Source organism: Nanorana parkeri, unplaced genomic scaffold (genome assembly GCF_000935625.1).
Source record: "Nanorana parkeri isolate BGI_ZX_2015 unplaced genomic scaffold, ASM93562v1 scaffold69, whole genome shotgun sequence".
Lineage (NCBI taxonomy): Eukaryota > Metazoa > Chordata > Amphibia > Anura > Dicroglossidae > Nanorana > Nanorana parkeri.
The window spans coordinates 2,096,588-2,204,038 of NW_017306337.1; the positions used below are offsets into that span (position 1 = coordinate 2,096,588).

The 107,451-nt window shown below is 42.6% G+C and overlaps 3 protein-coding genes across 7 annotated transcripts in view; all 3 read right to left on the minus strand.

Moving 5' to 3' along the window:
• The window catches only part of AP2M1 (adaptor related protein complex 2 mu 1 subunit), a 22,441-nt gene extending 18,865 nt beyond the window's left edge, over positions 1-3,576 (minus strand). For all 4 annotated transcript variants that reach the window (XM_018576539.1, XM_018576537.1, XM_018576540.1 and 1 more), the window contains exon 1: positions 3,482-3,576. The gene's annotated coding sequence lies outside the window, so the exon portion shown is untranslated. The remainder of the gene's footprint in view (positions 1-3,481) is intronic.
• Positions 3,577-20,560: 16,984 nt separating this feature from the next.
• On the minus strand, positions 20,561-100,620 carry DVL3 (dishevelled segment polarity protein 3). Of its 2 annotated transcripts, none has more exons than XM_018576541.1 (16): positions 100,303-100,620; positions 63,738-63,807; positions 56,910-57,031; positions 52,519-52,625; positions 36,467-36,602; positions 35,750-35,843; positions 34,251-34,320; positions 33,831-33,970; positions 33,328-33,404; positions 32,216-32,283; positions 28,175-28,324; positions 27,492-27,623; positions 24,081-24,248; positions 23,749-23,961; positions 21,326-21,727; positions 20,561-20,904 (listed from the first exon to the last, which is right to left on the minus strand). In XM_018576541.1, the coding sequence occupies exons 1-16, from the start codon at positions 100,461-100,463 to the stop codon at positions 20,873-20,875; spliced, it is 2,142 nt and encodes a 713-aa protein (XP_018432043.1). In that variant the 5' UTR covers positions 100,464-100,620; the 3' UTR covers positions 20,561-20,872. The 2 variants fall into 2 exon arrangements, with proteins under 2 accessions (XP_018432043.1, XP_018432044.1); XM_018576542.1 differs by having other exon boundaries at positions 20,561-20,907.
• Positions 100,621-106,412: 5,792 nt separating this feature from the next.
• Positions 106,413-107,451, minus strand: part of EIF2B5 (eukaryotic translation initiation factor 2B subunit epsilon) — a 24,809-nt gene continuing 23,770 nt past the window's right edge. Inside the window, exons 15-16 of the mRNA XM_018576507.1 lie at positions 106,570-106,680; positions 106,413-106,486 (exon numbers count right to left, since the gene is read on the minus strand). Of these exons, the coding sequence (XP_018432009.1) occupies positions 106,430-106,486; positions 106,570-106,680 (168 nt within the window). The 3' untranslated portion in view covers positions 106,413-106,429. The remainder of the gene's footprint in view (positions 106,487-106,569; positions 106,681-107,451) is intronic.

Here is a 107,451-nt window from a genome sequence, read left to right on the forward strand (position 1 = left end):
GTTAGGGGGGGGAAATCATACCGCCAGGGAGGTTAAAAAACGAGCGTCGAACGCAACAAGATGACTCCCTCCGACCGGCATGCACCCTCTCCCCGCGACTCAGCCAAGGGAGTGACGCCATCCAGGTCTCAGCCCTCGCCGGGCACTGAAGTAGGAAGGAGAGCCAGCATACCCACTGCAAAGCTAGTGGGACTAGCTGGAGGCCCAAGGTAAGCCTGTTACCAAACTTGTGGAAGAAAAACCCCCCTGGCCATTTGCCATAGGGAGGCTCTCCCCAATTGTTCCTGTGACGTGCCTCCTCAGCTTGCCTGAGGAAACACAAAAAGACTGAGAAGCTGGCCAGAAGGTGGGCCTTTCAAAGAGGTCATTGGTGACGTGTTTCCTGTAGGATTGGGAGGAGCCTCCATATCTCAAGATGCTGTCCTGGAAGACGTTAGGGGGGAAAACGTGTTTTGAAACGTGCTCAAAACACGAGCATAAAATGCTCCTATTTGGAACGCCCAGGTGTGAACCCAGCCTAAAAGAAACCTGTACAGAATAAAAAATGGGCATTATTTTTTGCCAGTTAAGCATTGTAACTGCCTTTAGTGGGTCATGGGTGCAATGCTCCTATCTTCAGCAGACTGTTCCTCCCAGCTCCAGGTTCTGTACAGGACTGGAGGAAGTTGTCAAATGGACTACAAGTGTGGTGACTAGGGCTGCAACAACTAATCGACATAAATCGATTAAAAAAGTTGTCAACTTTTCCAATCATCGATTAATCGGCCTCTGATTAGTTGGCCCTGTTCACTGCTCCACACAAGCTGCGCGCCGCAACTCCTCCCCACCTCACGCTCACCGCTGCCAGACCCGCCCACCTGCATCCACACGCCGCACCTCCTCCCCGCCTCTCACATCCACGATCGGCACAGGAAGGCGGGGAGAACAAGGAGGAGCAGGTGTGGGGGAAATGACAGCCGCCGATAGACAGGCCTGATCTCAGAAGCAAGTTGCTGGAAGACTGCTCAGGTAAGCCTGCACTTTCCCACACATGGTGCTCTATAATGTATTGCTGGGATTTGTATTTCTCTATAGCTGATGGTATAATATACAACACAATGTACCATCAGCTATAGAGGACTACAAATCCCAGCAATACATTATACACTGTATGTATAGCTGTATTCCTACATAGCTGGTGGTATTCTGCATTGCGCTGTATAGGGGACTACAAATCCCAGCAATAGTACATTATACAGCGCAATGTGGAATATCACCAGCTATAGAGTACAACAAATCCCAGTAATAATACATTATACAGTGGTGCAATGCCAAATACCACTAGCTATAGAGGACTACAAAACCTAGCAATAGTACATTATACAGCTCAATGTGGAATATCACCAGCTATAGAGTACAACAAATCCCAGTAATAATACATTATACAGTGGTGCAATGCCAAATACCACTAGCTATAGAGGACTACAAAACCTAGCAATAGTACATTATACAGCTCAATGTGGAATATCACCAGCTATAGAGTACAACAAATCCCAGTAATAATACATTATACAGTGGTGCAATGCCAAATACCACTAGCTATAGAGGACTACAAAACCTAGCAATAGTACATTATACAATGCAATGCAGAATACCACCAGCTATAGAGAACTACAAAACCCAGCAATAGTACATTATATAGCACAATGCAGAATACCACCAGCTGTATTATTGGGATTTGTTGTATTCCTCTATAGCTGGTGGTATTCTGCATTGTGCTGTATAATTATTATTATACAGGATTTATATAGCGCCAATAGTTTGCGCAGCGCTTTACAATATAAGGAAGACATTACAGTCACAATACAATTTAAGACAAGATGGTAAGGAGGGCCCTGCCCGTGAGGGCTTACTGTACAATTGTTGGGTTTTGTATTCCTCTATAGCCGGTGCCATTCTGCATTCATTGCTGTATAATTTTACACTTTTCATTTCACTATATTGCACACCACACTTTTTTACTTCCACCGCTCCAAGCTTGCTCCTGTGATGGACTACAATCTCAATACAAACTAATAGTCCCATCACTGGAACCATTTTTTAAAATGTATTTTACATTTTTATCCGATTAATCGAACTTAATAAATCCGCTAACTAATCGATTTTGAAAATAATCGTTAGCTGCAGCTCTAGTGGTGACGTCACTGAACAGGCACTCCATTGAGGACTACGTTCTTCAGCCATGGTAGTCTCTTCATTCACAGAGCCTGTGAATGGATCTCTGAATGAATGACAAGGCTATGCAGGCAGAGCCACCCACAGTTGCTCCAAATTTACATGAACACAGAACCCCCCAATTCAGGTAGGCAGGGGGCTGGCGAATGGCACCATGCTTTATGTTCCTAGATATGGCTGTAACATGGTTCAAAATGTGGAATATGCTTTTAATACGTTTAGATTAATAAACAAAGAAATCCACTAAGTTCTTCTTCCACGTGTATGCATGTACATGTGTTTACACTGATTTACACACCTAGTTACTGACCGCACAGATTCTTCTGGTTTGAACCCAGGGATCCTTACACAGCACAATTGTACTGATGTAAAGGTAGCGGTGTGCACAGGCCCATAGTGTACAATACTGCTGCATTCAAAGCCTTAAGAAAATAGACATTTACAGATTGCAGCACAATGTTTTTTGTTACATTTGTGTGCATAAACTCCAACAGGTCTGCTGAAAGAAATGTAATTTTGTCAGCCTAGAATATAAATACCTGGAATAAAAAAAAGTTGCCATAATCACATCAAAACATAGCTGGGTAGACTGATGTAGAAAATAAACACTGAATTTTTCTGAATACACCTTGGGGACCCCTTCTAATGGGGCTCTGAACACCAAAGGAAATCCAGCAAATGTAGGTGATCAGCTGCTATGTATTTAATTGTAAAGATTAAGGTTTTTATTCCCGAGCAACAGGCTGATCACAGGGGGGGTGCACAGACAGGCTGATCACAGGTGTCTTGACCGCAGGACACAAGCTAAGATAAGAATGGAGTAATTGACCGTAGGGCACACACACACCTCCAGGGACAGGAAAGAGCCTGTACAGAGTATGACATCCTATTCAATACCACTCATCCTGTGCCCGATCCCTCTGGAAGCCCGTCCACAGCGGGCACCGCAATAGCAGAGGGCGGGAGACAGGGCGGACCACACCCGGAGAAGATGGGGATGTCGGCTCTTTGACAGCCTCGTCCAATAACCCCCCCCCTCTCCGCAGCGCACGATTCGGCCTCGGAAAACAACCAACCTCGGCCGGATCCCTGTCACACCCTGTGACAGGCTGACAGACCGGCTATTTCAGGCACATGCTGAGGAGGACAGGTCCCGTCACTGCACCTGACAGCGGCTCCTCAGATCTATATACACCGTGTAAGTACACAGAGAATTACACGGCCAATTATGCTCGCCCGCCCCACACTGTGACAGCATAGAGGTTACCTGCCCTGCTCCCCGTTCCAGAGCTCTGCCAAGACTCCAAGATGGCCGAACCTCCTCCCACCCTCCTTTCCGCAGAGATGACGTCAACGCGCAGCTGCGTTCATTTCCTAGTAATCTCCTGCATGGGCTGTGCCGGTGGGAGGTCTGTAATAACGCGCATGCGCCCCTTAGGCCGCGTTCAGTCAGTCACCTGCCAGCTGTTTTGCATCTCGAGTACGTCGAGTCACATGACCAGGGCCCAGCGTAACATAGGATCCTGCATTCAATGGAGGGCTGAATTCAGTACCAATATATGTAGAAAGAATAACAAAGGTCCGCTTGAAGGGTGATGTGTAGATATTGGGTTTGCTTGATTACATATATATACATTTAAAAAAAATATGTTCCAGTCATTGCCTGGACAAGGTCATCCAGTCATTACAGAACTTTAGTTGTTTTCAGAGATGGATGTCAAGTCAACCATTGATGTGCAGTATAGAGGCAGTGAAAGTGTTACGCTCATGGCACACATTACAATGTAGTTGTACAATCTCCTTTAGATCTGCCAGGTATGTTGTTCAGGAGCCTGCCTGATTGGATATAAGTGGATATTAGGTAGGTCGTTGTTGTCGTCCTACATAGCTTTTTGGTAGGTCAAAGGTTTACCATACATGTTACAATCTCACCATATGATGTTTGTACTAACCAAACTATGTAGTATGAGCCTGAAGAAGGACCTATCACTTTGTCTGGAGTTGGGGTTAAGGTTTACGTAAACCGGATCACTTAAAATCTCATATGACCTTTTTAACATGTCATTTCAAAAGTTCTAAATATTTTAAAGAACTCGAGGCGATCAAAAAATGAACCCTTGTAGTGGGGCTATACCTTCCCCCCGCACTGCAAGGGTTAACTGCTCAGTTTGGTATGGGGGCTAAAATAAAGAGAATATACTCACTTGATCCTGCAGCACAGAGCGCTCACCTCTCTCCCCCTCCACTCTGGCGGTGGCATGTCCCTCGGCATCCTTATGTCAAATGCAGCAGCATTAGATGTGATGACATCACGGGGCCTTAGACCACCGGAGCCCAGGGAAGAAGAGGCTGTGGGGACCGTTCTAGTAGCCAAGCAGGATCCTGGTTCAGGTGAGTATATGTTCTTCATTTTAGCCCCTATACCTAAATGAGCAGTTAACCCTGGCAGTGTGGGCAAGGGTTAATTTTTAAGATTGCCTGGAATACTTCTTTAAATCTGCATCTTTCATTAAAACAATACCTGGCGATCCTGCTATAAAGGTCCTTGTTCAGGTACTTCCTGTTATAGGGTCACAATGCATCTGACTCTGACCCATCTTTGAATAGGCTGACTCAGAGGCATGGCTGGAGGAAGGTGATAAATGTTTGGGGACAACTTCCAGAACTCTCTGACTCCCCTGGGGCTCTCCCTGGGAGGAGGTCTGTGGACTACAGGATGTCTGGTCTAGGCCTCAGCGTGTGGCAGATGCTGGGGGCCCAGAGACCTAAAATGCTACTGAAAGGAAACCTGATGGAAGCTGGACTGGAGGTGGAATCTGCTTACTAAAGAGTGTCGCAGAGGAGCTGGTGAGAGCTGCCACCTATACCCCTGTAAGAGATCCCTCACCCTACTCTCAGGTACTATACAGAAGAGAAGCCAGTTGGTGCACTACCAGTCCTGTGACAGTTCTCTCAAAGTCCTGGACTATTCCTGGCTGTTCTCTGTGCTACTACTTACAGGACCATGTCACTCTCACAGGACCATGTCACTCTCACAGGACCGTTGTGCTACTGTTACAAGCTGTTGCTAAGGGTGAAGACACTGTACTCTTTTTTTTTTGTATCTCAGGTATCCTGCAACCCTACCCCTCTCTCCTAGTTACTACTGAGCAATAAATGTTAAAAAGACCCTACGACTCAAGCCTGTTCTGGAGTGTCGGTGTTGCCGGAGCTGAGAAAAAGGGCCGGTGGCTGGCAAAACAGGTAGGAGAGCCCTAGTTCATATTCAGCAGCTTTTTCGGGTGGTGAGCGCTACAAAACCATCACTTGAGTGTATGCAAAGAGACAGGAACAGGGGTTCCAGAAGACCAGGGGCACACAGATTAAAATGAAGAGGGGCTGGTAGAATACCATGCTGGCAGGCTTGCATAAAATCTGGGTGTTAACTAAACAAAAATAAATTGGTCTTAAAACTAATAATGTCAAATTATAATGAGATGACTGAAGTAAACATCTAATGGATTATCGCTGCTTTTGCAAAAAAATAAATATTGATGGATTCATTGAAAAGTAGATAAAAACGACAATATGCCAAAACTGTATTATGCATAAAATGTGTTATCTCCATATACATGGAGACCCATGCAACACAGTAGAACACAAGTATAGGGCCAATGTCTAGCAACACCCCTGCACAGGAAGTGGTTGAAAAGAAACTGCAGGAGATCAGTAGTACTTCAATGAAACCAAGGATGGAAAAAAAAACAGGTGAAAGTTTGTGAGTCATTGGCTGGAGTCAGTCAGTCAGTCAGTCAGTCCTTCCTTCCTTTCAGAGACTCGCTGATTGTATAACCTCTATTCATATGGTATTTCCTCTTGTCCCTGCTTGGAGGGAATTCTCAATGTTGTGCAGTAGGATATGGTATTATTTAGGCAACACTCTTCACTTGCACCTTCGCTCTCTCCTCCATCCCCTTTGGTGTTTTTCCACCAATGCTCTTCCTCCTATGTACCTCCAATTTTCCTTATTATTTTCTTCTATTCCTTTTATGTACCTATTTGTTTTGCTACTCTATGTGTGGATCCTGAGCTGCAATTCCTCGTTTTCCACACTCTGACCTCATTCACACAGGGCAATGGGGCAGTAAGACCAGAGGGTCGATTTGTAGTTTTACCTTACCTTACTCCTTGTCGCTTGCTGCCATGTCAGCATTATGGCTAGACAGTGCTGTATACATTGCCACAGCCACAATGTTTTTCATCACACCCAAAAATTATACAGCACGTCGCGTTTGGCAAGTGCTGCTGCTTGTCAAAAGTGATCATTGCAATGAATGGGACTGTGATGCAACCTCATTGGTTTACGGTTTCTGCACACATTAAGGAGATGGCAGCATTACCCACTAAACGCCGCAAAGCCATTGCTGCACCACTCTCTGAAAAGTGATCCACTGTGGATCGGTTTTCTGAGGGCGATCGAGGCTGCTGCCTAAGTGTGCCTCACATTGGAACTCAAGCAAAACAAATGACAAGCGCACTCATCAACTTATCAGCTTTACAGCAAGGTGCACATGGAAAGGCTTTAAACAGTAATAGCAAAAAGTTTTCCCAGCACACTCACCAGCCAGCATGCAAAAAAACTTGTCTCACCGCTAAAGTTAAAAACAGAGGTTTAGATACACTTCTTCTGCAGAAAATGTGAAAGCCGCACAGCCGCGCCAGGGCACCTCTATATCGTGCGGTCCTAACTCTAAACTATGAGAGTCTCCATCTTGGAGCACATGTGGCAAAAGATCAAATTGGGTGCAGGTTTGTCAGGAGGAAGCTTTCACACTTTTTGCAGAAGTGTATCTAAAGGTGCCCATACACCTTACGATTATCGGACGATTTTCGTATGCGATCGACTTTTCGTCCGATAATCGTACATGTGCATTGCAGTGTCCGACCGACATTACTGTACAATCGTACGACTTTTGACGGTCAAGCATGTTTGAAAACTTTGCTAGATCGTACGATTGTCGTAAGGTTGCTGGCGTTTCCGTCCGTCAAAAGTCGTACGATCTACACTGCGCTTGCGCTAACGAAAATACGGCAAATCAATTACCGCATTTCGTCCAGGTGCTTTGCGTTAATTACGGCTAAATTAATCTTGCGATCATCGGGGCAGGATGGGGCTGCCGTACGAAAATCGTACGACTATTCGATCATCGGACGAAAAGTTTCGTCCGATAATCGTAAGGTGTATGGGCACCTTTATGCTGGGCACACACCTTACAACCATCGCAAGACTTTAAAGTCTTGCGATGGTTGTAAGGTAATTTTAAAAAACGTACGATCTGCCTATCTGCTTCCGATGACCGCAATGCCGAGCGGGCAGTGTCACTACGGCCCGTCCGGCTTTTATCTTATGAACATGCTACACTGTTTTTGAACCTTACAGTAGTAGAGGTCGCACGGCTTCCACACACCTTACGATAATCGTACGATCGCGGGATTTCCCGCGATTATCACAAGGTGTGTGGGCACCTTAAACCTCTGTATTTAACCTTAGCGGTGAGACAAGTTTTTTGCATGCTGGCTGGTGAGTGTGCTGGGAAACTTTTTGCTATCACATTGGAACTCGACACCTCTGGTGTCATGCATAGTTTTATATGGCACATTCTTGCCAACTCTTGGTACATGCTCTTGTTACTAATTGTCATTTCTCCAAGTGGTCTACTCAGCAATAGAAGTGTCTGAAAGGTGAAAACAAGCATTTTATTTTTATTTATTTTTTAAAGGCAATTTTTTATGATACACATAAGCTGAATGTCAATCCGTTAAGGTTTAGATTTATTTAAATGAAATAGATAAAATACCTTTTCTGGAGAAAGGTATCGCATGATCATGTGCGTTGTGTTCCCACAAACTGCATTTTCCTGTGCTAATAATGAAGGAAATTGCAGTGTGTTCAGGAGGCCAACATCTCTACATGCAGCACATACTCATACTAAGCTGTTTTACGTGCAGCCACTAGGGGGAGCTTGAAGCCAGCCGCTTCCTTTATCAGTATACTTCAATGTGGCTTCTGTATATGTGCATTTTCCATAGAACAGAAGCAGACCGTGAACAGAACACTATACTTCAATGCAGGCGAAACATCATTCTGCTGTGCACACTAGCTGCCAACAGAAAAAAAAAAGGTGATGTGCTTTATATGGCTTGGCAACTTCGGTGCTGCCCTTCTGCTCCATAGGAAGTGGGTGGCATGTTCTGCAGAAGGAAACTTGGCAACTATGCTCCTAAGCCGCTATTCACTCACAATTTATTTTAGCATACTGCATTACATAGCTGATGTCTCTGCTCTCCTGAATAGTCATGTCATCAAAACTAACAGTGAAAAGCTTTATGGAGCCATAACCCATGACCATCTTTCTGTACTGACAATGAAATAGCATGTGTTATAAAGAGGGATGCACCAAAATTTCTGCTGCAGAAACATGTCGGCTGAAAATGGCACTTTTGGCAAAATGCTGAAAGTGCCATCTTTCGGCCGAAATAGCGGTGCATGCCTGGTTTCTCTTCTCCCCAGTGAGTGATGCACTGTGTCCCCTCTGCCACAGCGCAGTGTCCAGCAGGGAGGAGAGAAACTGTCCCAGGAGACCGAGCGGTGTGGGGGAGGACCGCCTGCCCCGCTAAAATCAGGATGGAGAGTTGTGTGGAGACAGCTGCCAGCGTTCTCAGGAGGCCGAGCTCTCCTCCTGCACGGCCCAGGTCGGCCTCCTGTGACAGCAAGTCAGGATGGAAAGCGGGTATAATATTGAGTATGTTTACTGTGTCCCCAATTATGAATAAATGGGAAGTGCTCTACATCACTTCCTGTTCATTCATGATTGCGGACACAGTAAACACACTAACTCCACAAGTTATGAATGAACAGGAACACTCATTAGAGAGTCTTCCTGTTCATTATAAGACGTGCTGCAGAAAAAGAGATTGAGGACTCTGTGCCCTTTTTCTTTTTTAAAAGGGAAATAATATTTCCCCAAAGACCCCAACAGTAAAGTTAATAAAAATATTTTAAAAATAAAATACTTAAAAATTGAAAAGGTTAGAAAAATAATATTCAAATCCCAGACTATTGTCCCTGTATGAAAACAAAAAAACAACCCCAAAACATTCTGACTAGTTCATGGAGTCTAGTATTGTCCTCCCAGCAGGCTAAGCACTTCTTGTGCTCCTGTGCCACCCTCTTGAAATGAGATCTGTGGCATGTCTCCACTTGCACTGGATCCCCCCACGCATGCACAGAACACTGCTGTTCTCTGCTAAATCTATAGGACCCAGGAAAGACCTGTAGCAAGTCTGTGCATACACAACATATCAAAACTGCATCCTGACGACATAGTCATCCCAGGAGGGTGCAACTGCAGCAATTTTCTAATTACGTCACCCTGGCCTTAGTGAAAGGAAATATATATATATATAGTTCTTGTTTACAAAAAGGTGTTTTTTTTTTAGTTTTGGAAGAGGGAGCAGGAGAAGGCAGTTGGTGATAGGATGTTATTTTTATGACTGAAGGTCTGTTTCAGCCCACAGTGCTGGAATGCTAATGCAGTATTACCAACTTGGTGTTATTGGAATCTCTGGTAGACCGCATATACCACTAACTGACGTCTTGCAGTATTTTAGTGGTACGTACCACTAGTGACTACAGGGACTACAACTGCAAATATATTTTGGAGCCATTATTAAAAACTCTGACAACGTTCAGGTATTCTAAGAATTATTTAAGGGACATTGAACAAGTGCAACATTAATGTGCGCTGACTGCACGAGTCGTATTAAGTTTCAGTCAATATTTTATCAACACAGCTCTCCGAAGTGCAAGTGACTCCAGTCACCACTGGCAGTGGTCATAAGACCCTAATCATGTAGACACACTCTAGAGATAAGAGATGTGGTGAATGCTGACATTTGGTGATTTTATTACCAAACACACCCTTCAAACTCAGTATCTGCACTGTAAAGGCTTGGCACTCACGTACATATCTGCAACAATATTACACTGAACTGTGAACTGGCATTGAGTGAACACAAAGTAGGCTTGGCCAGCTAATTGACAAAGTTCTTATTAGCGTAACCCAAGAAGGGTAATCTTGTGCCAGTGTTGACTGATATCACCCACTGCAATACAGATGGGGTCCTCCTCCTCAGAGAGCTTTTTTTAATTGTAAAAAGTACTATTCACCATGTCAATGTAAAATTAAAGTGACACTAAACTCAGGAGTTAGGGCTTGTTCACACCGAAAGCGGTGCGTTCCAGATCGGTAGCTGCTGGAACGCACCGTGATCTTCCCCCTGCGTGAGGAGGCGGGAGGTAAATTGAATTAAATGGCACCGCATCCATGCCCCCCCGCCCCGCAGTGCGATCGGACACGTGGCAAAACTTTGCCTGCGTTCTGTCCCACCGCAAAAAATAAAGCAAGTCCTATCTTTTGCGTTTGCAGTGGAACAGGACGCAGGCAAAGTTTTGCCACGCGTCCGATCGCACTGCGGGCGGGGAAGATGTGCCATTGAATTCAATGCACCACCACGCCCCCTCCCGCCCCAGAACGCAGGGGGAAGTTTCGTGAGCGATCGCGGTGCTTTCCAACAGTTACCGTTCTGGAACGCACCGCTTTCGGTGTAAACAAGGCCTTATGGTACTTGAATGTATTTTTAACCACTTGAAGACCAGGGTGTTTCACCCCCTTCCTGGCCAGGCCATTTTTCAGTATTCAGCGCTGTTGTACTTAATAATCCTCAAATAATCTCTGAAATGGTGCTGACACTGTCCTTCCTTTGCGAGGGTGGCTATGTTTGTTCCCTGTGTGGGTTGTAAAGTAACCACCACTCCAAGCTCGCTCCCATGATGGATTACAATCTCATGTTTAGTTTACTAATTTGCATTGAAGTTGTAGTCTATCACAGGAGTGAGCTTGGAGCGGTGGCTACTTTACAACACACACAGGGACCATGGGGAACAAAAAAGCCACCCTCCAGAAGGAAGGACAGTGTCAGCACCAATTCAGAGATGATTTGAGAATCTACAGCCGAGTGATACAGAAATAAAAGATTCAGAAATCAAGAGTTCTTGTTGCACTCATTACCGAGTCAAAAAAAAAGGACCAAATATTCCTGAGAAAAGGACTTTGGTACTCCATGAGTTGCACAGACTCCGTGCCCAGGTCTGTTTTATCCAAGAGACTCACTTCCGTGCGTCTCAAATACCGAGGTTCCAGAATCACCTATACCCTCATGCCTATCATTGTGGTTCACCAGACACTAAGACCAAGGGGGTTAGCCTTCTGTTCCACAGATCCTCAGGATGCAGCTATCGGAAACTTGGAGCTGCCCCAGCAGCCGTGCTCTTTTCGTGAAGGGGAAATTGGGGTCTCAAACGTGCACCTGTGCCAACCTCTACCTGCCCAATACCCATCCAGTATGGTTTCTTGAGGCCATCCAGGACCGACTTTACTCCTTTACAGAAGTAGTCGTGGGAGGGGATCTTAATCTTACCCTGGACCCCCTGCTTGATTCCTCCAGGGCCTCCTCCCACATCTCGTATGCTTGCCTCAAGCGGCTCCGCAAATGCCTACGCCATTATCAGCTCCTTCGGATAAGAACTACACCTTCTATTCCAACCCTCACCAATCGTATACACGCATTTAGAGCTGCAGCTAACGATTATTTTCAAAATCGATTAGTTAGCCGATTATTACGATCGATTAATCGGTTAATTGGATAAACAATAAAATAACGTTTAAAAAATGGCTCCAGTGATGGGACTACTAGTTTGTATTGAACATTGATATGTTTTTGATCCGCCACGGCGATCTTCCTAGGGTTGGGAGGGCCTCTATCGGCTCCATTTCCCTATCCGACCATGCCCCGATCACCTTGGATATGGATCTGTCCCTTCCCCCCCCTGGGGCGTGGAACTGGAAGCTCAACGAAAACCTCCTCCAGGACCCTGTAGTAATCGGCGATGTTCGTAGGGAACTAGAGACCTACTTTTCCATCAACTCTTTACCAGAATGTGACCAGATTATCTTATGGGAAGCACATAAGACATACATTAGGGGAATCTTTATTAAGCACGTTCCAGACTTAAGAAAGTTAGAACGGCACAGCGGGACACGTTACTGGCAGACATCCATTCCCTGGAGGCCCAACATAAACACTTTTTAGCTGTCTCGGTATTAGGTGAACTTACAGCTCTGCACATCCGTCTTAAATCTCTTTGTCTCCACCAAGCTAAACAGATGCTGTCTAAATGCAAGCGTATTTTTTACGAATATGGAGACAAATGCGGTAAACACCTGGCGCGGGCTCTCAGATCCCAACGGGCGACCAATTACATCCCAGAAATCGCCTCGACCCGTGGCTCGAAGGTCTCTTTGCCAGCAGACATTGCCAAAACCTTTTGCAGTTACTACTCTTCCCTGTACAACCTAGATCCGATATCCCCAATAGACCGCCACTCTAATGTCGGCGAATCTATTGGCTCATACCTAACTAGGTCTGGTCTACCCAGTCTCTCCTCAGACGCCATCTCTGCGCTTGAGGAACCGATCTCACTGGAGGAGCTGAAACTCTCCATAGCAGGCTCACAATCGGGTAAGGCCCCGGGACCTGATGGTTTTACCTTGCCATACTATAAGCTCCTACAGGACACTCTATCCCCATACTTTACCCGAGCTTTTAATGCAGTGGGCAATGGATCACTCTTCCCCACCGACTCACTGAGAGCTCACATCCCAGTCATCCCTAAGGAGAGCAAAGATCCGCTGGTATGCCCCAGCTACAGACCGATCTCCCTTCTGAACGTGGATTTGAAACTTTTCACTAAAATTTTAGCCACCAGACTGGCAGGCTACATTCAATCGATAGTCCACCCGGACCAGACCGGATTCATCCCTTCCCGGGAAGCCCGCGACAACACCACACGGGTACTGGATGTTTTACATGCGACCCATTCTAAATCCATCCCATTGATGCTGTTGTCAACGGATGCGGAGAAAGCTTTTGACCAGGTGAGCTGGCTGTTTATGTCACACGTGCTTCGCCATCTGGGTTTGGGGGAGCATATGTTACATTGGCTGGAGCGATTTACTCCTGCCCGACCGCCCAGGTCAAGATAAACGGTCAGCTCTCCCGTCTTTCGCAATCTCTAATGGCACCCGGCCGGGATGCCCTCTATCTCCTCTACTCTTTATTCTTACTTTGGAGCCTTTTTTATGCACTGTCAGACTCCACCCCAATATTACTGGACCATCAGTGGGCACCGAGACACCCCAAAAAGTGGCTGCTTAAGCAGACGACTTATTATTCTTCCTGACGAATCCACAGATCTCCCTACCAAATCTGATGGAGGAATTCCAAATTTTCGGCGCCCTCTCGAACCTTCAGATTAACTACACTAAATCGGAAGCCCTCAACTTTTCTCTTTCTGCTCGTACGGTTTCAGCCCTACAGACGTCTTTTCCCTTCCGCTGGTCGGACTCCGCGATTTCATACCTGGGCACCTTTATTCCGAGACGCCTGACAGATGTGTTCGCTGTCAACTTCCCCCCTCTTTTGCGTAAGATAAGACAGGACCTATTGGGTTGGAATGCCAAAAAACGTTTTCTGGTTCGGGAGATGTAACATTCTCAAGATGTCTATTATGCCTCGGCTTTTATACCTCTTCCAAACATTGCCGATTTGTGTCCCTACCTGGTTTCTGAGCAGCGTAAACAGGGTTTTTTCTCAATTTCTGTGGGCCTATAAGCCCCCGCGTATTAAGTTTTCCTTACTGCGCCTACCGAAGGCCCATGGCGGCATGGCACTCCCGTACGCGTCACTTTACTATACGGCTTGCCATCTAGCCAAAGTGCTAGATTGGTGTCGCCATGCAGATCTAAAGATTTGGATCACTGTGGAACAGGCGTTCTCCACCGTCCCCCTGAGCTGTGTCCCATGGTGTTCGCAATCGGTCCCTCAAGAACTTAAACTACACCCCACCATACGGGCCACCTGGTCCATCTGTTGTCGAGTGTTTACGAACCACACCATCTCCCGGGAACCATCCCCCCTCCTCCGTCATAGGAAATCCTTCCTTCCCACCAGGTCTTGAGGACCCAGGCTTCAGACCTCTTCTTCTCAATAACTGCCACAGAGCACAGAGCTTGCTGACAAATACGCAGTGGCTCAGTAGATCACAACTAGCGACGGATGACCGGTTCACGGCTCTTGGTTTTTGGTGTGCCGTCCAAATGTCAAATTTTTTGAGATCCTTACCGCCCACTGCCGCTTTTGCGCGACCACTCACGATGTTTGAAATAGAGTGCACTCAAATAGGTAGCCTCAAAGGTGCAATATCCCTGATGTATGGCCTTCTACTTACCCCTCATCCCAACTTCGTCCCTCCCTATCTGCAGAAATGGGAGCGAGACTTAGGAGTCCACTTTTCTAAGGTCCAGATAGACAACATTCTCCACCATACTCTACGCTCCTCGGTTAACACAAAATCGCAAGAATCAGGATTCAAGCTCCTAACCAGATGGTACAGGACCCCACAACTCCTTCATTCCATGTTCCTGTCGACCCCCAACTGCTGCTTGCGCTGTGGAGACTCCCTGGGGGACCTACTCCACATTTTCTGGTCATGCCCGCTGCTTTCTACCTTCTGGTCCTCGGTTCGTAGCATTATGCTACAATTTATTGACCTAGACATCCCCACAGACCCGGCTTTCTTTTTGTCACACTGTCACGGAAAAGATACAGGAAATCTCTCCTACCCCACTTACTCAACGCTGCCAGGAGCTGCATTCCGGCATTGTGGAAACAGGCGAATCCCCCTTTGATCTCTCTATGGCTGAGGAAGATAGGTGAGACGGAATGAATGGAAGACCTAATTTCCTCGAATAGGGGCACGCATGCTCAGCATTGTGCTAAGTGGTCCTCTGGCAGACTTTCACTCTCTCCTCCGAATACCGCACCCTGCTGACAGATGTGGTGAGTGACTAGGCCGAAGTGCCGGAGGACGTAGGAGATCAAAATACTCCCCAACAACTGTTCATTAACCCTTGGAGTGCTGGTGGCGTTATTTTCTATGATACAGAAATAAGATACATTTTTGTTAAAGCGGACCTTTACACTCAAAAATCGAATTCTACCAATACATCCCTCTATGTATAATTAATAATAACATAGACATGTCAGGTGTAAAATGCTGCGATTATGAAATACTTACACTTGCCGAGCATTCACTTCCTGCTTTGAAAGTGCAAATGACTTCAGTTTGGCAAAGCAATGCACACTGAGATCGCCTTGTCATCAGAAGAGCATTGCTGGGAAATCTCATGAGATCTCAGGAAAAGGCATTTTCCTCCTCTGAGATTATGTGCATGGTCACCTCTTAAATCACATGTGCCAGAGATTCAGGAAGTAAAAGGTGAGCTAGTACTCTGCCCTTAGTAAACATGGCCACTGTCAGAAGACTGGGGAAGAAAAGAGAAATAAGGTGTGCAAAGAATACAAAGCCGGCAATTATCTATAAGTATGTGCTTGTAGATTGTCATTACTACACATTTCTAAAGGTGAGTTTGTTATTTTAATAGTTAAGGTATAGTTCTGCTTTAATAGTTAAGGTATAGTTCTGCTTTAATAGTTAAGGTATAGTTCTGCTTTAATAGTTAAATTTTCAAAATGGATTTGAGTACCTTAACTCCTGAGTTTCGGGTCACTTTAACCCTAATAGTTCTGCTTTAATAGTTAAGGTATAGTTCTGCTTTAATAGTTAAATTTTCAAAATGGATTTGAGTACCTTAACTCCTGAGTTTCGGGTCACTTTAACCCTACCTTGAGATTTTCAGGACAGAAATATCCACGCTGTCTATGCCATCTTGTTTTGAAGCTGCTTTAGGGCTTTCATTCTTGCCGTGCCAACACTTGATATGCACATTCTTGTTCCAGGTCAGTGAATCACATAATGATAAAGGCAAGATAAGATTAACGAGCCTGGAGCATGCAACTTTCAAAGGCTCCAACCCCAACGGCAGCTACCAAGTGTCTTTAGCTTACAGGTTCCAATACAGAAATGACAAATGTATTTAATACAATATGTTGTTGCAGGAAACATGCAATTACTTCTGTAGAATTTAAAGTGACACTGAACTCAGGCGTTAAATTTTCCAAATACATTCAAGTGCCCTAACTATTAACATAAATGTAATTTATTTGTATTCCACTCAGCTGTAGATCCTCAAATCCTCTCTGAATTCATGCCGACAGTGTCCTTCCTTCTGGAGGGTGGCTACTTTTGTTCCTCAAGGTTCCTGTGTGTGTTGTAAAGTAGTCACCGATCCAAGCTCACTGTTATGGAATTAAAAGAGAACTATGGTTCCCTTTAAGGTCACAAGAGACCCAAAGCCGCAGTTGGGACAGATCCGGACAAGACTATCTGGATCCACCCAGCTGCGTGAGTGACAGCAGGCTCTGCCTATCTAGAGGCTGAACCAGCTATGCCTGCCCCCTCCCCCGTCTGTTCCTCCAGTAAGCGCTGGAGGACCAGAGGGGAGGGGGGAATCTTTGCGGGGAGCTGTGACTGACAGTCACCACTCTCTGCAGGGAGATGATCAGGAAGTGAAGTGAGTGACGGTATGTGTTCGCTCCCTTACCGATCAATAGAGCCGAACTGTGACCGCTTCTTTGTCACAGGTAGGCTCTAACTATGAGGATGAGTGGAAACCACTCACCTCATAGATCTCCTTTAAATAGCTTACCAATTTGTATTGAGATTGTAAACTATAAATCAATGATATGTAAACTATTCAGCATCAGAAGGAAAAATATAAAATAATATGTAAAACCCCCATAAAAGATAAAATATTCAATCCAATTCCATAGAACCCATTTCTAACAGAAAATTAAGAATTATTCAGATGGTAATTTCAATAATCATAAAAATTAAAAAAACTAATGTTTCAATTGTGTGTTAGGAAGAAAAAAAAAAACCCATAAGAAACTTACGGCATGTACGCAGTGAATAAAGCATATTTGAAAATACTGCTTAAATAAATGCTAGAATTATAGGTGTATTATATTCTCTCAATTCTCACAGAAGACATCTTAAAGTGGATAACCAAGAGTGACCCAGTCACCTCAATGTGTTTTCAGGCAGTGGAAAAAAAAAGGTGTTTGAGGCAGATTACAGGAGTAGGAGAGCATAGACAAGACCTGACCAGTGTAATGACACCTTTTCATAGTGCACGGAGAAGGCAGATGATAGTCAATGGTGATTTCACCCTCATGACGTTGTAGAGTAACAGTAGTAAATTACAAGACTGAACGGAATTAGAGCTATTTGGGTAGGTAGGACATGCACACGATATGCATTTTATTTATGTATTTATTTGCTGAGCACCACAAGGAAGAACTGGAAGAATTTAATGAGGAGGGCATTTCTAAACTCTCCTTCCCTTTTCATACCATTGAGGTGGAATATGTAAAAAAAAGGGAGGTTTGTTTTGTTTAAAGTTGATCTACATCAACTTTGAGGGAAGAGACACATTCACTTTCCTCATTTCCTGTCTCAGTCAAGCCCATACAAGAAATGGAAGGTTCAACAGACACCAACGGTTACAAACTTATGACAATGTTGTATTGGTGTCCTTGCCTCAACATGGGGGCTTGTTCACACCGTTAGTGGCTGAAACCCACTGGATCGCATAGAGCAAGCCTCCCTACGTTCTGTGGTGTAAGGGGGCGTGGTGGTGCCTTTTAAGTCAATGACAACGCAGTCATGCCTCCTGCCCCAATGCAATCGCCCGCACAGAACACATGGCACAGTAATGCCCGCGATGCAATTGCAAAAAAATAGCGCACACACTGTGGGGCGTGGCTGCAGTGCCATTGACTTGAATGGCACCACCACGCCCCCTCCCACCACAGAACACAGGGACGCTTGCTCTATGCGATCCAGTGCGTTCCAGCCACTAACTGTGCTGGAACGCACTGGATTTGGTGAGAACAAACCCCCATACTGAGGCAAGTACAGCAATACAACATTGTCATAAGTTGTAACCCTTTCTGACTCAACTAAAAGTGTTTGTCTGCTTCCTTGTTGTAGAGATATCCCATGAGTTCCTGTCCTGAATAGAAGTGAAATGTCCCAATAAAATCCTGACAGCAGCTCTAATTATTCCATGCACTATTTAAGATGTAATACGTTTTGGTTGGAGATAAACTACAAAGTAAATCTGTACTTCTGTAAATACAAAAGTCAAAACTCCTGATCTGCTTTCTTATTCTGGATTAGTGACTTGAGAGCTAAAACCAATTATCCCAGCTGGACATGCACACAGGCAGTATTTCAAATGCATACATCAACAAAGGCAGCCTCTATGCTCCTTGTACAGAGTTGCTCTACAATATCACAAACCAATGGCTTTACTCTATATATAAGTGTAAAACTGAACCCTTTCACTGCCCCAAAAGTAAAATGTGGAAAAACTGCTGACTGGGTCATTTTAGATTTGCAGACTCTCCTTTGGTCATTAAAGCCAAAAAGTTTTTATGCTCTGTCAAATGTTGATTAAATGATTTACAATGGATGCCCCCTTGTGTGCGCTAGTAAGCTGTGGGTGTATGTCCACAAACACGCAGATACAGCAAGGCACACGGTTCCTCTGTTCCCCACTCTTTCCTCCCTCCTTACTTTACCCTCCTTCATGATAGTAGATGGATTGCTGCTGGAGACTGTGCTGTGCCTTATGAGCTTATGTTGGACAGGAAGTTCAGGGAAGCCAAGCTGAGAGAGTTGGAGCTGTTAGGAACCATGATTGGGCAAAAATGTAAAGAAATACTTTGCTGGGCATGTACATTTGTTTGATCTGGATTCATTATTGACAACAAAAAAAGTTTGAGAGTTTAATACTACTTGAAATCTAAAGCCCCCACCCCTTCCCCAGAACAGCCATACCTGTAAAAGAAGACTGTCAATGCTTACATTTGCTGCTGCTCACACTGCCAGAATGTCATTCACGTGAAATCCACAGGGAAACCAACACCTTCAGGAGTCCCACTCTTCCGTGTCTCCTACAGCATTCAGTGGTTCCTCCTGCTGACATCGATAGCACTACTGTGTTCCATAATGCAACAGAGATTGCAGAACTTTGTGGACCCAGCAACACACTAACATGCATTGCTCTGTGTTGCACTGCTGTAATTAATGCATGCACCTTTTTAATGTTTTAGACATCCCACTGAAATAAAATTTCTTATAGCATGTTATACGTGCGTTGGCATACGCTGCATTACCAGCTATGTTGGTTCTCATTACAAAAGCAAACATGAGTTGCTTCGTTTAACATAAAATATTACCAGTACTGGTTGAAGGATTGGTATAAAAGCCAAACCAGGATACTTCCAATAAAGTTTCACACACTCTAAAGGACTGTGTTGACTCCTCAATAACAAGAACTATACCACTACAAAGCAGAAATCTCGATAAGTACAGGGCTCATCAGTCCTTGGGAAGGAGCATTTGTTTATTTCAGCCATTTTTTTTTTTATTGTCCCAATTAGTGTACGTTTTTCATCAAAGTGCTTTCCACAGGATCAAATTGGATAAACAATTCTCACATTATCAAATGCCAAGAAACTTGTCTCACAGTGGCAGAAGGTGGACAAACTGCACTGTGATATTGTGTAGGAAAGACCATGAACAATTCAGTACAGAACATAAAACATGTGTAGATTTATTGCAGCAGAAATCTCAGTGCAACAAAAGCAATGGAAAAAAAAATAACACAGGCACCTGTTTATAGGTGTTCAGCTCCCAGATAACAATGAATTCTTTAGTCCATTCCAGAGCAGGTTATGCTGTACAAAACAAGTCTACCCTTAGGTAGATGCTAAGGCAAATTCTTAAAATTCTGCCATTGTGCCATCTTTACGCGGTCCTTTCCTCCTGTGTTTATGCAGAGGTTACAAGTCAGTGAATAGTACAATCTGTTTGTCAATGCCCTCACCCAGATTGTGCCTTTTTATTTAGTGTTCTGGGGGCGACCGGCAGAGGAAGAAATATATCATTAGTGAAAAAACAAATATACTAGCACCATTCCTGGAACATCTCCACCAGGAGACAAGAGAAGGCCTGTGTAAAGCAAGAACATTGTAGTGTAAAAGCAACAGGACACCCCCCCCCCCCCCCCCACTCCTGGAAAGAAGAGGCGACCTTTCCCCTGCCAGTTTGTGCAACACAATATTAACAAGAAGTCCAAAGTTGCAGGCCTGGCTAAATGACTTACAAAACTGCAGCTTAAGATCCCAACTACATGTCAAAAATATGTACCTTTTCTAAAATCAAAAAAGGAGCTGTGAGAGCAGATCTATAATAGAATTAAAGTGTATGTGGCTGGTTCAATATCAGTTTATATGAAAATTCATGGCACTCGAACTGGACTAAAAAAAAAAAAAAAAAAAAAACATAAGAAGACACATTCATTGTTGTAAATGTATAAGGCTTGTGGTGCTTCGTTCCCATCAGTCGTCTTCTACTTAAAAAGCAATATCTTCTTTTGAACAGACTTTTCTCCTCTACACAATGACGCCATGAGATGCGAAGGGATACCCTCCGACTGAGGATCATGCACTTTCCCTGGCAGATAGCTCAGAGAAAGTCAAAGACCCCCGAATTCTTGGCTGCTTGATAAAAGAAAACACAATGGTAAAAAAAAAAATACTGATAAAATAAGATGTAAATTAAAAGTAGATCCATTCCACTACTGAGGCCTTTTTTCTTTAGGATGCAATATTAATTTGTTAAAATCAATCGGTTACAAAAGCCAAGCAACAAGGCAAGAATGCGGCCAGCCTCCTCCCTCTGTACAAACACACAGTCTGGAGCAGGGTCTGAGAGATTAGGTGCATGGATTAGTGGCAGGTGAGAGGATCCGTGCGAGCATCACACACACAGCTCATTGGGACTGGATTGACCTCCCCATTTCGGTTCTTAGTATCAAGATGTAAATAATAATTAGGAAAATTCTCATATAAACACAAACTGCTAAAAACAAGGTCAAAGTTGTAAAGTTTGCTCACATAACATCCACAAAGAACTCACTAGGGTTGCCCATGGCCATGCGGAAAGACTGTCTACTAGCGGTGAGTTCAGGTGGGACGGAGGCTAAATCACGGCTGGGTGGGGCTCCTGGTGGCCCCATCATTGGGGGAGGTGCCGGCATCATCATCATTGGAGGGCCATAGAGTGGGGGTACACCTGGGGGACCATAAGATTGGTGTGTGTGGTGGCTCCGGATGCTGTGTGCAATGGAGTGGTGGCTCCTGTGGCTATGTTCACTAGCTGGCACTGAACGTTCACTTGCTGCTCTTTCTCGGCGCATACTGCTCCGTGTAGTGTGGTCTGATTCACTTCCACTCCCTCCAGATTTCGTTTCTCCAGCCTTTGTGTCTTTGTCTTTTCTTTTTTCTGTACTACTGCGGTTGGAACCACTACTTCTACTACCTGGGAAGCCAAAAAAACAAAGAAATTAACACGGAAAATTAGCTTGAAGCAAAGTAAAATCTTGACCGTTTCACAAAAACAGACAGCTACCTGTAACGGGTAAATATGGAGGCTGCACTAACTCACTACTAATCATTAATATAATATTATTGCAACATCAGTGGGCTGTCCAGTGCAGAGGGAAGGATGAAAAGAACACTTTCTAGACAGACCCTTCCATCTTCAATGAAGATTGCCTTTGCCACAATCCTCTGAAAATGCTGACTGTGATGCTTTCCGAACAGAAGTTTTGGAAAGTCAGATTTCTGATCTGCGTACTGAAGCCAATGGATCAGTACAGGTAGGGAACTATCATATTCAAATGGTAGCCTTCAACTTCCTTAGCACAAGTTGCTCTTAAAGCCCCTTTCAACGGATCATTGTCCGCTTACATCCGACTCCCTATAGACCGACATGGGGTTCGGTCATTTCAGTTTTTCCCCCCATCACAAGATAAAGGACAAAACTGGATGGGCACAGAGGTGATAGCCGATCCGTACTGCTCTGATCAGACAGGGTGAAAGGGGCCTAAAGGATCTTGTGAACACCAGTGTCACCAATTGAATATATGCAGGTCACTGAAAACTGAACTTTTTGTACATTGGTACCATGTTTGTACAGAGCAAAAACATTACTAGTATCTCTATAATAGGCATACGCACAAAAGGCAGTTTTCTCTCTCCGGGCACCAAACATTGTTGATCCCAGAACACAATATACAGATGTATTCAGGCTGACTAAAGCAACTTTCTGACATGGTTTTCTAGGAACTAAGAATCCTAGGCATTAATACTTAAAGCATAGACTATTCAGAAAGTTTGCCAAATGTCCCTTAAACTTTTAAAAAAACTAGTTTTAGTGTTGGTTTTACAACACTGGTCAAACTAGAACATTTTATTTGTTTAAACCTTTTTGTCTTTAGATTGCAAAGAAATGAAAAGATAATACTGCCACAGAAAAAACCTTCTCCCTTTTGTTCTTTTATTTACTCTCTTGTTTTGGCATTCGCTGTAAAATCCTTCTCTTGGAGTCCACTAAGGGACATAGCAATACTTAAAAACACTGGCCAGCACAGGATAGCTCCACACATAACCATCAGGCATCCATTTTGTAGCAAAGAAGTACCGAGAGCGTAAAAATAAACAAAACACAGTGGAGTGGGACCTGTGTCCCTCAATGAACTCTGAGAAAAGGATTTTACAGCAAGTACAAAAATCCTATATTTCTTTTGATGAACTGGGCCAGACAGAGGGACTAGTGAAACGTGCCCTGGCTGAGGTGAAAGGCAGGACCACCTTCTAGAGTCAGCTTCCTGTACCCCCCACCCTTTCCCCCCAAACTAGGGGCAACCTGGGTCTCGGTGCCAAACAAATCAATTTGCCCAGGGACACTAGCAGAATACTGAGGCATGATGGTTGTGGGTGGTGTTATCCTGTGCTGGCCAACTTTTGCTAGTTATTCCTCCTGTACGCGGCAGTATAACCAGTCTAACAGTTTCTGTGTCCCACAAGGGACAAGAGAGAAACACCTTGTAATTTTGTCAGAAATCCTGTCAACTGATAACTTCCTGTGCTCACTGTCTGTACACAAAAGGGGGAGAAGGAAAGATGAGAAGGCTCTTTTTCTGTAATCTATCAGAAATAAAGTTGGCAGGGCTGACACCACATGCTTAGGGTTTTAGAGCTGGAAATACACTCTTATTCTGTCAATACTACATTTCTGGCACATCAACAGTTATTTTTCTGTACTTGCAGGGTTTTTAAAGGGATTAAACATGGGGAGAAAAGCAGGTACTGTACAAATTTACTAAATATGATTTTCTTTTAATTTTGTTTTTGCTTACCCTTTAATTATGTATTATTACTACCCGTTATATCAGCTTTAAGAATACACAACAAAAGGCAATTGCTCTAACACTGCAAGTAATTTAACATGGTAGGCAAGTCTTTCGCTTTAGAAAGTGTGTTTTCATTCATGCCCACCTTCACTGTGTTGGCTGCCAGCACTACCACCACCATAGGTGTAACCAGGATCTGGGAAACCTGGATGTGGGCTGTAGGGATGAGGCAATGGATACTGGTACTGAAATGCCATTGGCCATGGAGCAGCTCCTGGGTGCGGTAGAGGAGCAAGTGTGTCCTGATCAGATGTTCCACTAGACCCATCATGGTCATTGAGGGAGAGGTTTGCCATGTCTGTGGGGGAAGGAAAAAAGTAATTACATTCAGGTTTTGGTGTGTGATAAAATATACCCACCAGATGGCACTGTACTAGAAGTAGTGATGGCAAACAAAGATAAAGTTATAATACATACTGCCGCAAAGATCTCCAAAAATATAGTAGCACTGCTCAGAGAAAGTGATTTTATTGACAGTGTGGCGAATGTATCCGGCTTTAAGGAGGTTGCTAGCATATTTCCGCGCTTCCCGCCGATCCGTGAAGCCTTCCACATGGTTATAAAGCCAGTCTACCACATCAGAACCTGAAATGAAAAACATTAGGACAAAAAAATTAGAAAAACAATATTCAGTGAAATTGGATATTTGCTGGGAGAGGAAGCTGTAAAATGATAACAGCCATCAGTCTATTGGTATAATAATTGGTACTAAGTGCACTTAGGAGAAAAAAAATACAGTTTTACAAGGAGTTTTGTTTAAAGAAATGTTCCCATATTCTCCACTGATACAAGAGCACACACAGATCCCCTGTCACCAAGTCTAGATGCAAGTTGTAAAGTCGCTCTCTGATATGGAGCGTTTTTGATAGTCTCTAGGCGTTTATACCATAGTATTTCTGGGAGATACAAATGCAGACAATATGTACGGCCAGTTTTGTGGTTTATATCTGCCATTTCCAGGCAGTTGGCACACCCATTTCTCAGTTCAACAGAACCTCCCTAAGGCTGGGTTCACACCTGGGCTTACGGAATATGCACGTTTGCCTCGCGTTTCGGGCCGAGTGTTTTTACCGCTACCATGTGTGATTTTTCTCTTAGCAGTACCTGTACCCCTTTATGTTACGGTCTCCAAGGAACTCACCCAGGAGTTTCTTGAATGATTTCACACTCTTAGCTGAGATCACTTCCTGCTGCAGCGAGTTCCAGATCCTAACCGCTCTAATTGTGAAGAACCCCTTGCGCCCTGTATGTTGACATTTTTTTCCCACCAATTTTTGGTTGTTGGTTGTTACGGAGCTAACCGTAAACAGTTTGTTAATAATGTTGCTGTCACCCTTAACCTCTTGCCAACAAGAAGATCATGTCCCCCCCTTATAATCTCCTAACCTCCAACGAGAACATATTTAATTTTAAACAACCTTGTTTCATAGTTCAGATCCTCGAACCCCTTAATGAGTTTGGTTGCCCTCCTCTGGACTTTTTCCAGCTCAAGGACATCCTTTCTGAGTATTGGTGACCAAAATTGGACCACATACTCCAGATGTGGCCGAACCAGTGATCTGTAACCAGCGATCTGTAAAGTGGCACAATTATAGACTTGTCCCTGCAACATTCCCTTCTTAATGCATGACAGGACTCTACTTGCTTTGTTTACAGCAGTCTGGCACTGCGCGCTATAATGACCCCCAAATCCTTCTCCGTTTCAGACTTCCCTAGTGGCACACCCATAAGTGTATAGTCCATTTGCCTATTTTTAACTCCAAGGTGCATTACCGTACATTTATTAGACATTGAACTTCATCTGCCATACAGTTGACCACTCCCCGATTTTCTCCAGGTCCTCCTGTAATTTAATAATGTCTAAATCTGTGTCTACTAACCTCCCAATTTTCGTATCATCAGCCAACACTGAAACATGACTTCTCACTCCCTCCCCGATATCATTAATAAATAGGTTAAAAAGCATGGGACCCAGCACCGAACCCTGGGGCACGCCACTCATGACCTCTGCCCAGTTACTTACCTCTTCGTAAAAGGTCAGCAGGTTGGTCTGGCAAGAACGATCCTTCCTAAATCCGTGCTGCACCTCACTTATTATACTATGATCCCGAACGAATTCCACTAAGTAGTCCTTAATAATTCCCTCCAACAGTTTACACACTATGCATGTCAGACTAACTGGTCTATTGTTCCCCGGTTGGCCTTTTGACCCTTTTTTGAATATTGGTACCACATTAGCCCTTCTCCAGTCGCTTGGCACTCTACCAGCCATTACGGATTCCTTAAAAATGAGGAACAATGGTCTTGTGGTCTTGTTATCTCCTTGTTCAGTTCCTTGAGTACCTTGGGATGTCGATTATCAGGTCCTAATGCTTTATTTGCATTTAGTAGTTTAAGCCTATGTTGTATCCCAGTTTCAGTCAACCACTGAGGTGTATTTCTTGTTAAATGTTGTGTTTTATCATTTACATTAAACCCGTCTGTTTCCTCGGTGAATACCGACGAGAAGAAAGTGTTTAGCGCCTCGGCCCTCTCACTGTCGTTTGTGAGTAACGACCCATTTATGTCCTTTATTGGGCCTATCTGTTCCTTTCTCCCCTTTTTACTGTTTATGTACTGATAAAACATTTTTAGGGTTGTTTTAACAAACTTTGCCGATATATTTTTCACATTCAATTTTAGCTGCCCGGACTGCCAGTTTACATATTTTGTTACATTCTTTGTAGTTTTGGAATGCAGATACTGTCCCCTCCGTTTTAGAATTACTAAATGCTACTTTTTTTCCTTAATGTGTTTTACCGATTTATTTAGCCATATTGGCTTTGTTTTTGATCCTTTACTTTTGTTCCTCAGCGGTATACACCTGGTAATAGCATTTGTTCTTGAAACAGTCCCACTTTTGGTCAAAGTTTATCAAATAAGTCTTCCCATTCGATTTCACCCACTATGTTGCGTAGTTTATCAAAGTTTGCCTTCCTGAAGTTTAGGCTTCTCGTCCGCCCATCCCCCTTCCCTTTCTTGCGCCCAATATTGAAAGCAATCACCTTGTGATCACTATTACCCAGTGTCTCCTTAATTACGAAATCCTCAATTTACTCCGTATTATTGCTGATGATTAGATCTAGGATTGCATTTTCCCTAGTCGGGACCTCAACCATCTGATCCATGAAATTGTCTCGCAACATATTAAGAAAACGGGCTGCCTTAGCCGATTTGGAAGTTCCATTAGCCCAGTTGATATTTGGCTAATTGAAGTCTCCCATTACCACAACATTACCCTCTTTCCCCGCTATTTCTATTTGGGATTGTAGGTGGGCCGCCTCACCTATATTTGGAGGTTTATAACAGACACCCACAATAAGTTTACGGTTAGGGTTAGTTCTATCTAGTTCTAGCCATAACGATTCCACATCATCTCCACCATTTCGTCACGGTTGTGAATAATGAGGTTATGCGAATTAGGTTATTGGTTTTCACATGTTGGGCGTTTTACAGTGCGTAGGAACGCGCTGTAAAACGCCTAGGTGTGAACCAGGTCTAAGTCATTTCTTGCCAATAGTAAAGCCGACACAGGAGGCACTAGGGAACAATCCTGACTTTACAGTGTAGCAGATGTGTGTACACAATAAAAGTAGCTGACAAAAATTACAAATTCTTCAGCACATTAAATATTCACAATATGTTAAGCGCATTTTAGTCACTGGCCTGAAGTTTTAGTTCTAGCTTATGTGGGCAGCCAACTTACACATACTAAAAAGAAGAAGGGAAAAAAAAGCAAGATCAGGTTTCTACTTAAACCAATACTATAGGCAGAATTTCTATACGTACCAATAAAAGCATTGGGAATGGTTATCTTAAGCCACATCCTATCCCGTACTTCAAGGCCAGATTCTGGAGAGCTCATAGCTTTTACAATAGTTACCATATCACTATGTATGGATAAATGGAAGTCATCAAAACCTTTAAAGACATAAAAAGCAGCTCATGAATAAGTGACATAGGAAGGTTAAAAAGAAAGTCCTCCACTTAAAAAGGGATACAATGCATAACAATGTTCTAGCATGCTTAATTTAGAAATTTAGAACTGTAGAAATGCATTCTTCCTATATGGTCAATTAAAGTGACATTAAACCCTCCGATTTTTTAACATAAAACAATACTGTAATCCATGGTTGTTCCCCTTCTCTTTGCTGCTCTTCCTTTTAAATCCTTCACTCTTCTCATGCTTGGGGAGAACTGCCCTTTGCAGCTGAGTGCCTCTTCCTGTAGTGCTGGCTCAGGTTGTGAACCTTCACACAGACACCATGTATCCATTTCAGAGACGAGGCAGTCTGCTGCAAAACAGAAGTTCTGCCCAGCATGAGAAGAGTGAAGGATTTAAAAGGAAGAGCAGCAAAGAGAAGGGGAACAACCATGGATTACAGTATTGTTTTATGTTAAAAAATCTGAGGGTTTAAGGTCACTTTAAGGGACTTCACACATCCCAAAAGTTATTGTACACTCCTACTTACGCTCAGTTTCTGGGATAGAGCTTGTAATTGAAGAACTGGTTGACGTGATTGTACTCATAGATGGACTTATTCCATAGGCTGGGTAAGTGCCGGTCATTGCTGCTGTGTGCGAAATCCAAGCCGCTGGATCAATAGGTCGAATTGGTTCACCTAATTGTAATGAGAGAGCTAAGATGTAAAACAAGTAAAAGACACATTAACAAAGAAGCAAGCACTGATATTTGTACTTAATTAAGCAGAGAGAGTGGGAAGTGAAGGGGCAGTGTTGAAATACAAAATAGTTTAATGAGAAAACTCAAGACCTTCTAAAATTAAGTTTTAAAACCATGAGTGCAAGGAGTGGAGCAGATGCAAGATGAAGTTAATTTCCAAAACCTAAAAGTAACCAGGGCTCTGCCTCTTAAACATTTTAGGTGTGGAATAGCCAGGACAAAAGTTGTTTGCAATTAAAGCTACCAACACAAGCTTTTGAAACCTGTTAAGTTCAGTTTGGGAACAGTGTGTGTTTTTGTTTTTTTTTTACATCTAAACAAGTCGATGTGGAAACATAGAAACATAAGTGTACATTAGTCCTTAAAAGCTAAAAACACACTGCAAGTACAAACAAGGAACGGGCAGATCAACGCAGAAAACACAAGATTTTAAACAAGAGTAGTAAACAAAAAAAGTAAAAGGCCTAAAAGATTTACACTTTGTTTACATAGCTGTGTTGAAAAGTGTGTGTCAAACAAACATGCATGTACCCACACATAAATCGTAACTGTACCATTTTTTTTTTGTATCTCAGACAGCCACTGAAGGCCAGCAAAGCTCGTACGTGAAAGGGAAGCCATCAAATGTCATCTTAGCCATTTGAGCTATAGCTCTTAACCTGTACTGGAGGCAGCCATTGCTCAAATGCTGCATTTGATAATAGCTTTGGGGCAGCCTGCATTCTCACACAGAGTAATGAGTTTGCCTCAGAACAAATACCAGCCGGGAAGAGGGCAGCATTCATACCAGGTAAGGATCCCTGGCTAAGACAAGAGATGATAAACGTTTTCCACTGGTGAACAATAGTCTATGAGTTGTAATACAGAAAGTACATCCAATAGAGAAGCGTCTCCCAAACCTATTCATGCCCCATCCACAGTGCAGCTTTTGCCACTAACCTCACATAAATGCAGTTTTGGTGGGACAAATTTCTGAAACAATGTACTACACTAATAAAGTGTATTGTCTGGAAGGAGGGTTTAAGGTAGATAGACTCTGTCTTTCCAGCGTTTAAAAACGCATGTTAAAACACATTGGCAAACTCTCAATTACATTAAAGGAGTACTATGGCCAAACATTTTTTGCCTAAAGTTCTCCTTTGGTTCACAGGAGGACATTTACTAATGTCCTCCTGTGACCCAAAACTCAGCATATAGCGGGCTATTGCTTGCTATATGCTGACAGGGCAGAGCTATGCTGTAGCCGGAAAGATTACAACAATATTGTGGTGATCCACCCCGCTGCCTGATGGGCAGAGCCAGCTGTCTCTTTAGAGGCATGGCCCGTTGTGCCTGCCCCTCCCCCATCTGACCCTCCAGTCAGCGCTGGAGGAACAGAGAGGGGAAGGGTTATCTCTGCAGGGAGAAGATTGTAAGCGGAGCGATCAGCAGTTTGTGATTGCTCAGTTCTCGATCAATAGAGCCAAGGTGTGATAGCTGCAGTGTCGCACATTGGCTCTAATTATGAGGATGAGTGCATTTCACTCTCCCCATAATTCTCCGTTAATGTAGATAATGGTTCAAAAGGCTACCTTTGATCTGCTTTGTGTTGCATCAGATGCAGCATGCCCCATTAAGGTGCATTTAAAACTCAGGGGAAAAAAAATGGTCAAATGCAGCCTTTCCATGTTCAAATACAGTGCTGCTCAAACAGGTTTTCAAATTGCATTTTCCATTTGAAAACCTGTTTGAGCAGCACTGTATTTGAATGGAAAAAGGCAGCATTTGACAAATTACCATCTAAATTAGCCAGTGCCTGTTTAAAGGGCAACTGATGCCCTAGGCACAGCCCAACAATGATGCCTACCTCGGTCCCTCCAATGCTTAACTGAGAAGACATTAACACTCAATAGGTGCTGAAAGTGAAGTCTAAAATGTATAAACCTTCAGCATTCATATAGGTCAGCCCCAGGCCAGACCCCACAACTATACTGAATAAAAAGTTTTCATTTTATTTTAAGGTATACGAGCCCCATAGAAGTTTATGAAGTTGTAATGTGCCTGCACAGCCAGGAGAAAGAAGATTGTGGCACGGGATGTAAAACAAGGCCAAAATAGGCAGATCTCAGTAAATAAACACCTGTGGAGGGTGGAATCTGATAGCTCTGGATAAAAGGGGTAAAAAGGATAAGTGTACTTTGTTGTAAAGTGAACTTCTCTTTTAAGGGCATTCTCTTTTAAATGCGGTGTAGTCCTTTAAAAGGAGAACTAAAGGAGAACCCTTAGGAGAACTATGGGGAGAATGCTTTTCCCCATAGTTCTCCTACAGCTGGCCATACACCTTACAATTATCTGCAGATTTTCTGTGGTCAGATGGAAAAAGTGCAACAGATTGGCCCAGGTGGAGATTACTCCATCCACACAGTTTAGCGTAGATGAAGGAATCTGTTGCACCTTTTCCATCTGACCACAGAAAATCTGCAGATAAATTGTAAGGTGTATGGCCAGCTTAAGGGGCACGGGAGAATATATACCAAAAATTATGGTTAAACAAACACATCGCAAAAATGGCAAAGTCGCTCTTGTTTCCAGGAATGAAAAAAAAAATAGTGCGTCACTAACGGGTTAAAATGAAAGTGGGGAGAATTTTATCTAACAAAACAGCAATTTATACAGCAATAATAAAGTGATACATTTGCAGTGGATAATACAATATATAATTGCTTAAAACAAAAATGTACTGTTAAAAAAAGTACTTTCACGAGCACCCTTCATCATATTTAGCCACTAAATGCAAACGTCGGATGCAGCCTCACTGCCCTGCCTGCCCAGGGCAGCCTCCTGCTCCAGTGTACTCTACCTCATGGACTCCATAACCTGTACTAGTCATGCCCATTCATAAGAATAGCCATTGCAGGCACATGCACAAAGTACCCTCTTTAGAGCAGTGGTTCTCAACCTGTGTAACCTCGGGACCCACATGTTTCCTTGGTCATTAAGGCGTGACCCAAAAATGATTTCATTTCTGAAACATTTTAATTACACAAAACAACTTGTGCAGTATTCAGCAATATATATTTTGCTGAAAGTAAATGAATTAAAAAAAATTAAAAAGTTTATAAAGAATAAAAATTAAATATTTAAAAAAATTAAAATAAAAACGTGTATTTATGTCGCGACCCACGAGTTGAGAACCACTGCTTTAGAGTATACTGGAGCTAAAGGCTGTGAACACCATGCAGCACTGACCCTAGCAGAACAGTGCTGCTGCATTCCCTGGTATGTGTTTAATGTTCAAGAAAGAGGAGGAGGGTGTATATGGAGGGCAGTCCTTATTCAACAGTAAATTTACATGATATAAAGCCCTGTTCTGTATTAAAGTGTGTTCTATCAGAATTACTGTATACTATAATTAAGCAATTATGGCAAGCCTGTCATCCATTCTAAATATCTAAAACTGATTTAGGTGGAGCAGAACAAGACCTGGTCCCTACTGCGTCTTTGTCTATTCCAGGAGATGACTACCAGCTGTTGTGTGTCTACAGCCTCAGTTTTCATCATATTCCTACAGGGCAGACACTGCAGGATAAATACTGTCTAATGCATACATCTGTAGAAGACTATGGAGGCTGGTGACAACAAGCAGCCCCTCATCACAGCTAGGCTCACTGCACAGCCTATCTGCATGTGGGACAAGTGAGGGTGTGTCTTGCTCCTGCTCCAAAATTCCCAACTGCAGTCTCTGGCTGATCGGAGCTGATGCTTATTTAACTCTGTGATTCCATAAGTGGAATATGATATAAAAATAAGAAGCTTTCAAAAGACAAATATGCTATATCTGTAAACTCACTTCTGGGCAAAGTAAAGCAACCACGTGGAGAAGGATCCCAGCATTTGGCAACAGTAAGTGTAATTGGCCTGTAAATAAAAAATAAGTTTGTGTACATTATCATCAAATATCAGCTCTGAACACCAGATTTATGATATGTTCTTTGCAATGTCGATCATTTAGCTGTCCTTCTCCATTCCTTATGTATTACATTGGTCAAAGACTTGAGAGAATGGTCAGGTATGCCAGTATAATCCATCCACCCTCAGGAATCTGCATCAGCCAGCACATCCCTACACACAAATAGCTGCACACACCTTCAGCACCTGAAGGAAAACGACAGGGATCAGGCAAATTTTTCTGCAATTGTTACATCCCCCACGTAGCCCTGGTGGCTATTGTTTGGACATGCCCAATGAACAAAAGCTTGTCGATTGACCCGGAAGAAAATGGCCATGGCAACAGACTGTCAACTAATGTTGATAGATGCCTTTATCGCCAGTTTGCAAATTTCAATTCTGCCGATAAGTCTGCATGGCTTTTTATACATTTCATGTACCAAAAAATTCAAGGAACTGAGACTGTAAAAGCAGCACATATGTACTTAGTCAGGCATTGTACACATTTTTAATAAATAAATATTTTGTGCAGTTCAAAAAATAGCTGTCACGAGTAACACATAATTCAAAAGGCATATTAGAGGACAAACCCAAGAACAAAAAAGCAATATACTGCAGCTCTTCAGCACTTAGATGTTATGGCTGCTTTAGTTTTTATTTAAGTACAGAAAATATCAGAAAAGCATTGTTTGTGACTTCCAGTAATGTGGCAGTAAAATATATGTAACCGTCCACTGCGCAATCTGTACGGCTATAGAACATTGCCTCCTTCTCTGCATGCAATATAGCCTGCTACAGGAAAATGTACACAGTCCCTATGATGGACATATTGTACCTTACATATGGACCTAGGTTAGTTCCCAGACTTCCCAGGTGCTATGTGGGAGACACTTTCCCAGGATTACTAAATACAGCAATACTCAGAGGTGAGTCACTGTGAGGAAGGCGTGAGAGTTCCAGCTGTAATGTAAAGTTCCTAAATATATGTTAAATTACATTTTTTTATAGACTTACCCAGGTTTGTGAACAATCTCTCTAAGGACTCTGACTGCATCATCATTGGTCATGTTCTCAAAATTAATGTCATTGACCTGCAGAAATCACAGATGCAGGAACTGGTTAATTTAAAATCTGCAGGTTCACAAGAAATCGAATCGTTATTCAAATAAAGTACACCCGTCATTAAAAACCCCCCCAAAAAAACAACAACAGAGGCTACAAATACTAAGCTCCTTCTGAAAATACCATGTTGGCTTTGTTAGGCTTTAATACCTTTATCTCCCTAACACAGAGCAAGTATATAGCAAATAAGAGTCAGAAAAATCTAAATGTCTTCCTTCTATACTCGTCCTAGGTCATTGACTCAAAGTACTAAAGTCTAACTATCACCATGACAACCAAGCAATGGACTTTATCAGTAGAGTTTAACAGTTGTAACCCACATATTTAGCTCTTGACAGGTTTTCTTTAATACTGCTTTCCCAGTTCTACAAGATAAATCTAGATGTAACAAGTACCTGCAGTAACATATCTCCTGGCTCAATTCTTCCATCAGCAGCCACAGCTCCTCCCTTCATGATTGACCCAATGTAGATTCCCCCATCCCCACGTTCATTACTTTGTCCAACGATGCTGATGCCCAGAAAGTTGTATTTTTCTAGTTACACAGGTAATACACAACAGTAAATTAATTACCAGGAAACATTAGAACACAAAAAAAAAAAAATCAATCTGGGAAATACACAGAAACAGAAGCTGGTGTCTTAAACTCTGACCAGGAAAAGAAATGCTTACAAATGTTTTTGGGACAAACTGATAGATCACACAGCAGCACCAACACATCTGAATGTAAAAGGTGTGCCAACGATTGGCACTGTTTTGGACAGACAGGTGTCAGCTTGGAGAAAAGAGGAAGTCTATCTGTATGCCACACTCACCCATATTGAGAGTGACTGTAATTATGTTCAGTGACATAGTTGAATCTGTGATGCTGCTGAAGGACGACGACTGGAAAGAGAGAAAAAAAATGTCCATACATGTTTCAATACATTTCTACATTCCTACCATTTTAAAGAAGTTTATTTTTCTTTTTAAACATGCCACAAACATCCTTTCAGTGAAGTACTTTCTCCTAAGAGTATTTATGCTCAAAACCAGAAAAACACACACTTACTCTGCATGTACTGATGTAAATCAGGGTGGCTTTATTAATTGGTCAACATAATGCTGAAGACAGAATTCTGAAATGTCACGGGCAATTCAAATCTTAAAGTCTTGGTCATAACAGTCTAATCCCCCAAGCCAGTAGTCCTACTGCTGGCTGGACAGTTTAAGTTCTATATCAAAGAGAATTTGGTAGAATTGCTGAAGATGTAAAAGGCTACATCCAGCCGAAGGCTCCATTCAAAACAGGAGCGGTTGTCCACGTGTATTCGAACGGCCAAATACGCGGGGAGCCACACTAAACAGAAAAAACAATGCACTTTAAATGTGCATTGTTGAGACTTTTGTTGTGGCCGTGCGGCTCACAAAATAGTCCAAGCACGGTTTTTTTTACGGATTCCGCATGTTCGAGGCTATATAAAATAGCCGAAACGAGCGGAATCCGTGTGGATGAAAGACTTTAGCGTGTGCGTGGCCAAGCGGTCTTCCACACGGGAAAACGCAAATGCTATATGTGCATGGACCCTTAGCCACATATAACCTGTGCAGTCCCAAGGCCACCAGCCAAACTGTAGAGGACATACACAACCTCAGTTACACCTTTCATGACCAAAGATTTAAAATGTATTATTACATAATCAGGCGACATACTTCTAGTAATCCCCATCCATTTTAATGAGGTGCAACTGTCCCTAACTCCCCCAGATCAGATGGATAACCAGGAGTGGCAGAACAGAAGCTGGAAACATGCAGCACAGTACTTCTTCACCCCGCAAGAGGGGAGGAGGTTTTCACAGAGATTACTGTTAAAACAGCCTCACCACTAAATAAGCTTCCAATCTGGTGAAGTGACTTTTCAGAAAAGCAGAGAACATAATATAACATGCCGGAAACATTATATTATGTTAATCTGGGTCCAAGGCTGGTTCTTAATCTTCACATAAATCCCCTTCCCTCCATACAAACCTACAGACCTTAAATCAGACAGTGCTGCCTTTTCTAGGTGTCAGACCTGTGCACACCTTCAACTTTGTTTTCATCTTCCTCCAACAAACAGGTTAGAGTACTGTGTATTTACCTCGCTATAAATGTGAGGGTGGTAATGAGTGGGTGGGTGAGTGTTAATTAGCTTGGAAGTAAATGTAATTTGAAATGCAGTTTATCTGTAACACTATGTGCTGTATTCTATAACCTGCTCTCCATTTGTACTAATGGTACTGTAAAGGGAAATACATTTTGCACAATTTAATGTCTTCACAGAGATAGACCTCACCCTCTCAATACGGGGGGCTTTTGTTTTCCTTCTGCGCCTTTTGTGCCTCCTCATTAGGCGAGATGCACTGCTCTGTTCTGTGGAGTTACTAAACCTGCAAACAGATACAAATATAAAATATGACGTTTTTCCAGGACAGTAAAGGATCTAGCTGTTCTCTCTAGAATTCTCATAAACACTAGACACTGCCACAAATGTCTCCCCATTGTAGAGAGTTGGTGTATGCCTGTTGAGATGTTCTTACTCATTTTTTCACAGCGAGAAGTGATATGTCAGCAATCATTTAGATGTTTAAAAAGCAGCCAAGCAATCGAGTCATGGCCATTATATTTTTAACATTTGCTATCTTTTCATGTAAATGTTGCAGGTACAACATGCGCTCCTGATTTGCAGAATCACCAATATTTACTATAATCTACTCCATTAATATACTGCGTAATTACATCAAGCAGCAGGCAAATCAGTAGCATCACCTGCTGTTATGATCAGGTAAGCACAGGAATCAAAGTAATAACTAGGCGAATTGATCCTGTTTCTATTACCTTTCTAAATCTACATGTTCTAGTTGTAAGCCATGGCAAGCAAAGTAAACTGAAAACTTTAGGGGGATATGGCAGTATAATGCAAACTGAAAATTAAAAGAAAAAAAAAAAAGTTGTGCCAGTATAAGTTGTTGCCTGTATTTCACAACTCCCCCCAAAAAACACATCATTATACCTGCTGGTGGAATCATCCTCATCAGAGTCAATGAAGCTAGTTGTGTCCAGCTCGCTGCTCATAAGGGTGGATGAGCTTTCATACCCCCCCGTGTCCCTGCGCCTCTCCGTCTTTGCTGTACCATTTAGCCTGGGAGCTGTAAACGGGGGGGGGGAAAAAAACAATTGGAATGTAAAGCATGTATCTGTTATTTATAGAAATCTAAAGCAAGGAGTACATGATTGAGATACACATCGGTGGGCATAAAAGGCAAAACACAAGATAAAGAAATGTCCAGAAACAATTCTTCCGTTAGCCACACCATGCTAAAGATGGTTACATACTAACATCCTTGTGTTTCTCTAATTATCACACATTTTCTTTTTTCACAACATACACCACTACAAATATAATCATCCATGTTGGTTGTGTCAGTTTGCATTAGATTACCCCCGATCCGGCACAATTTGGTCCTTCAAAATGGAACACTGTTTCATTTGTTTTTCCAGATCTGGCCGGAGTCAGGGGTAAACAGGCGCCTGTCCATTTAGACCTGGCTACTAACAGACTAGCATTGGGCATCTGATCTGGTCCGCGTGATAAACTGACATGACTGCCTTATATTCTTTATCCACTCTTTTCAGTACAGTATGGCTATGTAAGGCTAGCCACATTCTGGTATTCAGGCAGTCAGAAAACCTATGTATGGTTAGCAAAAAACATAAGTTGGCAGTGAGAAAATCTGGCCACTATAGAGATGTGCTATTGTTCCGTCCAAACACAAGGTACTGTGTGAACATCAATGCAGCCAGCTTCATTTTGGGGAAACCAACACGATCACTCAGCAAAATCTCTAAGTCCCCGTTCACACCAAGGCAGCATCATTTTTGTGCATTTGTATGCGCAGGTTGAGCATGCTTTTTTCGTGCGTTTGGGAAAAAAATGATATGCAAGAAAACACGCACACATAAGGACGTTTCCATTGAAGTCTATGGGGGAAAAATGAGCTGTATACTGCCAAAAAAAGCTTATGTACATGTTTCTGCTTTTGTCGTTTTGCTTCTGGCATTTTGCTGCTCAGGTGTGAACAGGGGCCAATGAAAATCATGGGATTTCTTGTGTTAGGCAATTTAAAGCACTTCTTCTACTGCTCAAAAACACCTGGGTGTGAACCAGGCCTAGAATGACAATGTATTCCATAAGAAGGGCTGCCTACTGGGTGCTTGCAGAGGTTGCAGTGTGTCCAAACACATAGATCACTTTTTTTATATTTATGCATAAAAACCAGAAAAATATACAACATAGGTAAAGAGATGAGAACAGCAGGAAGAAATATAAATGATGTGATACAATAGATCAGCTAGATTATGTGAGGTAATAATAAACAAAATAGCAGAGACACAACCATGTCCAAGATGGTCATCAATGCGGGGAGTTCAGTATGCAGGTTATCGGCTCCTCTGCAACTCCTACATCAGCCATGTTGAAACTATTTAAAGCACAACAGGATCTTTTCAAATGTATATCACATTAACCATCCTATAAGATTAAGGTGCCAAGACAGAAACACATACGAGTCATAATACAAATCATCTTTTATCCGTAGGTAGTCTATAATAACAGAAAATCAAAGTACAGGAAGCCATATTTCATGGTTTACGAGTTTCATAATCCTGGGAGAATGATGATCATTAACAGGCTGATATAAGTTATGCCACGCTATGCATTCCTTACTTTATTGAATATAAGCCCATAAGCTGTAAGGCATGCAGCTCTAAAATCAGCGTAAACCAGGTTAAATACACTAAATAAAAACAATCCAGATGAAACGGAAGGGCGGTTTGAGAAAGCAGACAACACTATTTAATTACCAGCACTCAACTCATTTTGCACCTTGGTGTTTCAAGTTATTGCTTACGGCTGACTAAGCACAGATCATTTTGGAACCCAAGTAATTTCTTTGGCACGCAGAAAGGTAAAGATCATTACAAAATAACTTGTAGCCTTGAGACTACGTTTACAAGATTTTTTTTTAAATACCAACCTAAAAACAGATTTGATGAAGTCTAGCACACATCATTTTTGCAGACATGTGTGCAAAAGTTCATGTACCCTCATGTATATTTAATTTCCAATATACACTCTAGTAGGACCGACCAGCATATAGAACAGAACATCTTATTGTACATAGGGGGCCGTTTCACATGCGCATGTTTGTTCACTACAACCAGTTATGTATTTGAGGTCATTTTCCAATCAGTTCTAGAAAAATGGCATCATACTGTAACAATCTATTTTGTTTATGGTCGGCATTTTAATGCAGTCCACAAGTATTTAAACAGAAGAAAAAAAAAAACTGCATTAGCATACCCAATCAAAAGGTGACAATGGGGATATGAAACATCCTAGTTACGGCAGAACTCCAGCCAAATAGAACATAATAAAAAGCTAAAATAACATTAAAAGATACAAAAACAAAACAAAATAAGCTTTTGCAGCAATATTCACCTTCAATTCAGAGCTATCCCCCACTGTAGTCTTACTACTACTCTACCACTTGTCCCAGAGATCTCTGTGACTAAGCCTGTGATTGGTGAAATGCGTGAGACCAGAGGGGGGGCAGGGGGGGTATAAGATTCAATAAACTATCTCAGAGGAATCTGGTGTGCAGCTAGCTTTTCTTCTGTTTGCTCATATTGGAGCAAAGACATGCTCCCAGCGGCAAGCTCCCAGCTCATTCCTTTCCTGAGCTGTGGAACAGCAGTGCTTCTTTTATGTGTTTTCCTTCCAACAGTAAAAAGGCAAAACTTCAAAAGGGCCGTCCACCCACAAGTGGCGCTTTACTGACAAGTGGAGCCATGTGGGCTGCGTTAGCACCTTTTTTCCGATGTCTTGTCTACTTCAAGAGCAAGATCTCCATGCCATGATACCAAAATGTTCCCGTCCACCAGGGAGTTTATTTTTAATAGTATGAAAACAAATAGATCCAGAAGGCCAAGAGAGTACCCAAGATAAAAGGAAAATGTTGGAGGTTTAAAGCTCGGGCATCTACCCAAAAACAGACACATCATTTTGTTGACAGCTCGGTTGAACCTACAAGTTGTTTACAGAATATTGAAGACTGAAATCTTTCAAACTATATCAAAGCTGTAGCATAATGGACTCCTAGAACTCTGCAATGTATGGTGATGTTTGACAGTAATCGCAAAATAAAATTACAAGTTCTTTTCATATACAAATAAAAAATTCATTTAGTACATAAAATGGATAATCCCCTAGAGTAACATGATCTTATCATAAGGGAAAACTGAAAAATCCATCCATCCTTTAATGATTCCCTCTATAACACGCATTAAACAACCAAAAGCAAACAGCTTGGCATAACAAATGCAATAATTAAAGAGACCCTGTCACCAGACCATTAATTGCAACACAAATCTTCCTTGCATTTACCAGTAAAAGCCTTTCCTCTGTAGACATGCAAAAGTGCTGATACTGCTGTTCTGTGCCACCATTTTGCATGTGATGTCAGCAGCCCCAGAGCCATCAGTCAAGTGACACTCTGCTCCTCCCCCAGCGCACACCACCACAGTACAGTGGTGTGAACTGGGCTGAGTGTGTGTGTGTGAGTGAGTGTGTGTGAGTGTGAGTAGTGTAGTGTAAATGGGTAAGCCGTATTAGTCCAGTAGAGAAGATGTAAAAAAAAACAAAAAAAACAAACAGTATTGTAGTATGCGATGATACCTTTCTTATTGGACTAACAAAATATATAAAAAGACAACCTTTCGAGAGTTAACCTCTCTTCTTCAGGTCAGAAGCAATTAGGGCTGCAGCTAACGATTATTTTCATAATCGATTAGTTGGCCGATTATTAAGTTTGATTAATCGGTTAATCACAGAAGCAATACTGACCTGAAGAAGAGAGGTTAACTCTCGAAAACTTGTCTTTTATATATTTTGTTAGTCCAATGAGAAAGGTATCATCGCATACTACAATACTCTATTTTTTTTTTTTTATATCTATCTATCTATATATATCGATCTATCTATCAGATATAGAAGTAGATCTATATATCTATATCTATTAGATGCATATACAGGTGAAACTCGATTAGAATATCGTGCAAAGTTCATTTATTTCACTAATGCAACTTAAAAGGTGAAACTAATATATGAGATAGACTCATTACATGCAAAGCAAGATAATTCAAGCCGTGATTTGTCATAATTGTGATGATTATGGCTTACAGCTCATGAAAACCCCAAGAACCCCAAATCCACAACCTCAAAAAAGTAGATTATTACATGCAATCAATAAAACAAGGATTGTACATAGAACAATATCGGACCTCTGAAAAGTACAAGCATGCAAATGTACTCAGTACTTGGTTTGGGCCCCTTTTGCAGCACTTACTGCAATTACTTTTGCACGATATTCTAATTATTCCAGTTTCACCTGTATAAAAACACTAGGGATGCACAGATACAATCTTTTTTGGTATCGAGTACCGTTATTTTTTTCGGTACTGGCCGATACTGAATACCGATACCAGAAGCATCATTACGGAAGCCAGGCGGTGTGTAATCACTCAGTGCCTGTTTTCCCGACTAGCCGGGGGGGCGTGTGATGACTCGCCGCCTGGCTTCCCAATTGCCCGGGAAGCCATCTCCATGCTCTAGCATCACCAGGTATACATAGCTAAAAGTAATACCGTAATAAAAAAACACTCATGTCTGAAAAGTGCATAAAAAACACCTGCACAACACTCAGCCAAAAACAACCATATACACTCAGCTCATGTGTGAATGGGGTCTATTAAACAATGGAATAACAGAACATATTTGTAGTAAGCAAAACAAAAAAAAGCAGAAAGGATATAGTCATGACAGGAGGAGAGAATTTAGACCCAAGGTATGAGAAGCACACGCTTCCAACACAGATTTCACACTGATACCTGATATCTATACGACGTCTCCTCCAGTAACTAAAAGAACCGGTTTAACCAAGCAAACAGAGCAGTAACAAAAACAGGCAAAAGAATGCAAGGAGCCAGGTAGCACTGAACTCAACACGCAGACAAGATCCTGAGTACATACATACAGCTAAAAATTATCAGAGGGCTTCTCAAGATCTTCTAGTTCAGGAAACTTGTATTGTTATCCCTTATTTAAGCAAAACTTATTGAAAATTGCATTAGCTACTTTATTCAAGGACTGCATTAACCCCTTCTAATTTAAGTGCTTCAAGTTGACAGAATCTACACACAATTGTGTGCAAATGAATTATAAAACTTGGTAAGGCAGCTCGGAGACACTCACTATGGGGGCTTCTCTGATCAGGTCCAGGATACCAGAAGTCAGGGTGAAGATTGAGAGAAGAAGGTTTGTCCTGGTGTACAGCTGATTGTGATCTGGATCCAGAGCGGTTTCTTTCCCTACTTCCAAAGCAAAGAACCATCACCATTTTGGCAGGGTGCTGCAGTTCCAATCAAAAGGTAATGAACTTCCAATCACACTAGATATCCATGAAAAGAAAGCTTCTTATCCATCGACTAATTAAATCCCCCATTAAAGAAAAAAACACCAGGTAAAAACATCGCTGCGAAACACACAACATCCAGGATTCTTTAGTATGTATATTAGATCTGTTCTTCAAATTCAGAGCTCCTTCCACCACTTTAACAATACAATGTTCTCCCATCTGAAAGTCAGGCTATTAACACCGAGCCACCTGTGAAAAATGACATGGCTACCTCACAACATTCCGTGCAGTCTTTCAGGCTCCTCCTCCGCTCCCACACTCTCACCGTGCAAAGGGGTGGGCGTGCAGTCTCTCAGCAACACTCTAAACAATGTATTTACCTGCGGGGTGTGGGCAGGTGCTTGTCCTCTCCTCCTGGCAGATGCTTTGTGACATTCTGGATGGAGAGTATTGTTCTCACACACTGAATGTTAAGAATACACCTTATGGAGTGAGCACAACAATCTGCCTGAATAATATAACGTCACAGCTCTGAAAAGCCACACTCTTTAATGTTGGAAAAAATATATTAGTACTTGGAGACATGGGGACTAGGAATAAACTACATGAACACATCTTTAAAGTGACACTAAACTCAGGAGTAAAATCTTACAAATGCATTCAAATTCCCTAACTACTCACAAAAATGTATCTTATTTGTGTATCACTCGGCTGTAGATCCTCAAATCATCTCTGAATTGGTGCCGACACTGTCCTTCCTTCTGGAGGGTGACTACTTTTGTTCCCCATGTACAATCTCATGTTTAGCTTTCTAATTGGTATTGAGATTGTAGTCCCTCATAGGAGTGAGCTTGGAGCGGTGACTACTTTACAACACGCACAGGGGCCATGGGGAACAGAAGTAGCCACCCACCACAAGGAAGGACAGTGTCAGAATGAATTCAGAGATGATTTGATGATATACAGCCGAGTGATACATAAATAAGATACAATTTTTGTAAAATATTAAGTAGGGATGCACTGATACTAGTATCGGTGCCGATGCTGAGTATTTGGACGAGTACTCCCCCAAATGCTCCGATGCCTAACCCGATACTTCCGGTATCAGGAAGCCGGGCAGCGCGTCATTATACTATAAGCCAGCTCCATGCTGTGACGAGAGAGCATGGAGCCAGCTTCCAGGCCAATCAGGAAGCCGGGCAGCATGTAATGACGCAGCGACTGGCTTTCTGATTGGTCGGGCAGCTGGATTCATGCTCCTTTGTCACCTCATAGAGCCGGCTTCCCGGCCAATCAGGAAGCCGGGCGCCGCATCATTACACAGCGCCCGGCTTCCCGATTGGCCAGAAAGCCGGCTCCATGCTTTTTCGTCACCTAGTGATGAGAAGCATGGGGACGGCTTCCCTGCTAATCGGGAAGAGAGTATTTACATGCTGCCCGGCTTCCCAGCTAATCAGGAAACCAGGTGGTGAGTCATTACACGGCGCCTGGCTTCCTGAATGGGACTTCCGGTATTCGGTATCGGCGAGCACCAGAAAAAATAAATATCGGTACTCGATACCGAAATACCGGCATCGGTGCATCCCTAATAAAAGGTAAATGCATTTAAAGGTTTAACAAAATGAGTGTTGTGTCACTCTAAGAACAGTTAAATTTTCCTCCTTTGTCTATATGATAAAACAATTTAAAGTGGAGCTCCAGACAAGTCGTTACATGCAGGATTATTAGGCTTAATTCACGCTTGGTTGGATGCAAAGCACCCAACACTAAGGTTTTATGAGGAGGGTTACACCTGCCGATGGAACGATTTTCTACTTTGCAGCAATGTCATGACGGCCTACTCAAACGATTAAGTCACTATGCTGCGCCTCCCTGCAACTGATAAGTTACGAAAACAATTTGGTTCGGTTCACATTTATCTGCTTTTCAGTTGTCAGTAGGACCCGACTAGGGCCCCAAAAACTGCCTCTGTCTAACCAAGGTCTAAATAAACTTTTACCTGCCAAAGGATTTCTAACCCTGTTCAACTAATCTTGTGATTCACACTGCTTTGCCATAATGCATAGGCAGTCAGATTTTACGACTATATCCTGCCGTGTCACTTGCCTGCGAGCTGAACAATAGATTAGTATTTCTACACTGCTAATGAGCTGTTCAGTGAGCACTTAGGAGATAGTGGAAGCCAAAACAAAACAACAGCGCTATCACATGACTGACTGAACAGCATGGCAGAGGTGTTCAGTCAGATAGACCAGCTTGCATACTGGGCATGTATATTTAGTAGTTTGTCTGAAGAACATCTCTGAATGTCTCACAGCAAATTACCCATGGACAGAGGAGAATTTCATTCCAGAACAGCAATGTTACTATTCCCATAATGACCAGAATGTAGAACAAAATCAAAAGGGGAAACATATACCCACTGCCCTTTAGATCATGGACTGCCATGGACCACCTGCACATTTTCTACCCAACTCACCCAATGACAAGACATGGTTGCCATACTGTAAACTGACTTTTCTTTTTAGAATAGAAGAAAAAGAACATACATATATGTGTGAATCTCCCCTCCCCCCCTTTTTTTAGTGCACCGCAAAATGTTCTACTTGCCTAACTGTAAAAATGCAGATTATGCAGTTCATTAACGGATTTCATGGACTCAAAAGTTCGCTTTACTGCAGATCATACAAAAGGGTGCGAAGGGTGTGAACTAAGTTTAGAAATAACATGGGAATATATGGGGATGCGTTTTTGGACTAGACAAAAACACATTTTGGTCTGTATCTGCTCTAGACATAGTTTGAAAGGGCCCTTAATGGTGGTCAGCAATGGCAGCCCCCACAATTCTCTAATGACAGGGTTACTTTAAGACCTATATGATCAGCACTGTGCTCCAAGATCATCAGGTGGCAGAAAAAAAAAAAAGGACTTCACCCGACTGTTAATGTTCCATTACTTAGAAGCCAGCACCATGTAAAGCATCCTACTTCGCCCAAACAGCATACATAAAGTTTAAATGCAAGATCTGTACAGCCAAGTTTAGAAGTGGAGCGCCCATCCTGTATAACAGACCATTCTTTAATGTCTATGGGCAGCTTTTTGATTTTCCGATTTAAAACAGCCATGGAAATGCAGATTTCATCCCTAATGATCTCTATCTGAGATATTCAGACAGCTGGCACCTTTCACCACACCCAACCCAGGGTAATCTACATGACAAATGACTGCTAGACCGGTACAGAAAATTGAAAAGGTGCTCAGACATTAAGAGGACCATCACTTGAATAGGATGATTACTACCAGAATGAGTGATGATCAATATCTTTATGGGTACCACCGATACCTATGCTGATCATTCCGGGCAGACAGCTCGGCTGGGTTTACTATAGGTCACTGCTAAATAGCCATAGAAATGAGATGACAAATAAGATGAAATGAGTCTCATACTCTTGGACAATTAATGTCTAGGAGACATCAGCAATCACCTAAAAACATTCAGCAGAGAAGCAGCAATAGGGCAGTTAAGAACACCTGGTTTTAGTACTATTTTACCCATAATAACCTGACACCCATCATATAATCTCACCGATCACGCTTGCCATTGGCATCATAGCAGATATCTACCTCAAGGTTAGTCACCAATTAGGATGTCTAGAGGTGTAAAAGTACCTAGTCTACCTGGTTTACATACAAACTTTCATATGAACACTCCCAGCAGAGCATTTGATAATGCCATCCGAGACCTGACAAATGTCTTTTGAAATTTCGTTTGATATCAACATTCGATTTTGGAATAAATAGAGTTATCTGAATGAAAACCACATTCAACATCAGAATCTTGTTAGATAAAAAAAATTTCCATCCTGCTCCTTCGATTTTTTTTATTTTTTTTTGGCCCTATGGTTGAAATCAATTCTTGAATTGACTTGGTCAACTATTACAGAATAAAACAAACAAACTTTCAAAAAACAATCTTTTTTACAACATTCTGTGTTTACCTAGCTTAAGGCAGGCCACCGAAAGGTAAATTTACCTCCCTAAGTATGGTGGGCAGGAAGATATCTGCCCTTTGCATGACTTACTAGGATTCTTGCCATAGGCATCATACGATCAGTGTACCACGTCCTCCATGTAATGTTTGTGTGATTTTATCAGTTTTGGTTAAGGATCGTGATCAAGCTCATCGAAGGGTGAAGGATCAGGACCTGCTCACAGGGATATTTTCCAACATGAAAAATCAGGAAATGTACCCATTTAATGAGTCCCTTAGGCAGCTGAGGCCATAAGTAATTGCACCAGAAGATATATCATAGTACATCTTCCATTTATATAATAATCAGATAAAAGAATATATAATACGAAACACCTCAGTCTGGCAAATTCTTCACAAGAATCCTTGAAGGACCAAAAAAATAAAATAAAATAAAAATATGGGCAAACAAAGCATGATAATACTTCGTGACAAGCTCCCGCCACTGCTCCAAGCTCCTTCCCATGATGGACTACAATCTCACATTTAGTTTACTAATTTGTATTGAGATTGTAGTCTATCACGGGAGTGAGCTTGGAGTGGTGGCTACTTTACAACACACACAGGGACCATGGGGAAAAAAAAAGTAGTAACCCTCCAGAAGGAAGGACAATGTCAGCATGAATTCAGAGATTTTTTTTTTCAGGATCTGCAGCCGAGTGATACACAAAGAAAATATATTTTTGTTAAAAATACTTTCAATTATCTTAATTATTAAGCTTTAACCCCTGAGTTTAGTGTCACTTTGCTCAAGCTTGGTTCAAACTGGTTAAGAAACAGTGCTGAGCTCTTAAAGCTGGTTGCCTGGCTTTCAGGCAGATTCTACTTTCCATTTCCAAATTTTTTTTTCTCCCTGAAACCAAGTCAACGCACATTGACATACATTTAATGCACTTGAGTGTGTTGACAAAGCGTGTTGATAAGACTTCTGAAAATGGAAAGATACGTTTCCAGCCTGAAGTAGAGGATCTGCATAAAAGCCAGGCAACTGTTTTTTCCCCCCAGATTAAAGCAGTGGCAGCAACCATATTTTTCCATAACAGATTTCTAACAAGCTTGTTTAAGTGTAGTCGTGCCCTTTTTCCCATGCTTTTGTTGTCGTTTGTTGAGTTCACCCATTTAGAATAGAGATTTACACTAAGCAGGTAGCCTGAAAACAGAATTTATACAAGAACGGTCTACTCGCTCAGCCAGACCAAACTGCTTCAGTCCCAGCCTCTCCGTCAGACTGGCTTTCTCAAACTCCAGACTAGACTTCCAGTCTGCTCACACGCATACAATAGCTACCCATATGCACTTAGATTGCTTAGATTTTCAGAGAATTAGATTCCTTCATGCTGCACCGGTTGCGGTCTGAATGACCAAAAAAGTGACTGCATCTTATAGAATGCAGTCAATGTTCTGCCGATAACTTTCCACCCGGCTCGGTCGATTTTTAAATCCCCTTTTGTTCAGCCAGGTGGAGCAATCAGCCAAAATTCGAGTCACGTATGGCTGAAATTTGAGCAGTGTATGGCTAGATTTATGTCTCTCAGCAGTGTCCCACTGTCAGTTAGGTCAGAGGCAGATCTGATTCAGGTGTCTTTCCATTCAGGCCACACAAGCCTGGACACATGCTGCCTCAGCAACAACAGTTTCCAAAGGATAGCTCTTGCTTATTGCAGTCTCTTCCATTTGAGAGTAAAACCCAACCATCTTCGATTAGATGTTGAGCTATCTGTTCTGAGTTACCAGGCGCACTTTTCCTGCAGACCTGGCTCTTCCAGTGTGACTTACCAAATTTATACAGTGTAAGAATACATACATAAAACCCACACACTTACACCTATGATAAAAATTATAGACCTTTCATTTCTTTGTATTTTAAATGATAAAGACAGAATATCAACCAAAAATCCAGAAAAATCTCTCTATCATTTAAAATACACCTATGATAAAAATTATAGACCTTTCATTTCTTTGTAAATGGGCAAACTTACAAAATCTGCGGGGGATCAGATAATTATTTTCCTCACTGTATCTCTTTGTCTAGCGCATATCCATAAAAAGGGGAATATCATTTAAATTTAAACCCTTACATCTACACTCTAAGGCTCTGTTCACACATGCAAGGTGTAACCTTTCAGATGTGCCCACTGTACACACTGAAGTAAATGACAGCGCGACAGCTGCTGCATTTGTAGGCAGCAGTCCACATGTAATCGTATATTATTATTATAAAACAGGATTTATATAGCTCCAACAGTTTGCGCAGCTCTTTACAATATAAGGAAGACATTACAATACAAATTCAAGACAAGATGGTAAGGAGGGCCCTGACCGTGAGAGCTTACAAGCTACAATTACATGTGGTTTGGTATAGATTATAGTCCTTCGAGGCAAAATCCAGGGACAATCATCTATTTCAAAAGGCATGTACGCTTACATGCGGTCTGCCATTGACAGATGCGGTCGGTCAATTTAACAGGGACACCTCGCATTCCTGCCACAAGAATCCCAGAAGGTCCCGTGTGAATAGGGCCTAACTTTGACCCGCAGATCTCTGTGGTTCACCCCCAACTGATCAACTATTAACAGTCTGCAAAAATACTTTCACAGGGCTTCAAAGTGAAAGCAATATGGGGCTGAAAAAAGGCTAGGGGGGAAAAGGTAGGGGAAAGGCCATCAGCAAGCTACTAGCTTATGGAAAATTCAATAATCAAGCAGGTATAATTCTTCATGGGTTTGCCCATACAGGAAAGATATATCCAAGTATTGCTTGCAGTTTGTCTCTAAAGTCAAACCCTGTAGATCTGATGGTAAGTTGATGTCATCGGCAGTGAAGTTCTGATGCTTTGTACCACCTGTGCCTTTGCAATAAAAAATTCAGTAACTAGCTACTGAATCTAGTTAATATATCATGAGACTGTTATTCCATACGTGAACCTCAGCCTTCATAATATTTAAGTTTACATAACAAACGCTTACAATTAAAATATTTAACATATGTTTGAGGTTTTTTGTGCTTCTAAACCCTGATAAAATATAAATGGGGCACAACAATGTATCTATATAGTTAACTCTTTACAAAGAAAGGAAAACATTTTTTTATTTCAAAGCCTTTCTGGACAAAAAAAACAAACCAAACCTCCCCTTGCATTGGGGCGACCCATGCACTGCAAGGGTTAAATGTTTGTTTACTGACTTTACTCACTTTTCTCCCCTCCACTCTGCCTGTGGAATGTTGCTGGGCATCCTCACATCTAATGCAATGCAGGGCGTTATGGGGGGGGGGGGGGGGGTCTGCAGGCAAAGACTGGTCTAATTCACAGTGGGTCACATAGCCTGGTGATGCTACTTTACTTCTTTCACTCCCTTCCCCCCAAGGCACGCAGAGTGATGCGGAGCGGGCCTGAAAAGGGGTAAGCCTGAAAAGGCTGAAGCGATATGATGGGACATGTGACCTTTTCTGACTTAGTTTGGCCCACTTCCTGGGCCATACTGATGAAGATTAATTAGTAAGGAGAGAGTAGGCACGGCTTACCGAGTGTAAGAAGGGGAGAACTGTGGAGGTAATGCTGCAGATGCTCTATTAGCCTGCAGATTGTTGCTACCAATGACAAGGAAGGATAATTGACTAGCAGGATCAACAGGTAATTTATTGGGTATATTTGAATGCACAAAGGCATACAGATGTCCGAAAAAATATTTACATTTCTTAAACGTTTTAAAAACACTGTAGCAGCAGAGCACTGCATTACGTTAATGATTAATTAAAGCATAAAGTTTGGAATAGAGGCAATAGCCCGTGTTTGCCTCTATTCTGTTCAACACACAGAACGCAAGCTTTCTGAATTGAGCGCTGAGGAGTGAATCGATTTACACATTCTGAGCAAATCCCAATTTTTTGCTTCATGTAACTAAATTGATGCAAACTTCGCCCATCTGTGAAAAATCATCCAACTAAATCATGATTGCCTGGATACCGGAATCGCATAATACTCTGCAGCTCAGAAAGGTATAAATGCCGATACTCAAGCAAATAGCAGTTTTTCTTGATCTGATCTTCTCAATTCAAATGCATTAGGTTTCTTTCTTTTGTATTAAATTAGAAATTATTCTGCTGTGTGGTCCACCATTCCGAGATTCATTGACATGTAAAGTATAATGGGTATATAGCATACCTGGTGCATATGGCTACAAGTACAAGCGAGAAGAGAAGAAAAAAAAAAAGTCAATAAATTGATTGCCTAGTGTTGAGCTTAATTGTGTGGCAGGGTGCATTATCCTTCTGAAAAAGGCCACTGCCATCAGGGAACACCGTTTCCATGAAAGGTTGTATTTGGTCAGCAACAATATTTAGGTCGGTGGTGCGTGTCAAAGTAACATCCCCATGAATGGCAGGACCCAAGGTTTTCTTTCCATACAAGTCCAAAGGAACACAAAAGCAGCTTGAAGGTGCCTAGAAGGAGGTCATTTGTAGGTCAAAGGAAGTAAACTGCATGTCAAATGAACCCAAGAAGGAATGCAGTGTAACTTAAAAGTAGGGATGCACTGAAATTTCGGAGGAAATGGCACTTTGGGCAAATGCCGAAAGTACCATCTTTCGGCTGAAATTGAGATGCATTTCTAATTTCTCTCCTCCTCGCTGGGCGCTGCTTTGTGTCCCCTATGACACAGCGCAGCGTCCAACGGGGAAGAGAGAAACTGTCAGGAGGCCAAGCAGGGTGGGGAGGAGAGCGCTGTGAACTGATCAGTGATCGCTGACTGTTTGAAAATAATTGAGGAGATAGTATGTTTACAGTGTCCCCAATTATGAATGAACAGGAAGTGCTCTACATCACTGCCTGTTCATTCATGATTGTGGTTATAGTAAACATACCATGTTCTCATGTTATGAATGAACAGGAACACTTAGAGGCTTCCTGTTCATTTATAACAGGGGCTGCAGGAAAAAAAAAAAGTTTAGGGACTGTGTCCTTACTCTTTTCTATTTTAAAAGTGAAATATCAGGAGTCTCTTTAGACACCTAACATTTCCCCAGACCCCTGACAATAAAATAAAAAAAATATCTTTAATACATTTTTTTTTTAAAGTTTAGAAAAAATAAAAAATATTAAAATTTTGTAAAAACTGTTTAAAAAAATTAAATAATTTTCGGTCTGACATTTTAAAAATTTTCGGTTTTGGTTTCAAATTTTAATTTCGGTTCACCTCTACTTAAAATTGTCTCAAACATAAGAGGAACGAAAATGAGCAAATGCTGCATTATTTTTCCCATCATGTTTTAACAGATCAAGTAAAAAAAAAATACATTAACATGCATGTTAGTATACACAGTTTTAGGGTTGCCGTCTTCAATGGGTATACCCAGGTATTAAGCAAATTTTACCAAAAACCTCCCTCTCTAAAGCATGTCCCAGTTTTATATTTCGTACCTTGTTCCTTTAGCGAACAGCTTTTGTTACTCTTTGTGGCATCACCACAAGAACCCTTCACTTTCAAGAGCCTACACTCTGTGAAGTAAAGGCAGCAGCTTTGGTTTGCTGGAAAAGAAGTCAATGAATGCACGTGGAGTGAGACAAAAAGATGAGTGATAAGCAGAGTTCTGCAGTTCAGCATGTAGGGCTTACAACTCTGGCTGGGATTAGTGATGAGGCTGGGCTTGGTGCGAACCCAGTTTATCCGAATTCGGCCACTCAAATCTCTGACCGCCATCCCGTCCTCCTGACTCAATCAGTTTTGAAAGTTGCGGCAGGGGTTTCCCCGCCCTGCAGCTATCCGTCACAAATTGGGTCCAACTGATTGGGTTGAAGTTGCTGGTGGCTGTAAGAGGTTTCTGCGGGCCTGTGTGAACTCAAGTGAACTGCTCACACCAAGCCCCAGTCTCATCACTAGTTGGCATGTTGTCAGAAAGGAAGTCAGGAGCACAACGGATTTATGGTGGATTAATGAGTATTTTTCAACAATTAACCCCTTCGTGACTGACGACGTACAGTGTACGTCGCCAGCATCGGGGACACTAGCGGGGATGGGGCGGGTACAGCTGGCTCTGCCTCTAGATAGGCAGAGCCAGCTGTCACTCACGCAGCTAGGCGGATCCAGACATAATTGTCGGGATCCGCTTCAGCGTCTCAGTATACCGTGACCTGTAGCTCTCAGTATACTGAGCTTAGGGTGATGGGAGGACGCTAGTTTGTGTCCTCCCGTTAACCTAAGGAAAACTATGGGGAAAAGCCCTAACCCCATAGTTCTCCTTTAAAATAGGTTTTTAAAGGTATGAAAAAAAATGGTAAAATGTGCATGTCTTATAGAAATGTATTGAATTTGGCCAAATATACACATTAGCCAAACATTTATCACATTTCTCTTTCCTGTACAATTACAGTAAATCTGTGGAAGAACAGCAATAAACAATCTGCTTGTGAGAAGTTGAAAGCTAAATCTACTAGATGAAACAAAAACTTTTTTTAATAAACTTGTAACAAATTTCTCAGCTGAAAAGTGAAAGCTGCAAACTCACATTGCTCAACAACCAGCAAATGGATCTCAAGCAATGGATTTTGGAACAAGATAACCCACCATGTTCTGAAGCCTCCTTTCTTCTCGGTCTGTCTCGCTGTGCAGATACAACAGAATCTGTCTCAGTGTCATTGTCCAGATTTTCTTGGCTGCCTCGTGTATTTGGACTGTGAACAGAAAGGTCAAAGTTAAAATATGGCCAACTGTTCAGGATAATACGTTTCATTTCATAATATCAGTGTCTTGCAAAATATACAACACTTATAATACAATAACAACACAATAAATATAGAGAGAGGTATGTAATTAAAGAATGTTAACAGATACAATCATGGTTAGAGTATTGTGACAGCCACAGGTGCCGGTGTTCTATCGAAAGTTCCAACTCCTCGAGTTCTCCAACTGCCTGAGTTCCGGTTTAGTTAGAACCAAGAGGTTTGGGCAAGAAAGCTCTTCTGCATGAGCGCCAGCCGCGGCATTGCCCTATACACATACACCACAGCAATGAAGTATTAAAATGAACTAGGATGACAATAATCCAGCACGTTATTAATCTCAGGTGCCCCACTCAAGTGGCGGCCATATTGAGGGGCACCTGAGATTAATAACGTGCTGGATTAGTGCGATCCTAGTTCATTGCCCGTTTCTTGATTCCCGGGCAATCAAGAAGCGGAGGGTAATGACACGCCGCCCAGCTTCTTGATGGCCCGGGAAGCCGGCTACAGGCTGATTGGCCAAGAAGCCAGCTTCATGACCAATGAGCATCAAGCCAGCTGTTTGATCGCTGACTACCCGCCACCCTGATTGGCCATGGAAGCCGGCTCCACGCTGATTGTCTTTGAAGCCCGCTTCCCGGCCAGTCAACATCAAGCCGGCCAAACAGCATGGAGCCGGCCTCCCGGCCAACCTGGAAGCAAGGCTGAGAGTCATTATCCGCTGCCCGGCTTCGCGATTGGTCGGGAAGCCGGCTTCATGTTCCCCCGCGGCACAGCCGGTCAGAGGAAATCTCTTCTGACCCGAAGTTCCGGTATGGGGTAAAGTATCAGAGCAAAATACTCGGTATCGGTGCATCCCTATATAAAAGCTACCGTCCCTTCCATAAATGTTAAGTAGCTAAAAGGTAACATGATAGGTTGCTACAAAAATCAGAGCTCTTTGGTCAAAACATGCAGAATTTTAATTGCACTGAACTGGAGGAATGCGAAGAATTCAAAAATACTGTATTTCTATGGATCCTGAATTAGGTGAAAATTAATATATTAGGCATTACTCAACGTATTAAAGCGGTACTCCGGACAAACATGAAAATCACTGTGCATAGTTCAAAACTATTATTAAACATTCTTAAAAGGTTTATAAACCCTCAGCTTTTTTTGCACATATCTACTGCTAGTAAGCAGTAGATATATGCAAAAAGTTTATTAAAAAAAAAAAAACGCTTTAACAGCGGTTTAAACTTACCTGTGTGTTCCCTGCGCGCTCCCGTCCGAAAACGTGAAACTGCATGGGCGGCCGCAAAGCATCTTGGAGCGTGCCCATGCGCAGTTCACATTTTCGGCCGGGATCTGAGGAAAGACACAAGGTAAGTCTATGGACGCGTGCACCCGCATGCAGACACCATGGGAGAGTACGTGCCAGAAAGCTCAGAGGAGTCAGCACTGGATCGGAGATTCGCCGCAGCGCTGGAGAGAAGGCTGAAAATTACAGGAAAGAAGATGATGATTGGATTAAGGTAAGTGCTTTAATTAACGTTGGGGTGAGGGGAAAAAAATTGCCTTTAATGTCACTTTCAGTCAATGTTTCAAGTCATTTCCTAGTACTTTCAATGACCTGTTAATCCTTCCTGTTTAGTGAGTTTTGGCAACAAGCTGAAAACACCATTCAAATTGAGAATGCCTCAGTGTTGTTTTTGCCTGGCAGATACCTCTTCTCATTTACTGAATTCACCACAGATGCATACATTTGGATGGGCTCCTTCTCTTCCCTCTGCTGTACATCTGCCCCTTTTATAGTCTCCACCCAAATGAAGGGACACCGAACATCAACAGGCCCCTAACAGCTCATTCTTTCCTCTCTGCCTTTAAGTCAGCCCCCCTGATCATTGTTGCCCGTCATATGCAAATGAAGGGCACAAAACACAGGCTTTGCGGTCATATGACTTCACATCAAGCGCAAAAATAAAAAAAGGTATTGAAGGAGACTTTTTTTTTATTTTCCAATTAAGAAAGTGACAAAGCAATGAAAAAAGTGCTAAGGGGCAGTTGGTGTATTTTGCCTTTCCATCTGCTTTAACCAGATGCTACCCCTATATAAGCTAGCAAATGAGGTCGGGGGTACCCTGGCAAGTATGAAAATCTAGCCAGACTGGGTAAACTCATCTAATATCTGTGATTAGCTGCATGGCTCCTGAGAAACCACTTGTCCCCAATTTCTTGTTAACTAGGTGGTGACTTATAAGTGTCTCAGAGGTATAAAAGGTAAATAGGTAGATACGAAAAATGTCATATATTCCTTACACAAATTTTTTTTATTGTTTGTAACAGAGACAAACTGTGCAGCACAAATGTTTATCCTTATTAAGTGAACTTCCATCATGCCAGATATTTGTGCACTGACACTAATGCACATGCATACATTCTCTTCTTTATACTGGATATAGTACGGATAATATCTGTACACGTTTACTAATATGCAATTCATTTTACTTCAAAAAGAAAAAAAAAAACAACAAGACCACAACATTTTAATACCTAGTTAGTGTAAAAGAAGGAACATATTGAATAAATGCAAAATATCCAAAGATAATGCTAGAGGCTTGTTCTGGTTCAAGCTTGTAGGGGACAGAGTTAAATATCGTGAATTATATAAATGGACAAACAACTATAAAACATGATGATTGATTAGGTAAAATATTTGTTATTGTCCATAGCTGGTTGTAAGTCTGTAAAAAGATGGATGAACATAAGCAAATCTAACAGATGGACTTGGGTTCTGTTATTGCCAAATCCCGGAACACTATACATATGCCAACACACTATGCTAGGCGACATGTACCCCATACATCACTTTTACACAAAGGCGTTTCTGTCAAACCATGGCAGAAATGTGGGTACCACTTGCCATGCTGTTGAGGCATCTGCCTAGATCATGCAACTAGTAGAATCAGATGTCACAATTTAAGCAGAGAAGAAAAAAAAAAACATCATATTTATGATGTTACACATAAAATATCTGTATGTCAGATTCTCAAACCATTGTATTTTGATTAGATCATATTAAAGCTCATGAAGTCTGAATTCAAGAGGAAAGAAACAAAAAAGTTCTGAGGATGCACCACACTATTCAAAGTAGTAACATTTTAGTTTAAAAGTAGAAATTTGGAAAAGCCCCAGAACAAGAATGTATTCCAAAGTAAGGTCAAGCCTAGCAAATGACTATTGGATTCTCAGCAGGCATTGCTAACCAAAAGGTACCCATAGCCAGGCCTGTGTCTCAACATGAAAAACAGCACTTGGCGTATGGTCGAATTTTTTTAAAAAAACCCCCAAACACAGTTTACTCTTCTCTTCATAAGAAAAGATAACATCCATGACCACAATAGTTAGAAATGTCTTTATGTTTTAATTAATCTTTCTCAATGTTTCGGTCTGATGGCTGGAAATGCTACTTTGAGCCTCCTTCATAGCTGGACCCACACTGCAGATGACAAAGTTGGGCCCCCTTAGGACCATAAATCTAAAAAAGGTAACCACACTCAGCCAGAATGCAGGGACTCAGGCAATCTGCATAAATCAAGGAGCTATCTGGTCAAGTATGAAGCAGAAAGTGCAGTCACTGACCTATTTAACCTAGTGGCCAATGCTGAGCATTGGGGCGAGTACTCATATTTGCCCAAATGCTCCGATACTTACCCCTCTGACCGGCAGTGCCGTGAGGGAGCATGGAGCCGGCTTCTTGATTGGCTAGGAATCCAGCTTCATGACCAATCAGGAAGCCAGACTGCCTGTCATAGGGGTACCGTATATACTCGAGTATAAGCCGAGATTTTCAGCCCATTTTTTTGGGTGAAAAGTGCCCCCCTCGGCTTATACTCGAGTCAGCGCCAGCGGGTCTTCTTACTTACCTCGCCGAGCGTCGCGTCACTGCTGCTCGGTGTGCGGCGCTCCGAGCGGGGTCATCTGGCAGTCTCCGGGTCCTAATTTAGACGGAGCATTAAGGCGAATACGAGTACTCGTCCCAATGTTCACCATTGGCACCGATGCCAGTATCGGTACATCCCTACTTACAGCTAGCAGTTTTAAAAACTTGACCTTGTGTAGAAAACACTGCATTTCAATTTTCCTTCAAGGCAGAATTTTCCCAACCCAATCATCTTAAATGCCAATAATCTGAAAGTAATATTCTCTAATTCGAGATGTGAAATCACAAGCGAATGTCCAGTGTTTACTTACTGAAATGACGGAGGACGAGAATCTCCAATTCCTCCGGTCCTTTCAATTGGTGGAGGCAAGTCAGATTGAAGATCAGCACAGACGGAGCCAGCATCAGATTGCGAGCCGTCGGCAGATACAAGCTGTTAAGGCAATACATAACATGACAGAAATTAGTGAGTGTATTCTTATCAGTGAGGCGAAAACCAAGAGATGCTTAGAGTTTTTCAGCTCATCACCAAGGTACTTCTACAAAGAAAGTAAATGTCTGTTCTGGTGGCAGAACATACATACTAACTTCTACTTCAAAAAGGTATATTTTTAATTTACTGCATAGTTTCCTTAATGGGACACAAAATTATAATGTTAAAAACATAGAGACTACATTTATATACAGCTAGAAACCCGACTATAAACCTGAAATGAATAAAGGAAAGTGATTTTTTTTTAAACCACAAAAAAAAAGGTCTCCAGGAATAAACGTATTACCTCATGTGACACAAAATAATAAAAGACATTTTGTCAGCCATATTGTTGGAACACACAAACAGACATCCTGTGACTCATAACTCACATATGCAGAAGGCTAGAGGACAGGGAAGTGATAAAATTAACATAGAAACTAGATTATACCTTTAAATAATTGTCATTATCTAGCTATGATGGTAGACCTTGTGAAAAGTCAACTTTCTCTCTTTTAGGGGAATAGGGGTAAATGAATCCGAGGGGCTTCTGTCTCTCAAGACCTGGGCTTTAAGCTGGTGACCGTGAAGCAATATGGTGAACCGGTCCCTGGGACAGAATTGTCTGGACAACCTGGGAGGGACCACAGAAGGTCTGAGTATCATGCCCTCCTGGCCCAATCCTGTGCTATGAGAATCACAGAGATGCCTTCCAACTTGATCCTGTGCAGCAAATAAAGGAGAGGCCATGGTGTTGGAAAGGCACAGATCAGAGTGAACTGATCCCACAGAGTCACCAAAGCATCCAATGGGAATGCACAAGGATACCTGCTCCTGGCAACAAACCTGTCCCCTTTGTTGTTGAACCTGGACAATAGAAGGCCCATGTCTGGCTTTCCCCACCTGCGACAGATCTCCACACTACTTCCACTTCCCAGGAACTAGACATTGAAAATGGAGGCAGTCTATCCAAAATGAGGTCCGCTTCTTTTTGAACTGCATGACACTTCCTGCTACCTTGTCGGTTGATGTAAGCCAGGGCGTTATCTGGTCAGATGCTCTCACAGCTGAGATGTCCAAGGATGAAGGGATAACCGAATCACCTTCAGTTCCAAGACGTTGATGGGGAGCCTGGCTACCTTCAACGACCAAGTACCGTATACCCTGAGAGACCGGCATCCTTTGTGAGGATTTTACAAGTTAGTTACTCGAAGAAAGAATTTTCCTGACTCCAGCACCATAGTATGGAGAGCGTGGGCTTGATGGGCAGACAGGATACCGAGTTGCAAAAGTCTACAGTGAAACTGGACATATGGCACTACCTCAAACTGAAGTCACTATCAGACTCACAGCCCTCATGCAAAAGGGAACTGAGGGGTGACTCTAGGACTGAAGTCTCAGAACCTGCGAGTCTACACTGTCTTTAATACCTTGTTATTGGTCAGGACTTGGGCTGACAGACACAGACACAGGCACAGACAGAGAGAGAGAGAGACTGATTGCTCTCAGATTTTCTCAACATCCATGACATTATTAGAGCTGCAACAGTTATTCGATTAAGTCGATTAAAATCGCCGATGGAAAACGTTGTCAACGTTTTCCATCGTCGATTCATCGGCTAAAATTCAAATTTCCCGCTCGCCGCTTACGCCACATCCACGGCGTTTAAGCCGCTCGCGCCTACGCCGGTATACCCGCTCACGCGACGCCGCTTACGCCACGCACACGCTGAGGACATGTGTCTGGCCCTCTCCTCCCGGTGAGCTGCCCGATTCGCCGCTGCCCGCCGACATGATCAACGCCGCTGCCCGCCGACAACACCAAGGTAAGTGGAGATCGGCCGGGAGCTTTTTAATGCTGCCTGTGTGTATACTGCGCCGCTGTATAATGTACTATATTGCACACTAAACTCTTTTTTTACTTCCACCACGCCAAGCTTGCTCCCGTGATGGACTACAATCTCAATAGAAACTAGTAGTCCATCACTGGAGCCTTTTTTTTTTTAATCCGATTAATCGATTAATCGAACTTAATAAATCGGCTAACTAATCGATTATGAAAATAATCGTTAGCTGCAGCCCTAGACATTATCTTCATCATTAAGGGTAATCAACTACTAGATTGTGCAAGGAGAGTAATAATATCGACTTCCGGGTGTCCAAAGCACAGACGGGTGTATATGCACTACCTCCTAGCTTCCAAAGATTCCAAGAAGACCATCTTGAGCGTGCAGCAGGCCCCGCCCCATAGCATCCTCAAGCTCCATAAAAATCCACTGCGTCAGCGGTAGGGCTTGCCCCATAGTGTCCCCAGACTCTACGGAGACTGGCTGTGTATACAGTTAGTCCACCCATCCCTTATTTCTCCTAGCAGTGTACGTAGGCTCACCCTCATGTGTAAAAGCAGATCAACAGGAGGGACATGACGGGCATGGGAGGCTAGAAAAGATGGATAGCCCCTGTTCATTAGGATTTTGAACCCAGAATCCTTTGGAGGTGGATGTTATCTCTATGACATGTATATCATCACATGGGCTTTTATCTTTTTATACTATGTTAATAAATTGTACTTCATAAAGACAGCAGTGTAGTTGTGGTTTTTCTCTCCTGCATTTGTTGAAGACTTCTAGGTTGGATTCAGGCAGCTGTGGTTGTCAGTGAAGAAAGTACCTTGGATGTGGGCTGGTCATAATTATGGTGGCGCCAGAGATTTGGCATCTAATGTTGGCATATGATATATAAGGTTTAAGTAGAAACCCTGAAACTTCTCCCTCTGAAACAAACAGAGTGAAAATCCCCCAAGACCTAAGCTGAGCGAATAGAATGCAAGCTAGAAAGCATAAAGTGGGAAGGTGTTCGAAACTCCCGTTTGTATCCTCGGGACACGATACTCTTGACCCAGGGTTCCTAAACGCCATGGACCCAGATTCCGAAAAGAACGACTTTTACATGTGGGGCCATCTCTGTATTGTGAGGAAGGCTTTGTCTGGGACTTAGGTTTACCAGACATGGTCTTTCTGCAAAATAGGATGCCTGGATTGGACTTGGGGCTTGAGAAAGGTGAAAGAAACTCTTTCAGTATCAGAAACACCAGACTTTTCTATGGGAGCCTTTGCCTTCTTCTTTGAAGGATTTCCTTAAAGCAGGTATCTGGGGGTAAACAAAAATGGCACCACCCTTCAAAAGGGCATCCTTTCAAGCAGCTTTTTGCAGCTTGGAAAGCTTGGCAGACCAGCAATTAAAGTGGACCTTGACCCCTTTTTACTAAAAATTACATCAGGGTGCTCCTCCCACTTCCTGGCCACCTTAGACCAGGGGTGCCCACAAGGTCGATCGCGATCTACCAGTCGATCGTGTAGGGCTTCTCTGGCTCCCCGCTGCTCTCCCCATCTGTATGCAGCGGGGATCCGAGAAGAAGTGAAAGAACCGCTGCAGCCCACGGCGGAGGACGGAGCCTCTGTCATAGAACTAATGCCGAGCAGTGAGGAGAGAGAGAGACGCTCTGGCTGGGTCTGACAGGCGGCGCCTCTCTCTCCTCTCTCTTCACTGTTGTCTAGTACTATGCGTCCCCAGTTATGAATGAACAGTATATGATTTATATCACTTCCTGTTCATTCATGAGCTTTTTAATGGGGAGAAGCACTCTGTATAGAGGCCCCTCCTCATTCAGAAACTGGTGATAGTAAATAGTTTCTGAATGAATGGGAAGCCTCTGTGCTTTCCATTCATTTAGAATAGAGGCTGCAGAAAAAGAGAGATTGAGGACTTTGTGTCCTCAATTTCTTTTTCGATTTTAAAAGGGAAATATCAGGGGGTTGTTTGGACCCCTAATATTTCCCCGAAGCCCCCCCAAGGGTAAAAATAAATTAAAATGAAAAATAAGAAAATGAAAATAAAATAAAAAATAGTAAAAAAAGAAAAAAAAAAGTTTTTTCTTTTTCTTGCCTCAGGCGCTAAAGGAGCTGCCTGCGGCTATGTCCCCGCGCTGCTCATGTGCCTGCCGGCTCAATGTGTCAGACACTACAGATGGAAAGGGGCGGGACACCTCTCCCCATGTGCAACGTCGGCCACACGAGCATCACGGGAGGACAGGACGTCAACACCTCTAGGGCACACTGGAATGTAAGCCGGCTGACTCCCTGCGTTCAGGTGCGGGAGGGGGTGTGGGGTTGTATTGAAGTCAATGGCACCGCAGCCATGCCCCCCGCCCACAGTGTGATCGCTCGCACCCGGAACGCAGGCACATTAGTGCCTGCATTCCGGTCTAGTGCAATCTGAAAAAATAGTGCTTGCAGCATTTTTGCGGATCGCACTGCACTGGAATGCAGGCACTAACGCAGGCGATCGCACTGTGGGCGAGGGGCCTGCCTGCAGAGCCTGGCTATGGTGCCATTGACTTCAATGCACCGCCGCGCCCCCTCCCGCCCCTGAATGTGGGTGTTTTTTCATTGGTAGATCTCAGTGAGCTCGTCATTTGAAAAAGTAGATCTCCAGACAAAAAATTGTGGGCGCCCCTGCCTTAGACATTAATAATGTAGCCTGTGCCCAAGTTGCATACTGGGAAGGTCACATCACAGTGCATTGCTGGGAAATATCATCTGTAAACTGCAGGATCTCAGAAAAAAGACACTTTTACCCTGAGATGATGTGCATGATCACATGTCCTAGTCACATGCGCCAGAGTTCCATTAGTAAAAAAAAAAAAAATGGCCACTGTGAGAAGGGGGAGTAAAGAAAAATAAGGTATCCGTTTGCAGATTGCCATTACTAAATGTTTCTAAAGGTGCCTTTGTTGTCTTTTTAAAGAGAAGGGTAAAGTTCCTCTTTAAGCCAGTGAATCCTTTGTATTCGAAAATAGGAGGCACATTCTAGAAATTTGGTAAACTGCATCAGCCAACCCTCCACATAATAGCACAGGGCCATGCACATGAGTTCCAAGTGCTAGGGGACAGAAGGATTTGTCAAGATAGATCCAGGATCCCTGCTCTTAGGTCTAGTCAAGACAACAGCCTCTCAGACTGCCATAGATTCAAATGCAGGTTGCATGGCCAGACCCATTAGTGAGAATAAGGCCTTAAAGAGGGCTTCCAATCTCTTGTCTACTGGAGTCTTATAAACAGGAACATGCTCCACAAGGGTCATTATCTGTTTTTGTTCAAACATGAAATGGAGGGACCCACTACAGCAGCCGATAATTTTTTACAGGAGACCAATAGGACATCAATGGAATGACTAACACCGCCGGGACTCTGTCTACAATTGTAAAGTCGACTGTCTGCTTTACAATAGAAGCAATTCTGCGAACTCACCTCTCGCCAGATCAATTCTACAGGTGGGTAAACTTCCCACCGCCTCTCCTGCCCGACACCCCCAACGTGTTTAACGGGCTCTGCTGCCCCATCTACGGGCCCGGGACTGGCATTTCGGGTGTTGGTGGGAAGCTGGGGTGGAGAGCAGCGAACATCCATTCACCGATCTCCTCCCCATACTACGGGACCGGGAGCAGGAGATTACATCACTTTCGGTCCCATAGCTGTTAGTGCTGGGCTCCTGAAGCCGAGCAATAAGCTATTGATCTGCACTTCAATAGTTTATGTAAACGTGGAAATGTGATACTAGGAGTCTTTTGGACCCCAGTATCACCTTAAAGAGGACTTGTCATTGACAATATGCCATCATATAGGGGCTTGTAAGCCCCCCTATGTAAACGCAAATAAAGTTTAAAAAAAAAACTGTTTTTAAAAATATCAAAAAGGAAATAAACGTACAAATAATAAAGAAAATTGTTAAAGTGCCCCACCAGCACGCGCGTCATAACTTGTAATCAGGCACAGAGCATAAGGGTTGGTATTACAATTAGAAATCCATACATGCGCTCCCTCTAGTGGCTCTCCACAGAAGGAACACAAGCACCATCTGTCTGATCACGCTTTAATGCTCTTATATCTACAAAGTCTGTTCAGCCACACAAATAAGAAGGTTTAAAAAGATTAATACAATAAAAATTGCCTATGTATTTAAAAATTACTGCAAAAAATACCAAGACTAGAAAATACTTTTTGGTACATATTTTTAGTATATTCCCCACCTATTAATATTACCTATAAATTATGTCATTTTTCTGTAGTGGATTGGGAATGTCAGTGGCGGTCAACTTTGAGAATATCAAAAGGCTTCAGGTACAGCCCCCCAAATGTCCAGAGGACCACACAGTAAAATATATTCTTAAAGACAGACAGCAGACAGGTAAATGAACAGATCAACACTGCATTTTGCAAAAGTGTTTTCATGTGTTGAGGGGCACTGACCTCCCACAGGTGTCACTAAAACAGGTGCTCCAACTAGAAAGTATTTTTCTTTATAACCGTTTTAGTGACCACTATAAAATTTTTGGATTTACCCTCACTTTCTCTCCTGGAGACAATGGTAACCAGGACATATAGGGAGGTTAATCTTCCCAATGTGGACACAAATACCAATAAAAAACAAAACAGGCGGTTCTAACTCTTCTCCCTAACCAAATCTAGAAAAACAAATGTTTTGGTTTGAGTTATAATGGAAGAGGGAAAAAAGGAGGTTTTAAAGGGTCTGATTACTTGCAAAGAAAGAAGAAAACTAAAAATATTTTTCCCTCAAAAAGACCCCTCAAAAAAACAAACATAACTTACCCAACAAACAACTCTTCCATTGAAACAGGGCAGCTTTGCATTGTCATCAGAGATCTCTTCTTTAACCACCCTGGAAACAGGATAAAAATGATTATTGAAATGTTACACAGCTATATATAATTCTACCAATATGTCCAGAAATCCACCAGTCCTTAAGTGGACCCATCATTAAAATTCACTCCTCAAAAAAGTAAGGACATTAGTGTAAGCAATAACAAACCAGGAGTAATATTTTAATAAAAGAAAAAAAAAAACCTCCTTATAGATGCTTAAAAGGAGAACTATGAGATGAGTGCTTTTCACTCACCTCATAGTTCTAGCCGACATGTGATAATGAGACTATCACAGGTCGGCTCAGTAGATCGGGAGGTGAGCGAACACATACCAGCGTTCCCTCACCTCTCGATCCTGTCACAGCTCTCTGCTGTGACAGGGGAGTGGTTGGATTCGCCCCTCCCCGCTCCGATCCTCCACCCCTGACTGGCGGAACGGACCGGGGAGGGGACGGGTACAGCTGGCTCTGCCTCTACATAGGCAGAGCCAGCTGTAACTCACGCAGCTGGGCGGATCCAGACATAATTGTCGGGATCCGCTTCAGCTGCGGCATTTCAGTATACCGCGAGCTGTAGCTCGCGGTATACTGCGGCGTCTCAGTATACCGCGGCGTCTCACTATACCGCGAGCTGTAGCTCGCGTTATACTCAGCTTAGGGTGACGGGAGGACGCTAGTTTCTGTCCTCCCGTTACCCTAAGGAGAACTATGGGGAAAAGCCCTAACCCCATAGTTCTCCTTTAAAGCCAATGGGAATGTCATAAGGTTAGTGTTATGGGTTTCTTGGCATTAGAGAGACTGTAAGGAGTAACTTTCAGACAGACCCCATCTGGTAGCCTTGTTCTGATTTAGGCTACATTCACACCTGAGCATTTAACCCCTTCCCGACCGAATATGGGATTATACCATCATGAACATTCATTTAATTAACGACCGGTGGCGGGATAATCCTGTCGTTCGGTACAATGAGCACTGGTCCGTAAAGGGACCAGCAGCTCATTGAGTTACTGCTGTTGATGGGTCCCTCGGGGTCCGAGGCAGACCCTCAACAGCAGATTAGGTGGTCAGAGTCCTGTGATCACAGTGCCATGACAGTCACAGAGCCAGCAGCAGCAGCTCACGGATTTGTAAACAGCTAGCTTGCTGTGTGTTACAAAAGTGATACAAAAGTATCTCTGGAGGAGAATACTGTATTCTACTTGGATATGAAATTATCAAAGCTTGTGTAAATGAAAAAAATAAAATAACCCCTTAGTGCCCCATAGATTTTAAAAAAAAAAAAAATAAAGTTTTTAAAATTAAAAAAAATAAATAATAAAAAAAATATATAGTTTGTTCAGATTCCTGATATTTCCCCAGAACCCCCAACAGTAAAGTAAAAAAAAAAAAATTATTATTATTATTGATATGTAAAAAAAAACAAATTTCAGTTTTGGCCTGATAACATTTGTATTTTCCGTTTCGGCATGAAAATTCCATTTCGGTTTACCTCTAATACATAAAACTAAAGATACATTAACACACTATGGTACGGAATATCATAATATCACTGAGTGCCATAAAATAAAAACACAACAAAGATTATGCCCTAAGCAAAATAAACTAAGAATGCCCTAAGCCCTAAGCAAAATAAACTAGGAATACTAATTAAATTTATTGAGAGCTAGGAATTTAATCTACTTCTCTTGTGTAATACGATAATGCAAATTCACAAACAACCAACTATGCTGTTTAGACACTTTACAGATACACTGCAGGAAAAATGAATCTACCAAGACAGAAATTCTTTAACAAGGGACTTCCCAATCTAAACTATAAAAAAATATAATTTGTGCCCTGACATGCTTTTTTGCAGCATTAGGTTTAATAAAAAGGTCAAACAGAGTTGATGTGTATGTAACCTCTTCGTACCACCATCTTATATTCCATTTTAAAAGTTCATCCTCTACTTTGTATTATGCACTAATAAAGAGAAGTGCATCAAGAGGCATAAAAAGCATTTGTTAATGTGCATTAGAAAACATGAGTAGAGTTTCATGCATAAATAGGAAGGGAAATGTAGACTATGGTATACTTGAGCCCGGCGTGTGTTCTATAGAGTCGGGGCTATCGCTATAATGAAGCAGAGATTGCCTCAGACGGCATCTCCTTGGGACACATGGGGTGGTGGCAGCTGCCCCTCCTGCCCCCTTTCTTGCCTGAGCATCTCAGCTTGCTAAGAGCTCTTAGCAACCTGTGACGCTCTGGCTGGTGTCCCGCCTGGCTCCTGGCAACCAGTGATGTCAGTGGCCTCCGGCGGCTATAAGTCTAGGGACGCCCCTGTACAGAGTTTTATATAAAAAAAAAAAAAAACAACAACCATACACATGTGCAAACAGAAACTTTGTTTTACAAATGAACGCTTAATACATGCCAAAACTGTGCACTATACACAGCACTATGAGTTATCTAAAAAGGCAGTAAAGCACAAGCTTCTTTTTTGAATCACCATCTGTCTGACTGAAACCTCGGACACAGCTTTCCAAACATGGACAAGTCACCAAATGTAAATAATGGACTACTTCCTGCAAAAAGGATAAGCAGACTGAGAACAACATAAGAAAAGCATAATGCTCAACCTGCTGGTTTGAAAGAAGAGAGATTAAATGGGTCAGCCCCAATTCACGTGTGTGTGTGTGTGTGTTCTTACACATACCAAAGTGTGCGCGTTGCAGAACATTCACGCAAAGTGATCAAAATTCAGATGGGCCCACAAGGTTCTATCACGTCCTCTCCCCCCAGGCAATCCTCCTCGGTCATTGTTGATTCGGCTTTTGAGTTCATTCATAACTGGATCCAAGGTTTTGCTGTTCCCTGGCTTTTCCCAGGAAACTCAGAAAAAGGGCACAACATTTCAAGAGGTGAAGAAATGCCTTCAACAACTACAGTTCCCATACTCAATGGTTTACCCTGCTAAGCTGTGGGTTGTGGCGGATGGAGAAACCCATTTTTTGAGATGCCTTCTCAGGCCTCATCCTGACTGGACAAATATGCCAAGAAAAAGCAATGGAAACCATGACCGATTTTGTGCTATCCTAGTTTGTGACTCTCATACTGTCACTGAGTTGCAACCTATATGCAGTATTTTATCCGCTTGTCTGAGGTTTTTCAATATCTTTGCAAATTGCTGTAAGGTTCTCCCCATTATTAGATCTTAAGGCTTTTTTCCAACATTTGCTGCTAATAACATCTTTGCAGCTTCTTGTTGGTGATCTACATAGCATTATTTGCACCCACATGTGCTCCTGCGTGTACGGTTCTCCCTATACCCATTTTTTGTTGATTAACTCTTTATTAATGTACGTTTAACTGTTCTTTTTACACCAACCATTGCCGTATATTTTCAGGACACTAGTCTTTATCTGGGCACTACTACCACTTAGCTGGAATGTTATTACCTGTGCATTCATTTATTTCTCTGTGCTATTTTTTTTTTTTATCATCTACCCATGCTTATACTACAGCGACTGCTGGAATAATGTGAGCTTGTTCTTCATTTACAACTTGTCATGCCTGAAGCTAGAGTTAAATTTTATATCTTGAAATGTAAGGGGTCTGGGAGATCCAGTGAAAAGGCGTGCAATATTTACCTGCTTACTCATACATAAACCTTCCATCGTCTGTCTACAGGAGACACATACCAGCAAAGAAACGTGTAAACTGGTGGAGCGGAAGTTCTGCTAGCAAGCATTTCATTCCTTCTTCTCTGCATACGTGAGAGGAGTGTCTATACTCAGTCACAAAAATGTACCATTCTCCTGTATACAGACGAAAATAGATGCTCATGCGCGTTTTCTATTTCTTCACTGTCGTTTGTACAATATGGAATGTGTTGTTGCTAATATCTATATTCTACTCTAATGTTGGACTTACAGAACTGGCCCGTTTCCCTGTGGACAAACTCCCAATATTGGTAATGGGAGATTTCAATAATGGTATGGACCAACATAGAGATAAATTCCAATCTTGTTATATTCCAGGAGTTACCAACTTATCTGCCTTTGCCAAGTTGTGTCTAGAAATGGGTCTGTCAGATATATGGCGTCTTTTACATCTAACTGAGCAGCAATATATACTTGCCATTCCAAAACACACAATGCATTATCCCGCATTGATTATGTATTGAGATCTTCTGAAATCTTGCCATATGGCACCGATGTTGAAATTCAGCCCAGATGTCTGTCGGACCATTTCATGTTATCGGCCCGGCTCACTTTAGGTCAACAATTCTCCTCTACTCCGTGGCGCCTAAACCCCTTTTGGTTATCATTGATATGTGAACGTGCATCATTGGAGGCCGATATTTCCTTCTTTTAGTCTTTTAATGTAACTTCTACTTTTGGATTACTGGTTTGGGATACCTTGAAAGCTTACCTTAGAGGTCTTTTCATAAAACATATTAGTTACATTAAGTCAGCCAACATGAATGTGTAGCTTGTCATGCAGTTGCCGATAGTAAAAAGACATGTATATCTCACCCATCTGAAGTTATACAAGCTGCTTGGACTAAGGCCACCAGTGACCTTGCGTCTCTGGTGCATACAAGATCACAAACCAAGCTATTTTTTTTACGAAGAGAGTGTTCTGGGCTGAGGGGGATGCCCCGGGTAGACTTCTGGCCCAGATTGCTCGCTCTCAACAATCATCTGCCTATATTGGGTCCAGCAGAGATACATCTGGCTCTATATGTACAGATAATCATTGCATAATGAATATTTTCTCCCAATTTTATGCCCAACTATATACCTCTAAAGCAACATACTCCGATATTGATCTTGAGAGGGATCTCTCAGGAATAACTTTACCTACTTTATCTACGTTAGATACATAAGATTTAGAGGCTCCTATTACTTTATAGGAGATGGAGCGCACGATTGCTAGCTTCCCAAATGGCAAGGCCACTGGTCCTGATGGATCGCCAAAAGTCTATAGGAGCTATAAACAATCTATCCTTCCTCTTTTACTACAAACACTAGACTTGGATTTGGTACGTCTCCCAAAAATTATGTACAAGGCCACCATTGTTGTGCTTCCTAAAAAAATAAATAAAGACCCTCTTCAACCATAATCCTATAGATCGATTTCCCTGCTAAACAGTTATGTTAAAATCCTAACTAAAGTGTTAGCCAACATATTGTGTACTAAAATGTCATCTATTATACATCCAGACTAATATGCTTTTTTACCCAATAAATCTACTGCTGTTAATTTACAGAGGGCCTATCTGAATATGAAAATACCTATAGATAATACTGACAACAGAGATACCAAAAGCATTCCATAGTCTCGAGTGGCGGTACCTATGGGCCATCTTATCCTTGTTTGGGTTTGTTCATCATACTCCCTCTGCCAAAATTAGGATTAATCATTCTTTTTGCTCTAGCTTTTGTTTAAAGAGGCACTAGACAAGGTTGTCCTCCCTCCCCTTTATTGTTCGCACTGGCTATAGAACCTATTGCTGCAATAATCGGAAAATCTCCAGATAGTGCAAGTTTTAAAAAAGGAGGTATGGAGAAAGACAAACTTGCATTATATGCTGATGACATCCTGCTTTTCTTTGCAGATACTCTGTCCACCTTGCGTAACGTAATGTTACATCTGTCAGATTTTGCTGCATACTCGATTCTTTCGGTTAACTGGGACAAATCCAATTTACTTTCCATTGACCCTTTACCAAATCCATTGACGTTGATTTGTCATGTATTGCGATATGCTCACAAAATTACTTTTTTGGGTATCCGAATGTCTCTGCAACTCACCGCCTATACCACACTCAATCTGTTCCCACTACTACATCAAGTCAGATCTCAACGTGATTCCTGGATTGAATTGCCTCTCTCAGTGGCTGGAAGAGTTAATCTTTTCAAAATTGTCTGGATGCCACAATTATTGTATATCTTGCACAATTCCCCAATTTGGCTCTCCTCTAAAATGTTTAGGCAAATTGACAGCATTTTAAGGGACCTTATCTGAAAATGAAAACAGGCCTGACTAAAACTAGTTACCCTACAGAGACCCAAGGATTTTGGAGGCTTAGCTCTTCCTGGTCCTTGGCTTTATTTTCTTGATTCCGAACTACAACACTTCTCTGGATGGGATTGTGAGGCAATGCATTTACAATCGTTTTGCTCTCTTCAATATCTTTTTGACACCCATGACCCTTTAGGTTCTATAGAAACGGACTTGTCTGGTAAAAAGTTCTCCCACCTAACTACAGTCAGTCTGATGGGGCACGTTTGGGAGGCAGCCAAGTGACTTTTACATATTTTATGTCATACTAGATATACCACAATTTGGAATAATGGGAGGCTTCTGGAGCTCCTCATGTTGCAGGGTTTCAAGAATTGGTGGCAGGCAGGAGTATGTACTGTTGCTCAGTTGTATGAGGATAACACCCTTTGTTCATTACAACAATTACAATCCATGTTTGGATTGCCTCACAACGCCTTTTATCAATATCTGCAACACAGACCCACTCTGACCTCTCAATCTGGTAACACTTCTCCACACTTCTTCCCAACCCCAGCCCTGGATGCCCTTGTTGCTTTGTGCAGTACCAAGGGCATGCTTTCTTATTTGTATTTGTGCTTATTAACCAACTTGACATTACAATCTACTTTGAGTAGGAAAATTACCTTGGGTCATATTACAGATGATGACTGGACGAATGCAGAGTACTGTCCTCTCAAAAGTGTTCTTTTCCACTTCTCATAGATTCACCCAACTTTTTATTTTGCACAAGACTTGTCACACACCTGAGTTTTTGTTGAAAGCAGGTATCAAGAATGATCCTTCCTGTCCAAAATGTGGCTTTCATCAAGGATCCTTAATACACCTACTGTGGATGTGTCGCAAATTGGTCCGATATTGGAATGCAGTACTCACAGTCATTTATTCAGTCTTTGCTATATTGCTGGATAACATACCCAGAGTTTGCATACTTGGAATTTTGGACTTCACCTTGATGCACTCGCACACCATGTTAGCTATACACAGAACCCGATTAACTGCTAGTTGGCTGCTGGCAAGAAAATGGATATCCACCTCCCCCACCCCCCTCACTATCTGATTGGATTGCTGAGCTACATCAGATTGTAATATTTGAATGCATTACCTACCAATATAGAGGGATTGGCGGGGACAATTCGATGGCTAAAATACCGTGCCCACTAGTGTAATTTCAAAACGCTTAGAATATTTACCATCTTAGACACATCCCTTTTAAGCCCAGAATACACCTTGGTTACATTGGATCCAAGTCTCTCCGCCCCTCTTTGATCTCAAGATGTGATGTAAGTTTTTATATATGCCTAGGTGATCTGGATCTTCATATTCTAGTTCACTGGTATTGCACTACTGATATGTGCATGTGTTGGATGTTTTTGTTATCTACCTGTTTTTATGCTATTTGTTTACATTACATGTCTATTGTTAAAAGGGGGGGACTCTGCAAAGTGTCCCCACACAATCCGACCCTTAAACTCCCGTTACCAGCACTCCCTTGCTGCTCCTTCCTCCTCCAGCACTTCTGGGTACGGAGGAGTATGTGACCTCGTCCCCTTGCGACAGTATTCTCCTATTCAATTTGTAGAAAAGAAGGGAAACATTGCCAATAGTTGGTTGCACTACGCTTAAACTGCAGCAATGTGTGATCATAGGAGATCAACTGCTCAGTTTTGCTACTGAAAATCACTTGAGGAAGCTCAAATTAAAAGAGAATAATCTCATTAATGGTTTAGCATAACAGTTGAGCGTCTAAATATGGCCCATGTAGACCTAGTCAAAAAAACTCAGAATTGCCCGCTACATTTTTTTCCGTACTTCAGCCTAACTAAAAACCCATACAGGTCTGGATTTGCCATGAAAGAGGGAAGGGAATGTGCTCCTCTTCAGATGTATTTATCCATGTGTAATTTAATCTCTCACTACTTAAGTCTATTTACAATACATTGCTTTCACAATAAATTATTCTGTAAAAGTGCTTGAGAGGAGCCTCAAAGTGGTACTAAAGGCTATTCGGTTTTTACCTTCATGCATTCTCTGCATGAAGGTAAAAAACGCCCTGCTACCTTTCCTTGCCCCCCCCCCCCATCCACCAGACGATTTGTGGTGTGTACCTGAAGTTCCAGGTTGAGAGGGGTGATCCCGAGGCCACTGGGAGCAGGGCAGCGACAGGATGCAGCACCTGCCCATCAAAATACTGTGAGGAAGGAGGGAACAGGGGCATGGCTTGTTGAGTGCTGTGTTGTGAATAAACACAAGCGTTTATTCACTTTAAGTATTTCATCTGCTGGCTGCAAGTAGAGATAGTCATACGCAAGATTGCCTATTTAAGGAAATATACACACAAAATTGATATAGTCCTTTTTGTTTCCTAATAGATCAAACGTTTTAAATGTATAAAAACAGAACAATTATAATTAGAACAGATGCAGCACGGCTGGCTCTTATTATTGTTGGGTTCCTTCTAAGGAGCACTGGCTTTTCTTCTCTTTTATATTATAATTTAAGGTGATGAAGTCTAACGTACACAAATTGCATTGGCAGACCTACCAGCATGTTGTATTGGCCCACCAAGAAAAGATCCATCTAAAAAGACATTTATTGATACTTTTCCTTTAAGATGACCCGGATGCAGCACAATATACACAGATTAATCTGCTGGTTAGCAGTCAGCTAATGATATTACTGTCTAATTACTATGTTACTGATATATATAGTGCTTGAATGTTCTCTCTGAGCAGAGATACTTGCAGGAAGTGTTTACACTTTGTAGACCAATGGTGACCCGATTAAATTGCATAACTGCCCTATTAAGCAAAGGGAATCCTCATATGAAATCTGTGTACATAATATTAAAAGAGAACTATGGCCCAACCTTTTTTGGCTGTAGAGTTCTTTTGGGGCACAGGAGGACCTTTCCTAATGTCCTCCTATGACCCAAAACTCAGCATATAGTCGGCTATTGCCTACTATATGTTGACAGGACAGAGCTGTGCTGCAGTAGAGAAAGCTCCCAACAAAATTGTCGGGATCCACCCTGCTGCCCGATTTGACAGCTGGCTCTGCCTCTCTTAGGCCCGGTTCACACCTGGGCGTTTTGTAGCGCGTTCCTACGCTCTGCAAAATGCTCAAACACCGAAATCCCATTATTTCCTATGGGTATGGTTCACACCTGGGCGTATTACAGGCCGTATGAACGCACTACAAAACGCCTACGCCCAAAGAAGTACAGGAGCTTCTTTGGGGCGTTTTTGTCGCGCGTTTCCATTGGGATACAGCCAAGTAGCACTCGGAAACATGCGTTTGGCGTGCGTTTTTTTAACCGCGAAACGTGCCACAAACACCTGACACGAAATGAGTGACAAACGCGCATATTCGATACGCCTAGGTGTGAACCCAGCCTTAGAGTAAGCGGTGCCTGCCTCCTCCCTCGCCTACCCCTGCAGTCAGCACTGAAGGAGAGGAGGGGAATCCCTGCGAGGAGTGATGACTGGCAGTCAATGATCTCTGCAGGGAGAAGATCGGGAATTGAGCGGTCAGTTATATGTGATCGCTCAATTCTCGATTAGCCAACATGTTACAGCTGCAGTGTCACATGTCAGCTCCAATTATGGTAAATTTTTCACTCTCCCCATAATTATCTTTTAACAATATAGAATTAAATACATTTTAATAAGATTTTTTTTCACCAGGCATTTAACTAAGAACAATACAGTACCATGGGTAGAGCTACAGCTGAAGCAGTGTTTACCAGGTTTTCATCCATAAACATTAGTACCGATGTACAAAGATTTACAAAATTAGTTTTCCTTGCTGTTGGCTCATTCATTCGTTGGAAGGAACCTTGACATAAAATAATGGCAATATTGGACGTGTCTGATTATTGCTGTGCTTTTAAAAGGAGTATCTAAATGTTGAAATAAACCAAAACAAAATGACAAATGTCAAACCATTCAGAGCAATGAAATAAAACACACCCAGATGTTCAGTATAATGATGTCATGCATCTTTTGCAGTATTCAGAATGATGGAATCTGAGCGAGCGGCTTTGTATTGCTCTATAAAATGGTAGGCGGGGCTCTCTGAAATGAATGCCCACTAACAGACATGCATTACCAAGTCCATTAACGCGCACGCCAGCTTTTATTCCGGCGTCGCAGCATATCCGAATTCCTACCGACAGGACATCCAGTGGTTTGTGCATGCACCAGCCAATAGACTGGACATTACTGGTCTCTGCTCTGGTACTTTGTAAGGATAAGTGTTGGAAAACGGGAGCATGTAAAAAATCCAAAAGGTGGTGCTATAGAGTTATGAAGGTACTTGTAGTAGATGGATGTTACTTCTTGTTTTTTATTTCAAGGATTAACTACCACTTTAAAAAACTGTAAGATATTGCAGCTTACCAGTCCTTAGATGTGGTGGCTGCTTAAGTTTTCTTTATTGAGGCTTTTTTCACCTGGTAATCATTTCTGTAAAATTTATGGACGGAACCATGGTTGTCATACAAGCTGGACTTCAAACATGTCTGCCTTTGTTCATCTATTACATGGTTGACTAGCAGTTTAAACAAGAAATAGCAGGTTCTTTGGGCTTTTCTGGCAAGATCAAGTATTTCCTGTGCTTGTAGAAAATGTTCTTAGCCAGAAAAATGAAAGTAATGCAGCCACCACAATCCAAGGACTGGTAAGCTGCAAATACATTTATTTTTAATAGTAAAGGTTTATTTGACAATTAAAAGAAAAATCAAAGTACAAGGACGAAATAGGTACAGTAGGCACGACAATAAGCACAGCAAATACCCAACAAAAGTGTCTTATCAACTCTATGCAACTCAAGTGCATGACACGGGATGGAGATGGGGTAGAGGAGGGCATCCACTTGACCACTCAGCGATACATTTGTATGCCCGCACACACACACACTTTAATGACCTCTACCAGAAACTTACTCATATTAAAATTATACCAGATAAAGGCTGCAAAGGAAGAGAGTTAGGAGGCTGTATACGTCAATAACCCCCCCTAAAAAAAAAAAACCACAAACTTAAAACTATCATGCCTGCATTCTAGTATGCGAGTACCAATTATTTATTTATTTTTACTTCATATTTGCAAACTAGATTAAAAGAAGCCTGAATGAAATAGGCCTAGAGCACTACTGGAAGTCTATCATGCCAATGTAAATCGGCAGATATTATGGGTACGTGGTATTAAATAAACTACATAACATTAAGGTTCAAAGATTAGGATGGTTTTCTAGAAACGACCTTTACTGTCCATGTAAACATTCACCAGGCATCCTTGTGACTTACACACCCATTTCGGGTCCCTTGGGACAAGAACAGATGTCTGTAGAGTCAAGGCAGCAGACACTCCTAATAACATAAACCTTCTGTATAAATTCCACACTGGGAATACGCAAACACTGTAAAAACAGCAGTATAGTAATTCCAGTTAGTAAGAGTGGATGGCTCAGGAGTGGAGCTGCAAGCACAGCTGAACAAACCCAGATAGATATGGTTCAGCAAAAAACACTCCAAGACCCATAACAGGGTCACTGCAATACAGATTTAAAGGGCAGATACTTAGCATTTGCTTTGAGGATGGACTACAGTATATTTGGTGATTACAGAAGGTAAAATCTTAAATATGTTCTATCCCAGATCGTAATTATAGGTCAAAAGCAACTACGTGGTTTACAAGGCTGGTCTTTTGATTAAAAAAAAAAAAAAAAGGGTTTTAAAAAATGATATTGGAGTTACTGCGTGTCCATTTCTTTAATAATCAATAGTGATTATTCCATTTTTTTTTTTAAAGCGACACAAACTCAGGAGTTAAATTTTAAAAATACATACATTCAAGTACCTTAATAATTAACAAAAATGTATCTCATTTGTGTATGACTCAGCTGTAGATCTTCAAATCATCTCTGAATTGGAGACGACAATGTCCTTCCTTCTGGAGGGTGACTACTTTTGTTCCCCCATGGTACCTGTGTGTGTTGTAAAGTAGTCACCTCTCCAAGCTCGCTCCTCTGATAGACTACAGGAAATTACCTATAAACCATTAAATGTATTCTGAATACATGAATACAAGTAAGCACAGGGGTGTGGAATTCCTATCGCCCGATGCCCGGGACATGCAGTTCCAGGCGCCGGGTGGGTCGTTTTTTTTCTATTTAGCTCTGCTTCGGGCAAGCAGCAGGGCTAAATGTAGAGGGGGGCCCTTCTGTACAAATGATCTCGGGCGGCTGTACAGCCGCTGAAGATCACTTGTAAGCAGCTAGATTCTCACTCCCCTTCCCTGAACACCGCCTCTCTCCCCGGCCACCGCCCGCCGGCTCTCTCCCGGGGAGCGGGATCCCGCACTCTTCTCTACTTACCTTCCGCCCAGCAAGTCTTTCCCTCCGCCAGTACGGGTACACCATCTGTACCTCATGCTGCCATCCAGTGCTGTCCTGTGCCATGTATTCTGAATTTCGCTTGGAAATTGGCACGGTTAAATACAGTTTCAGTTAAGATTTTTTTTTTAATCACGACAAGTACGTAGATTGTCGTAAGGGACAAGAAGATTGGACCCAAGCTTTAGTCCTTGGACAAGTAGTTTTTTTTTTTTTAATTTCCACACCCCTGAAGCTGCAATACAATTTATTAATGAGGCATTTGTGTGCAGAGCTATGCCATTAAAACCAGTAGAAAATACAGGCAGAGACTGGAACTAAGGGGACAGCACGTCATTTCCAACTGTTTAGCTGAGAGCACATCAGTGTTAATTGTTGTGGACTGCACAGTGTGAATATTTAGGGTCCCTTCACACTCTTTGCTGCATTGTGACGAGTTGCCACCGTACGTAGGTACAAAGCCAGCCCAAATGTAAATGGCTATCAGAATGACCGTTATCTGTCATAGACAAAACTCTCATCTAGTGCTAAACAATGCCCAAGTTTATAGGTGGCATACCTCTTCATAAATCACACACACAGGTACACGAATTTCCCAGAACTAGAACTTTCCAGAAGTGGGTCAATGGCAGCATCTAGCACTTTAAGCTTAGAGCTACATGAGTGATTTTTATTTCCTGCTACTTGGAGATTAACCTAATTGCTTGCAGTCGCTTCATCAGGCTGCTACAAAAATCGCAAACAACGATTCCTGCGGGGTAGCAAATGATTGCTAAAAAAATGGAACAAACCGCTCCTTATGGGGTAAGCTACAAAAGTAGCATGTAGTAGCATCATGTAATGATCACTCAAGCATTGATGCACAGTGAAGGGTTATGCCCTTTAAAGGGACTGGGCTGCACTAAAGTGACCAGAAACCTAATGCCCATCACAGTACTGTGACTGTGTGGGAGAGTGTGTGTCCACGGGATCACGGATCACTGAAGCCTGTGGAGCTGGGTGTAAGAGCAAGCAGGACCAAGCGTTGTTTTACACCTCATCGCATTGGGTAAACCCGAATTGTTGGGTAAACTCAAGGCAGCGCTGTGAACCGGTGCCGCAGTTCACAGGAAGGGGACCTTGGCAGCCTACCTGTGAACCCGGGCACATGTTTCCTGAAACCAAGCGGCCTGCAAGACCAACCAGACCCCTGGGGAGACCCCACACAGCTGTCTTGAGATCTGCTGCTGGGGAAATAAGGCTGGCACCCCAGAGCAGCACAGAGTATGTAGCTTCATATTATTCTGCCCTGATGTATATTGTATTGTTGGGATTTGTAGTCCTCTATAGCTGGTGCTATTTGGCATTGCCCAGATGTGTAGTCCCTCTACAGCATTAGACTACAGCCTGGAGTCAGTGGCAGAACTACCAGGAGTACAGCATTTGCAGCTCGGACCGGGCCCTGGTGCTCCACCACTATCCTAAAATCATTAGGTCTATATTGTTTTAGAAAAACAGTCACATGACACTCAACTCGATAATTGGTATCGGCAAGTACTTGAGGAAAAGTATCAGTACTCGTACTCAGTCTGGAAAAAATTATATCGGTACATCCCTTGTAAGTACCCTTGGGGCTGTCAATTATAGGTGTTCAAAACAGACTAGAAAAGCATAAAAGAAAATGAAAACGGTCAGATCTGATGGCTTATTACCACTAGTCTTCAGGGAGCTTATTTCAGTAGCCAATCCCCTATTCCTGATTTTATAATAAAACTACTGACTGGAATGGTACCAACAAACGAGTGTAGAGCAAATGTGGGTCCAATATGCAAAAAAAAGGTCTAGATGTAAACCAGGAAAGGACAAACTTGTCAGCCTAACATTAATAGTATACAAAGTGTGTGAAGGAACACTAAGAATGTATTGAAGAGTGTGCCAGTGAAAATGGTAGTAGAAGCAACAACCAACATGGCTTTATGAGGGGCAGCTCTAGTCAGAGCAACCTGTTGGCATATGAGGAAGTGAGCAATATCTTGAATAGAAGTAAAGCTCACCACACTCGTTTCAATCTCATGCAATCTCCTTTACATCTACCAACAACTATGTAGTGCACAGGCCTGCCTGATTGGATAGATTAGGTAGGTCCTCCTATTACATAGTGTTGGAAAATCTAAAGTTGATTGTACAGACAGATTGTAACACGTATTGTGACCCTTAGGGTGGCCATACACTTTACAAGCATAGCAAGACCTTAGTCTTGCGATGGTTGTAAAGTAATTTAAAAAACGTACGATCTGCGCATCTTGGACAGGCAGATCGTACTTGATCATCGCAAGCCCGCCCCCCCTGAGGGGCGGGCTTGCGATGACCACAATGCTGAACGGGCAGTGCGTGCACACCAGCCCGTTTGGCATTTGTCTCCCGAGCATCATTCAAACCAGCCGAAAATCGTGAGATTTTCAGCTGGTTTTCTAGCATGCTCCTTAGACAAAAGACGTGCGACCGTACAGTATAAACGGTCGCACGTCTTCATTCACACTGCACGATTCTCGTATGATCGCGGGATTTTCCGCTTCTCGTAAGAGAATCGTGCAGTGTATGGGCACCTTTAGTCAGTAGACAATTTACCATGATTTTGCAATCATTTGACACTGTACCCCACAAATGCCTAATTTGCAAACTACGCTCTATTGTTTTGGAGGAACTATATGTACACTTATAGAAAGCTGGTATTGAAACAGGTACAGAGAGTAGTGGTAAGCTAATCGACCTCTAAGGCCCCATTCACACTAAGCGATTTATCGAGCGATTTTTGCAGCGATATCGCTCATATTTCCACGCGATATCGCTCTATGTAGCTTCTCCAATCCATTTCAAATGGAGCTGTTCACAGCTCGTCGCTCAATATCGCTTGTAGCTCCTACATGACCATTTTCGAGCGATTTTGCTCCTGATTGCATACAGCCCAATAGGAAAAAGTCGCTCAATATCGCAAGTCGCTCAATATCGCTCGTCGCTCAGTGTGAATGGGGCCTAAGGGGTGTAGGGTTTTGAGTGGTGCACTGCAGGATTCGGTCTTAGGGCCAAGGCTGTTTAATCCGCTTATAAATGACAATAAGGCCCCATTCACACTGAGCCATTTATCGCGCGGATATTTACCACGCGATATTGCTCTCCAATGCATGGCAATGGGGCTCTGTCCGTCGCTGTCGGGGGTCGTGCGTCGCTACAGCAGGACCCTTTTTGGAGCGGATTTTGCCGCGATTCTAGTTTGCTCAATGCAACCATTTGCGCGATATCGGGCAAAATGCAAATCGCGAGATTTGCGAATCGCAAAGTGTGAATGGGGCTTAAAGGTTGGAATTAGGACCTTAATTTTCAGTGTTTGCAGAGAACACCAAATTACACAAGGAAATCATTTTAGCACAGAATATAGCAACATTACAGGAAGACCTTCATAAAATAAGGAGATGGGCGGCTACTTAGCAGATAAAGTTCAATAGTAACAAATGTTAAAGTATGCATTTGGTTAGTAAAAATACTGCTACTTCAAAGTGTATACCTTTAGGGAGCAAAAATAAAAGATCAAAGACTAAACCAATATGGTTTAATAAAACTGTAAAACAATAAGTCAAGGACAAGAGAGCGACATTTATAAAATATAAGACAGAGAGTGACACAATGCAGGCAGTGATGTAAAACACATCACTGCCTGCATTCAGAAGAGGAGGAGGAGATCAAACGGAGCTCGTGTACTGAGCTCCGTTTGTTCTCCAACAGGAGAGCTGCTGTGCTGGTCCCGGGGCTCGCACCGGGCACAGCGGAGCTTGGGATCGCCAGCAGCGGCGGAGGGGGGGCGCACACCCGCACGCTTATTACAAGCGATCGGCTGTCTGTACAGACGCCCGAACGCTTGTATGTAAACAGCCATGAATTCCCGCTCGTGCCCGCCACTAGCGGGACGGGATGGGACGTTTAAAAACGCCCACCCGCATTCAGAAAGCCGCTGTCCGGCCGTTTAATTACAACGGCCGGACAGCAGGTGGTAAATTCAATGCTTGAACTCCAGCCAGAGCAAAAAAATTTACAGTGTTGCTGTTTGTATCTTCGTTGGGGAGATTAACTCTCTTTGTTAGGAATAATTTTTCCAGTAATATTGTGAAGGAGTTACAACCTCTTCTACAACATCATTTGAGTTTAGATATACTTTATGCCTTTAGGATGGCTGTACGAGTTATCCAATTAACCATCCTTCATAGACCATACCCTGCTAAGACCCACTGTCAACTTGACAACAGGGACAGTGAGTAAAAAAGGACATTTCCCCAATGGTACACAGACACCAAAAACAATAAACTGACAGGGGTTTTGACCTTTCCCTACTCCATTCCCCCCCCCAAAAAGTTTAGGCTACACACATCCTTTAAAAAGGAGAAATATGGATACACTCATCCCAATAGGTAGAGTTGACGTGTGATGCTGCAGCTGGTACAAGTCGGCTTTACTGATCAACAACTGAGTGATCACATACTGCTGACCGCTCAGTTCACGATCTGTCTGTCAGCCAGTCAGGTGACTGTCAGCCATCACCCCCCACAGGAGTTCCCCCTCTCCATTCCTCCAACACTCATTGGAAGGACAGACAGAGGAGGGAGCGAGCAAGGGTGGCTCTGGCTCTAGAGAGGCAGATCCAGCTGTCATCAGGCAGTGGGATGGACCCCGACAATATTGTTGGGATCTCTCCTGACTGCAGCGTGGGTCTGCACTGTCAACATATAGGGGGCAAAAGCCCGCTATTTGCGGAGTTCTGTGTCACAGGAGGACGTTAGGTAATGCCCTACTGTGGCCCTAAAGAGAACTAAAACCCCAAAAATGTTCAGCCATACGTCTCTCTTAAAAATTATTTATTGTGGTGGGTCTTCAAAGTGTAATCCCGGTCAATTTGTGTATTTTTTTTACTTTTTATTTTGGCCAGAATGAGAAAAGGGTAGAACCTCTGACAAGCTTCTACTGCTCGTCATGTTCATGCTGGGAGATTTTCCCTCGTTTCCAAGGTGACTATATGCAAACAAGGCAGATATAAGGGGAAAATCACCAGTGATAACTGCAGAAAGATCTGACAAAAAGGTTCCAACCCTTAACTACCGTAATAGAAAAAAAGAAAAAAAAGAAGAAGCATTTAGGACAGCTGTATGTGTCCATGTTGGGGAGATATGTGCTTACTTCCTGTCCCAGTGACCACCTGGCACCAGGACAAGAAGTAACAAAACACTGTAGGAGATACAAATGGCTAAACCTTTGTCTAACCTTTGGCTTTGGACACTTTTCAGAGTAATAAATGACCCATTTTGGCAGCAATTCAATTTACAAGAATATAGCTTTAACTAGACAAATCACAGATTGTATCAGTGTGAATCACCTAAACATTCCAGATGCTCATATGCTTACATAGTATTTACATTTGTAATCAACACAGTTGCTCTCCAACAGTAAATATAGTGAGTTATGAGGCAAAGTTAAACATACAGAAAAGAACAGAGATGATGTGTCATCCTGTCCACAAATGATAATGTTAGTGAATCACACTCGTGTTTGTACATTCTGAAGAGATTCTTTTTGCTAAAAAAAGAAAACTCATGTATTGGTAATCCTATTATGTCTTTGTGCAAATGTAAATAAAATAATTAATGATTGAATCAACAGTGTGAAGCTGAACTATGAGCAAACCTAATGTTTTGACCAACCAATCGATGCTTGCTGAGTCACTCACCAAGAACATGAAAAAAAAAAAAATAGGATTCTCTTGACTTAAATTGCTGCAAATTTATTCTAGGCATCAGTGGATTTAGGGCCCTTTGACACAAGCGTCAACAGCTCAGTCAAGGTTCACAGATACAAAACAAACTGATGAAAACTGAATCTGTATATGCACATCCATCGTCAGTTCAGTTTATATCAAGACATCAATCCCCAAAAAACGGACGTAACCTGATTATCAGTTTACATCAGGTTACATCAGACCCGGTCAGTGAAAACAGAGAGCTGATCCGTCTCTAATTCCTGACCTCAACTGACACCGATGTTTCCTGATGTAAACTGATGGTCATCAGTTTACATCTGCACTACCATAGGCCCCTTAGACATGAGCATTCAGGTTGTCAGGTTGAAAAAGGACAACAATGCATCTCTATGGCAGTGCGGATGAAAACTGATGACCATCAGGAAACATCGGTGTCAGTTGAGGTCTGCAATTTGAGGCGCATCAGCTCTCTGTTTTGACTTAACGGGACTAATGTAAACTGATGTTTACATCAGTTCAGGTTATGTCTGTTTTTTTGGGACTGATGTCGTAATACAGCACAGCAAGCTCAATGCATACTTGGGGAAAGCAAAGAATCATGTGAATTTACTATATTCAGGGCTTGAAAAATGTGATGGCGTCTCACCAGTCAGTCAAAAATGTCACCAGTCAGCATGACCGGACTATAGCCTTGACGGGCGTAGAGCGTTTTTCAGCATGTTCCGACGCGCTGAAATACACCCAAGTGAGAACCATGCCCATAGGAAATAATGGGTTTTCATTTGCTGGGCGTTTTACAGCGCGTCGCTCAGCGCTGTAAAACGCCCAGGTGTGAACCCGGCCTTAATGGCTCTAAAATTATTGCTCTCACTCCGACGTTTGCGGCAATATGCAACACGTGCGGCACGTAGGCGCACCTGACGCATATATGCGTGTGTATGTGGGGGGGTGGGGACTTAAAAAATATAAATGTTATACTTTATTTTTTTTAATGAATCTTTCATTTTTGTATTACTTTTTTTTTTTTTACACACACAGCTTTATTGCTATTACATGGGGGGCTAATAAGCCCCCTATGGGATAGCCAATTTACATGACAGGTCCTCTTTATGGAGACATCAGGGGTCTCCAAGACCCCTAATGTCACCCAAGGACCTCCCGAGAAGCTCTATGTGGAGAGTGACACTGAATGCAGGAAGTGATGTAATATACATCACTTCCTGCATTCGGGGACTGAGAGGAGATCAAAAGGGAGTTCGTGTACTGAACTCCCTTTCATCTCCTGTCACAGAGCCGTGCCGGTCCCGGCCACATCGGGCACAGCGGATCTCGGGACCGGCAGTGACAGCTGCTGATACAAGCGATGGAGCGCCTCGAGACGCTCGATCGCTCGACTGTAAAAGCTCCCGGCCGGCCGTGCAATTACAACGGCCGACCAGGAAGCTGCTTGTCAGGCTCCACCGTCTTCTCGTCACAGACGAGCAGACGAGTGGATTTTTCAAGCCCCGACTATATTATAACAAAAAATACAGATATAAACTGAACTGACAACGGATGTGCAAACTCATTAGGTTTTTTTTTTAGGGCTGGTACTGATTAAAATTTTCGTGTTCGATTAATTGAAAAAAAAAATTCAAATCGATTATAACGCACATACAGATCCAACTACATTGGCCTATACACATACAGCACAGCAATGAAGTAATAAAATGAACTAGGATCACACTAATCCAGCAATAGGGAAGAGGGAGGAGTCCGGTGACGTCGATGTCCGTGATGTCACCGGATCTCCGACGGGACTCCCGGAAGACCCGGAAGCCGGCGGAGAGGTGAGTGTTTTCATTACAGATCAAAGTAATTTTAATCGATCAAAAATTTTAACGATTAAATCGGGTAATTAATCGTTAATTTTCCCAGCCCTAGTTTTTTTTTTTGTATTCTGTGATACTTGACTGAACTGATAACACTTTTTCAACCTGACAATCTGAACGCTCGTGTGAAAGGGGCCTTCTACTTATGCAGTGACATCTGGTACTGAAGCCAAAACACTAGGATTCCTGGAGTTCAAGTATACCGTCCTCCATTTCTCTCACGACCAGTTGCCATTAAGGGCCTATTTACAATTCTGTGTTGCGGTAAGGCATATAGCATGTGGTTCTGTATTGCAGTGTCATTTATTTTAGCACCCCAACACATAAATGTTGCAGCACACCACAACGCATAATAATGTCTTGCATTACCAAAAGGGTCATGTCCAATTTTCGGGACGTTGGGGTGCATTGGCAACCCATGACAATGTGCACAAACACAGGATTGGGCTCAGAAAAGTCTGAATATTGGGCCTTGGGGAGACAATGTTGCCAGACCAATTATTTCAACAAAAAACATCCAATAAGATATGTGCATTTAACATTTTGCGGAGATTGCTGCTGGGACCACCATCTTGAACATGATGTCACCAGCCCCAGCAGACTAAGAGCTGTCTCTCAAATTACACTCTATGGCAGGGGCGCCCACAATTTTTTGTCTGGAGATCTACTTTTCAAATGACAAGCTCAATGAGATCTACCAATGAAAAAACACCTGCATCCAGGGGCGGGAGGGGGCATGGCAGTGCATTGAAGTCAACCGGCCCTCTCTTCTCTCTCTCCTCGCACTCTCTCCCCTGTTTCTATCTGTTGTCTTTTCTCTCACTTTCTCTCCACTTTGTCTTTTCTTACCTCCACTGTAGCAGCCTCCAAAGTCTCCACTCCTCTCTCCTTCCCGTCTGCGGCGTCTGCCACATTCAGCCGCACGAGGACAGGACACAGGTCAGTGAGCCAATCGTGATCTACTTAATGGGCACCACTGCTCTATGGTATTCCCCTTTCGCTCCTTCCCCAGCAGTTATACAAGTTATGAAGGTAAGTGAGGGGTGAAGAGGTCATATCAGTTATGAAGAAGGTCTTTAGGACTAATAGAGGGGTAAATCTCCCCAGAAAAGTACACAGGTCAGCAAGTTAAAACTTAAAAAAAGGGTTTTAAAAAAAGGGAGGTTCACTTTCTCACAAAATGTGAAGAAAAAAAAAATTACCAAACAGCACCCCTCCAGACTCCCACTGAACATACCTGTGTGATCCCCTGGCAGCCAGTGTATGGTCACAGCCCCGCAGTATGTAATAGCATAGTGCTCACAAATGGCAAGTGCTCGTTGGTCAGCACAGTCACATGGCCACTCTGACCAATGAGACGCACTTCTTACTTCCGGACCTGGTATTTGGCTCTCGGCTCAGAAGCACTTCTCATTGGTCATAGTGGTCATGGGACCGTGCTGACCAATGGGTCAGCATTATGCTCATTAGATACTGCAGGGCTGTGATCGTACACCAGATGGTGGGGGAAATCACACAGGTATGTGCAGCGTGGGCTAAGAGAGGTGGCGGGGTGCTGTTAGTAAGTTAATTTTCAACATTATTGAGAAAGTGAACTTGTCTTTTATCCCTTCCCAACTCCTTTCCCAAAAATAAAAATGGCCTTTACATACATTTTACCATGAATATTGCCGCTACTGCTGAGAAATGGTGGATTCTGCAGCTGGCAAATTGGCTTACAAACCCCACTGTTCCTGTCCTTGGCAATGCTGCCAGTGTAGATGTATCAACACATCCATAGGTTCACTTTCCCCTCCCAATGCTGATTGTGACAGAAAGCAGCCAGGAGAGATTTGATTGCATCATTAAATAATAAAAAATAAACTGATATTTAACTATGACAGTAAGGATCCATTCACTAAAACAATACCCAAGTAGCTGTAGTTCAACAAACATGCTCACCCAAGTGATATCTATGTGAACTAAACATCTTGAGAATTAAAAAAGGAGATGAAATAATAAAATAGTTACATGAATTACCCCCCAATATCTTGTAAAAACAAAAGAAGGTTTGTTTTCACAGCCTGTAATGCAGCTGAACTTCAATTTGATGGTCAGTGGCCAATTTAACACTTTGCAGTAAGCACAGGTTTCACCTCCAGACAGTTTAGAGCAAACCTGATAAATAGCTGTCAAACCAAGAGCTGCCAAAACCACCCATCCCCCCCAAGGCTAGAAATCAATATGCAAAGCACCCCCAACACAGGACAGAGCAGCTGTTAGTGGAAGACAATCTGGAGAGGACACCTGTCCTTTGTGGTACTACAAGTGCACTTGTCTGATTTTATAGAAAAAAGGAGCACGACTTGAATCTTGAAGAAACCAGATAGCCAATTGTATTACATTACCGAACACTTTTATATCAAATGAAAAATACAAGAGAATAGAAAAAAACACAATGAACACGTCTTAGAAATATCCCAGTCAGGAATCAAGTACAAATTAGAGAAGTAATACACTTAAAACAGGCAAAAACTATGCCGCCTTGGTGTGAACGAGGCCTTAGGGGCGATCCATGCCACATGCGTTGGAGCTTCCTTATGGCGTTGTATCCAGCGCAGCCTCAACACAAGAAAAGGCAATTTGCCTTGTTACTGATGGTGCCCATTCACGCCAACGTGTCGCAGTAGGAACGTGGTGGTGTGCGCTGAAAAAAGTAAGGCATGTGACCCGGTACCACAATCTTGCACCCCGCTGTGCCGGTAGAACTGAATAAAATATGTCACTTGTGACATTTCAATAAGGTTCTAATAAAAGAAAAAAATAGTACACAGTGCGATGTGCTGGGATAAACGCTTCGGTAATGTGACGGGCACCACACTCCTGGTGTCTGGTGTGAATTGGCCCTGAGTTAGGCCATATCAGTGCTTTAATCATCCCAATTGTTTCGGTCTTAAATTAAAAACACAACCTTAAGAGTTTTTCAAGCTGTAGAAATGTGCCAATTAAAAATCAGGCCCATGGCATTTCTTCAGTTCAGGCCATACCCTAAAAGCCCCAGAGAAGGTTTAATCATATGGTAACTGCAGGTGTAAGTTTGGATTTACAGTCTTACGGGTTTAAGTAGAACCAAATGAACAAGTCTGGAAGAAACAAAATTCGCTTTCATCACAAATTTGCAGAAAGTTCTTTGCCTGCCAGCAAAAAAATCAGGCGGAGAAAAAGTGCCTGTAAAGCAGAATAACCAACAATCTCTTGAAAAGTGTTTATCTCAGCAGGAGGGGGAAAGCTCCACCATCTGCACCCCGCCAAGAAATGTGAAAACACTGGAAGGAAAGTAGAAAAGCAGCGGAGATCGCTCCACAGCTCGCACAGCAACATGGCTGGCAAGAAGAGTGCCAAATGCTTCCTCCAGGAATTTCCATGATGAGTAGTCCAGCCTACTGTAAACACCATCTTACAGGAAACTACAGTAATGGGCAGCTGCTGGAAAAAACTGTCATGAATTTTTGAATAAGATTAACCCCTTCGTGACTGACGACGTACAGTGTACGTCGCCAGCATCGGGGCTGTTTAAACAGACTCCCGGCGACTTTTGCTGCCGGGACTCTGTTAAAACTTGTAGAGCCGACTGTCGGCTTTACAACAGAAGCGATCCTGGCGACTTACCTGTCGCCAGATAGCTTCTGCGTCCCGAAGAAGGGGCCGCCCCCCCCCCGCCGGACACCCCCGCCGTGCTTCCCGGGCTCCGTTGCCCCTCCTACGGGCCCGGGACCGGCGATCTTTGTGTCCGCGGGGAGCTGGGGAGGAGGTCGACGAACTTCCGTTCATCGATCCCCTCCCCGTTCTATGGGACCGGGAGCGATGCAGATTGCATCACTTCCGGTCCCTGGGCTGTCAGTTCTGGGCTCCTGCAGCCCAGCTATAAGCTATTGAAGTGCGATCTGCACTTCAATAGCTTATTTCCAGTGTAAAGGTGACACTGAGGGTCTTTTGGACCCCCAGCATCACCTTAAAGAGGACCTGTCACCACCATCTGCTATTACATGGGGGGGCTTGCAAGCCCCCCCATGTGATAGCAGTCAAAGTAAAGTAAAAAAAAAAAAAAAAACAGTTTTTAAAATTAAAATGAAATAAAATAAATCTAATAAAAAAAAAAAAAAATTTAAAAGTCCCCCGCCCCCGCGAGCACGCGCGTCGCCACGTAAACACGCGTCGGGTGCGCCTACGCATGAAAACGACGAACGCGCTACACATGTTGGGTATTGCCGCGCACGCCGGAGTGAGAGCAATAATTCTAGGGCCAGTATTTTGGGGTATCTCTAAATTGATGACCTGTGGGGGCTTTTAAAGCGTCTTTTATTGACTTTTTGGGGTACTGCAGTTTTTCGCCGTTTCACGGTCGCACGCAATCTGTAAACTGGGCATGTTGGGTATCGTTTTACTCGTTGTAACCTCATCTTTTATATTTCATTAAAAAAAATGGGTAATTTGTTGTGTTTTGGGGCATTTAATTAAATTTGTCACTAAATTTTGGGGTTTAATAAGGAGTTGCGCTAATATTGCACAACATAAAAATTTTCAACTACCACCATTTTATTCTGTAGGGTCTTGGCATTCAGAAAATATATAATGTTGGGGGGTTTTACGTCATTTTCAGGCCTAAAATGTGTAATATAACATGGGTGCAAAAAATGAAAAAAGGGCCTCAGTCATGAAGGGGTTAAAACGAAGCACTGGCACCTGGGATTTGTCCAAAAGCGACAAACATGAATAACTGGGATTTTCAAACATGCATAAAAAACAAATACATACAGTAATACTTGGTGTAAAAAAAAAAAAAAAAAATTAGCACTTCTTGAATGTAGATCATATTTTACAGCAGCATGGCCAAACTGTTTAGCTCACTTTTTTAGTAACGGGAGGTGATTTTACCTGGAAAAAAAAAAAAAAAACAGGGTGTAATTGGAGTTTCTAAATTACACATGTAACATGTTACATGTGTAGCTCCCATTGTTCTGGTCTATGATGTGTTTTTCGGAGGTTATAACTGGGAAGGACAAACGTAGATAGCTAGGTGGGTTGAGATCTAAAAAGGTTTGAAGAAGAAAGTTCTCCCAATACAAAAAAAAGGATGGAAGAACACTGACTGGTTACTCTTAGAACAATTTTTGTCCCGCTTTAATATTCTAATGACCCCTCACTGACCAGGTGAGCCTGTGCACACACATTATACAATAACCAATCCTGTTGCTTTTATTCCAGAACCTATTCTTTACAGCACTCCCTTTAATTGCAGGGTGTAGGTGTAGAGGATTTCTATACTTCCCATAAATTATGTTTCTTCATTAAGAAACACAGGGTCAGAAGTAATTCAGAGACAACTGGGTAATAGTGCAGGTGTCAGGAAGACACTCGACACTGACAAACAAGCTGTTGGCCAGCTAGGTATACACACTCCCACTCTCACCATGCTTCAGTTTTGAAGAAAAACACATTTAGGAAGAGATCCTAAGCACAGTGGGCTGAGATCTCTGTACTATTGAACTTCAAGAAACAGATTTTACAGCAAGTACAAAAACCCGGTTTTCTTTATTGCCATTTCTTTAGGGGACACAAGATCACAAGCAAACCAGAGAAAACTGGGACCTCCAAAAGCAGTCCAACTAAGGGGTGGGCAACACAGCAACAAGAAAAGCTAACAGGGCCAGAAATGGCCTGCAGCTTAACAATCTGCTTTCAAGACCTTGTGCCCAAAGCTTTCATCAGCCTAAAGATCCACCTACTAAAACTTGAGAACGTATGAATGGAAGACCAGATGGCAGAAGCCCAGGAAGCACTTCCTGATTTAGTAGAGTGTGCCTTGGCAGGAAAGGATGGAACGTTCTCTTTAAGCCTATACGCTTGCATGATAATTAGTCGGAGACACTGAGAAATGGTGGAAGGAGAAGTAGATTATACCTTACGGGACCCTCCGGAATGACAAAGAAAGTCAAGTCTGTCTTAAAGAAGAAGTAGCTGTAAGAAACATGAACAGTTCTAACTACATTTGAACAATGAAGAAATATCTCCTTGGGATGTACTAGGGTCAGGCAGAGGACGGAAGTACAATGTCCTGGTTTAATTAAGTCAAAGAAGGAAAACCACATTGAGAAAGGAGGCTCTGGGACTTTGTAGAATTAGAAAAGGTTCTTTACAAGACTTGGAAACCGCCTCACAAAAGGTGATGGCAATCGGAAATAAATTTGTGGGCGAGATAGGAAAGGAGAACATCCCTAATTGATTCAAAAGGTGGTCTTTGAAGAGCAAAGAGAAGCAGGTTGAGATCCCATGGAGTCACTAAAGGTTGTACAGGTTGGACAATATAAGCAACGCCTTGTACAAAGACCTGTACCAAGGAATGAGAGGCAAGCAGTCTTTGGAACAAAACTCACATTAGATGTGCCCCTTGACGTTACTCAGGAACAATGGCTGACCTAGACGGGACTGAAGAAAGGTCAGGATCTTTCCCGTAAAGTATTTCCTGATGTAAAATGTTCTTGCCTCGCAACATACCAAAGTATGTTTTACATGTGCGACGGTAGACCTTGTGTGATGTGGACTTTCTAGAACAGACTAACTATAAAATATTTATATGACACGTCCCCAAAGAGAGCATCCTCATCAGAGGGCTCAGAAGCTGCTACAGCTACAGGAATGTTATTGACAGACTCTGGAGGACTCTGTTTTTTGTTCTAGGCCAGTCTGCTGTGGCCAATGCAATGTTTACCATTACTTAAATTATTTAAGATAATTAAAATAAAATGTAAAAATTAGGGATGCACCGATACCGGTATTTTGGTACCGAGTACCGATAATTTTTTTACCGAGTAACGGAAGTCCCATTCAGTAAGCCAGGTGGCGTGTAATGACCTGTAATGCAATGTAATGCAATCACCTGGCTTCCTGATTAGCCGGGAAGCCGGGCAGCGTGTAAAGAGTCGCCACCTGGCTTCCCTATTAACAAGAAAGGCCCACTTACCTTAGTATGTGCAGCCTGTCACCCCCGGGGCCTCTCCAGCGAGAACGCGGCCTTCGTCCGGTACCCAGCCGTAGCCGTCTGGCCAATCAGGAAGCCGGGCGCCGTGTAATGACGCGACGCCCTGCTTTCTGATTGGCCGGCTCCATGCTCTCTTGTCATGAGATGACGAGGGAGCATGAAGCCAGCTTCCCGGCCAATCACAAAGCAGGGCGTCGCGTCATTAGACGGCGCCCGGCTTCCTGATTGGACGGCTCCGGCTGGGTACCGGACAAAGGCCGCATTCTCGCTGGAGGGGCCCTGTGGGTGACAGGCTGCACATACTAAGGTAAGGTAACCTTACCTCATGAGGCCAGATTCCTGGCCTCATGATTGGCCAGCTTCCCGACCAATCAGGAAGCCAGGCAGCGCACAATATCGATACTAGTATCGGTGCATCCCTAGTAAAAATATAACATACTCTTCACACATACATTTCATATTTCTTAAGGGTTGCTTTATAGAATGGCAAAATGGTTGAATAAGATAGAAAATTCTACATCTGGGGGTATATCGATTTTAAAATTAGTACCTGCAAATGCAGCAGAGGCCTTGGAGCAGGTCCCAGAACAACTGACCTGCTGGCGTTCCAAAGCCCCTTATCAGGTTTACTGTCACAGTGAAAATGGACACCCATTAAAGAATACACATTTATATTGTTGCTCCGACTACTGGTAATTGTGTTTTCTGCAGTTTTACTAATACCTTAAATTTGGTTACTGTGAATCATTGAATGTCACGCAGTCACGCTCATAGTGATAATATTAGAGGGGGAAAATACAATAAATAAATGTCTATCTATATCTAGTCTGTCTTCTGTGCTAGTCAGGTTCAAGCAGTCATTTTTATAGACCAAGCCAGAAAATGAAATGAATAATTTGACTGGTTAAGAAAAGTAGGAATTCTATAAATCTATCCTATGCTTTGCATAGAAGTTTCCCCTTTGCAGAATATAACATCCAGATGGTTACAGGCATCAAACATTGATCACGCTTACATACAATTAAAAGGAAACCCTAATCATTCATGCATTGTGTATTACGGATAAAGTTTTGTCATCAAGAGCTGCCGGATGCCCAACAAGCCAAATTAATGCAAATTAAATGTCTGCTGGACCATGTCTGCTTAAACACGACATTTTTCATTTGCACTACAAAATAGTATGTACACACTGTACTACCTCATTTGCCCTTTAATATTAAAGGATTCGTGTAAACTGAATGTGACGAATTTCCACAGAACATGTTATGTTTTTCAATAATTTGCTCAATAATTAAAGTGTTTCCTAAGGTAAGCATATTTGCTTTCCACAATGCGAGTCTCACATCTGTAGTCAACCCTTCTGTCTGTACTCTTCAGATGGTTTGCCAGACTTTTTTGGAGGGGGAAGGGAGCATGACAGAAGGTCCAAAGCCAGCCCCTCATTTCTGTGTGCTTGTCACTACAGAAACCAAAGAACAGATTCCATGTACCTGACTGTGCACACAAAGACTGTCCTGCAATGGTTCGAGCTATGAACTGCTAAAAGACTCAAATATAGTTCTTATATAAAAGAGTTTAACAAAATCCCCCATCTATGATGCAGTTACTGTTTTTAATTAAGCTTTGTTTAGTCTGCAAACATAACCAAATGCAAGTAATGCAAAAAGCTACATAGAGAAAGCAAGGCCAAACAAAAAAAATTCTACTAACAAAATAACATTTCAAATTCACATATTTATTTCTCTAAGGCATTCAGCAGAGAATCTCTTTGAGACCACAGCCGTTATTGCCTTCTAATTCAATCATACAATATGAATCAATGGTATGCCTCTTAATAAACTATTCGAAGGACAAATATGTAACGTTGCTAGGTTGTATGATCAGTCACACGCAATCTCATAGTACCGGAATGTAATTGTGCTGTGCGGCATCCTCATGATTTGTTGCTTACACACACTAGGGCTGTATTTAGCATAAAGCACTGTAGGAGCCAATGCCTAGAGCACAAGTAAGGCAGCATCAAGTCTCAAAATGTACAAACATTCTGCTAACTTTTCTCACTTGGTTTCCTCCTTTGGACATTTGTAGATCATTTCAGCAAAAGAATTCTAGTGATAATGTTGCAAAGGTGGTGTTGAAAAAAAAATCTACCTTCACCTGTTTGGAGGTCTGTACAGCTGAAAAATAGTATTCCATTTTAAAGTCGATATAAACCCAAAGACCCAAAGAAATGTTAAATTGTTTACTTTTTTTGTGTGGTGCTTGCATTTAATACAGTGTTATTGTGAACCTTCCAGCAAGGCCCAAGCCTAAGTAGCTCCTGTATTCAAATATTAGAGTAAATACTAAAGGTCAGCGCATTTTCGGAAGGCAGCCAGCAATGGCAGCCTCCATACTTCACTCTCACTGGATGGGGAAGTTGCAGGTGAGTGAGGCTTAAAGCTGCCACTTCTATTACTTTTGTTAAAGCAGTACTATCTGCGGCTTCACTACTTTGAGTGGCTGACCTGGAACAAGCAAGTAGTTTAACAAGCCGGGGTGAAGTCTTCACCTGTTCCATAAAGTATTAAATCCACTAGATGATCATCATAACCAGTCAATGGCATTTTAAAACAGGAGATCACTAATATAAAAGCCAACACGTTCTCTCACATCATGATTTCCTAACCCTGAAAGTCTCCTTCAGAATGCTTGGAGAACTGCCCATCATGATGGCATGAATACTTGGAACTGTCCAAATGAGCTCTCCTCTAACAAATTATTTATTTATTACAGGTATTTATATAGCGCCGACAATTTATGCAGCACTTTACATAGTTACACATTCACATCGGAAGAGACACTGCCTACTACTACAAATGTGTAGGTCTATATGGCATATCTATGTTTTCAGCACCTGAGACATTTATGGGTCCAATCATTTACCAAATTGCCATTGCTGTCTATGGAAAGATAAGCACAAACAAGGAATATTTCCCAATTACAGTTTAATATCAAACAAAACAAAAAAGGTCAATAACAGTACCTCCAAGTCTGTAGCCTATCTTTATTGTGACCATGGTGTCCAAAAACCACTATACTCAAAGCCACCTAGGCTAAGCTTAGATTTGCTCCCTCTAATGTTTCATACTTCACGAAGAGTCCTTTACGAATACATATAAAGATTGGTGTTGTCTAGTGGGCACAAATGAAGAGTTTGCTTCAGGCCAGGTTCACACCTGCGCAATCCGTAACCGTGCAGCAATCGAGCGCGATACCACGCAGATTGCTGTGAGGTCATAGAGTCACTCACTACTTCCAGTCGCGCTGGTGGTGCCATTATTTTCTAACGGTACCCTAGTCGCACCTGGCGGATTGTGCAGTTTCACGATGCAATTCCGCCTGTGCAATTGAACACGCAGCTAAAAACAGCTGCGTGACGCAAAAATAAAAAAGTACATGTACCTTTTTTTCTGCCATTGCCATGCAGATGTAAATACCATAAAGTAACCCGCACTCCATTTGTAGATTGCAGTCAATCTCCTTTATTGACTGAACATGTCACATAAAGCGACGTTTCGGGACCAGGCAGTCCCTTCTTCAGGCAAACAAAAGTGTGATCACCAACACAAAGTGCAAACATATATACATAAAATGGAGGGAAACTTACCAATTAGCCAATCACACAAGTTCACCAAAGTGTGTACCTCCCACTCAAACGTCATGACGTATTTTTAGCTCTCTCCTGATAATACTGCATAATGTCTAAAGCAACTTTTACAACAATGCCTATATAGTGTACCTTGTGCAATCATGACAGTCTGTCTCCTTGATACATCCGTATAGCCGCTGTGATAAAATCACAGCCTCCCATACAATCCTGTGAACCAGGCCCCTGGTTCCGCCCCACACATGATATCATGCGGAAATGGGCGTAAAAATGAGTCATGGCAACATGGTTAAACAACTCCTGCTGTCAGTGAGATCATATTGGCTCTATGGGCACGTGCGCCACAGCCTATCATGACCGTGCATGCGCAGTGCCTGTAGTCATGTGGAAATGGTCATAAAATAGGCGCAGACAAAAGGTATCCTGGCAACTTAGTAAACAACTCTCCTTGTCAGTGCAACTCTATAGGCGCCGTGCGGATGTAACCCCCATTAAAATGGGGCCACGTGGCAACTACCGTGTGCACTGCACACTATCGCGCGGGCCCGGGATGCGCGTCCTGGACAGTTCCAGGTCTGAACAAGCCCTCAAATACAAGATTTTGATTAGAAAAAAAAAGTGCACTTCTGGGTGTTTGAGGGGCAAGAGACTTGCACTTCCATACAGCGTACAGACCTTTGTTCTTTTTTTGGTGCTTGAAGTGAACACGCGGATGGTGCCGTGTCATGATACAATCAATAAGCAGGAATCACAACACACACACACACACTATCTCAGCCACCTTAGCAGTCAGGTCTCCAGATTGCTCTCCAAACCCATATATCCTCTCTGCCAAACACCAACCTTTTTCCTGCCATACGCCCTGAACTTCTAACGCCAACCTTAAAAATTTACCCTATGCCACCCATTGCCTAAATTTTAACGGTAAACCATATTAGTATGCAATCCATCAAACATTGTAAATATTAACCTTAAATACAATGTATCCATACAAATAAAAGCCAATAAGCAATATAAAAAGGTGTATGAAAAAGGGAGTATACCATTTTTAATAGGCTTGTACATGTTTCTCCCACTGAAACAAATTTTAGAAACAGACAGAAGCAACAGTAATAATAAGAGTCACCATCCACTAACACAATGCTAGAAGTAGTGGATTGTGTCAGCGCTGGGGCTGATTTGCTAGAGCAACATGGCAAAGTTTTAGAGGTATTTGTCTTCTCTGTGAAGTCAACAGTAGTCAAAAAAATCTTAGACACAAAAAACAAAACGTAGAGCACAGCCAAGCTTAGGTGGCTGCACGACACTTTCTAAACTTAAAACACAGACTTTTCCTAATCGTCCAATGCTGGGCTGTACAAGTGGAGCAGACAGTACAAACACTTTACTAGCCAACCATAAACTCGAATGTTAAAGTTTCTGTGAAAGGTAAAATGATGTCTTCTTAGGTGCACATCTTTAGGATTCATTTTCTCTTTATGAAAATTACTGCCTGTTCCATGACAGCATATATCATTTTATGCAGTCACCACCAATGAAAAGTAGGCCCTGCTCACACCAATGCACATTGTGAACGCGCGTCAAACTTACATGTTTCAGGAGGAAAGCACTGCTACTTCTTGATGTGCACTACAACCTTTAAGCCCTATTCACACTAGGGTGTATCATGAACACGTGTCAAACGTGTAAACTTCGACACGTGTTCACAAAACATGCACATGTGCAGGGGTGCACAATTCCTATTGCCTGATGCCCAGTTCCATGACCCGGGCAGGTGGTTTTTTTTTTGTACATCTAGCCCTGTTGCGGACAAGCAGGGCTACATGTAGAGCGGGGGAGCCACCGCTCCTTTTGCACAAGTAATCAGCCGCCCAGGGTAAAGCAGGCTGCTACAGACAACTTGTAGCAGCCTGCTTAACCCCAAACGTGGTTTTTCCCTGTGAACACACAAATGCGCAGGAAAAACCCGTGGCATGCATTTCACCAAACTTGCATCATGTACTTTTCCACGGCTGGTGGGCGTCCAGGGACCCAATGCGGACGCCCCAATGCCAAACATGGGAAACAAAGTCCCATAAACTTGCGCAAACACGTGTTCCTGCGACGCGCATCTCCGCTACACCCTGGTGAGAACAGGGTCTTAAACATTTAAAAAACTGCCTCCAACACTCACGCATCTGACATGTAACTATATTACACATATATTTTGTAGAAGTCTATTTACATAGACTTTATTTCCCTCGTTTGTTGTGGGTCCCTATTAGGTCCCTGAACGTGTGCCAACCGCAGAAAAGAAGTACATGTGGCAAAATTGGTGACAGGTGTTCCATATTTTTCCCCACGCGCAAATTTACGGGGAGAAAACCACGTTTGCTTGGCCACGTTTGGGGGTGCCATTAGCTAGTAATGGCAACTCAAGTGTGTTCCACGTTTGGCACACATTCACAATACACAGTAGTGTAAACGGGGCCTAGGAGGCTTTTTCACAACATATACAGTTCATTGCAGTGTTTTGCATCCTGGCCAACTCACTGCGTTCAGGGGCGGGAGGGGGCGTCACGCCCCCTCCAGAACGCAGGCCTGCGTTGCGGTCCAGTGCGCATGCGCTATTTTTTCCCGATCACACTGGACCGGAACGCAGGCATTGTTGTGTCCGTGTTCTGGTGCAAGCGATAGCACTGCGGGCAGCGGGGCGTGGCTGCGTTGCCATTGACTTCAATGCACTGCCACTGGAACGCACTTTATATAGTGTTAACAAGCCCTCAAAGTTTTAGGGAATATCAACTAGTAGCAGCGTTCCCCCCTGAAACATGTATATGGAGAGCTGCCTGCAGCTCTGGACATGCTCCAAGAACTCATGTTGCTGCGGAATTATACACCGAAGGACAAACTTCTGCTTTTGAACTTCACCACAAATCCAAATCAGTGAAGGCATGTTGCAGGAAACCTAATCTTTTACCTGGCAAAAAAAAATTGTTTATGGGAAGGAGGGAGTTGACACATGAAGATCATACACTTACAGCAAAGTTAAAGGAATGTAGGAAATCTGATCCAAACAGCAGCCCATTGTAATATAAAACTCGTACGATACCTCAGTCATTAATACCTTTCCACCCCACTCTGATTCACTTTGTGTGAAAAAAAAAGATAGCAATAGTTAAGCAAAATCAATTTTGAAACTTTAATCTGACTTTCTAATCGTTGATGTGGTCAAATTGATGACCGATTTCAACTGCAGTGATTGGAAGAAAAAAGAAATCGAAGCAGCATATTGGAAAACTTTTCTTGATCGATCAACATTCTAACAGTAAATGTGGTTTTTGTTCAGGGAAACTCTATTCATTCCAAAATCGAATGATAGATTAAAAAAAAAAGACAAATCAAAGACGACAATCAAATGACATTTTGAACAATAGCCAAGTCTCTGATGGCATTATCGAATCTTGTGATGGGATTTTTTTGTACGAATGTTTGTAAATCTACCCTACTTCAACAACCAAGTTGAGCATTTTCTTCATTCCATACAACTCAAAGCCTCCAGAAATAATATTCTCCATTAGATAAATTACAATAAAAATTATTTTGGTAATAATTTCCTATTATGCCATACGCCTCTAATAGCCTGCAGTTGAACAGACAGCATATGTTGTAGCAGCAGCGTTCACCACTGTTTACATTTGGCAGGAAGACTTGAGTTACTTTACACCCCCCCCCCCAAACTCTTCCTGGGTGTCTTACACATCAATGCTGCCTTCTGTAGTTGTGCTCGCTCTCCGTCAGACAAAGGGCCTGGGCAGAGCTTCAAGGAGTGCTTGATGAGAACACTGCCATTGTATTCACCCCCATCTAGCATCTGATGCAGATTTCATACTGCCGTCCGTATCAAACAACTTGCATCATTCCAGCTTATATCATCATTTCCCAAAACCCATCACATTTTTCATCTTCGGGAATATGCAGTTTTCAGATCACGGCAGTGCTATTATCTAATCCTACAGAACAATGAACTCGTGTCCCTTAGCAAGAAACGTCTGGACTTACTCTCCCTGAGTCGTTTGTCAGCACATTGCTACTGTAATTAGTTACAAGGCCAGCCATGTAACAATTTGTACATGTAAATTAGGGTTTACCTTTCTCATTTTAATGAGTCAGGAGAACAGAAAAGGCAGCTGGCAGCAGACAAGATTCACCAAAAAATGCTGAATTTACTTCCGGCTGCCCACTGCCAGCAGACATACTGCTATAAAAACACTGAAGAGCAGTCTCCTATGCCGACTAGAAGTTAGGAAAGCCAGCACAGCATTTTAGAAAACCTTAAAAATCCGTCTGATATTCCAAATACAGGCTGAGCTCTAATGTTTGTTGATCTAGGAAGGACACTACATGGTTAGCGCATCTATATGATTGTCATGGGGCATTATCAGAGATTGTTTATACAACCGAGTGCCTTGGGGCTTGAACATCAATTGCATCTGTTATCATAGTTTACGGGGCGGGGGGCAAATATTATGGAATTCAGGAGCCAGTCTGCCAATCCAAGAGCCAGCACAATTATTTTTAGGAGCCAGCCCTATTGACGACAGCTAGAGAAAAACCTCAAAAGTTATGCGCCAGATGTAATTTTTAAGGAGCATTGGCGACCTGGCTCCTGGGATTTGTCCAGCACTGATTTAACAATACATTGCCACTAGAACACACATTATGCTTTAATAATGTCAAATTAGAAGGATAAGAGACAACCAAACCTAATAACTAGGCTTCAATAAACAAAAGGAATTTTCAAACACTGCCCGATAGCCTCAAAATATTTAGTGATTTATTAGAAAGGAGAAAAAAAAAAAAAAAAGGAAAAAAAGAAAAGGAGAGAAAGAGAATGGCCTCATGCAAGAAAATGCTACATCACCACTACCTTAGTCACCATTCACACCATTGACAAAGTTTCAGCGTTTTTTATACATTTTAGAGGCGTTTTCTGTTCAGACGCATGAGCGTTTTAAAGCTCATTTTCAATTGTCCACTACAAAGCAGTCTCAGCTGCAAAAAAACCACTAACAAGAAAAGCGCACAAATGCGCGTTTCCATTGACGGCTATAGAGCAAAACAAGTTGATAATCATCACAAAAGAAGCTCATGTACTATTTTGAACAACTGGCATATTGTTACACGCGTTTCCAAGAACAGCCCCCATAGGAATACATGAAATTTTGATTTGCATGTGTTTCAGCGCAGAAAAAAAGACAACAAAGCGCCCTAATGTTAACGGGGCCTTAAGCTCACCATATACATTACAATCTGATTGTACAATCTCTATTAGATCCAACAACAACAACTATGTAGTACAAGGGTCTGCCTTGATTGTACGATTAGATCATAATGTGTATGGTGGCTCCCAGATGTACCAACAAGTACGCAGTTCAAGGGCCTCCCTGAATGAATACAAACTGATTGGATAAATTAGGCAAGTCCTCATATAACATGGTTTCGGTACATCTAAAATTGATGGTACGCAGATTGCATGGTCAGACTGCAACGTGTATGGCAAGTCTTAAACTCAATACATATTACAATCTGACTGTACAACCTCTAAAAACTTTGTAGTGCAAAGGCCTGCCTGATTGGATCTAAATTTGTTAGATTAGGAAGGTCCTCATAATACAGTTTCAGAAAATCTAAAGTTGATTGTGGTTGTATGGTCAGATTGTAACGGGTATGGTGACCCTTAGTGATCTTTTGTCTCTTTATTATCACTCACCCAAAGTCATCGTCCATAGACTTGAAGAAGAACTTGTAGTTGGGTTTGTTCAGCACCCCCTTAAAATCCGCCAGAGTCACCCGCTCAGAGGGCACAGGCAGCTTGACCAAATAGGGGGTCTCCTGTTCATCCAGGTGGTAGATAACCTTTGTCTCCCCCATGGTGATCCAGCCGGGGTGAGGGGAGCACACAGGGACACTTTGCTTTCCCCAGGTGTGGGAAGGGGCCCAGCCCCGCTGGCTGTCATTCAAGGCAGGCCATGAGAAGAAAGGGGAGACACACTGTGGCCGGGTGACACCCCCCCTCTATGCCCCACACTGAAGCTTCCAGACTGTCTGACCAGCCACTAACAGGCGTCGTTGACCCTCGGAGGAGTCTGGGATTCCGTCCGGCCGTACACAGGCCTGCAGTTCTCCGTCCGCCTCGTCTTCCCGGCCGGTCACTCGGTGTGTTTCTGTCACTCGGTTCCAGTCTCTTCACAGCCACGCATGCGCAGAACTTGTAAATCCCAGCTGCTGTCTGCGCATGACCAGACGAGCCGAGCCGCATAGACTGGTCACGCCTGTTCTTATCACGTGACCCGGATATCCTCCCGTGTCCGAGCAGCTGATGTTTATACTAATGGTGCTGTATGAGCAGAGGGAACCCGGAAGGTGAAACATTCTATAATAAAAGCCAACGCTAACAAGTCATATTCACACTATTACCTAATTCGAGGTGATAAGATCTGCTTCACGGGCGTCAGTATGTAAAAGGTGGTGTGGTAAGTGGTGGTGACCTGCGATGGCGAACTGTACGGGGAGGAGGTGAGCTCTCCTTCCCCACCATCTATCTGTTTCACCAAGGAGGTTAGTACTAGGTTGGGTCTCCTCTCCATTTTGTTGTACGTGGGAGGTCGGAGGGTGTATATTTAGGGGTATGCTTGTTGCACCGTTTCTCAACATTCAATTAGACTTGCCAACTATTATTTCACATATATTACTAATGGAGACTGCTCTTTATGCATACATGAATAGCTAATAGTTTTGAGCTTTCCTACATGTGATAAAACTATTATTTTTATTGTTGATTATCTTCAGTTAAAGTGACATTAAACCCTCAGATTTTTTTAACATAAGCCAATACTGTAATGTGTGCCTTATTGTAATCCATAGTTGTTTCCCTTCTCTTTGCTGCTCTTCCTTTTAAATCCTCATGTCTTCTCATGCTTGGGGAGAACTTCCCTTTTCAGCTCAGGGCCTCTTCCTGTAGTGCTGGCTCAGGTTACAAGCCTATAGAAACGTATACACAGACACTGTGTATCGATTTCCTGAGACAAGGCAGTCTGCTGCAAAACAGAAGTTCTCCCCCAGTATGAGAGCAGATACAGATTTAAAAGGAAGAGCAGCAAAGAGAAGGGGAGACAACCATGGATTTAAAAGGAAGAGCAGCAAAGAAGGGGAAACAACCATGGATTACAGTAAGGCACACATTACAGTATTGTTTTATGTTAAACAATCTGAGGGTTTAATGTCAATTTAAGTGTATCAATAGTGGCAGTCTGTGGTAGGTAATCCATATATTCTCCATTTGACCTTGTCCTGTTTGCTGTTTGATATCTGAAACCGGTGGACTGACCATTTTGGCACTGCCCGAGGGCCCATAGCCTTCCCCCAGGGTTGGCACTTATCTGGAATTCACCCTTGCGATTTCACAGTCCTGTATGTGCTGCATCCGGGTTTCAGGCCAGCTGAAACCTAGATGCATGATGTCAGGCAGACGGGGACAACCACCAAGTCCTGGTGTTCCAACTTGAATGCAACTTGCTAGGATACACAGGTTTGAAAGATCATGGCCTAGAGCAGGGGTCTCAAAGTACTGGCCAGTGAATCGGTTACTTTTGGCCCGCAGGCAGGGCCATCTATAGGGGGGTGGAGGTGGCCCTCCTGTACCAGGCTCAGGTCAGCAGGGGGGTCTGGGGATAGAGAGGGGGCTCTTACCTCTTGCAGCAGCCAGGGGCCCGGTTAGGGTTGCCACCTGTCCGGGATTCACCTGGATCATCCGGGTTTTGAGTCCTGTATGCGCTTGTCCAGGTTTGAGGCCAGCTGAAAACTGGACACGTCATGCGGACAGGGGCAACAATAGGGTCCTGGTGTTCCAACTTGAGTGAATGGAGGAGGCACCGTGCACAAAGGGACGCTGGCGTTTAGCGCAAGGAGGTGCCAAACACAGGGTGTAGATAAGTCTTTAAGGACACAGGGGTTCTGCTTCAGGCAGACTTCTTTCCTCGCTCTCTCCCCTGGCTGTCTCTGCTCGTGCTTGCTCTCCCATGGCTATCTGTCTTCACACCCACCAGACTTTTTAGCAGATGTTGTCACTGTTCTGGCTCCATGATGATTATGTGACCATATCAAGTAAGACATTTTGATGTTGTACATTTATATGAATGCTAAATGTTTATTTTCTATATTAGAATTAGTACTTCTACCAGCTCCTGATGAAGCGAAACATATATCCAAGAAATGCATTGAATCAGCTTTATCCAATGGCCCTTACTTCAATGAGCAATTAAAATATACTGAGGAGTATGGTTTGATACCCTCTTGAATGTACTTATCCACAAAAGTATATGCCTCTGAGTTATGTATACCTATATTGGGATGTGGTATCCCATATAATCAACCCATCGAGTATTGGGGTACATAGTCTTGTCAGCTCTAATATAGCATAGACAGGTTAAACTAGAAATAAAATGCACAGCTGCCTTTTTATAGGTAAAAATGTAATGCTGGAAAATTCTGATGTTTGCACTTGATAAGAATATAAGGTTATAAAGGGTATTTAAAACTGACAATTTTTTTTTTAGACTTTTTGTCCTTTTAATTTTATCTAGTGATCCTGCCAGTAATACACTTCCTAGGATGACATCATTTACTCAAAGTTCTGTATCCATTGAGAAGCAGCATTCCACCTTTAGGATAGAACGTGTTAGGCTTATAGAACCCCCCATCATTGTCTTCATAACATAGGGGAGTTTGTTTTTTAAATTTATTAGAGGCAACTGGGAAGGCGTAATATCCCTGCAAAGTGCACAGGTACTTGTGAGCTCACTAGACTGTCTAAATACAAGAAGCATCTATTCTTACTTGAATCTTGGTGTACTTCATCTATTTCTTCCAGATTCGTTCAGTTTTCAAGTGTGAAACTTGACCTCTGTATAGCAGCTTCCTATATTAAAGGTTGGTCACTGCTCTCTATCTGTGCTGATTTTTTTTTTTTTATACAATAAAGGATTTCTAATGCTGGAATTGTTTTCTTATTTAATTTCACCTTGGAAACGTTTTATCTATGCACCGAAGAAAGGATGCAGGGCATTCCTCAGTGGTGATATGTGTTTTATTGTTTGAGCCTGTAGTGGGTGGACTTGCTGATTACTGTCTCCACTTCTGCTCTTTGCACAGGCTATGTGCAGCTCAGGGATGACCACTACTTTGAAGCAGTAATAACTGGGCTCCTGCATAGTGCCTTTATAATCTCTTGTGGCTATTGAGGATATATTTAAATTAACGGTTTTCTGCTTGTTTAGTTTTAAACTTGAAACAAATCTATTGCAATATTAATGCCTAATTCATTAAAGGAGAGATATATATTTAAATATGGAACCAGAAAACATATTTTCTGTATTTTTCATTGCTACCAGACCTCTCTCCTTTGTGTCACTTTCTTTGCTAGGGGGACAGCGCTAGGCCAGTCGTAAAAAATAATGGTGTGTTGTCCACCTCACATTTGGGTTTATTTGCGTATACAGCCAGAGAGGAACGTCTGATACTAAAAGAATGAAGAAATCATCAGCACTCCTGGGTTCTAAGAATGTCACACTTTAAAATCCAATCAGGTCTCACAATGTAGGTCAATAAACAAGGTCTGACATTCTTGGAACCCAGGAGTGCTGGTTATTTCTTCATTAATGTGCTTGCGGTGGTCACCACTGCACCCATTTCCAGCTTTTGAACTGCTTATCTGTTTGGAATGCGATGGTTTATAGTCTGAACGTTGATACTAAAAGTCTCTAAGAACCCCAAAAGTTTGAGGTGTTCACATGACTCGCAACAATTAAGGTCAAAATGCATGCATCTACAATTAGAAAGAGTGCACCAATTCAGCCTGCATGCAATGTTGCTTTAAATATTCTTTCTGGACAGCAGTTTGCCAATGAACATAAAGACCAGACCCTCTGGAACAGAGGTAGCCAAACTCTGGCCCTCCAGCTGTGGTGGAACTACAAATCCCATGAGGCATTGCAGGATTCTCACAGCCACAGACATGACTCCCAGGGAGAGATGCATCATGGGATTTGTAGTTTCACAACAGCTGGAGGGCTGGAGTTTGGCTACCCCTTCTCTGGAACAATGTACTGAAGAGTGATCAAAGCTAGAGTTGTTTGGTCATAGTAGCAGTAGAATTTTTTTGCCTCAAACCAAAGACAGTATTTCAGGAAAACAACCTCATTAACAACATGGCGGTGGAAAAGGTTTGATTTGGGGTTGGTTTGCTGCCTCAGGGCCTGGGAAGTTTGCAGTTATCTATATATATTGCATGATATGAAAGTGTGCTTGCTGAAAATGAGGCCATCAGACCAAAAGTTGAACCAGCAATGGGTTCTTCTATACAATCATCCAAAGCACACTAATAAATCCACCAAGGAATGGCTCAAAAAAAAAAACATGACATGAGCAGTTAATTCAAGGAAACACTACAGACATCTTTCAACTAAATGAATTTTGTGGGAAGAAGTGCTCAAAAGTTGGTATCCGAGACTGGTGGGGCAGTTATACAAAATGCCTACAAGAAGTCATTCCGCTAGAGTGCAATACCATCTTTTGATGCCAAGAGTGTTCATACTTTTGCCACAGTACACTATGACATCTATTGATATTTTTGCTGAATGAGGTATTGTAAAGGCAATTGTTCACGTATATCACCTTTTATCTGATTAAAGATCTAATGTTTGCCTGTTCAAATATGTTGAAAAAAGTCAACAATTTGCATGGGGTGTATTTAAAGAACATCAGGTTTGTTTTTGTTAACCCTTGCAGTGTGGCTACCCCTACAGACCAGATCTGCATGCGTTTCTGCACAAGCAGTGCAGTGGGTTGTGCCGCGTTCCGAGATGTTTTTGGTAAAAATATAAAACATTTTTTAGTTTAAAATGGGCTTTCAGGGCGTTTTGGATGCGTTCCAGAGCAGGTAAAATAGGGCTTGCTGCAGTTTTTCTACATGCTCTGGAACTGAACGCTGCGGTGTGAACTAGAGCCCAAAATACTATTGAAATACATTGGATGCAGTTTTGATCCGGTCTGTAACTGCTCTGCTCCTGGAACGTGCTTGGTGTGAACAAGGCCTAAAAGCTGGTTTGTGTCTAGGTGCTAAAATAACAAAATTATACTCACCCGAGTCAAGCTGGCCAGCTGTCACAGTGCTCTCTCCAGCCTATCTCCCCCTCCCTGCAGCATTGGAACCTTCTTCAGTGTCCTCGTGCATAGACGTGGTGATTTACGGGACCTTAGGCCGCTGCAGAGGAGGCGAAGAACTGGTCTAAAATGCCGACTCAGAGCATTGGGTGAGTCTAACTTTGACACAAACAAGCACTTAACCCTTGCCGTGCAGGGGTAGCTATTGCAAGGGATAATTATTTATTTATTTTTAATCCCGGAGAGCTTTAATTGTGGGCTGTCTGTGGCTGCTTAAAATGTAAAACTCTTCTTGCTCTGAGCGGCCAAGTCAGACATAGTATTAATACATTAAGTTATCAGTCAGCACTACATTACATTGTCAATCTCCATGTTGTACTTTTATCTCTAAGTCCACATGCAGACAAAATCCAAATATACTTTATTTGTTCCCCGAAATAAATATTTGCATTCAAACATGCAAGCTTTTCAGTCATAATATATGGGCAGTGGCAAACATGGTCATGTAGCAAACTATGGACAAATTGCCAAGGATTCTTGGTCATACATGAATTGTTAAAGGCAACTGACCACCTTTAAAATATTCTGCTACTTAGTTTGGAAATATATAGTAGGTAATAAATGGTGTTTGTAGAAAAAAAAAAGTAAACATTTTTTTATATACCACTATCATCTGATTACTCATCATCTGATTCCTCCTCAGCTTCTTCCAACCACTGTATAAACTTCTGCAGCTGTATGAAAGAATAGTATGTAGAACTCAAATATCAAAAAGACAAAACAGGTAAGAAAGACATACAGACATGAACACACTTACTGCTTGCTTTTTACGCAGCTGCCTTCCCTTGTCTGTTATGTCTGTTTGTGAAAACCAGCGGAGAATCATCTCTTCTGCTAGCACATCTTGCTGGTAAAATCCCATTAGAACCTGCAGTAAAATAAGAACATATGCTAAAAATACACAGCAAGAGTTCAGGCACTAAACAGAAATCAGACAATAAGTTTCAAGGAAGGAAAGGCAGAGGATCAGGGTGTACTGAGCCACCAGAGCATCCATTAGAGCATGCCTGTTCTTAGACAAACTATTCCAGTTTGTTGCTGAATCTGGAGAATCAGAAGGTCCACATACAACATCCCCCACCTGTGACACAGGCCCTACAATACCTCCAGATGTAGGGACCGTGCTCAGACCTTGCTGGCTAAGGGAATCTGCCCGCCTGTTGTCCACACCTGAGAGGTAAATGGCTGCAAGACTGAAACATGACGCTTCACCCAAGACTGGATCCAGTTTACCTCTTGCCTTGAAGAGACTTCTTGATCCTTCCTGATGGTTGATGTATGCCACTGCTGTGACTGCCCAACTGGATCCAGATTGGATGACCCTTCAGCAGGCTGGTGTAACATGGCAGAGCTAGCACAATCACTCCAGGATGTTGATCACGAGACAAGATTCCACCGATGATCAAGTCCTCTGCACGCACGGATAGTGTGCTCAGAGCTCCTCCCCAGCCCACTAGGCTGGCATCCATCGTGACAATCTTCCAGAAGATGTGAACGAAGTTATCAGACTTTCCCAATTTCAGAGCTCAACGAGACACGGGAGATAAGGAGCATAGGAAAGGTGGGCCAAAAACTGGCAAGCATATGAGAGGCAAACTCTCCACCATCAGTTCCAACAACATGTCTCAAACAGATAGAA

Coding starts and splice junctions, on each gene's coding strand:
- DVL3 (XM_018576542.1), bottom strand. CDS start 100,463: ATGGGGGAGACAAAGGTTATCTACCACCTGGATGAACAGGAGACCCCC. Junction 32,284..33,327: donor GAGATTGTTCACAAACCTGG/GTAAGTCTATAA, acceptor TTTTATTTACAG/GCCAATTACACTTACTGTTG. Junction 28,325..32,215: donor TTGCTTTACTTTGCCCAGAA/GTGAGTTTACAG, acceptor CATTACAATTAG/GTGAACCAATTCGACCTATT.